Here is a 119,029-nt window from a genome sequence, read left to right as displayed (position 1 = left end):
CCGACCCCACCGGGAAAGATGCCGCCTCGATGCCACCAGCTCCAGCGCTCCTCCATCCAGAAGATCGTGTATCCGTACAATATTATTCTAAGCGGCGCATCATCCAATCACATCTAAGGCCTTTCACCAAAACAGAAAACTTGCGCAAAAAAGCCATCAAAGCTATCGGAGGACGAATGTGGGCACATTTCCCTTTCCCAATTTGCAAAAGTGAAAAAGACAAAAGAAAGCCAGCCATTGATGTTGATTGATAAAATCGAAGTACGAGGGTAATTTTGTCTTTTGATATAATACAAAGGGGAAAAGCCTGGGCCAATCGAGATTTGCCATGTCATCCTGGCATGTTGGCCACGTGTTACCTGTGTCGTCCCAGTTCCAACAATGATCACTCGGTAATTTTGGTAGGTGGTTTGAACTTTCATCATCTTTCTCTGCGATTTTCAACTCGTACAACAACCATCTTCTCGTCAGACCCAGAAAATACAAATCCATGCACTGTTTTTTTCTCTGGAAGGACGATCTCTGACTAGGGTGAAGATTAAAAGAAGGACAGCAGATCCACATGGGGACGGTGATGTTACATAGCTAATTCTTTTGGGATGAACGATTATACCATTCGAATATAAATAAAGGAGGTCATGAGGGGCGGAGCCAGGAAATTGTTACAAGGAGTCAAAACATAAATGAAGTATATAATGGGCCCATAGGAAAACCAACATTGATACGAAGATTGGGATGAGGAGAAAATTTATATAGAAAACTGTATTACAGTGGAAATTTTCTGAACCATGAGGGAGCGATGGCTCCATTGGGTCCCCTTTGCCTCTGCCCCTTAGAGGTCATCTCAAAAAGAGAAAAAAGGAGATTATTGACATACCAATTAGTGGGAAGGCACGTGCATAACTTAACAGCGTGTTATTAAATTTGATTTTTGTGGCATGCATCAAAATGTAAGGCAAGTATTTGCTTTACAATAGTGTAAATACTTAGTGCTATGCACATGTACAAATAACTAATAATCATATATCATATGATTTATGGTGCTTAGAATTAACTTTTATAATTATGCATCAAATCAAAGGCTTTATATATAGCACTAGTGTGGTGCTTAGATTTAAGTTAGCTATATTTTTGCTAAATGTAAGTTCAAGTTAATTCAATATTAACATTAGGGTTAAATACTTTAAACTACTACTTAGGTTACCCCCCCTATGGGCCCATTTATATTTATCCCCCTCCCCCCAATCCACTTTAGGTTTTGACCCCCCCCCCCCCCTTATGAAAATTTCCTGCCTCTACCCTTGCTGTAGTCCTATCATATCCTATGTCAAATGGTACAACTAACCAGCCCAATCCTCTAAATTAAGAACCTAATTTGGTTTGTATAACCCACTTACATTGAAAGCTCATGAGAGAATGTATGGTGGAATACTAACATCTGAGTCTATAGTCCTATCATATCCTATGTCAAAAGGTGCAACTAACTAGTCCAATCCTCTGAATTAAGAATTTAATTTGGTGTACATAACCCACTTAAATTGAAGGTTCGTGAGAGAATGTACGGTGCCATACTAATATCCGAGCCTACAATCATGCCCTATGTCAAATAGTTCAACTAAACCAGCCTAATCCTCTAAAAAGAACTCCCAAGAATTTGGCTATTGCTATAGATAACAATACTATCCAAGTATAGTCTAGCTAAACCACCTAAGTGTTGCATTCACCTCCATGGGGTCCATCCAATATGTTTCAAAATAGATATTAGGTTACTATAAAAAAATGTAAGGATTTCCTTGATTTTAAGATGATGAGCCTCCCTTAGAGTTGTGCATTTCCTCCTAATAATTTTTAAGCCAATGCCTTTGATTGGAATTTTTCTCTAGTGATTTGATCATTGAATCTACCATGTTTATGGTTATGGCATGTTCTTTGTTATGCACTGTGCTACATGATGTATACTTTGAAATAAATATAGTAAGTGAATGGATGGGAAATCCATCATATGGATGGCTGAACCATGCAGGGTGGCTGGGTGAAATTACAAAAATTTCTTTCTCCTATCGAGTAATCCTATTCCCTGATTTTGAAAAACAACATTATTTAAGGTTCGTTCTTAAACAAACCAAACCAAATCTAAAACCAAGATTAGGGATAGGGTAGTACATGATACAGAATCAATGTAAAACTCCCAACGTAGGTGTTCACGCCCAAAGAAATTACTAAATCCGCCTCCACTGAAAATAACACAGTGAATGTTGAGGCAGGATCAACAAGAAGGATTCTTCAGCAAGAATCGTGTAGGTTGTGTGAGCACAACTTCAGATTATTTCTTCACCAATAAATAATATCAAGAACAGTTCTTGGTCACTTCAAGAGGTGGAGATCAAACTAGGCAGGGCGGCAAGAGCAGAGGAAGAAAAAGATTCAAGAGAAGAAGTGATATCTTTGTACAATTCACCCCCTTTATTTATAACCTTCTCTGGATCAGGTTCCTAATCCAATTAAGAATGAGTTTCTTGATCCAAATCTAATGTTTGGATCTGGACTCTCAAGTTGGATAAGACTTATCTTATCCAATTGATAATCCTAATCAGTAAACCCAAATTCGCCTATTTAATTAAATCACTTAAGCCCAGTTCAAAATGGGCCTTAGGCCCATTAAGTCGTAGTGCTCACTTTACCCTTTAAATGCTGGCTAGTTTGGCTCTCTTTGTATGGTGTGGGACCCAATGATTGATCTATACATCTGCCACATGGGTTCAGCCCAACCTTTGTAATAAGGCCTGGCCAAATTCACTATAGAACACAGTAAACCTCTGAGTCCATCAGTATGGGCTCTTAATGGGCCCAACATTTACACTAAATGGTCATTGGGTCCAGCCACTTTATGAAGGCCCAAGGACTGTGTGCAGATGCAAGATTATCCCATTAGTTATAACCCTCAATGGACTTACACTTAACCTCTCAGCACATAATGATTAAACATTGCCCGACAAGAGAGGACCTCTCCCTCGACTGCAAGGTACAGTGTTGCGCTCTCTATTCACATGGATCCCGAGAATTAAAACATTTTTGCAAACATTTTGTAAAACCATAATATATATATCTATATTTCTATATAAATATATTTTGCAAAAACAAATCTCAACAAATTTGAAATCAACTGCCGGTAGTCTAGGTTTCCATCAGAGAGAGTGCATTTCCCGATCATTCACTTTGTCCGACAAAGGGGCTGATCTTGTTACTATGATCACCCACTCAGGTGAATTCTCAAATTGCCCCAACATACCCAGGTTTTGACCCGGCTAAGGATCTCACTGATTGGCATATCAAAAACAGCCCAATCCGACATGTAGTGTAGTATCATAATCGAATCTAGGGGTTAGGTGTAACTTTCCAGTTTTGCTCATCTATCTCCAAGGTCCAGGGCATAACTAGAAAATGGTCTGGTTCAGGGTTTCAAGAAAATTCACACTACATGTGTTTTGGATCTTACCCTGGTAGCTTGAGACCAGCCACCCCAATCTTCTTGGTAGCACATTAGTGTTAGCCTTAACAAGATAAACCTCCCCAGGTCTATCAAACGACTGTGAAAATTCTAAACTAACACGAGTCTCATTAGTGTCCAGTTTAAGGGTACTACACAAAAACACAACAATATAACATGACTCAAATATGTACTTTATTCATTTACAATAAATGCTCCAGTACATCAATTTGATTGGAGATAAGGGCATACACTGTCTAACATAGAAATTAACAAGGATGTTGGTTTTATATACAACATTGATAGCAATCAAATTTCTTATCTTGATATTATTGATGACTCATGTAGATTATGCAACATACCTATAGGTAGAACAAAATACAAGATTCTTGGTAGGGAGTTGGAAGAGAAGATAGAAGAGTTAACATGTGAAAATGATATGTTAGTGATATTTGCATGCCATGGTGAGTTGAGAGAGATTATACTATATGTTGAATTTTAAAGAGTAAATAAGTGTTAGTGTTGTTGATGATAGGCCCTACAATAGCAACATATATACCAAAGATGATGATAAAGAGGTTGTTGCAATTCAAGTGGATGATGAAGAGGATGTTGCAAATCAAGGGGATATTGAAGAGGGTGTTGATGACTTAGATCAAGGTCAAGCAATTCATGATGTTGGTTTTGATGTGGATGATATAGACTGGGATGATATAGATGGAGTTAATTTAGGTGGAGACAATGAAGATGGAGATGGTGAGGGAAGGGAGGAGTATGAAGATGATGAACACTAATGATATCTCCTCCATCTGTTTTGGACTTATCTATGTATAATTGCTTTCATTTTAGTGAGTAGGTTTGTTTTCTTATATATATAACTTTGTTGCATTAATTATATGAATGTGGCACCTTCTTTATTTCTATGTGTTATGTGTGACTTTGCAAATATGTGGATTTACAAAATCAAACCTAACAATGACTAGTAATATCCCCATCCATAACCATATTATGTAATTTTATCTACAACAATCATGTTTTGTTGGACTAAAGAATTATTTGTGCATATAAAAACTTGGATGCGTGGCTAAAGATAGAACCTACTAGGGACTAGGTTAATCCATAAAGAAGGCTCATACATTAGGGATTTAGATGAGTCATTTTAGCCAATATTTCACTACATCCCCATCCAAGATAGTATATGTCTATAGACTAATTAGTTTAAACAAGTCAGTACTATTGGCATGAAAATTTCAATTGACCAAAGATATTGGCCCAAGAGGTTCATTAGGTAAGGCCCAATATAAGATTGAATTGAAAGGAACTAGTGGAGCCACTACAAAAAGTAACAAAAATATGGGCCTAAACAAGGTGCTTAATAGAACCCAAGGTTCATGATGGTCCCACTAACATGATGCAAGGAGGTGTTGGGTACAAGCCAACACAAATATTTATTAAAAGAAATAATAGACGTGAACCTTCAACCACTTGATTTTAAAATGCATCAACTATATACAGTGAGGTAATGCCAATTTATATTACTAATTGACAATTCGGTAAAATCATAGATTGGAGTTTAGTAGGTTCCTTTTAAAATACAACTATTATTCAAGGGTGTTTATTTGAAGAAAAATCATGATTGTCCAATAAAGAAAACAATGGACAAAATGTTGTGTAGGCCCATCCCCTTGTCAAGTGGTCTTTGGTCGTAAGTGTTGGGAATTAGATTAAAACCACTTGCCTTAAGAGTCTATGTCTAACATTGCCTTTATGGCAAACCCACTTCATAGGGTCTATGTCTAACATTGCCTTTATGTAAGTCTAAGGATCTAGTTTACTATCCTCAACTTCCACCAATTATGTTTCTTCATCATAGCCATATTGGATGAGAGGCCTAGCACCCAAATAGATTTTCTAGGTAGTATGGGATCCACATTAATCTAGTGTTGTTGGGACTCTCCCACTGTGTTGACCATCTCCTTTCAAGAGTTATTTCATATCAAGGTTGGTTGTTGATGTTTCAACTAGTGAACACCTTTTGTCCACTAGGATCATAAAACATGTGACCCGTGCAATCCTTTGCGTAGCCTATGAACAAAAACTTTTTGGTTATAGACTCAAATTTGTCAATACTTATCTTTTTTAAATTACTACACAACCTTAAATTTTTAAAGTGTCTAACACTTGACTTGTTACCAATCTAAAGCTCATATAGAGTCTTTGGAACCAACTTGGTAGGACCCTGTTTAACAAGTATAATGCAGTTTTAAGTATATAACCCTAAAAGGAGATGAATACCTAGAGTGTACAATGAGAGACCTTACCATATCTAATAAGGTTCGTTTTTCCTTTAGATGCATCATTCAATTGACAGTTGGATGGTAGTGATAATTGTGATATAATTTTGTTGTCCTTTAAATAATCACTAAACTCATATGAAATATATTCACCACCATGATCTAATCAAATGCTCTTATCTCCCTACCTAACTAGTTTTTGATCTCATGTTTGAATTCTTTAAACTTTTCAAATGATTCAGACTTGTGCTACATTAAGTACAAGTATCCGTAATGAAATAAGCATATCCACCTCTAGCCCTTACATTAAAGGGGCCATATACATCAATATGTATAAGGTTTAAAATAATGTGATTCTTGGGGCTTTCTAGTAAATGGCCTTTTAGTTATATTGCCTTAAAGACAAAGTTCACTATCTAGAGATCTTCTATGGATAAAAAATCTAGAGGACCTTCCCTAACCAATCCTATGATTCTTTATTTGTTTATATGGCCAAGTCTAAAATGTCACAAGTAGGTTTGGCTAATGGTTTCAGGAAATCTCTTCATAGAACAATTTCGGTAATAGTTTCAATTATCTTTTGATGAGGGAGGATTTAGCCCTCCAATGACATCATGACACATGGCATCTCAGAACAGTTGGATGACACCCCGACACCACCTAGGCAACGAATTACCTTGGCCAAATTGATGGAGTCCGACCTGGCGACCTGCCTCTGCCAACCTAGTGGAAATCTAACTAGCAACCTCGTCCACAACTCAAGGCAGCTTGTAGCACCTCGTCTAGGGCCAACCTATGGTACCTCGTTGGTATGGTCAAAGTGACCTCGATCAGGAGTGACCTCTCTCAAGGGCTTGCCGATCTTATTGAGGTCCAGGTGGCAACCTACGGGGCGTGCTCATTGACCAATTATGCATGCCTCTTGTCACTCTCGGGTCTTTCGAAAGTTGGCTCCAACACCAAAAGTTCGGAAAGAAACCGAATAAGGCGCGAAGATTGGTCTACATGTACGACTACCTCCGAGGACTTCGAACCGGTTAGGCACGTCCGCTCGGAGACCTCAGACGCGGTGTGCGAAGCCCACACCAAACAATGTCTATATAAAGGCACCAATCCCAATGGCACAAGGTACACGCAATTTACTGCATTCTAGCTCTCTTATTCTCAAGCTTTCATCTCGCACACATTAAGATACTAACATAAGCATCAAAGTGACCACGTCAGGTGAGACACCCTGTGTTCTCTAAGTATTCCTTCCTTGCAATTCGACTAGCCAACTAAGCAATCGGCGACCAAGCTGCCCTCCAGCTAGGAGCAACCAGATCGCGTACCATCAATTGGCGTCATTTGTGGGAAATGTAACAAAAAGCTAAGTTCTCACCTTCTAGTTTTCATCATTATCAACTCAATGGCATCTTCAACCAACAGCAACACCAACGAAGAAATGCCAGTCACTAAGGGGCAAGAGCAGTCTGTGATGAACCCCTCTCTATAACAATCAGGCAGTGTTCATTGTCCCCCTAGCACTTCCTGGAGTAGCAGTCATGCCGAACACAACACTCCCATTTCCCCAGATAAATACACCGCTACCTCATGTGAACACCCCTCTCCTTGCGGTAGAGCCGCGGTTCCCACCGAGATTGAAGTGCGGCAATTTTATGAGCTAGTACAACACGTTCGAAGCTTGAACCACCAAATGTGGGCGTGGGAGATGTTCGGTGCATTCAAGCCACCGTAGAATAATTAGTAGTAGAACAACATGAACCACTAGCAGTCTGGCGACAAGCGCCCCGGAATGAGGCCTCCCCCACAGGTCGACCCCTTCGTGGTTCCCGCAGGAGTTGACAGCCAACAGATTGTGGAGCAGCCCTGCTGACCTCAACTCATTTTGTATTTGCGATCAACGATAATCAGCCCAGATAAGCCTCGTCAGCCTTGGTCACGAGGTCTCCCCTATTGATCAAGCCCTTCACGACTCCCACGGGAGTTTGTGGCTTACAGATTGTGCGAGTTGGCGACTTACAGTTAGTAGAGCTGCCCCCGTTGGTCAAGCTCTGTGTGGCTTATTGTAGGAATAGACGACCAACATCTCTGAGGGCTGATGTAGTGTAGTCGTGGCGTCAACCTACCATCCAACGTAGAGAGCAATGTACATATCAACAAAACTCATAAGCATAATAGAAATCAACAACCAGTCCAAACGAGCCTTAGCGATCTGGCCCAGACTATCTCTAGCCCAAACTACGAAGCCTCACTACTAATCGAGCCCTTTACGACCCCCATGAGAGTTGGAAGCAAACTAAACGTGGAACCAACCTCACAGGTCAAAAATTTCATGGTTCTCGTGAGAGTAGGCGACTTGTAGACAGCAGAGCCACCCCCTCAAGGTGAGCCCCCCATAGCTCCAGTAGAAGTGCGCAGCCAGTAGTTCTAAGAGCAGGTGCAATACATATATGGCATTGACCCGCAAGCGCAAACCCGGGAGAGTCAATCCCACGTGATGGCATAGATGCAACCACATTTAAAGCTACTACAGAATGACTATCCGCCTTGGCAACCTAGTTAAATTGAATTCTAAGGAAAAGCCATACCACTTTTTAGCTAAGGCCCCCCCCCAAGCCGACCTCAAAGCATGTCAGCAACAAGAAGACCAATCTCAGTAGGTCGGCCCCTTATCTATCTCGCTCGACAGCGTAATGATTGTCGTTATTGCACTTAATCAATACCAAAAGACATCAACATCTCATCGCCAATTTAAGAAAGAGAGAGAGAGAGAGAGAGAGAGAGAGAGAAAAGAAACAAAGGAAGGGAAGACTAGTTCGCTTTCAGCACCGTGGCAGACATGCAAACTTGGTCAATCTCTTCACAGTCGACCTCCACCTCAGTTTCAGGCTTCGCATCGACCTCGCCAGCTACTCTTTCAAGAACCGACTCGAAGGACTTTGTGTTATAGTCTACCTAAGTGGAGAGACCTGATGAGGTAGTCACGCAGTTAGAAGCCATCTTGAGGACGACATGATGGACATCTCTCTTGAGGTATTGGGTTGAATTGCAAAACTCCTTGATGTATCCTTAGTAAGGTAGATGTTTTCAAAGTGCTTGCTTTGCCTCTCCTCAAGAGGATGAATTTGCTCTTATGCCCCGATAATCAAGACGATGAGGTCCTGCAGAAGGCTACATTCAACACTTAGACTCTTCCGACCTAGGGAGCAAACTGGACCAACGCTATGAGCTCATCAAATTAGTTACTCTGGGCCAAAGAAACAAGTTACTCCCTTCATTGAACTGATCTCAACTCAGGAGTGGAGGGCAATTGATGAGGGCGGATTTGGCCCTCCAGTTACATCATGACACATGGAATCTCAAAACAACTAGATGACACCCCTACACCACCTAGGCAATGAATTGCCTTAGCCAAAATGATGAAGTCCAACCTAGCGACTAGCCTTTGCCAACCTGGTGGAAATCTAGCTGGTGACCTCGTCCACAACTCAAGGTGGCTTGCAGCACCTTGTCCAGGGCCAACCTGTGGAACCTCATCAGTACGATCGAAGTGGCCTCGATGAGGAGCGACCTGCGAGATGTGCTCATCGACCAATTCTGGATGCATTCCATCACTCCCGGGTCTCTCGGAAGTTGCCTCCCACACTAAATGTTCTAGAGGAAACCAAATAAGGCATAAAGATTGGCTTACGTGCATGACTACCTATGAGGATTTCGGACTGGTTAGGCATGTTCTCCCGGAGACCTCGAACGCGATGCATGAAGCCCATGATAAACGATGTCTATATAAAGGCACCAACCCTAATGACACAAGGTACATGTGATTTATTGCATTCTATCTTTCTTACCTTCAACCCTTCAGCTCGCGCACATTAAGATACTAACTTAAGCATCGGAGTGACCACATTGGGTGAGCCACCCTGGGTTCTCTAAGTATTCATTCATTGTAGTTCGACCGAGCAGCTAAGCAACTGACGGCTGAGCTTCCCTCCAACTAGGATAAACCAGATCGTGCACCATCACCTTTGTTTTCAAAAAGGGTGGAGCACATAGAGACCATTTTCTAACTCTATAGAAGCAATGAATTTGTTATTCATCTTAATAATAATCTTATTTCCAAAAAGTAAACAATAGTCATCATTGCATAACTTTGAAGCTGAAATCAAATTTCTTCTTAATTGCATAATACAAAAATAATCTTTAAGTAAAAATAAATCATTCCCTAAAAATTATTTCCATTTTCTATAGTAGTAGAAACAAATGATTTTGAAATTCCCATGTAAAGTACAACCTCTCCTTTAGGCTATGTTTGGTTTGAAGGAAAAAGTAGGGAAAGGTAAGGATGCCTATACAAATCAAACATAACCTTAGTCAACCTTCTGCTTTCCTTTAAATTAGGTTACGGCCGAAGTGATCAACATATTGCCTTCATGACTAGTGATTCAAAGTTACCTTCAAAAGACTTCTTTATAAGGTCTAGCTGTGCTATGGAAACTTTTTCTTCTAATGCCCCATCTATTTGTAGAAATGACACTTACATGATGATTTATTTTTTTCTTCTTCTTAAATTTGGTATCTTTCTTATTTTAAGGTTTTCTATTCAACCTCCTCATTTTTCTTTTCATTTTTTCCTCTATCTACAAAAAACGAAATGTGATTTTCCTTCCTAATTTGTTCTTCAACTTTTTGCAACATATTTTTAGATCTTTTGTGGCGATTCCCATCTTATTCATCTTAAAATTCATTACAAACTTATTAAAGGAAGTGAAAAAGAGAGTTAAGGATGGCATTAGTCTCAATGTCATTTCCCAATGTGCTACTAAGTGTTTCTAATTCATTTATAAAGCCCACAATCTTTATAACATGCTTATTAACTAGTTGGCTCTCAGTCAAACTTGTGTTCATCAACATTTTATGATCTTTTATTTGATAAAACGATTTTACTCTTCATACATGGACTTAATTCATTCCAATATTTCTTTGTAGGTTGAGATGTTTTAATATAGTTTTTGGATATATTTGTCCAATAAAGCAAGAATATAACACTTTGTAAGAGAGTTCTCACCATGTAAATCATATAATCCTGCCTTTAATCCTTTGCTCAATTTCCGAGTGCTCTAGGGGCAGCTTGGGTGGCAACCTTGTCTAATTTTTCAGATGCGAGAACTATGTTGATGTTACTTTTCTAGTCAACATAATTTGGGCCTCTGATATTGTTATTATCAAGTAGTTTAGCAAAGGATCCATTTGTCATTTCTATAAATAAAAAAATACATTAATTAGTCTACTACATCGTTTCATGTATCCCTTCATTTAAGGGACTTTATTTATGTTCCATTCTTATTTTCATATTTAAGAATTCTCTTAGTTTTAAAGATAGATATTTTCACATATCTGAGAATTTAAAGAATTGTATATGTGCATGGAGCCAATTGATTCAACATGATAATCCCATTATTTTCTATAAATAATGAAGAATAACATAGGTGCATGGGGCAATATGTTTCAAGTAGATAACCCCATCATTTTCTTTAAAGGATACTAATTATCTATCTATCTAATATGCATCCTCTCTACCTTCTAACAGACAATATTCATTATCATTTATAGGTTAGACCTTTCTAATAATGAGTGCAATCCCATCAAATTGATGACCCCAATGTACTATGAAATGGTCTTCCATTTTATGATAAGCCCCTCTCATTAGTTTATGATGCCTTTATCACCTAACGAAGTAATCTAGCATTAAGGATCAAGTAGATAGCCCCACTTTATGGTGCATCTCTTTTACCACATCAAATCACCTTCACACTATTAATTGAAGTCATTAGAGATAATTTCGTAAAATTTTCCCTATAGTGCACTCATATTTTCATGTGGGAATTCGATGAATTAATCCTTAGTAAGTCTAGGGTTTGTTCAACCTTTGTGACTCTCCCTGTTATGGACGCATTCCTCGGAAAGACGTACCATTGCCACCAGCAGCAACAGGAACTTGACCCATCGCCAGATTAGATTAGATCATCTTGCTTGTTCTTATCTTATTCTATTGCTCTTATCTTATCTTGTTAGTAAGTTATCATATTAGGATTAGTTTATCTTATTATCAGATTAGGATTAGCTTATCTTATCCTTAGCAAGATAGAATTGAAAGTCTCCCTATTCAGCAAGGAGACTCCCTAAGATTAGGACTCTTGTAATCTCCTATTTAAGGAGACATCGTTATTGAATGAGGATATCGAATATTCAGTCAAGAAAGAGAGTAAAGGAGAGTTAGGTGATCTCTTGAACAAATCACCATTAGGGCGCCTAGATAGGTCCATCAAGAGCAGGGGGAACAAGGGAAAACAGAGGGTTTTCCCCGTGGACCGACCCGTGACGAGATCCTATTCGCGGGCCCATAACATTTTGGTATCAGAGTCGGTCGTCATGGGAGATCTGCAGCAACTATCATCCAGGGTCCACGAACTAGAGCATAGGCTCGTAGAAACCAGCAGGGAGGTTCGTGAGGTCAAAGACGATGTCCGGGAGCTGCGACGCTTGCTGGAATCGTATTTCTCTAACATGGAGAGGAATCCAGAAGGGGCTGTAACCACAAACAGCCTCCAACCAGACTTGACGGAGCCGTCCGGCGAACAACAACAGCAGCAGCAGACTCTTCTTGGTCCACAGCAGCAGCAACACCCTCAGCCACCGCAACCAAACAACCAACAACAACAACAACTGCAGCAGCAGAAGCAACAACATGATCAACAACAACAACAGCAGCTTCTCCGAGCAGCTATTACTAGTCCTAGTATAGTTGCCCTGAAACTGGCCCCTAAGTCCTATGGGCCCTTCAAGGTTCTATGACGGATTGGCAGTGTGGCCTACCAGCTGGAACTGCCAGAGACCAGCCGGATTCATGATGTCTTCCACATCGCCTTGCTGAAACCATTTACGGGTGTTCCTCCGGACCAAGTCCCCTCCCTGCCACCCCTGCAAGATGGCAAACTGATTCCCCAACCTAAAGCTGTCATTCACTCTCATTTCAATCAAGGAATTCTTGAAGTCTTGGTGAAATGGTGTAGCTTACCATTGGCTGAAGCCACATGGATTCCATTGACAGAGTTCCAAGCCACATATCCGGAGTTCGAGCTTGAGGACAAGCTCGTAGTCCAAGAGAGGAGTAATATTATGGATGCATTCCTCGGAAAGACGTACCATCGCCGCCAGCAGCAACAGGAACCTAACCCACCGCCAGATTAGATTAGATCATCTTGCTTGTTCTTATCTTATTCTATTGCTCTTATCTTATCTTGTTAGTAAGTTATCATATTAGGATTAGTTTATCTTATTATCAGATTAGGATTAGCTTATCTTATCCTTAGCAAGATAGAATTGAAAGTCTCCCTATTCAGCAAGGAGACTCCCTAAGATTAGGACTCTTGTAATCTCCTATTTAAGGAGACACCGTTATTGAATGAGGATATCGAATATTCAGTCAAGAAAGAGAGTAAAGGAGAGTTAGGTGATCTCTTGAACAAATCACCATTAGGGCGCCTAGATAGGTCCATCAAGAGCAGGGAGGAACAAGGGAAAACAGAGAGTTTTCCCCGTGGACCGACCCGTGACGAGATCCTATTCGCGGGCCCATAACACACCCTAACTTTCATAAAGTTAGATTCTAATTAGTTTAGTTGGTAAGTGGTCACATTGAGGTCCCTCTTGGTAAGGAATCTAAAATTGGATCAATTCAGCAAGGGGGATCATTAAGTGATCTTAAAAATATAGTAGGAATGATGTGCATCCACCGATGACATATAGGAGAGTCACAAAAATTTTCAACGCAGCCAGATGCTTTTGGTCATGTGGAAAATCCAACACATTCAACATGTTTAATCAAATTAAATGACATAACATAACATAACATAAAAACAAATTAGCTCAACCCAACTAACATCATAACATAATGGGCCAATTAATTATGATGATGTCATAACATATTTATGACATGATTTCAGTTCATATGTTGGGCTCAACTGCATAATACAATTTAGCGCAAAACGTGGATAACATAATGTATGCACACTTGTGTTATAACTTTAGTTGATTTGGGCCTCTAAATGGACATGATTTTCATGAGGCTTCAACACTTTAAATCCTTTATTTAATAACATAATAACGCAAATCCTATCACATTGATCACCAGTTGACATATAATTCTTTAATATCCCAACATATACAAGTATTTGGCCTATAAGGATCTTACTGATTGTGATTGTCGAGAAAATGGTTCATTTGGGCTAGATTTGGAGTTGTCATCCATTAAGTAAATGAAAGAGAGGTGATGAAACCTCTAGGATATATCAGAAACTCACTCCGTCGCTGGTTCGACTGTCAAAGGGGAAGAATAGTGCTTTCAACCCTGATTTCCTTCGGGATTTGGGTGAAATGAATTAATCGGCTACTTTTAACGAGCACTAGGGGTATTTTTTGTAATTTTCATAAAATTTAAGGATAGTTTTGGATTTTTGTGAACCTAGGTTTAAATCGGTCTAGGAGGTTCTTGAGGTTTTGGTTCAAAGGTGGGGATCTTTAGGTCAAAAAATGGAGGGTTAAGATGGGTCTGACCACAAAGCGGGATTTTGTTTGTATAGGTTAATGTGATTAGCTGAAACATAATCTTTTTAGATGGATGGATAAATGGTGGTATTTTGACTAAAATTTTGTAGGGTGAGGTTTTTTGGAGATTTGGAGTTGTTTCGTGGGGTCAGATTGGACCAAATGGGCATAAATCATGCAAATCTATAAAGGGCTTGATTTGACTAATCTAGAGCCGCGGAACAGAATCTATGTGTGGTTGAGGAGCAAACAAAGGAAGTTTTGGGTGAAATTTCATAGGGTAGGGTTTTTGGGTAGTCTGAGGTGATTAGTAAAGTTAGATTGGGCCAACTAGGCTCAGATTGCAAAGATTTGGAATCCAATCTTTGTAGAGTCTCAAAATGAAATCTAGGTGCAATGGAGGGGTAAGCAAAGGTGTTTTGGGATGCAATTTTATAGGTTGGTATTTGGAGCTTTTCAGGATATGATGGTGAGGTTCGATTAGCATTAAAGGGTCAAGTTAGTAGGAATTTGGATTAACAAAATGTTTTAGAACAAAATCTTGGTCTAATAGAAGGGTAACTAGGGAATCTAGGGTTGAAACTTTATGGGGAGGTGTTTTGATGTATCCAGAGTTTTAATGGTGTGGTTTGATTAGTTCAGATGTGTCAAGATTAAGGGAATCTGGGTTCTGACTATTAGGCTAACGAGAGAGGTTGAAATGGAATTTTCGTTTGATAAGGGGGTAAATAAAGGATTTTTGAGCTGAAATTTTATGGATAGGTATTTTGAGAGGTCTTGGGTCTAATGGTGGTGTCGGATATAGTGGTTGAGGTGTTGATAGGGATTTATCGTAGCCACTAAATCGGTATCAAAGAGGTTTAACGGTGGATATGGGGGCTTTTGGACTGAAAGTTGGGATTTTTGGGTTTTTAAGTGTTTGGAAGGATCAGAATGATCTAATCATGAATTTGGTGTGAATTGGGTTTTAGGAAACGGATTGAGCAAAAGTCAGGTGCTGACACTAGTTGGTATATCAAAGACAGGCAAGTCTAATACTTAATTTGATATCAATGTTAAGTTTAGGGATTGAAAGCAACAGTCAATTGTTCCACTTGTTAGAAAGTTCAAAAACATTTTAGGTATGATCGATCCAATTCAATGTTTTTTGTAAACATTCATTTTCACACCTTAGGTCACAACATGAGCAATTGAGACCCATCGCTGCACTACCTTGGGCAATGTGAGAATGACAACCTTGTCATGATAGACTTCCCAAGTGTATCCATTGGTTGTGATGTTTTAAGTCTATATTATAACAAATATGTGGTCCTATACATAATATTAATATGAATTAAGTGTATTTAGTAGAAAAACCCAATGGCACATGAAATAAACATTCTCTTATAAATAACAAATTATGTACAATACATCAGTTGGAGCTGAGATTACATACATATTGTCTAATGGTTAAAGCTAAATGAAAATTTATTTTTGAAGATCACTTCAAGTGAAGATTAATGAAAGTTGTTTACTTTCTAATCAACAAACAATCATAAACGAAAGACTTTACTAACAAACAATTAATCGTTGCTTGTCGCTTACAATCACAAGTCACCAAAATATTTCGATCATTTATGGCAAGGAAATCAAAGGGCATTTTTGTTTTAAAAGAAGAAAAAAAGATAGATTGTATCCCACTTGTTTATAGAAAAATAAAATAAAATTCTTTGAATTTGTCCTCAATTTTTATGTTTCAAATTTTAGTTATGTTAAAAAGTACATTAGTTACTCATTAATGAATTAGTCAAATTATTGGTTGTTGATTGTTCCATTACTTCTTTATTTTTTAAAACCATATTGTATCATCTAAAAAATGAAAAAAAAATTGTATTCCAAATGCTATTAGTGATAAAAAAAATTCCTAAATTTTGGTTATAACTATTTTTGACAATGATATTATGTTTTGACTTTCATACTTTTTTATTAATGTTATGCTGGAAAGTTTGTGTAAGTTTTATTTTAACCCCAAACTTTACTCCAGGTGGAGGGGCGGCCACCTAAAACTTTAGTAAAAACAATATAGAATTAATTAAAGAAGATACAAGACGTAACCTACCTTGCCCCAAATCCCAAGATACCATTCACACCTTAAACACTCTATCCCAAAACCCCTTAGCCAATTCTCTAATTTGTGATAAATACAAAAGATCTTTGGAAATAAAGAACCTAATCTCACATGGAACAACAGACACATGATCAAAAGTGGAGCATCTTCCTTTGAGAAACTGCAAGCTTTGCTAATGCATCTGCCACATAATTGCCTTATTAACCTGGCCACTAAACTGAACCAAAAAAGGATTCAATCTTTAGCATCTTGATGAGGAATGAAGGGAATATCCAAGTTTTGACCTAAATGTTGCCATATCTTAGTAAAAAGGGTACCAAAAGGTAGTTAATGGTTAGTTGATTCAATTTTCCTCACCTTACAATAGATGCAACCCAAGGCAAATGGAATTCCAAGGTCCCTAATAGCAGCATTAGTGAGGGATATCGCCCATCAAAATTTTCCAACAATGAAAGCAAATTTTCGTTGGGGGTCACCTATTCCATGTAAACCCAACAACTGAAAGAGACTTGGGTGTTAGATTTCCATATTCTAATGTTCAAGCCATTCTTGAGTTGCAGCCCTAAAGCTTCACTTTCCACTTTAATAGTAGAATCTAAAGTGTTATTGATGGATGACCAATTCCATTGACCCGAAGGTTCAAGAATATCACATATTATAAGTGAGATATCAACTTCAGCAAGATTTTGGACAGGCAAAGTTAAAGGTGAATTAGAATACCAACTTTCTAGCCAAAAATTAACTTTACTTTCTCTAATGTGTCAACTGCCAAGTTGACAATGGATGAAACTGCCTTAGTAGAGAATAACTTTTCTTCCAGGTAAATGGAACTTTATAAGACTCGTTCTTCTTAAAAGTTGCAATCATTTTTGATTGAAAAATTGAGGCCACTAGCCTTTCATATTCAACACTTTCCATAAAACTTCAAGCTGGAATACCTTATTAATATCATTCTGCTGCTTTAAACCTAGGCGACCTTGTTCAATATTCTTGCAGATATCCTGCCAAGCTACCCAATTGTGTTTGCATCATCATCAAGTCCAAACCATAAAAATTGTCATTAAAAGTTTTTCCATTTGATGCTTAGTGCTTTTCAAAAAATCAAAAGCCATCATCATATAGGTGCTCATGGATGAAAGAACATGCTTAAGTAAGTTGAGCTTACCCCTTGAAAAAAGAACTCGTCCATTCCATGAAGAAGTTTTGTTTAGAAATTTCACAAAAAGATCCTCAAACATATGTGCTATGGCTTTACCTTTATAAAACAACACTCCAAAATATTTGCAAGGCAAAGAATGTTTTTCAATGCCCAATATAATATATCTTTAACCATGTTGCATCGAGAGATAGAAGCCTTGAGGAGAAATAAAATGCACTTTCCTTCATATTAATCTTTTGCCGTGAACATTGTTCATAACATCTAAGGCCATGTTTGGGAGTGCTTAAAAATAAGTGCTTATTTAGGCCATTAAGCACTTATTGGTATTTGGGAAATAAGCCTGAAATAAGTGCTTATTTTAAAAATAAGGGCTTTTCTAAGCCCAAATTTCTAGCCATAGTTTTCAAGGCACCAAGGCGAGGCTAGGCGATAGGGGGCGCCTAGTTGCCTAGTTGCCTAGGCGGGTACCTAGGCGATGAATTTTTTTTAAGTAAAACCATATATCCTAGGGTAGTTCCCTAGGTTCCATAACCATATTTCCTAAATAATTATTCATAATTTTCATAAGAAAAGTATAAATTTCATGTTTAAGTTTAGAAAATCAGCATTTTATGAGAAGAAAAAGAACAAAGTAGAGAAAATTCAAAAAATATAGGGGTTGAACCCCTACTTTTGTTATAGGAAAGAAGAAAATAAAAGGTAGAAGAAGAAGAAGAAGAAGACATGGAAGAAGAAAATGTGTTGATTAGACAAAATTTTAAGTTTTTCCTTTGCTTATAGGTTCAGGTTTTGAAAATTTTGAGGGTTCAATCAAGGATCATAATTTCGATACGATACACTTCATATCGGGTGTATTGTATTGTATCTTTGGGGTCCTGATACCTGTTTATTGGTGTTTTCGGGGACCCATTTTTTTAAATAGTATATATATTTAAAAATGAAATTGAAAACCAAAGAAATAAAAAAATAGGGGAAGTATTGTTATAAGTACCGATACACCTCTGTCAATACACAAAGGTGTATTGATACTATGAACCATGGGTTCAATGTAGCAGTTAGCAATGTTGCATTGATTAAACCCTAACAAAATAAGAAAATAATAAAAAGGAATTAGTATATAAACACATAAAATGAATATTCTAGTTTAATGATGTTTATTTTATAATTATAATGTCAACAAATTAAAAATATAAAAGCATTTTATAACCTAGTGCACAAAAATGCTAGGCGACTGGGCGAGGTGAGCCTCCAAGGGTGCCTTGTTGCCTAGGCATCACATTGACAACTATGTTTCTAGATTTTTTTAGGTGTCCATACAATAAGCACTTATTCAAAATTTTCTCCCATAATTGTCCTTGGTATAATTTTAGAATACCAATTATACCCTTTTATAAAAGCACTTTTATAAAAGTACCTTTATAAAACACTTTTATAAAAGTACTTTTGCAATTTTTTTATAAAATCACTTTTATGAAAACAGTTACACAAGTACTTTTATAAAAGCACTTCTACAAACATGTTTTTATAAAAGCACTTTTACAAAATCATTTTTATAAAAGTATTTTTATAGAAGTACTTTTATTAAAAACACTTTTATAAAAACACTTATGTTAAAGTAGTTTTATTTATTCACTTTGGATTGGGTATTTTGAAAATTTGAAAGAAAATGAAGGACAAAAGAGGTACAATTGCTTATTTAAGTGCTTATTGGAGAAAAATACCACCAAAGGCCCAATATAAAATAAGTGTTTAATTTTTAAAATAAGCGCTTGAAAAAGTTGGGTGCCAAATGCAAATAAGTGCTTATTTGAATAAGCAATTGTTTTTAAGCATTTAATCAATAAGCACCCATTTTTTACATAAGCACTCCCAAACATGGCCTAAGATAATCCATAAACTTTAGAAGAAAAATTTTGGTGCCATTTGCAAAAATAATGGTATCATCAGAGGGGCAACTCCTAGGGACTTAATAGAGAATTGAAGGATCGCGCATGAATAGCTAAGTAAGCCCTCTACTTAAAACTTCTTCGGCTATAATAAATAGGTAAGGAGAGAAGAGGGTCCCCTTGCCTTTACCCTTGATTTTATTTAAAGTAACCATGAAGGCCGCCATCCATTTTCAAAGAAATGCAGCAATTACAAACAAGTTTTTAATAAGATTAACCTAGCTAGTTGAGAAGCCAAATCTTTTTGGAACTGGAAAGAGGAAGTGCCAATTTAGTCTATTACACACTTTCAGCATATTTATTGCCATGTTGTGAGCTTTGAGTAGTCTATCCAGCATTTGGAAAGCTTCTTGAACAAGATCAATATTGTCCATTATGTTTCTATCCTTCGCAAAAGCAGATTGCTAAGGAGATACTATTTTACATAGAAGATACAATAGTCATTCCACAATAATCTTTGCAATAAATTTATAAGAGAAATTCTAGACGCTAATCACCTTGAAGTTTGAGGAGGAGGAAGGAGCCTTACAAGTGGGGATGAGAGAGATATAAGTTGAAGTGAAACTCAAAGGGAGGTCTCCCCTTGGAAGAAGTATTGAATCACATCAATCATCTCAATTTGGATTATATCCGAGTAGTGTGTATAAAAATAACTAGTGAAATTGTCTATGCCAAGGGAACTATCCTTTGATAGAGAAAAGACCATGGCTTTAATTTCTTCCACCATTCATCAAAAAAAAAAAAAACATTATCAACAACATCAACTATAGATGGAGTGCTGTTTAACAAATCATTATGAAAAATACAAGGTTCAGCTACATGAGTAGAACTAAAAAAAATTAATGGCTTCCCTTTTAATGTCATTCGGTTGAGCGATACTGGTTCCATCCTCTAGAAGGACTTTGTTAATCATAAAGGGTTGCTTTTTTGCTTGAACTATTGCATGGAAAAATTTGGTGTTGTAGTCACCTTTCACAAGCCAGGTAACCCTAGATTTCTGCCACAAGTAGATTTCTTCTTGCAAAAACTACTGGTGAAGATCTTTTTTGCACTTTTGAGCTGACCTAGAGAACTTTCATCATTTAATTGAGAATGCTCAACATCTTTCTACAGTAGTTCATCTTTAGCTAATTAAATAATTTGGAATAGGTCAACAAAAACATTCTTATTCCACTCGCAAGCAAGCACGTAACCGTTTAAGCTTGATAACCATACATTGTGTAAGGATTATAGGAGCAAGTTGCTACTAATTGTCATGCACTACACTCAAAAAACTAGATTCAGGCCCAAGTCAGATTGAAATGATCACCCCTAAGAAAATTTCTTTTGGTTTATTAGATTAATATAGACTACTATAAAAGTACAAATAACTTCTAAAATTTTGGAATTTTTCTTAACTAAAATACATCATTTTTAAATATGATGCCTCTTTATTGTGAGAGTAGAAAATGTAATTTGAATACTATTATTTAGTGCATTCAATTCCCTCTCATTAAATCCAACATTTAAGTTATTAACTCTCATTCACCCTCATTGAATCATATATTTAAGGCAATTTTGTTTATTCTCATCATTAAATTCCACTAATTAATTAAATCCGAGCTAGGGATCAAACAACACTTCACATCGGTTGCTCACCCCCAAGCAGATGGGCAAGCCAAGGTGACGAATAGGGTCGTATTGCATGGCTTGAAAGATCAGCTCACTCGAGTCAAGGATTTGTGGATTGACAAGCTCCTCAGCATTTTATGAGCATATCAAACGACGTGTAGAAGGGCAACGAGTGAAATATTATTCAACTTAACATTCAAAACTAAAGTTGTCATCCCTATCAAAATTGAGGTGCCAACCTTATGGTTAGAAACCTACAATGAGGAAGAGAATGACAATAAGCTGAGGACCAACCCCGACCTAGTAAAAGAAGTACATGACCTAGCTTAAATTCAAACTGTCACTTACTAGTAGAGGGTATCTTGATACCACAATGTGAAAGTCGAAAGACATTGCTTTCGAACAGATGACCTTGTGCTGAGGAAGGTCATGGTGCCCAAGCCCGGCTTAGGAACGCTCGGTCCCAACTATGAAGGTCCTTATAAGGTGACTAAAGTACTAGGGCCTGAAACTTACGAGTTCAAAACTCTCAATGGGAGGCAGATCCCCCATACGTGGAATTTTAACAACCTAAGAAGATATTATATCTAAAGTTCCAAGATCTTAAGTTAAATGCCAGAATTTTCACTAAGTGTTGTAAGTAACAACTCAACAATCCTAAGCTCAACTCATATGACCTGGTTTGTTTGGCCCACTCTATGCACTTCAGTTTCACTAATGGTGAAAGTCGATATGCCCTAGGTACATCGGCTCGCAAATCCTAAAACTGACCTCTTGTCGGTACATCAACATGAAATCACTTCAACATCATTTTTGACTCGGCCAAATAAACATTTTGACATCATTTTAACCTAGATAGAAAGGCAAAAAGTTTCCCTAACTCAGAGAAATTAAAGGTGCAAGAAAGTGAAACACATCAACAAAATGATTAAAAAGGAGGATTCTCATTACTTGAAAAAAAAATAGTACACCACTACTACTACAAAAAAGGGGGAAAAGAACAGGAATTGAAAGCCGAGCTTGGAGGCCTGAGATACATCATCTTTATAGGGGGTCTAAGAAAAGAGGCAAATGTCACTCCTGACTGGGGACTTGTCATCTTGCGTTGCCTTCCTTGCCATTACCCTCCTCTTCGTCATCGCCTTCTTCCTCATCTTTGTTGCCCTCTTCTCCTTCGGTGTCTGGCTCATCATTGTCCTCCTACACCATGTTAGTAGTGAGGGCCATGGGTGTTAGCTGATCAAGGTCGCAATTCGGGTAGAGTGATATGACAAGTTGATGATACAATTTGAAGCCCTTCCTTAGGGTGGCTGTGGCACACTCATTCTTCTACTCGAGGCACTGCGACGAAGCATGAAAGTTCTCCACGACCTTTTCACTTGCTAGGTGGATGTCCTTGGCATGCTTGGTCCTCCTCTTCGCCAACTCGGCAACCTGCAATTATAGCTCCGACATTAGGGACTCCACATTCTTCTCGAACTAGACCAACCTCTTAGACAAGTGGCATTCTCAACTTTGATTGCCTTAAGTGTTAGACAGTGTATGCCCTAAGCTCCAATCAGATTGATGTACAAATACATTTATTATAAGTGAATAAAAGTATATTATTGTTTCATGTTGATATTGGTATGTTTCTATGTAATTACCCCTTAAACTGGACACTTATGAGACTCGTGTTACTTTAGAATGTTCTCAGCCATGGATAGACTTGAGGAGTTTATCCTGCCAGACACTGATGTGTTGTCAAAGAAGTTGTTGTAGCTTGTCTTATCTGCTAGGGTTAGACCCAAAGCACATGCAATGTGTGTTTGGTTGAAACACTGAACACTCACAATTTTCTAGTTATGTCATGGACCTTGGAGATTGATGGGCAAAACTGGAAAATTACACATAACCCCTAGACTTGATTATAATACTACACTAGGTGTTAGATTAGGCTATGTTTGATATGCCAATCAGTGAGAACCATTGAGGGTAAAAACCTGGGTATGTTGGGGCAGTCTTAGAAATCATATGAGTGGGTGATCATAGTGATAGGATCGGCCCCTTTGTCGGACAAAGTGAATGATTGGGCTTATAGTCTCTCTAATGGAAACCTAAATTTCCGATAGTGGATTTCAACTGTGTTTAAGATTTTGTTTTGCAAAATATATTTATATTATATATTTTATGTTTTATGAAAAATGTTTGCAAAAGGTTTTAATTCCGATGATCCATTTGAGTAGAAAGTGTGACACTATACCTTGCAGCCAGGGGAGAAGTTCTTCCTTATCGGGTAATGTTGTGATCATTATGGGCCTAGATGTTAAGTGTAAGAGACCATTAAGGCTTGGTTACCTGATGGGTTTTATCTTAATTAAGTCCATTATCCTTGGGTATTCATAGGATGATTGAATTCAATGATCTTTTAAGTATAAATGTTGGGCCCATTTTGAGCCCATAGTGATGTGCTCAGGGGTTCACTATGTTTAGCAGTGAATTTGGCCAAGCGTTTTCACAAAAGTTGGGCCAAACTCATATGGACTTATGCGAGGTCATTGTGGGGTCCCACACCATACAAATCAGGCATACGTTGGTCATGCAACACCCTTGTGTCATGAGCCTTGTAGCTGATGGGCCTAAGGCCCATAATTAATATGATTAATTATTCTGCCATATGATAGTTTAAGTTGTCATGTGACATGAGCCAAATCTGGGACCTAATCTTATAAGAAGATAAGGTGTATCTCTAATTAGAGATTATCTCCTAATTAGATTAGGAGATAACTTCATAAGAGATTACAAAAGAAGAGGGGGCAGATCAGTCCAAGAAAGTTGTATATTTTTGTAATTTATAGTTTTCTCTACACCCTTTTGTCTCCCAATTTTTTCCCAGTTCGACATCAGCTATCCAGGACTGATTTAGATTAGTTCTCCTTTGATTTTTTTTTCAAGAAAAATTTAGAGAATATCAGGCTCATCATCTTAAGTTCAATCCAAGCAATTGGATCTCAATTTTGCAAAAAATTGTGTTGCTGAACCGACTTTAGGAATACACTATGCCATCTTCAGTGGATGGTGGTTTTACTACTGATTTAGGCATGAATTTCCACCTTTGGGATCTACATCTGTGGTATCCATATCAAGTATACATCTCCCTCTTTGATTAGTTTCAAATCTAGTTCGGTTCAGTGCAAGACCGATCCTGAAAAATTCAATTTTCCAAAACATAGGGAATTCAATTCCCATAAGGATTAGAAAATTTTGAAATTTTGCCCAGCCATCTAACACGTTTCGACCTTCTATATGATGAATATTAACCCTTCCAACAAAGCTGCTCCACAACCTATCATGCATTGACTTGAGCCTTGACTAATTGAGTTTGTAGACCGTCCACCCCCTTTGAAACCAGCTCGTTGTGACGTTAGAAAGTGTTGCATCTTCCCATGAGAACTTGTGCTATGCCATTGGCTTGCAAGGGAGCTTAGATTAGCATAGGTTGGACAAAGATGAAAAATGGGGAGTACTAGAAAAATTTCCATGTCCTTACTGTCAGGATGGCTCGGATCAGCTTCTTGCCAAGCACCGAGGTGGCCTGGTCGTTGACGCTCCTCGTGTCGTCGGGAAGAAGAATGCCCTGACCCAACTTGAGCGTGACCTGGGGATCTCGTATCCTGTCAGCAGTCGTAACCTACCACCCTAGGCTCAACTTGGGAGCATGTGTCTCAATCATGCCCGGGGTATGCTCGGACATGCAAATTACCTTGGTGCTTGAACTCAGGATGATATGCTCGTCGTTTGTAGGGTTAAATAGCATCTCATCCTCCTTCTCCCCGTCGATGAGGTTAACGACGACAGTAGGCCTTTACTCCTTGGACCTCAGTTGTTCCATTGTCGTAGCTTAGAAAGAGTTACAGACCTTCCTCTTTTTCAACTTCTTCATGGTGACACCTAGAACTCCTGAAGTGTCAACACCTCCCATCTCTACTACAAAGGTATAGAATGATCAATAAACGAGGTGAAAGACACAATAAAAGGAAGGAGAACACCTAAGCATTGAAGGACAATGTACTTGGAGGACTCATCTTAGCTTGAATTAATGTCTCCTCGGTTAGAAAGGTCTCGACCTGTGCTCCCTTCTCGACTAGGTCCTTCACCTGCTCTTACATGATCTCACTTAAGGAGACGTCCCCGATACCCCTTATGGTTATCCTTCACTCTAGGTTAAAGGGCCACCTGTCATTAGCATCGAGGAAAGTAGGACAATTCGGCCTCCATGAGGGCCCACCCAAATTACACCCCTAACTCCTTTTACCTCAAATTCTTTTAACAAATCCATGCATTGCAAGGGTCCTTGTTAATACAAGAATAAAATATTAGAGACTAGACTTAGGCGGTTTCATGACTAAGATCAATTTCAGGTCAGCCTCTTCTTAATTTTTGTCAATAAAATTGCTAAACAAAAACCCTCCATTTCTTTTGTACAATTTGAAAAAGGAGTAGATATTCTGGTAGAGAAAGAAGTTTTGGTGGGTGAGAAGCTTAAACCTCTTTTAGGTATTTTGATTCAAATTTTAAACACTGATATAGTGGAATTTACACTTTTTTGAAGCAAACATCAACATTTTTTAAGTTTTTAGGTATTAGGAAGCATTATAATGGTCAATTTACACTTTTTAAGTAAGCATCAACATTTTTTTTGTATTAACTTACGCTTCGAAAAAAATATAACCTAGGACTCCTTAACCATATGAGTTCTTATTAGGTTAATATCTATTTATTTTAACCAACTTATATACATGATAAATTACTAGGATATTTTTTTGTGTGTTACAAAGTTAATCAGGGATTTTAGAACAATAATATGAGCTATCTGTACTATATTATTAAGCGATTAGGTCCCACATTAGCAGCCCTCTCCTTTTCCCTTTCCCCTTCTCTCTTCTCTCCTTTCTCCCTTACCCCTTTCCAGCTCTTTCATTCGCTCTCTCTCTTTCCTCTTTTTCCCTACCCAGCCCACCCATTAAGCCACGTGGCAAGATAGTTAGTTATAAAGGAAAAAAAAGAGATTTTGTTTTATAATATCTAGCCAAGTGGCAACACTATCCCCACCTTTCCCTAAATTATCTCTAACTCCTATTTATCTCTAAAATTATCTTTAATTGCTACTTATCCTCTCCCACTTTTGATCTATATCTATCTAAAGAAAGTTTGAATTAAAAAATTTAAGGATTACTTAAATATTATAATGGAATTATGTAATAAATTTAAAATATTTATTATAAACACAAAAATAATATTTTTATGGATTATTCAATCTAATAACTAAATAATAGTTTAAAAATTTAAATGACAATTATTTAAACACATAATAGAAATTTAAAACTAAAAAAAATATTATTCAAATATTTCAATAACTAAATACATTAAATAAAAATATTAAAAATAGCTAAATAATTATATAACATAATATTAAATATTACGTAATACCTTTAACATAAATAAAATTTAAATAACTAAATATTTTAAATAATGAAGTATTATCACAGCTAAGTTTTTAAATAGCTAAAATAACAAAATTATGTAATGAATTTAAAAAATTTCTTACAAGTAGAAAAGTAATTAATAATAGATTTCATAATATTTGAATTAATAATATAACAAAATTATATAATAATAGTATAAATTATAATTTTGCATATTATTAAATTCAATAAATAATTAATATTTAAAAAACATATAAATAATGACATTATTTGAACAACTAATTAATATTGTAAATAACTAATTTTTAAATATGTAAAATATAAAATAATTAAGAACTAAATAATACTTTGAATATTAATTAAAGAATAGGTTAAATAAGGAAATTATGTAATAGCTTTCAAAAAAATAATATTTCTCTATATTTATTATATATTTGTATATACTAAAATTAATATTTAGCGTATTTTCAGCAATTATTTATTGTATTTGTGTTAAATATATTTTTAACAATAATTTAAATTGATAATATAAAATATTTTAGAATAAGAAATGAGGGAATTTTGCCATTTTTCATATTAAAAATTATATTTAAAACATAAAATATTTATATATAAATCTATGGTCAGATTGGTTCAATTTTCGTCGATTTACAAATGGTCAAACCAAAATTGACTTGACCTAATGAAATTGGGAAAATATTAAACCAAAGCTGATTGAAAAATAGTAGAAAGCCCACCAACTCAAGTTGGTTGATTTCATGAGTTTGATGAATCATCAATTCCTCATAGTTGAAATTAATTATTGTTATTTTTGTATTAAAAAATTTAAAAATAATATATAAAATATAAATAATTATTAATTATTTAAAAATTAAAATATAAAATAATTATATAGTCTTATATATTGTATTGTTTATCTTTTTCTATATATATGTATATATATTTGTATTATATTGCTTTTTCTAGTATATATATCTATATCTATATATATACTTAATTAGTTACTTCATTTTTAATATTTTCATGGATTTTCCATTGTATTTTTTGAAGCGTACGTGTCATGCGAGGAGAGACTTGTTGATGGCCGCAGGCTATCGAATTTGGACAGCCAAATTGTTTCCTTTAGTTGGTAGCGTTGTGTTGCCGGTTGATTCGGATTCATCGAGAGTGGGGTCGTCTCTCTTGTACGCATTCTCTCTCTCTCTCTAGTGATCGCACGAGGGAGGGACTGGATAATAGCAGATCCGGACTGGTTTGAACTTGAAGTAATTTCATGGAATTTCCAGACGGTCTCTATGATTTTGTGTTCTAGGGTTCTGAAATCTCGGGGCAAAAGAAAAAAATATACACGGAGAATAAAAAGCTACAGTATTTGTTAATGGAGGAATCTGTTATAGAGGTGCTTTATGAGACACGGTGTCATGCTTCAAGGCCTTTCGTTTCCAATTATCCTCCGCAACAGGTATGTCATCTCTTCTCTTTTCTAGTTCTATTGATCTGATTTTGATTTTACGCGCCCAAATTGTCTATTTCGTGATGAATTTGAAGTCTGTTGCTGCCATTCTTCAGTTAATCCTTTTTCTTTGTGAAAATTTCAGCTAAATGAAGGCAATAAAGGTGGTTTATTGTCCTTGATAGGTACGTTGTTTTTTTCTTCTTTTCTTTTATTTTTTCATCGTTATGCAGTTTTGAATGCTGGACTAGATCAATTGGGTAGAAAGACTAATTATTATTATTTGTTTGCTTTTTTTTTTTTTCTTTCAGTTATTCGATTTAGGTTTGTGTGGTGTTGCCCGTTTTGAATTTGCTAAGCTTCAGCTTTTATATTTGCGTTAAGCAGTCAAGAAGTCTGCCTATTCAATAAATGTCTGCTGCTCCTCCTTGTCAAATGATGTTAGATCAAAGTTTTAGCTTCAGGGAATTCGATAATCTTTGTTTACTAGCAGTTGTATTAGTTGCCAAAGTTTCAATATGAGTTTAGAGTGTGCTATACTTGAATTTTCTTTTAGGGCTTCTGAACGTGTGGTTATGGTCAGCGTTTCATTAATCTGTCAAATTGATCACCTTTATCTTTCAAAAAAAAATATGAACTGGGATTTGTTGTTGTTGGTTTCTATGATTAACATTATTAGCTCGTCTATTTTTTTCTATAGGTTCTCAGAGTAGATGCTTTTGATGTAGTGATCAAGGTTTTCTTTGTTACCTGTTCAAACACAGCTTTGGTTGTTGTGTGCTTATTCTGACACTAGCTTGTTGATACCAATCTTTCTATTGGAATGTTCCATTCAAACTGGTTGGCTGTGTCAAATTATAGAACACTGACAGGTTTTTATCATATGAAGGTCTATCTCAACTTAAGGAGAAATGGGACAAATATAAAAATCCCAAAAGACTGAACAAATTGGTATCCTTATTTATCTCTCCGAGTGGTGAATATGTTGCTATAGCTGTTGGAAGTCAAATAACAATCTTGCAGAAAGGTGATGACTATAAGGAGCCATGCGGCAGCTTTACCAGTAAGGATCTCTGAGCTGATTTCGTAGAGAAGTGTTGGGCAAAATTGTGCTTACAAGTGAAATATTGATGATATTTTTACATTAGTTCTTTGTTTCTGGAGTCTGACTATGATGCCAAAAAGGTATTATAGCTGAAAGATTGATATCCAATCAACCGGTGTCATCTAATTGGTAACCAATCAATTGCTATTAATTCAAATTCACATGGGTTTCTAATTGGTTAAAGTTTTTCATGTATCATACCTTTCTGGTATCATAGAAATTGCCTTGTTGCTGATCATTTTTTTTCCTAACAGTAATTTAGATGTTTATAATTTTATGCAAAGCTTTTTGCTTCAGCTTGGTGGTTAGCATGGCAATTTTTTGAATGTTCTTTGAACAATTTGGACCCAATATTGCATTACTCTTCTTAGAACTTAAAAGGGCCATTACCAAATGTTGGTGCTGTATATTTTGGGTTCCTAGGAGGAGTGGACTGGATAGAGGCCTAACCTTTGGTCCCCCCCCAGTCCACCACAAAAGTGTCACTCTGAGACTCCACTTGAACTTGTCAGGTCAAGATTTTACCATTGGACCAAGTGATGACCCATAATGCTTTTTTTTTTTTTTTTAAGTCTTAGAAACTACGTCATAAGTATTATTGTGGTGATACTACTAGAGTTAAGCCAAACTAACACATTTCTTCAGGACTTATTTGAAATATGTTGAAAGAAAACTTGACATCATCATCATTGTTGTCTTTTTTTTTTAAGTAACAATTTAGACCTTATGTAGACTTATTTTTCTAAGCTAATTACTTCTAATTTCTCTCCAATTTATACCTGTAGTTGGACTAATTTCAAATTCAAAATTTACTAGAACTCCTAGAAAATCTTCTAAAAGTTGTAAATTTGGCCTGCTTATCCGGAAAAAGGAAACTTGATCCATTGCAAATTCTAATGTGTTTCTAATGACAAAACAGCTTCTATAGTGAATTCCTACCCAAACCAATTCTACAACTACCATCAGTCTAACATATCAATCTAGACATTATCCCAAGTCTATGGGATCAGCAACATTATTCCCTTTCTGCTACTCTCTCTCTCTCTCTCTCTTGGATAGATAAGAGGAAGAATTTCATTAAAACAAGAATATACAGTATTTTAGTGAATTACAACTGGGGTATGAGTACCCCTAAAAAACAGTTAAACAACTGAGCCCAAGACAATCACTCCCTAAAACAGTTAAGCAAGTGAAACACTTACTCCTTAAAACATCTGAGCCCAAAATAATTGCTCCCTTACAATCCCTTGCCTTGCTAGAGAATCTGCCATCCCATTAGCAGCCCTTGGAACCCACTAAACAGTCACTGCTACACATCTTAGGTGCCACTTGATTTTCTTTACCAAATCTCAGTAAATCTAGGCTGCGTTTGTTACATTTTGAACCAACTTACTACTTCTAGGGAATCTCCTTCTATCACAGCCTTCTTGAATTTAGTTTTTCTGCTAATTAGACTCCGCACAGCACAGCAGACAATCCAGCTTTAGTTGAATCTCCTTGAGTAATATGACTTGAGAATAAGCTAAAATAGTTCCATCTATATCCCCGAATACCTCTCCTATGCCTGAAGGGCCTGGGTTGCCAAAATAGCTCCATCCAAATTGAGTTTTATAAAGCTTTCCGATGGTGGCTCCCAAATATGAACTATTTTAGTCTTTCTTGTAGATGAAAAGGCCACTTCCTTCCAATTCCTTTTTATATCATCAAAGGAGAATGGTGAGAACAAGTCCAAGGACTTAACCCAATGAATCAGCCTTAGGAGGATACAATCTAAAATTGCTTCCACATTTATCTCCTCATCCTTTAAGGCCATGTTTAGTTTGAAGGAAAATGTAGGGAAAGGTAAGGAAACCTTTACAAACTTTGTATTGGTTTCCCTGTCTTTCCCTTCCTTTCCCTACCTTTTCCTTCAAACCAAACATAGCCTAAGAGTCTCACATTTCTTTCTTCCCAAACTGTCCATACAACAACAGCCCTAGTACATCTCCATAATTTTTTTTGATAGATAATGATAATTTTATTAATTAAAGAACTAAGTATACATCATACAATTCCCCACAAAGAGGCGTGAGGTGCAGCCTCTGAACTACATCATAAAGCTTATGATTGAGCCCAAAAGAGCTGATTCCTACGTACTCCTTGTTTAGCTAGGAAGTCTGCCAGTCCATTTGCCGATCTTCTTTCCCATTGAAACTGTGACTGAAATATTTGATGTTAGCAGTTAGCCACTTAAATCTTCTCAAAGCCCCCCTGTACGGCCAGGCTTCCATCTCTGGTTCTTTTAGCCATCCAATAACCAATTTGGAGTCACCTTCAATCATTAAATGCTCCACTTCCAACTCTTTTGCAATTTCTGCTCCTTGTATCACAGCTTGGAGTTCTGCATTTACTGAATCTCCCCACCCTATAGGACCAGAAAATAGAGCTACAATCTGCCCCTCATCATTTCTAAAGACTCCCCCTATTCCAGATGGCCCCGGGTTGCCCAAAGAGGTCAAAGGACCACTCCCAAATTTTTATCAAGGGACACTCCCAAATAGAGGTTACAAACGGACAGGAAATTATAATGTGATAAGCAGTCTCACCATTTGCCTTAAAGTGTGCACCAGTTAGGGGATAAACAAACAATTTTCCTTCTCTTCTGAAGCATGTCTAGAGTGTTGATTTTTCTATGAAAGATCTCCCAACAAAAAAGCCTCTATTTTAAGGGATCTGGTTTGCACCAAACCTCACTCACTGGAAAGGGAGACCCAGAAGGAGCTTGAGCAACTAGAGAATGAAAGGAGGCACAAGAGAAGAAACCTTTAGGGTCTGGGATCCAAATTCTTTTGTATGGGGTAGAAGGAAAAACAACTGAATCAAGGATGAGCAACAACTCAGAGATTAGGACACATTCAGCCTCTTAATCCTCTTTTGAAACACAAATTCCAAGGCTCCAAGCCATTCTCTCAGAAACAGGCTCAGTTTTAAACAAAGATGCTGATTAAAGAGAGGGGAAAGCATCTTTAAAGTAGAACCACCCACCTAGGTGTCCTCCCAAAACCGAATTTTAGACCTTGAATAAGAACCATACCTGACTTGCTCAAGGAAGCAAGGAAGAACTGCATGAATAGCTTTCCAAGGAGAGGAAAAAGTAGCTCTATTTGAGACTCCAGCATCCCAACCATTTGCAACAGTCCATGTAGACTAGCTATTACCTTGTGCTATAGTTTCTCATTCTTCAAGGGGATTCTCCGATTCTCCGTAGCCATTTCCCTAGCAATGCTTGATTCTTACATGTCACATTCCCCACTCCTAAAGAAAATACCTCATTATCTTTTCCAGCAAGTTAGACACTTTTTTGGAAATCTTAAAGACAGAGAGGTAATACATTGGAAGGTTTGCTAGGGTAGACTTGATCAAGGTTAGTCTACCACCTAATGAGATGCAATTCTGCTTCTAAGCTGCTAATCATTTTTCAAACTTTTCTATGACCGGAGTCCAAAAATCCACATTCATTGGATTCCCTCCTAAAGGCAGTCCTAGATACTTCAAAGGTCACTCACTAGTTTGACAACTTACAGTCTTTGCGATTGCTTCTACCTCCCTCTCAGCTTAGTTTACCCCTACTACACAACTTTTCTCAAGGTTAATCTTCAAGCTAGATCTTTTTGAAGAGGTTTAGCAACAACTTAACCTTCTCACATGTTGTAGATTGAACTCATTACAAAAGATCATTGTATCACTTGCAAACTATAGATGGGTGACCACCATATAATTTCATCCTATTCTCCACCCTCTCACTACCTCCTCAATCGGCTTTGGAAATCAATCTACTAAGGACATTTGCGGTTAAGGTGAAAAGGAAGGGTGAGAGTGGGTCTCCTTGTCTTGGGCCTCTAGAAGTTGGAAAGAAGTTCCTTACTAGGTCATTAACTAGTACAAAGAAATGACTGTTTTGTAGGCAGCCTTTGATCCATTTACACCATTTTTTCCAAACCCACATTTCTTTAAGACCTCTAATAAGAAAGACAAGTCCACCAAATCATAAGCCTTCTCCACATCCTAGTGTTTTAAAAGTGCAAGGTGCAAAAAAGACGTAGGGGCCAATTTCTGCTTGAGGTGCAAGGTGCAAGGCGCAAGCCTTTTTGAAGCAAGGCGCAAAAATACAAAAAAGCTAAAAAAATAAAAAAAATGTCAGAAAATTAAAGAAAAATCCAAAAAAAGCAAAAAATAAAAAAATATAAACCTAAATTTTAAAATAAATGTTTTAAAAAACTATTATCTAAAATTAAAATACATAAACATAATATGTAAAGCGTATTCAAATGAAAATTTAAAAATAAGGCGCATTCAAATGGAATTTTCAAATTTAAAATTTAAAATACATAAACATAAACATATAAGCGTATTCAAATGGAATTTTCAAAAGGTGCACTCCTGGGTTGAGGCGCAAGGCGCATTAGGTGCACACCTAGGCACCTAGGACCGAGGCGAGGTGCACGGGTCATTTCAAAAATTTTGCCTAGACAAGATATGCCTTATTTGCAAGATGGAACACCTGTTGATATGGTTTTCAACCCATTAGGAGTACCTTCACGAATGAATGTAGGACCCTAAAATGCGCCTTGCCTATGTGCCTAGGCATGCCGTTTAAATCACTACCACATCCAATTTACACACAAAGCCTTTGCTACCTTCCCTCCTTTTATCCTCTACGCATTCATTGGCTATCAGAATTTGGTCCATAATTTGCCGCCTATCCTACACAAATGCCCCTTGGTTATAATTTTCTCCTTTACACACTCATTGGCTATTAGAATCTGGCATAATTTGCCTATCCTACACAAATGCCCCTTGATTAGGTGTGGTGATAGAAAGAACTACCTCTTTTAGTTTCAAGGATAGTACTTTGGCCACTATTTTGTAGATACTTGTCACCAAGCTAATTGGCCTAAAATCTCTAGGGGTCAAGGCCTTAGGGTTTTTTGGAATCAACACTAGAAAGGTGACATTAAATCGTTGGTTTATAATGGCTCTTTCAAAAAATTTAGAGAAAACCTCAAACAAGTCATACTTGATTATCTCTCAACAATCTAGGTAGAATGCTAAGGTAAATCCATCCAGCTTTGGTGATTTACATTTGTCCATGGAAAATACAGCCCTCTTTATCCCTTCCAAATCAAACCTCTTCTCCAATACAACTTTGCTAGATTCCTCTAGTGAAGGCCACTATAGGCTTTCCACGTCCAACCGATCCTCATAAGCCTTTTTGAAGCAAGATTTAAAATGGTCAACAAATATCCTTGCTATCTCCTCTTGATTAGTGACCTCCACTCCCTCCCTAACCATTTTGGACACAAGATTCTTTTTCTTTCTCCCATTTGTCACAACATGGAAAAATTTAGTGCTACCATCGCCCTCTTTGTCCACTTGTACCTTGATTTTTGTCTCCAACTGGTCTCTTACCTTAGAAGGATTTCCTCTAGATCTTTTTTTTTTTTTAATTCCACCTTTTATCCTTCTCTTCCTCGCATAAGGATGATTGAGATTCCTTTTTGTGTGTCTAAGAGATCAATTTGGGTAATTATATCTTCTTTTCTTTCAATCTTCCAAAATGATCCCTGTAACATACTTCCATTCTTTTGTTCTGTCTTTCAACCTCTTTTACCTCTTATGAAATCTAATTCCTTTCCATTTATAGCCCACCAACTCCTCATTCTGCCAACCTTCTACCCTAGGTTTAAAATCAAGATGAGTAAGCCACATGTTCTCAAAACTGGCAGTTATGTTTTCCCAATGGGATTCCTAGTCTAGGTATAGAAATCTATCCAATTTTGAGCAGGTTGGGGGTTTGGAAATTAGATCAGGTGAAGCTAGCTTGTAGTAGACGAGGTTCCTTTAGCTCATATTGATCTACAAAAAGTTTAAAGTTCCGCATGCTTGTGGTTATGAGTTGGTTTAGTTTGTTGGTCTCATGGGTAAACCTAACCACATTGAAGTCCATTCCCCCTAAGAATCCAAGGGCCCTCCTGATGCTGCTTGATCCGAGGTAGTGCAGGAACCGAGGTTACAGTCAGATAATCCTTGCCAACTGGGCGGAGCCAAGGTGGAAGGACGAAGCCGCGCTCCAAGATCTGAAACCAAGAAAAATTTAGAGACCCGAGGAGTTATCCTCGGGTAGATACTCCGACGCTGAAGTCAATAGAAAACGGTGCGCGGTCGGGCTGAGCAGTTGGAGAATGATGCTGGTCCGAGCAGAGTAACAGTATGGGAGTCAAAAGTTGGATCCCTTACCTTGAGCGGGAGGTACTTTTTTATAGCCGAAGATTCGTGTCCTGACCGGATGAGGCTTCCAGGGTTGTTGGGATGAGGTTAACTGCCGAGGTCTTCGGGATAAGACCTAATCCCCAGCGGAGTTGTCCCCATTCTATCTCCTGTCTTGGTCGCGCTTATCCATACGACGCGGTGTCGATGTGGCTAGATGTGATGAGGTAGGCCACGGAGGTGATACGGTGTCTATGTGGCCTAGGTGACAAGGTGGCCACGTAGGCTCCACGTGGCGTTCAGAGCCAGCTCTTCCATAATCCGAACACCTCCCACAAGCCTCTAATAACATAAAGCTCTTCCCAATAGTCAGATTTCTCCTTGTAGGAATTTGGGCCATATATGTTCGTTAAAACCCTAGTAAAATCCTCATCCACCAACTTGAGTTTTATCGACATTTGTATCTTTTGATTAGTTCCCTCCACAATCCACTGTTGCATTATTCCAAATCGTAATAATACACCTTGAATCTCCCCAAGAGGGAGAAAAGTTCCAACTAACTCCCCAAGACCTCCAACAGCTTCTAATCCATCTTTTATCTACCTCCATCAATTTTTATTCTTGTATCAATACAATGTTAGGCTTCTCCTTCCTTAAAAAGTCCTTGATTCGTGCCCTTTGCCTAACACTACCCAATCCTCTTACATTCTAGCTTATGATCTTTATGAACTAAACAATATGGAAATCCTGCAGACTAAACCTCTCCTAACTAGTTCCCTTCCTCCTTTCCCATTTAGCGCTAATTTCTGCATTACTTTCCAGATCCCTCTTCAATCCCTCTAGTTGGGGCGACCATACAATATAAAAAGAGAAGAAGACCAAAGTGTGCCCCTTACAACACATAACTAATATTACACCACTCCCCCTCAAGTTGGGGTGTAGATGTCAACCATCCCCAACTCGTCACACAGATTATAATGCTGCAAGGAGTTTAATTCCTTAGTAAAAACATTTGCAAGTTGTTCTTCCGAGCTAATGTATGGAGTGCACACTTCTCCTTTCTCAAGTTTCTCCCTAATAAACTGTTTGTCATCTTCAATGTGCTTGGTTCTATCATGGAGAACCGGAGTTGCTGCAATGTTGATAGCAACTTTATTGCCACAATAGAGTGACATAGGGTCATCAAAGTGAAAACCCAATTCACCTAATAGGTTCTTGATCCATAGTAGCTTAACAACTCTATGTGACATGGCCCTATGTTTTGCTTCTGCGTTGGATCTGACTATCACACTATGTTTCTTATTTATCCAAGTAACAAGATTTCCTCCTACAAAGGTACAATAGCCATTGGTGGATTTCCTGTCATCCACAAAGCTGACCCAATTACCATTAGTGTAAACCTCAACTCTCATGTGACCATTCTTCTTGAAAGAAAGACCTGTCCTTAGGAATTTGTTTAAATATCTAAGCACCCTGCTTGTTGCTTCTAGGTGTGCTGCCTTGGGAGCATGCATGAATTGACTGAGAACTCCCATGGCATATGCAATGTCGGGCCTAGTCATAGATAATTAGAGAAGTCTATCCACAAGTCTTTGGTATTGCTTTGGATCTTTCAAGGGTTCACCATTACAATCCCTAAATTTGTGATTCATATCTATAGGAGTATCAACCGGTTTGGCTCCAAGTTTTCTTGTATCTTTCAGGAGATCTACAATATACTTCCTTTGGGAAATGAAGATACCTTGTTGAGAGCGGGCAACTTCAATTCCAAGGAAGTAATACAATGGTCCTAAATCCTTCACTTTAAATTGTGTAGCTAGGAACTTCTTTTAACCTTTGTATCTCTAAGACCTAATTACCAGTGATAAGTTAACAATGTCATCCACTTCAACAATCAAGGTTGTTGTTTTCCTTTGTTCCTTCTTTACAAAGAGTGTGTGATAATATTGGCATTACTTAAAACCCCATTTGTTGTACTGCCTGGTGGAATATGCTAAACCAAGCCCTCGGTGACTGTAATAGGCCGTATAAGGATTTCTTCAATTTGTAGACTTTTTGTTCATTGCCCTTAGCACAAAATCCAAGAGGTTGAATCATGTATACTTCCTCCTTCAAATCACCATTCAAGAAGGTGTTTTTAATGTCTAGTTGATGAAGCTCCCTGTCAAGGTTTGTTGCTAAAGAGAGAAGAACCTAGATAGAATTCATTTTTGCCATTGGAGCAAAAGTCTCAGCATAATCAACCCCATAGACCTGTGCAAAGCCTTTTGCTACTAACCTAGCCTTGTATCTCTCAATTGTGCCATTTGTCCTATGTTTCACAAAGGACACCCATTTGCACCCCATGGGCTACTTTCCCTTAGGAAGGTCTACCAACTCCCATGTACCATTTTTGTGTAGGGCATTGATCTTTTCCTTCAGAGCCTCTTTCCACGCAAGAACAAGTAAAGCCTCTACAACACTCTTAGGGAAAGGAACATTGTCAATTGCAAATAGGAAAACACGAAATGAGGGTGTGATATTCTCATAGGACAAGAAATGGGCCATGGGGTGGTTTGTGGTGCATGATTTGACTCCCTTCCTTTTTGCAATATGGAGGTCCAAATCACAATTTGATGGGCCAACATCAATGGGTTTAGGAGTTTCAACTAGAATAATAGTACATGGGTGTGGATAGGGATCCAACCCTTGAGAGTTCAATAGCATTGTTTGCATAGTTTTTGGTTGCTTTGTGTTTATTGAACTCTGTTGGCCTTGGCTTCTGTAACATTATCTCCGGAAGACATGAAGTGGATGAGGGTTAGGAGAAGGCAATAAAACTTGTGTTTGTTTCTATTTCTCCTCACCTAGACTCTCCCCCTATGGGGAAACAGGAAAGTAGGGAACATCTTCAAAGAAAGAGACATCCATAGAGACAAAATATGTTTTTGAAATGGGATCAAAGCAACGATAACCTTTCTGAGAAAGAGGGTATCAAAGGAAAACACACACAATAGCCTTGGGATCAAGTTTGCCACAAGTAGGAGAGAAATCATGAACAAAGCACTAGCACCCAAAGACACACATAAGTATAGGGAACATTGGGGCCTTAGGAAAGAGAAGCTGATGAGGAGACCTATATTCCTGCAACCGAGATGGCGCTTGTTGATAACATAGGCAACAATCTTAACAACATCCACCCAAAATCTTTTTGAAACATGCATTTGCAACAACGACCCTGAGCAACTTCTAGAAGATTGCGATTTTTTCTCTCTGCAACCCCTTTCTGTTGAGGGGTTTTGGAATAGGAGCTTCGGTTAAGAGAGCCATAGGAAGCAAAGAAATTGGTGAGGTCACTATGAAAGTACTCCTTGGTGTTGTCTGATTGAAAAACTTGAATCTTTGTCTGAAATTGGGTGTATACCATATGTTGAAAATCTTTCACAAGTTTAGGGACTTCTTCTCTTGAGTGCATAGGGTAAACCCAAGTATATTGAGAAAAGTCATCAACAAAGGAGATAAAGTATTTGTAGTCATTCTTAGTTGGAATATTAATAGGTCCCCAAACATCATAATATATAATGTGAAAAGGAAAGTCTGATCTTTTATTACGTAAAGGAAATGGAATTTTACAATGCTTGCTCAATTGACACACTTGACACTGAAAATCACTGATTGACACAAACTTAAATAAATCTGGGAACAAGTACTTCAAGGGCTCAAAAGACATATGGCCCAAACGATGGTTCTACAAAATGACTTGGACTCAAAGACTCTGAGACCGCAAGGCCAACTTTATTCTCTATCAAATAAAGACCATCAACCATGTTCCCTCTACCAATCGTCTTCTCGAAGGCCAAATTTTGAAAAACACAAGAATGAGGAAGAAAGTTTACTAAACAGTTCAAAGGCATGTGTAATACTGCTAATGGACAACAAGTTAATGGGCAATTTTGGAACATGTAAAACATTTGATAATGAAATGCCAAAAGGCAAAGATATAGATCCCTGACTAACAATGGAGGAGAAGGATCCATCGGCTAACCTCATTTTTATCTTTGCTAGAGAGAATGGTGTATGATTGGAAAAAGGTTAACTTACTAGCCATATGGTTGGGGACACCGGAATCAATAATCCACGGGGATTCTGGGGTATCAATAGATATATGAAAAGTAGAGGTTAAGTTACTTGAGGAAGAGGCAAAGGAGGTAGAAGGTGTTGATCCAAAATCTGCCTGTCTGATAGCCCTACCATATTGCTCCAAATGGTCACAGAAGGAGTTGATAACATCCTCCTTGAGATCAGAAGTACGGGGGTAATCTTGAGAAGAACTCATGGTAGAAAATGTCAGTTCGTGAGAAGATGAAAGAGCTAGAAGAGAAACACAAGTCCATATCTGTTAGGGTTGATCAATCCGATTAAACCAACCCAGGAAAGATGTATTTATATTAAACTCAAGTGAATGGATAGGATTGTCCTTATAGGGAAAATAAAAGCGCTATACACTAATGTACATGCCTATTACAGTGCAAGAAAGAATAATAAAATACAATAGAATTACAAAACTACCCTTTATTTTCTCTACCCTCCCCCTCAAACTGATGCTAGGGTATAAGCATCAGTTTGTCCACAAGAAAATTATGTCGGGCTTTGGGCATGGCTTTGGTGACATAGATTCGCAAGCTGTAGACCCAATGAAACATGTGGGAAAGATATGTGATCCGCGTGGAGAAGATTATGAATGAAGTGACAATCTACCACAATGTGTTTAGTACGTTCATGGAATATGGGATTGGATGCAATCTTGATTGCACTCATGTTGTTCGCAAATAGAGGAATATCAGATGAGTGATCAATATCCATGTCATGAAGTAGCGCCTTAAGCCAAACTATTTCACTGCATACTAAGGACATGGCTCTGTACTCAGCTTTAGTAGATGACTTGAAAATCGTTTGTTGTTTCTTGCATTTTCAAGAAATCAGGGAATCACCAAAGAATATACACTAGCCAGTATTAGAGTGACGAGTGTCAGGGCAAACTGCCCAATCAGCATCTACATAAGCTCGGAGCTGTGTGGAGGAAGAGAATGAGAAAAATAGTCCATGTGATAATGTGCCCTTGACATAACAGATAATCCGAAGAACTATAGAATAGTGAGGCTGACGTAGAGCAGATACAAACTGACTCACGATCTGAACTGCATAGGAAATGTCCGGTGAAGCTCTCTTAGGCTTAGTTTGGAAGGAGTACAAATGCAAATATGTAGAGTGCAAAACCTTATATTTTGTATTGTTTTGTATGTATTTGCACTGTACATATTTGCATTTGTACTTTTTCCAAACTGAGCCTTATTCTCGAATTCCAGAGCAAATAACATTCCATGCCTACGCCCCTTCCCCTTTAGCTCCCCAGTGTGTTGGTCCTGGATAAAACAATCATCACGAGTAAATCAGGCATTATTACCATCATCAACAAGTTGCTCAACAGAGATAAGACTAGTAGTCAATTTAGGTACAAAGAAGGTTTTGGAAAGATGAAAGGGTTTGGACTTGGAAGTGGACAAAAATAAATCATCACAACCACATACAGGTAGAGAATCACCATTAGCAGTAATAATATGGTCGACAAAGGTGTAAGGTTTAGGAGACTAACTAAAGGAGGCCCCGATCATGTGGTTTGAGGCTCTAGAATCAATAATCCACATGTGAGAAGGAGATGAACACAAATAAGTAGACTTATCAGCCAGTCCAAAAGTAGAAAAAGCAGAGGAAATAGCTGAAGACATGAGCTCACGAATCTTTTCCTCAGCTAGATTTCCCTGTGCATTTGGCTTGTGAGTTGCTGATGAGGTGGCAGTATCAGTAGAAACAGGTTCAGTCGAGGCCTAATAAGCCTTATATTGTCCTTTCCTGGGAGGCCTAGTTGGGCGTTCCACTATAATGTGTCCCTTCTGTTTGCAATAGGTACAAAAGTTTTTCTTCTTGAAGTGGGATGCCACATGACCATATTCTTTTCATAACACTGCATCTTCGAGAAGTCTTTCTTACCTTTTTGTTTGGTAGCCGAAAACTCTGTATCAATCCCATGTTCCTTCTTCTGATCAAGTGTAAACAAGGTAAGAAGACGAGTTTCCTCCCTTAACAACTCTCCAAGAATTGCATCAAGATCAGGCATTGGCTCTCTACTGAGTATACTAGAGCGTAGAGTTTCATAATTGGGCTTGAGGTGCATCAAAAAGTGCATGGTCTTTCTCTTATTGAGATGTTTCTTCATAGTCTTTATACAACAGTCTGTAAACAAATCCATTTTGATATTGCCTAGACATGTTCGATTGCTGATATACCTTTTCAAGGTACTCTAACATGTCATGGGCTGATTTGAAACCTCTCATCGGAATACTAACATCCATGTAAATAGAGCCAAGTATCCATGAAGTAACCTGAGCATTCTCAGTTCTCCACTGTTTCAGCCCTTTGACATCACTGGCGTTAGGCATGGAAGTGGAATCATCAATATAACCCCACATACCTTTCCCTTCAACAAAGTACTGAAAATGAAACTTCCAGAGAGCATAGTTGCTCCCATCGAACTTGACAGAAATAGTTTCATTCTTTTCCAAAGCCATGTAAAAAAGCATACGAAATAAAAACTGATCGAAGCAAGCAAGATAAGCAGTAATCAAACTTAAGAGAGTCAAAACTGAGAAAAGTAACCTCTTACAGTCACAAGAGATTGTCCAAGATCCAACAATAGGAGAAAATTGGTGTAGAAACCACTGATGTGGTCCCCACCTCTTTCTATTGTACTCGTATACAACTACTAGTTATTTAAGTGTCAGTCCACAATTAGTTGTTAGTCTTTTATTAGGACTTTAATTGTTGTCTTTTATTAGGATTTTAATTTTGCCATGTAAGCAGTCTTATCCTTACTTCAGAATTAATATAAATAGAAAGAGGGGGGTGGCAGTTTAAGCATCCTCTTCTTTTCTGAAATCCTTCCTTTGAAATCTTCTTCTCTTCTTGTCTCTTTCTCCTCTCATTCTCTTAATTTCCTGTTGATTATACACCACAACTTGGGCTGTTAGTAGTCTCATACGACTACATAGTATCAGACCCAACCTAGGAAATCTTATGGTAGTCTAACATGGCTGGCTACATAAGAATTTCCTACAGTTGGAAAATTTCCAGCAAAAAGGATCATCGGCTGAGTTTTGGAGATGTTGGTGAAGCATCAGAGGATGACCAACAATCAGGAAGAGTCAGAAGGAAGAACCCTCAAGATTAGGGTCAGACTTGTTTCTGAAGGTTGCGGCCAGAAAGTCAGAAGGAAGAACCCTCAAGATTAGGGTTCAGACTTATCTTTGAAGGTTGCGACTAGAGTTGTGTTGAAATAAGTCAATCTTTTCTATTAAAAAGATTACCTTTTCTGGTTGTTTCAAAGGTTCGACTGAAAGTTTTTTCCTCCTGAACTGTTCTTGATACATTAAAAGAATAGTTTGTTGCTTACTTTAATAGGTGTGGTTGAGAAATCCCCTCCTTTCCTAGCCATTAATTGTGTGCTTGGCTTGTTTCTTGACTTTTGATTGGTTCTAGGTTCAAGATTCTAGTTTCTTGACTGTCGCCAATTCTAGGGCTGCAGTTAGTTTCAGCCTTGCACTCTCAACCCTGCACTCTAAGTTGTACTTGGAAGGTTACCTTTTTTGGGTAGATTGAAGACTTAGAAGGATAAAGTAGGTTCGTCTGATAGTAAATTTTGGGTGTAATTACCCAGTCTCAGTGATACAAACGGCATTTGTTAATCTTTTCTTAACAAAGAATGGAGTTTAAGAGACAAGGGGAAAATTGTTTAGGGGCTAGTGGTGTTGGTAGCATACCTGAGAACAGTTTTCAGATTACCACTATAAAATTTGATGGGTCAACCTACCTAGAGTGGGCCCAATCAGCCATGATGGCTATTGGGAGTAGAGGAAAGCTAAGTTATTTACTGAGAGATGTCAACGAACCAGCCAAAGAGGACCAAACATATACCAAATGGGTTCAGGAGAACTATTTGGTTATGACATGGCTGTGTAACTCCATGCAGCCACATATCAACCGAAATTATTTATGAGCAAAAACAACTAAAGAAATTTGGGATATCATGAAAGAAACATACTCCCAACCCCTCAATGTTGCTAGGGCCTATGAGCTAAAATGTAAGGTGAATAACCTTAAGCAAGGAGAGAAGCCAGTCTCGGTTTATTTTTCCACCTTGAAATCCTTGTGGCATGTGATTGATCACTTAGAAACAATTGAGTGGGAAAGCCAGAAGGATGCACAGACCTACAGAAAGCAGGTTGAAACCAATAGGGTATTTGAGTTTCTAGCTGATCTGAATTCTGAGTATGACATTCTGAGACAACAGCTTCTAACAAGAGACAGTGTAACCCTATCACAAGCTTACTCTCTAGTGCACAGTGAAGAAAGTAGAAGGAAAGTTATGTTACAACATTCACCACTTGAATCAGCCTTGGCAGCAACTAAACCCAAGTTTGGGGGGGATAAGGAGAGAGATATGAAGAAGGAAGACAAGAAGGACCGAATATGTGAACATTGCAAGAAACCTAAGCATACCAAAGAAACCTGTAGGAAGCTACATCCTCATCTAGTTCCTGCAAAACTCAAGAACAAAAAGGAGAATGCTAATACAACTGTTACTATTGATTTTGCAACCTCATCAGGCACAAGAGCAACACTACTAGGCACTCTAACTGCTGTTCGAGCTGCCTTGACCTAGTTGGAAAAGGAGGTTGGTAATTCAACATCATCATCTCAGCCAGTCACAACATCAGTTCCTCCCACCTCAGCATTTGCTCATTCAGGTACATGGGCCTCAGCTTATCATGCTTCAGTTCCGGGTAACACTGAACATTGTTGGGTAACAGACTCAGGTGCATCTGATCATATGACTGATTTGCCTTCATTATTTACTACCTATCACTTCATTATTTACTACCTAACAACGAAATTGAGTCTCTTAAGAAACTTTTGCATCAAGAATTTGAGGTAAAGGACCTGGGAGAGCTACGATATTTCTTGGGTATTGAGGTAGCTCAGTCCAAGCATGGAATCTTTGTTTCCCAAAGGAAGTATGTCCTTGATTTGTTAGAAGAAACAGGGAAGTTGGGTGTTAAGCCAGCTGATACATCTATTGAATAGAATCACAAGATTAGTGCAGAAGGTGGAGAGCCTCTTGAAAATAGAGCTATGTTCCAAAGCTTTGTTGGTAAACTACTCTATCTTTGTCTTACACAACCAGACATCAGCTATGCAGTCAGTGTTGTTAGTCAGTATATGCACTCTCCCAAAACTACCCACCTACTTGCTGTTGAGAGGATATTGGCATATTTAAAGAGGTGTACTATTTAAGGATAATAATCAATGAAGATAGAAGTTTACATAGATGCAGATTGGGCCGGTTGTGTTGATGATAGAAGGTCTACCTCTGGATATTGTGCCTTTGTAAGAGGTAACCTTGTTTCTTGGAGGAGTAAGAAACAAAATGTTGTTTCTTGTTCTAGTGCTGAATGGTCCATGGCAAATGGTGTGGCTGAAATACTATGGTTGAAATCACTGTTTTGATGTATTGGGTATTACCTATGAGAAACCTCTAATGTTGTACTGTGATAATCAGGTTGCTATTAATATAGCTCATAACCCGATACAACATGACAAAACCAAGCAAATTGAAGTCGATCGATATTTTATTAGGGAAAGGGTTGCATCTCAAGAAGTATGTTTTCCATATATCAGCTCCAACATGCAACTTGCTGATCTTCTCACCAGGGCAGTTTCAAAGAAGTTAGAAGCAGATCTATGCAAGTTGGGAATGACAAACATCTATTTCCAACTTGAGGGGGAGTGTAGAAACCACTGATGTGGTCCCCACCTCTTTCTATTTGTACTCGTATACAACTACTAGTTATTTAAGTGTTAGTCCACAATTAGTTGTTAGTTTTTTATTAGGACTTTAATTGTTGTCTTTTATTAGGATTTTAATTTTGCCATGTAAGCAGTCTTATCCTTACTTCAAAATTAATATAAATAGAAAGAGGGGGGGGGGGCAGCAGATTAAGCATCATCTTCTTTTCTGAAATCCTTCCTTTCAAAATCTTCTTCTCTTCTTTTCTCTTTCTCCTCCCATCCTCTTAATTTCCTGTTGATTATACACCACAACTTGGGCTGTTAGTAGTCTCATACGACTACAATTGGATACACAGTCCAGAAAGTCTGGATGCAGCTGCCTAAAGGAGATGTATAGATCTCTCTCAAAGCTTCTTGAATCTCAATAAAAATTTCAGAATATGATGAAGAGGGTTGGGCGACACTTCCTTTCAAATCTTACTGCAAATTGATGTCATATGAGAGAGATCCAATGAAATCTCTTTTACTAGATGTGCAAAACATAGAGAAATGGTCCCTAGAGTGATCAAAACAGTCCAGAACCAATCGACAATGATAATAGCTCTCAAACTGATTTAGGAAAGAAGAGAAATGGATCAGAGAGCAGCCTGCTTTGATACCATGCCAGTTCGTGAGGAGATGAAAGAGCTAGAAGAGAAACACAAGTCCATATCTGTTAGGGTTGATCAATCTGATCGAACCAACCTAGAAAATATGTATTTATATTAACCTCAAGTGAATGGACAAGATTGCCCTTATAGAGAAAATAAAAGATCTGTATACACGCCTATTGCAGTACAAGAAAGAATAATAAAATACAGTAGAATTACAAAACTACCATTTATTTTCTCTACAGAAAGACCACTCTGAGGCTCATGAGATGCATGGTTGGCTAAGTTGAACTTCTTCTGGTTTAGCTTTTTGCTCTGCTGTTGTGCTGATTTCTTGCTTAGTTCTTGTTTCCACTTTGGCTTCCCATGCAATTCCCAACATGTCTTATGGGTGTGCCTGGATTTTTGGCAATGCATACACGACAGTTTATCTTCATCATGTACCTTTTTTTTTTTATTTTCCCCCTTTCTTGCTGAGCTGGTGTTACTTCTTACAGCTAAATCCATGGTCTCCCCCTCAGAATGATTCATAGTAGACCTCCTACTTTCCTCAGACTGAATCAATGAATACACCTCTTGGACAGAAGGAAGATCATTGCTGCCCAAAATCTGTACCCAAATGGGTTCATACATGGGGTTAAGGCCTAGTAGAAAAGCAAACACCTGTTGTTGGGAGATCAGCTGTTTATATGCTTTGGCATCTTTCTCACTCTCCCATTCAATGCTTTGGTAGTAATCCAACTCTTTCCAGACTGATGGTTGATGTGAGGGCAGAATAGTAAGCTGATAAAACTCTCCCCCTGCTTACATGTTGAAGATTCTGCTTGTAATTGATAAATCCTTGCATAGTGTCTGTTTTGAATATGTTGCTTTGGCTTGTTCCCATATTTCTTTTGCTGTCTCAGCCCACATGAAGTTTTGCTTGACAGATGGTAGCATTGATGTCAAGAGCCATGACATAATTATGCAGTTCTCTTGGTCCCACTTATCATATTCAGCAGTACTAGCCTTAGGTTCCTTTATTTTTCCATTGACATATCCTACCTTACCCCTGGTTGTAATATACAGCTGCATCTCCTTGGACCAACCCAAATAATTTCTTCTGTCCAAGGGGGTAATAGTCATTGGAAAATTCAAGGACTCATGACCACTGTTCATCCCACCCTGATTAGAGGTGGTTTATGTACCAAAAAAACAGATTAGAGGTGGTTCCTGAGGTTTCAAAATCTTCAGAATTCATGAATAGAGTCTATGTAGACAACACTCTTCTTCTGCAGTTCACACGCACACAGACTCACAGCCCTCACTTCTTTGTGTTAACACAAAGAACTGCTAAAACAGAATACAGCTCCTGCTGTCACACACTCTCACAGATCTGATAGACCTCTTCCAAGGCTAAGCCACAAAAAGAAAAGGTACCATTCATGCAGTACTGCTGCACCCTGTCAGCCGAACCAGGTAACTTGTGACCTACCTATACAGGTTCCTTATACATACAGATTTCTGGGTTTTCAGACCCACAAAGAGGGGTTAACTCCCCTTATACCTTTCAGTCAAGCAAAAAACTTAACCTGTTCTTGGTAGCAGTACCAAGAACCAAGAAAAAGAAAAAGGGTTAGCTTCTGTCCCTGTTCAGTCCGTGAGGTTCTGAAGTTTCCAACTCAAGTAGAAATAAAAAATGAATAACAGAATGACCACCGACCTCTTAAGAAGCTTCAGTCAATCATCTACTGATTTCTGGAATCTGTATTACTCAGTTGCAGCCAAGAAATAGAAGAAGAAGAAGATGCAGCTGAAGTGTTCTCAGATGCAGGTCGTACTTATCTCTTCCATTCTCAGTCCAAGGAACAAGTGGAAGGGCTTCGATCAGGAAGAGGAAATTTACAGAGCACTGTCCTGCTCTGATACTATATTTTCTGTCGATTAGAGGAAAGAGAGAAGAGAGGAGGATAAAGGAGAGAAGAAGAGAAGAATTGAGAGAGCCAAAAAAGTTGTGCTGGCGGTGCCGGTGCCAGACTTTATATTTATAGATTAGGGCGACCATACAATATAAAAAGAGAAGAAAAGACCAAAGTGCCCCTTGTGGCACATAGCTAATATTACATCAAAATTCTCTCTTTTTAACTTTGCATTTAATTGTACTCTCATTGACCATTACATTGTTATCAGCAAATAAACATGCCATGGGATCTCCTATTTTAAAATTTTTAGCTTGTCTATGACTAGCAAAGAGGACCTTGCGGCCCAAGCATAAAAGGAGCCCAAATAAAGTATACAAATGTACAAGAAACTCTCTTAATGGAAAAGGAACTGCAAAAAAAAAAGGTAACTGGAAAATAACAGGACATACACAAAAAGATTTGCCCCATTAACCCTTTGACCTCCTGAACAGCCTACAGACCAACACACAATCCGGCACCCAACTTCTGTACTTCAAAGTTTCCTCTCCTTATAAAGACTGTTTCCTGCCCTTGCTGTTCCTTCCTCCTCCTCCTCCTCCCTTTCCACTTCTTACCACTCTCCTTGTAGCTAGCTGTACTTCTGGAGTTAGAGCCTTGACCTCCTCTCTCTTTTTTTCTTTGATCTCTATCCCTAATCATCTCTAGCTCTTCCCAGCTAACACTTTCAGTGTCACTAATGTTGCTGCCACCTTTTCTGGCCCTGTTTGTCTCCTCATATTGAGGATTTCTTTTTTTTTTTTTTTTGATAAATAGCATATTGAGGATGTTCTTCTTCTACCTTTCCTTTTTCAAATGGCTGAACTCCTGCCCTCCAATGAAGAAAAGCTTTGTTGCTTTACAAACTTAAATCTCTGGATCCACCACTTGTTCCAAAGGAATTTCTTATTAACCTTGTAAAATTTACCCATCAAGATATCAGATCCTTCTCTTTCATTCTCTAAAGACACACTAGAGGCTTTTGACACACCTCCATTGGAGACATCATTATGCCTGGAGTGGCAGTATCACCCTCCAATCCTCTGTCAAATCTAAATGGATATGTTTTATAAGCTCAATGAGAAGTTTGAGGTGACTTATAATGTGTATCACCAGCAACTTTTTTACTTATCAAGGTCACCTGCAGCACCTTCAAATCCAATGCTAAATTTTGGTCTAAGTTCGTTTATGATTCATATAATTAAAAACATATGGGATTAAGTACAAACAGATGACCATATTGTCATCCCCAAGACACAAAACCAATATTACAGAGAGGCCGAATATAGATGCTGCTTTGCAGCCCCTTGTTTGGATAAAGTATCTGCTAGTGCGCTCCTCCTAATCCACCTGAAATCAGCATTTATATCCTTTGCTAATCTTTCCACTTCCCTTAAGATATATCTGAGGTTCCATGGAATATGTCTGTTACATCTTGCCCAAGACATAACTACTTTTGAATCCCCTTCCACTTTCACCTGTTGAAAACCCAATTTCTTTGCCAACCAGAGACCCTGCAGTAAAGCCAGTAACTCTGCCTTTATTGAGTTTGTAATGCCAACTGGCCCTGATATATAGCCAAAATCTTACATTCTGCAGTCCTGATTGCTCAACTTATTCCTCTAATGCTTTTACTCTTAAGATTTTCAAATCAGAATCCATAGTCTTATTCACCAAATATAGACTTCAATTGGTCTTAGGCATCCTCAAGAGGGACCAAAGCCCTTGCCACTCTTGTAGGCCTTGGTCCAATCATCACATCCCTCAAAGTCAGACCACTATTATTTAAAGGTCTCCCCTGACTTGGCTGATCCAGTCCTAACCTGAAAGCTGAAATCTTCATGTAAGCTGACCTGACTGGTGGAATTGTCCTCCTTGGATTTGAAATCTTAAAAGGTCTCCCCACAGTTCTAATTGCATGCAAGAATTTGGGTAGCAGCTAGAATATAGGACAAAAATATATGGGAGAAGGATAAGAATATAGGCTGGAATCGAGTTCCAAATGCTGCCTTGCTTCTTAGGCACCTATCCTGGAGACACCTTGATAATCATGCCACACATGCACAATCTCTTCTTGAAGGGTTCAGATCTACAACCTTTTGTATGTTAAATAAGGCTAAGTGTAAGAACCATGTAAGAACTTTATGAATTTCATAATCTCTTTAGGTATGTGTTCAATGTGCATGTGTAACAACCATAACTGTGAATTTCCTAATCTGTTGAGTGTGCATGATGTGTAGTAAGTATTCCTCTTGGAAATTTACTTTCTAAAAGAATCAATAATCAGCTATTTCTAGTGTGCTGATTATTTGCATTTGGCTAATGTCATTTTCCCTTCTCACTGAATCTGAGCTAAGCGGTTGAGCACTGAGGAATTTAAAGATAATGATGTATTCAAATTGGATAGTGTTCAAATACTCGGTGTTAAATAAAGTATATATAAATGACATGGGTTGGCTGTTTGAAGTTGCTATTTGTTGATTGTATTTTACTGCATGGCATTTATTCTGTGCATGACGTGTTGGACCAGTTGACAAAGTTGCTGCATTCAGACATGGAGCTTGGTCAGAATCTCATGACGTTCTTGGAGTTATTGATGAAATGAATGTGCTCTATTTTATCAAATCAAATGGAGAAGAGATAACAAGGGTAACAAAAGGGCAGCTAAAAGCACCTGTACCAATTATTGGCCTTTTTGCAGAGAATGATCCTGGTGCTAAGAGTTCCTTGTAAGTATTAGCATTTACATCAGCAGCCCCTACCCCATTCCCTAATAAAGACTAGGGTGTCAGTTTGGAAATTTTGCTTATGAGAATAGAGACATCTCACAGGTGATTTCTCAGACGTTCATACATTTCATGATGATTTTATAAGGTTTTAAGACATTTTTCCTTTCATGTGGTTGGAATTGTCTATAGGTGTAGATTCAATATTCTCACATCAGATGGTGCCCTTCACCCCATCGAGGTTAGTCGGCAGCCAAATGTATCTGTTTCTTCAATTGCAACTTCAAATAATCATTCAACTCTAAAGAAACACTTCCCTCAAGACATTTCATGTGTGGATTTCCATCCAGAACTTTCTTTGCTAGTTATAGTTGGTACCACTGAGAATTACAGAGGAAATTCTGGTAAGATTCTGTGTACAGATTTAATTTAATTTTGTGATTGATTCTTTTATCCAAGTTATTTTTGTAGGTCGTATTCGCAATAGTCCTCCAAGATTCTATTGTTGATAGTTATCACATTGTTAGCAACTAGGGTTGGGCATGTAGTTGACAAGGTAATGCTTCTGACAAGCTCTTTCTTTCTTTTCCTTTTCTTTTTAGGATCCTATTATCTTTCTCTGTGGCGAAGAACCATGAACTTAGATCTAGAGCTACTGTTCTGTAGTTCGCATTTTGAAGGCTTCTTTTCTGCACCAAAAGGTTTTGTGGGTCATTTGACAACTCCAAAAGTGCTAATGTCACCCAAAGGCAATTATGTTGCTGTCTTAGACTTGAAAGGTGGTCTGGACATTTTTAACCTGGACCATCAGTACCGCTCTCTCTCAGTTATTGATTTAGGTGAGAAAAGCTATTCAGAACAGACCAATGTTCCAAATGCAAGAAACAGATGCTTTACTGATGTCATAGATTTCACCTGGTGGTCTAATCATATTGTTATTCTTGCGAAGAGGAATGGTGCTCTAACCATGATTGACATCCCTGGTGGAATAAAACTTCTGGAGAATGATCCAGTGTTTTCTATGCCTGTTTTAGAAAGAGCCCAGCAAAGTCATGGTCATGTTTTTATTTTAGATAGTATCCCATCTAATAAGAAATATTCACAGGTTCAGGAGGAAAATGAAAGTCATGGCAGGTTTGATCAGTTAGATATTTTTAAATTTTCCTGGAGCTTGATGTCATTGTCAGAGAAATCTGTTTCAGAAATGTATAATATATTACTTAGTAGACAAGAATATCAGGCTGCCATGAACTTTGCTAATCGTCATGGGCTTGACAAAGATGAAATATTCAAATCACAGTGGCTGCAATCTGAATGTGGAAGAAATGAAATTAATATGTTCCTGTCAAATATCAAGGATCAAGGATTTGTGCTTTCAGAATGTCTGGATAAAGTTGGGGTAAGTGAAGATGCTGTCAAAGCTTTGCTTGCATATGGGCTTCACATCACAGACCAATACAGGTTTTCTGAACTAGAAGACGATGAATGCAGCCAGATTTGGGATTTCCGTATGGTTAGGCTTCAGTTATTGCAATTTAGAGACAGGCTAGAGACATTTATTGGGATAAATATGGGCAGGTATATAACCTCTATTGAAGGTACTTTTTACATGGATCAAGAATTGAACTTGTAAGCTATTTTATTTAGGTACATATAATAGTCAGCAGGTGTTTTATAGTTTTCAATTCTTTTGGTCTTCATAGGCACCTCATTTGTAACTTTGTATAATAGCAAAACTGAGATGTACAGTTTTTAAAAGAATCTGTACCTAATCAACTTTCATAAATCTCTGAAGTGTATTAGCTTTTTCACCAAAACTAGCCGTTTCCCGTTGAAATCCATATCAACTTAGTATTGATTTTATTGATAAAAAAAAACTTAGTATTGATTTCACTTAAGAGTCATATAAAATGTTTATGGAATCTGTGTTCTTCATTCTTATACTGCTAATCACAACTCCCAAGCCTTTGCTGTAGTATGCCAATTCCTCTTGCTTAATTTAATCAAAGATCAAAATTATTGGTCTTCCTTTAATTTGGTAATCTTTTTCACTAGATTGTGGCTCTAACAAATCTGGAAAAATTAACTATAGTGCCTATTACATTCTTCATATAATGTGATAAATGCAGGTGAAATATTTACTGATAATACCTGCATATGGTTTAACTATACATCTATGATTCCATACCATGCTAGGTTAACTGCAAACTATCTGCTCACTAGGAAAGTTTGGTGCAGGTTTTCTGTACAGGAATATAGCAAATTTCGGACAGTGCTTCTTAATGAAGTTGCTATAAATCTTGCTGAGAATGGTAAAATTGGAGCCTTAAACCTGCTTTTCAAGCGTCATCCATATTCATTGGCTCCTTATTTGTTGGACATTCTAGCTGCCATTCCTGAAACAGTTCCTGTTCAGACGTATGCACAGCTTCTTCCAGGGAGATCTCCTACAACTGTTTCTCTGAGGGAAAAAGATTGGGTTGAATGTGAAAAAACAGTAAGTTACATTAAAAAATTTACCAAGGATCAAGGAAGTGCCGCCAAGATTAGAACTGAGCCCATTGTTAAGCAATGCTTTGGATTTGTTTGGCCTTCAGTAGATGAGCTTCATATGTGGTACAAGAAAAGATCTAGAGATATTGATAGTTCTAGTGGGCAGCTTGAAAATTGCCTCTGTATGGTGGAATTTGCTTGTCACAAGGGTATCGTGGAGTTGCAGCAGTTCCATGATGACGTGTCATACTTGCACAATCTTATTTATACTAATGGAAGTGATGAAGAAATAAATATCACCATGAATCTTGCCACATGGGAGCAGTTGCCTGACTATGAAAAGTTCAAGATGATGCTTAAGGGAGTCAAAGATGATAAAATTGTGGAAAGATTACGTGAGAAAGCTATTCTATTTATGAAGCATAGATCTCCTGCAAAGGTTTCAGCATCTGAAGGTCAAATCATAGATGATCAGAAGCATAGTGACTCGTTCCTGGTTAGATGGCTCATAGATGCTGCTTCAGAGAATAAATTAGATATATGCTTCATGGTCATCGAAGAAGGTTGTGGAGACTTTCAGACAAGTAGCTTTTTTAGGGATGAAGTTGAAGCTGTAGAGTGTACCTTGAAGTGCATATATGTGTGCACTCTTACAGACAAGTGGAATGCAATGGACTCCATTTTATCAAAGCTTCCACAGATAAGAGGTAAAATGCTTTACATAAACTTTTCCTCAAAGAGTCTATGCATAAGATGAAAAATCATCATGTTCAGGTTGAGGTTAGAAAATTGTCATGTAACAGCTCTTGTTCTGTTCCCTACGGAATTTGGGGTCTTCTTTTGTATCTTTGTCCGTTACTCATTGACAAAATACTGTTGACCATACTCCATTATAAAAGAAATCATAACTTGGAATTGAGTCCTATGGTTACAAAGCATGGGGATATGTTGGTCTCTCTTGCAATAGAAGGAAATGTATACTAAAGGTCTCAGTTCTTGGACACACCTAGGCCAAAGAATTTTGAAATTTAACAAAGATTATGGAATTATAAGAAATCCTCATTCTCCCCTATTTAGATCATTAACGTCTTCATGCAAAATGTCCATTTATTTCCTAATACTTTCATGGCATATTTCCATTTCCTTGAGTAACCTAAATGAAATATTACTAGAATGATATATTCACCAAAGAAAACTACCAGAGCTCTGTGGAATGCATGAGATAGTATTATAAGATAGATTGGCAACAATATTGTAGATACGTGGAATATCAGTATTATTTGCCTACATAATGAAATTGATGACCACTTTGAGCTAGGTTGATATTCTTGTTTGATGTGATGCTAAATCTTAGTTTTTATTTGTGTAACTGATTATTTGGTTAATTTGTTGGAATCAATTGCACTTTCTGTGAGTTTAAGTTTTCCTTTAACTTAATGTAGTTTAAACTCTTAAAAGCTATAAGACAACTTTGTAGCATATTATTTCGTTTATTAACCCTGGTTTGTTGGTTTTGTTTGCTGCCATGTCTAGCATTTTTACAATATTTCCATATGATATTTACTACATGCTTCCTACATTTGGATTTACTGATATTTCCACTGACATCAATATTTTAAATCATGTCTTCATGTTGACAGCTGCTGGGCACCATGGCACATAGCTTTAGCTCACTTTGTTCTACTCACTCAAGTTGTCTTGCAAATTCCAAACCTAATTTGATAGGTCATTGAGTTTTATTTGGTTATGTAGATACTGCCAACAGACTCTGAAAATCCGATATCCAATCCGACATTCGATCAGATTATACAGATTATATTACATTTGGAGTGTTAAAACCTGCATCTGATTAATAATTGGATTGGATGTGAATTTGATCCCATCTGGTCTTATAAGTATTCAAGTCTGATTATATGCAATATAATAATGCATATATATAGATGTTATGTATACTATTTTATATTTTTATATTTGCAGAAAATATATTTTTTATATATGTATAAGTTAAAAACTGTTAGAGTTGACAGTACAGGGGTATTTTGGTCTTTTGGTTTATCTAGTTAAAAGTGAAAGGTCTGCTTTATTCAAGTTTAAGTTATGTGTCCCATCACTTGTATGGGACAATACTGTCTTTTTGTAACTCAACTTATTCACTATAAATACAAAGTGGGCCGGTTAGAGTGGGTGACTTTTCCTCTACTGCCGAACCCTTCAAACCTGAACTGAATAAGATTATTTACGTGGTATCAGAGCAATAAGAAATCAGTTCCTTTTCTTTTCTCATCGCCCTTCGTTTTTTTTTTCTGAGTTTGCCGCCAGCCATATCAGTTTTTTTTAATATCTTCTAGACAGATTGGCAGTTTGACAAGGGGCTTAAAAGGAGTGGTCGTTTTTTGTTTTGGGAGGTAATTATGCCTCTGGTTGCTGTGGTGGTGTACTAGATTCCCTCTATTCTATGATACGAAGAGGGCTGGTTGTGGATAGGTCTGAACATAAATATCTTTCACCCAGTAGAGGACTGCAGATGCTTTCTTTTGTACTAGATTTCCTTTATGTGGTGGAGTGAATCGGTAGGTATGCATAAAAGCCTCTTTTCGTTCTGTTTATAACTGGATATGTGAGTTGAAGGTAGGGTTTTTTGAATGCTGAATTCGTGACAGCAGTAGCGTGGTCATAATTATATTCTGTTGAGTAGTGTGTGGTGTGGTGCTGAATATCGAAGGTGAATACTTTGTCTATAATAGTGATTCCGTTGTGAAGTAAGGTGAATTAGTTAAGATGGCATCAACCGGAGATGGGAGTGACAATAAAACAGGTGTTGTGATTTCTCTAGGTTACCTAAATGTTCAAATGACATCTATTAAGTCGAATGGTGAGAACTATGTGCTGTGGGCCAAATCTGTGGAGGTGTTTTTAAAAGCCAAGAAAAAGGTAAAACATGTGAGAGAGGAGAAACCCTCCTCTGATTCTCTAGGGTTCAGTGGTTGGGAATAGGAGGATGCACAAATCATGACCTGGTTGTGGAATAGCATGGAACCTAAAATTAGTGTGAATTTTATTTTCCCAGATACAACTAAAGAAATTGGGGACCATGCTAAGAAACTTTACTCCGACCAAGATAATACTACTAGGGTATATCAGTTGTACCAAGAATACTTTAATCTGAAGCAAGGTAACCAAAGCTTGGAGGAATACTATGCAAGCATGAGAAATATCCGAAATGATCTTAATGTATATCTTTCTATGACACCAAATGTTCAAGTTCAGCAGCAACAACGAGAGCAACTTGATGTGACAAGATTCCTAGTGGGTTTGAAGGCTGAATATGAACTTATCCGAGCACAAATACTGGGGGGGGGGGTCTGCTCTTCCGTCGAAGAAGTGTTTGCCTGTCTTCGGAGGATATCTATTGAGTTTACAGAGTCTTCTTCTCTCTCGGACAGATTTGGTTTTGTGGTGATTAGAGGGGGAGGTTGTGGAAATAGAGGTGGTGGAAGTGCTGGCCGTGGGTTTCCAAGAAACCGAGGTGGTCCTATGTTTAATTGTTCTGGTGGCCGCAATGGAGGTTGAGAGTTAGGGGGAGGTCGTGGTAGAGGAAGAAGTAATGCACTTAGAAAATGCACATACTGTGGATTAGAGGGGCACACTGTTAATTTCTGCTATGATTTACATGGCCCACCCAACACTTGGGCTAACCATGCTGTGACTAGTGGTAGTGGTATAGTTAGTGAAAATCAGCACATTGATCACATCTCTTCTAATCCAGTCTTCCATGAGAGAACAAAGCATATTGAAGTCGATTGCCACTTTGTAAGAGAAAAAGTGATTAGTGGGGTGATAATTACATCTCATGTGAGCTCAGGAAACTAGTAGATAGATCTCTTTACAAAGGGACTATCTTGGGGCAGAGTAGATTACATATGTGACAAGCTGGGACTATAAGACATAAACTCTCCAGCTTGAGGGGAAGTGTTAGAGTCGACAGTACAAGGGGTATTTTGGTTTATCTAGTTAAAAATGAAAGGTCTGCTTTATTCAAGTTTAAGTTATGTGTCCCATCACTTGTAAGGGACAGTACTATCTTTTTGTAACTCAACATATTCACTATAAATACAAAGTGGGTTGGCAAGAGTGGGTGACTTTTCTTCTACTGCTGAACCCTTCTTTTCTTCCTTCTCTTCTCTTCTTCTTCTTCTTCTTCTTCTTCTTCTTCTTCTTCTTCTCATACTTCAAACCTGAACTGAATAAGATTATTTACAAAAACAATTAAATTTTTATTTTTCTTTATTTTATTGAGGATAAAGAAAAGCCAGATTACGTTCAAATCCAATCCAAGTTTGATATTTTGGGTTTTGGATCGGATTTGGGTATAGAAATTTATTAATTGGATCAGATTCGGATGTAGATGAATCTGATCCGATTTCAATTCTAGCTAATAGGGGAAACCGTGGTGGTCAATTACTAGGTAAACTTAGCTAGTGCATGGGCACTTGGTGCTCCCATTATTGTACTGAAAGAATCATTTAGTGCAAGGAGATTATGTATACTTGGAAAAAGATACACAAAAATTAAGTAGTTGTGGCACTTCCCCTTGGAGAATGATAGATTGTGGCATAAAGTGGTTTCTAGTATTCATGGACTTTCTAGGAATGGTTGGGATGTCGGTATTCTGCAAAGAGCCAACCAAGCTACACCTTGGAAAGCAGTGCATGGTATTCTTCTTCAATTTCTTGAGCACATCAGGTATGGCTTGGCTTCTGGCAATAGGTGTAGATTCTGGAAAGATGTGTGGGCTGGGGATCTGCCTTTGAAAGTTGTCTTCTCTTTTTTGGGTCTTCTTCCTCTGGGAGGGTTGGAACTTGGGGTTTGTGAGAAACCTGAGAGAGACCGAAATCCTTTTAGTGTGTAACCTTTTGAATATCTTGGATAACCTGGTTTTTGATGAGTCTGGGGACGACAGACGAATGTGGGATCTCAGCCCCTCTGGGTCATCTACTTGTAAATCCTTTTTCTCTTCACTAGTGGCCCCTACTCCATCCCATTCCTTACCTCTAAAAGAAGTTTGGTGTGCTCCATATCCCCCCAAAAGTCAGTGCTTTATGTTGGGAAGTTTATCATGAGAGCATCAATACAGGTGATTTGTTGCAAAAGAAAAGACCAAATTGGTGTGTCTCCCAATTGGTGCATTTTGTGTAAGTTGAATGAGGAGAGTGCTTTCCATCTCTTAATTTCCTGTCCTTTTGCTTGTTATATTTAAGAATGGTTCTGCTCTCTCTTTGGTTGTAGGTGATCCCATCTGTTAGTTTGGAAAGTCTCTATACCCATCCTTCAATTCTTAGATGTGTTACCTCCGAACAAAATGCTTTAATTTTGGATCATATTGTTCTTTTCCAAATAGCTTGCACTAGAAATGCCCTAAGAGAAGGGAAGAAGGATACAACTTGAAAGAAAGCGGCTCATGTGAAGGTATCCAATCAATTAGGAGTACAAACTATACTATTAGGGATAGAGAGGTCAAGGAAAGCAACCTCCTAAAACTACAAGAGACTATAGTAAGATGCAATTCAAATTGTTTGAACTCTCTCTCATCTAGTCCAAGATCCCAAGAATTTCCTGCCACGTAAATTGAAGCACACTTTCCTGTTATTTATCAAAAAAAAAAAAAAAAAACTGAAGCACACTAGGAGAGGGTGTTAATTTTGTTCAAAGAGAGCAAAAATAGTTGGGTATTGTTTTTTCATAGGCAACTTAAATTTCATCAACTTATATGACAATTTAAAGGTACAATAGACTGGAAACCCCAGTGATCCAAATCGTTTTTCAACAGTCATTTACAATTCAACCCAAAAGAATTGTTCATTGTGATTCAAATTGTTTGAACTCTCTCTCATCTAGTCCAAGATCCCAAGAATTTCCTGCCACGTAAATTGAAGCACACTTTCCTGTTATTTATCAAAAAAAAAACTGAAGCACACTAGGAGAGGGTGTTATTTTTGTTCAAAGAGAGCAAAAATAGTTGGGTATTGTTTTTTCATAGGCAACTTAAATTTCATCAACTTATTTGACAATTTAAAGGTACAATAGACTGGAAACCTCAGTGATCCAAATCGTTTTTCAACAGTCATTTACAATTCAACCCAAAAGAATTGTTCATTGTGATCCCCTTGCTTGGCTAAATAATCTACCATTGCATTTTCTGTCCTATTCCATTTGAATGTAGCTCCCACATCCTTGGTTAATGATTGATTCTATTTCCCTTATGCTTTTGTCTCTAAATCCAAGCTTCTGGGTTGTTGCTGCTTAACCAGGAGATTACTACTTTGGAATCAATCCCCTTCGACCTCCAACTCTGAATTCCAAGTTTCTTGGCTATCCTCAAAGTAGGTTTAGAATGTTGTGAAGCGTCAGAAGTGTTGACTGACATATGTCAATGTCGAGACCCATTAAAAAATTATATTATGTTGGTTGAAATTTCTAATATTTCAGTCAAATGTTGACCAAGTCTTTCCAAACAAAAGAAAGTATATATTATCCTTATATTTTAAATGACATGTTGAAATTTTCAAGTACAGACAAAATCTTATTTCATGTCAAAAACAAAGAAAGAGAGATACAATGATAGAGTAAATGAAAAAAAGTAAAAAGGACAAGCTCAAAACAAAGAAAGGAAGCAAAAACAAGAAGGGTTTCCTATTTCCATACTTGAAAGACTGAAAGTGTGAAACTGTAACTTTAGGGTTCAAATCAGGTAACTCTACCATCATTGGAGCGTTGAAACACTTAATTGGAGGCAAAGACAAGATGCCAAGCCTCTGAAACTTGAATCTTCAAGATCTCATCTCTATTCATCTTGATTCAGGTATGTAGTACCTACTGATCCTCTTCCTGTAGGTGGGGTAAGGCTTGGTTGGGGAGTGGTCTCTTTGAAAGACAGAGAAAGGCTGGTGAGTAGAGGAATAGGCTTCTGGGGTTAGGGATGCTGAGGCGAGGGAGCAGAGAAAGAGTGTGTTTGAGTGCTGGGGGCCAAATGCTGAGGATTGAATGAATTTCAATACGAAGAGGACCTCTATTTATGGGGGAGATTTTGAGATCCAAAAAGTTAGGAGATAAGGGTATTTGCAACGTATCAGGAAAGGGAATATTAGATCCGCTGTCAATTATTAAATGTGCTACTGGGGTTTCGCCATGTGTCTTATGAGGATCTTCTCGAGGATTGGCTTTCCTTTTCCTCAAGACTCCTCATTACTCATGTGTGCTACTATCTTTTGCGTGGTTTAACTTAATTAACGTGGCATTGGTGACATCACCACTTGGCGGGCGCCGCTTTGTTGACTCCATGTGGCGTTTTGCCACGTCTTTTTGCTGTCGTAGGTTCCACGTGCCTCCGGGCTTATGTGGGCCTCGCCATGGGCTCGGTCTGGGTTTCTCTTGATCCGTGTCGCGAGCAGGCTTGTAAGCCACTGGTTTATTGCACGCTTTGGTAGGCATAGGTTCATCGCACGTTCGAGTAGGCTTGAGGCCCTTGGATGGGTTCGATCATGGTTTTCTTTGGTTCGGGCACCGAGTAAGCCAGGTGGACCGCGGGTTTATCGTGGTTTTGCGATATGCGTTGTGAGTTCATCGTAGGATTGATGGTGTGTTGCGGGTTCATCACAACATGGGGATTGACTGTGGGTTGTTCGCACGCAACTTTGCGGTGTTAATCTTGATGTTTGATGTTGTCTGAGGGTCTGAGCAAACACTATGTACCTACACTTCCAATATGAAAAATAAGGAAAGAAAAAGAGAGCTGTGTTATTAGCGGCCGTACAAGGTATTCAGATTGTAGACCAATTAGGAGTTCAGAATCTGGTAATTGAAGGAGACTCCAAAGTTGTTGTGGGATGGTTGACACCTCCAGGCTCAGTTATATGGCAATATAGGGACCTGTTGAGGAAAGTTAATTGGCTCTCAAGGAGTATGACTATTACCTCTCTTTGGGTGGGCAGAACAGCTAACACCTTAGCGGATGGGTTAGCTAAGCAAGGTGCCTCAAGGGAACAATTATTTTGGGCAGCACTGTAATTTTTTGTTTTAGCTTGATGTAATACTTTGTTAGGAGAGGTAATAGCTCGTGCCTCTCCAAGGGTAGCCTGTAATGATTTAACCTCTTGATCTGTCATTAATAAAATCATTTTCATTTATCAAAAGAAAAGAGAAAGAATGAAAGAAAAGGAGGAACAAATAAAGATTTGTTCTTCTATTTTGTTCAATTGATCTAATGTACACTTTTTGCTCTTCAAGTTTTAGAGTTGAGTGTTCGAATGGAATCCTTATATTCAAACGAAACATTGAAATGAACAGTATTTTTTATTTTAACTTGTAAATTATATGTTATAAATTGTAAAGGTGCTGCTATCATGTGATGGTTCATGAAAAGCCCATAGACCATCACAACAAAAAACCCTTAAAATGGAATCTTAATAGAGTAATAAAACATGTTACAATACATGAAGGTCTACAGTAATAATTTAAACCCTCATTAAAATAACCAATCAAATATTAATATAAATTATATAATACAGTAATATAGTACATTACTATATTATATTACTATACTACAAATATTAATATATATTTTTATAAAATTATGGTATATTAATATAAGTTGCTAGTAATTTAAACATAATATATGAAATATTATAAAGGAAATAAAAAAATAAAAGAAAAGGAATAAGCCAATTACTTATTAGAATAAAAAACATGCATATATAATGTTTCTTCATAGAACTAAAAGTATTAATACATAGTATATTAATATATATTAAAATATTCATAAATGGTATATAAATATAAGTTACTTATATAATCACTAGTAAGTTAGTTATATAGTCTGTAGGACGACTTCTTTTTATCATTTTGTTATCAAGCTTAGTTTTTTGGCTTTGAGTAATGGTCTCTGACTTGTTGGGGGTTGTATAGTCTCTGACTTGGTGGTTTCCAATCTGTCATTGCCTTATCTTTCACTCTAGAAAAGTTAGCCACTTCTCCCCAAGCTTTCACTATCTCATTCATTGAGAGTTCTCTGAGAATCTCTACTGTTTTCACCCAATTTGCAACCATTTTCTTTATATTGTCCACTATTTCTTCTATAGACTTGCTCCTTTCCTTGAACTAAGGTGCTGAAGGAGGCACATGAAAAAAGACCAGTAGGAGAAGCTGACCAAATTCTACTATCCACAACATGACTGTCCAAAAAAACAGACTCAAGTTTAGTCAATAGGTCAAGTAGGAAGTCATACTCATTTTCTCTAAGACCTCTTCTAAACTCAAAGTATCAATTCAATCTAGAAATCAAGGCTTACCAAAAATTAGAGATTTGTTCCTTCTTATAGTTGGGTGTTGTTATGGGCTCGGGCGTATGTTATGGGCCCGGGCGTAGGATCTCGTCACGGGTCGGTCCACGGGGAGAACCTCTAGCTTCCCCTTGCCCCTCCCTTTGCGTGCAGACCCTATCGTGGTGACCTAAGGGGTGATTTGTCCAAGAGATCACCCTAACTCTCCTTAACTCTTCTCTTGACTGAAATTTTGGATGCCTTTATTCAATAATAGTGGCTCCTTAAATAGGAGATTACAAGAGTCTTGCTCTTAGGGAGACTCCTTGCTGAATAGGGAGACCTCCAACTCTATCCTGATAAGATAAGACTGATAAGATAAGATAAGTCTCTCTTAATCCTAATCTAATAAGATAAGTCTCTCTTAATCCTAATCTAATAAGATAAGATAATCTAATCTACTAACTTAATAAGATAAGATAAGAATAACAAGATAGTCTAATCTAATCTGCTGAATGGATAAGACTGTTGCTGCCGAATTGGATAGGATGAGAACACCAGATCATTGCTGCTGCTGCTCCCAATACGCGTCCACATCAGGTGTTTATTTTTTCAAAGGAAAATACCTTGCGTTTCAAAATATTGATCCCAAAAATGCCCAAAATAATGGATTTATGATTATTTTTTGGTTGAAGGTAGGAGTAACATTATGTGTGTCATACTACTTACACTAAAATGTAGGCACATATTTATATTTATATTTTAAGAAAATAACTTCTAGGTCATTTATCAATAAAAAAAAGAAAATAACTTCTAGGTATAGCACAAATACACTTAAAAATTACAGCAAGTCTAATAGCAGTTATCCAAATAGTTTTTCTCGCCTAGGTAGAATTACTTAGCCTTGCTCAGAGTGCATTCAACTGTTGCTGCTTGTCTGAATTAGATAAGATAGTAATGATCATTGTATCTCCTAGTCAAGCATTATAATATGATGGAATATATGTGAATGGCAGCTACAGATACACATACTGAGAGCCTTGAAAGAAGGATTAAACTTGCAAAAGGTCATGTCGAAACTGGGAGACTTTTGGCATATTACCAGGCTAGTATATTCTTTCTATCTTGATCAGTTATTTGGGCATTTTACTTTTTCAAGTACATAAGCTGGAAAAATCCTTTCAACATTGTTCTGTTGTTTTCACTACCTTAGAATGATGCTCGTTTCATTGCCATTACAAGGCTTTCAAAAATTTCAAGCACTTTTAGACAATGGTACCCTGATATATTGGTAAGGGCATTTGTTTCTGAACTTAAAAACATGCTTTCAAATATATAGTTTAGATTTGAGATACATATTTATTCTTCATTATTATCAATAACAGAGACACACTTAGGGATGCTAAGGGTTTAATCAAGGAGTTGGGAGCAAGTATCAAGTGGATACCTCGATCTGCAAACAACCTAGATGATGGGTTGGCAAAACAAGGGGCAGCAAGGGATCAGATGTTTTGGGTGTAAGTCTCCCAAGAGGAGCTTGTAATTGATAATAGTGGTAGTTAGCTGAGGTTAGCTACCTATTTTATAATTTGCTACATATGTACAAACTTTTTCTTCAGATTGAAGAATATCTTTTAACAGTTAGTATTGAAAAGGAAAAAAAGTATTGAGAAATAAAGTACAAGATTTGACTCCATGATGGGAGAACTGAGATAAAGAGACGCTGTTTCATCCAAATCTAAATCCCAAAGCCTATACTGTAAGAGTAGTTCAAAATCTAGTCTTTTCTCTAGCTTTAGGATTAGATGATGTCTACACTCATTAGAATGAGATGTTCACTGTTAAGGGTAGAGTTCTAGCTTCCCTAATAATATGAAGAAAACCCAAGGCTTTGTCTCCTTGTGTCCAGCCAATTAATGCTTGAGCAACCCCCTCCAGTTCTAGTTTATGGCAGCCCAAATTAGACATCAATCTCAAACCCTGAAGAAGTCATTATATTTCAGCAAGAATAGAGTGCCTTGTAAGTTTGATATAGAGTATATCAAAGAAAAGAGTGCCTTGTAAGAATAGAGTGTCAGCCATCCCATTTGCTGTCCTTTTGACCCACTTTTTTTTTTTTTGATCAATAACACACTTCATTAATTTCATTAAAACTTTTCAATGATAATTACAAAGAGGAAGGCAAACTTTCTTATCTTCCAGATATACCATGAGCCCCAAAAGTAGGAAAAAAGAAAGAGAGATAAGGAGAAACGGAAAAATAATTACAACTGTGCCCAGAACATTGACTCCCTCTCCACCCCTTGTTTAGCTAACCCATCAGCAAAAGAATTAGCTGATCTTTTAACCCAACTAATCTTAACCTCCATTTCCCGAGCCAACCATTTAAATTTCCTCCTCATATTACTGTAATTCCATAAGCCACTGTAGTCTTTATTTAGCCATCCAACCACCACCTCCGAGTCCCCTTCAATTACAAGTTTTCTGATATTCATCTCCCTGGCCTTCTGAATTCCTTCCATAACCGCATGGATCTTGGCTCGGAGAGAGTCACCCACTCCAATTGGGCCTGAGAACATGGCAGAAACAACCCCATTCTCATCCTTGAAGACACTCCCAATCCCTGATTGTCCAAGATTCCCTCTGCAGCTCCCTTCAAAGTTTAGTTTTATGAAACCCGCAGGGGGGGGGAGTCCAAGACACATTCATCACTGTTTTGGTCTGGGTGCTGCTAGCAATCTCACCCCAATTCCTCAACATGTCATCCACTGTGTAGTCTGTGAATAGCTCTAATGATTTCATCCACTGTACCACCCTTATAAGGATCAAAGCCCTCAACTCCTCAGTGCTTTTCTCTACTTCCAAGAAAATCCTAGCATTTCTTCTTCCCATAAGGACCAACAAACTGCAACCCTTAGTCCTCTCCACATAATCCTGCCCCTTTTCATGTGCCTCCTGAAAAAAGGAGAAAACAGATTTTGCATGTTTGATGGAGGGTTCCTACTTAAAAACACACGCTTAATGTTTTTTTTTTTAGTTTTTTTTTTTTCAAAATATGATTTTTAAAGACACCTTTTAATGGTTTTTTTTGAAGTAAACCAGGGTCCTGAAACACCTATAAATAGGTGCATCGAGACCAAAAGATACGATACGATACACCTGATACGGGGCGTATCGTATCAATACTTTGAACCTGGTTCTAGCTACTCCCAAATAGGGAAAGGGCCCGCTCCCAAATAGACTTTGCATATTGGCAAGACACTAGTAGGTGAAAACCGGTCTCCCCATTAGCTTTACAGAGAACACACTAGTGAGGGGACAAACAAGTATTGGGTCTCTTCTTTTGGAGCAGATCACTAGTGTTGAATCTTTCTACAAAGGCTTCCCAGCAAAAACTACCAACCCTAGGAGGGATTGGTCTACACCAAACCTCATGAACAGGAAAAGGGAGGGTTACAGGACTGGTGGATTGGCTTAAGATTTTGAAAAAAGAGGCACAGGAGAAAGAACCAGTGGGGGTAGGAGTCCAAATTCTAGAGTCCCCTTAGTAGGGTCTAAGAAAACATTGTCAAGAAGTTGAAGAAGACTCGAGACACAATCAAGGTCCGAGTCTCTCACAGCCCTTCTCAAGCCCAAATTCCACCCAAACCCATAAGTGGAAGAGGAGGGGGATATGAAGGATGAAACTGGCTCATTTTTAAGGTTGGAGAGTGCATACAAAGAAGGAAACTGGTCCTTTAAAGGAGCATCCCCCACCCAAGTTTGTTCCCAGAATTTTATAGCATTACTTGAGTTCAAGTCATACCTGATAAAAGGGGAGAAAACTGGTAACTATTCATGAATGGATTTCCAAGGTGAAACACATGTAGTCATAGCTCGGATTCCAGCATCCCATCCATTTATCTCCAACCTGTGTATGCTGACCACTATCTTGGCCCATAACTTATCCTTCTCTAGTGGGAATATCCAAAACCATTTTCCCGGAAGAGCCAAATTCCTGTTTCTAATGTTCCCGAGCCCCAAACCACCACTATTATTACTGCTAGTCACCACCTCCCAGGCTACTCTATGATTCCTTTTCTCCTCTCCCGGCTCCCAAAGGAAGTCTCTCATCATATTTTCCAGTCTATTGGCAACCTTTACCGGGATCTTGAACACTGAAAGGAAATAAATAGGTAAATTTGCTAGAGTAGCCTTATTCAGTGTTATCTTCCCACCCATAGAAAGGTAATTCCTTTTCCAAGAAATGTTTCTTTTCAAAACTTTCCACCACCGGATTCCATAAATTCTCTCTCTTTGGGCTGTCGCCCAACGGTAACCCCAAATAATTCAAAGGCCACTCTGAGACTTCACACCCAAGCACTTCTGCAGTCTCCCTGACCTCACCTTCCTCCATATTCACACCAATTACACAACTTTTCTCAAAGTTCACCTTTAAATTTGACATTTGTTCAAAGAGTTGTATCACCAATTTCAAATTCCTTATATACCTCATATTTCCCCCTTCACATAACAGAATTGTGTCATCTGCAAACTATAGATGGGTGAGGGGGGCATCCTCCCTTTAACTTTCCAACCTCTAATAAGGGCCCTAGAATCTGCTCTGTAAATCAGTTTCCCCAGAACATCAACAATCAGTGTGAACAGGAAGGGAGACAAAGGGTCTCCTTGTCTTACATCCCTAATGGCTGGGAAGAAGTCAACCACTATCCCATTCACTAGTACCGAGTAATGGCAATTACGAACACACCCCATAATCCATTTGCACCATCTAGCCCCAAATCCAAATTTGGTCATAACTTTCCTCAAAAATTCCCATTCCACCAAATCATAGGCTTTTTCCATATTTAATTTACAGACCACTCCTTTCTTCCTCTCTTTCCTAAAATGCTCCACACTCTCATTAGCAATTAGAATTTGATCTATTATTTGTCTTCCACTCACAAAAGCTCCTTGATTTGGTGAGATGATAGTTGGCAATACTTCCTTCAACCTTAAGGACAACACCTTTTCAAGGATCTTATACAAGCTATTCACCAAGCTGATTGGCCTGAAATCCTTTGGATGCAATCCATCTTTCTTTTTTGGGACCAAGGCTAGAAAGGTGGAATTCACACCCGGGTTAACCACTCCTCTGCTGTGAAATTCCTCAAAAACCAACAAAAGGTCATCTTTCACCGTATCCCAACAGTCTTGGTAGAAAGCCATTGTGAAACCATCCGGTCTTGGAGCTTTTGTTCTATCCATAGAGAAAACAACCATCTTAATCTCTTCCAAATCAAACATTCTCTCCAACATTCTTTTGTTATCATCTCCTATATCTGGCCAATCCAATCCTTCTAACCATACCCCCTACTTACAGGCCTTTTTAGAATTGATTTGAAATGTCTCACAAAGGCTCTTGCAATCTCATCTTGTTGTGTTAACTCAACTCCATCTACCTCCAATTTGGAGACAGTTTCTCCTTCTCCTCCCATTTGCCAAAGAATGAAAGAATCTGGTATTTCTATCTCCCTCTTGTAGCCATTTACATCTAGATTTTTGCCTTGAGCTAATTTCCTCCTTATGTAGGCAGTCCTCAAGTTGGCTTCTCAACCCTCTTCTTTGTTCCTTGTTTGCCTCTCCAAAGTCTCCCCTTTCTTCTTTCAAGTCAAGGTTCTCAATCTTGTCCATCAAGGTTCTCTTCCTTTCTTCAAGCTTTCCAAACTCCAATTGGTTCCACTCCTTGATCTTTCTTTTCAAGAATTGTAGCTTTCTATGGAACCTCATTCCTTCCCACTCCACCATTGGGTTGCACTCATACCACCACTCCCTTACTCTTTTAGTGAACCTAGGGTGGAGCAACATCTTTTCAAACCCAAAGGGGGCAGGTCCACCATGCCTCCTTTCCTCCTTGCATATCACTATAGGCCAATGGTCAGAGGTCAATCTCGGAAGAGCCCGAGAGTCCAGGTTTCCCCAATGTTCTTCCCAATCCAAAGTGAATAGAAACCTATCCAACTTGGAGCAGGTGGGCCTCGATTAGAGATTTGACCAAGTGAATGTCTTATGGGCTAATGGTATCTCCTTGAGTTCAAAAGCATCCACAAACCTGTTGAACTTACTCATACTAGCTGTCACCCTCTGATTAGTATTGTTAGTTTCCTCCGTGAATCTCACCACATTGAAATCCCCACCCACGCACCATGGCCCATCCCAAAGGCCCCTAAGTCCTTCTGACCCACTTGAAGGCATAAAAAATAATAATAGGAGACGTTACAGGGTATATTCTTGAACAATCTGGCACAAATTCAATTGACGATAATCAAATCATTGACAGGCTGATGTGGCATTTGTTGATTGGTTGGTTGAGGCGGTGGTGGAAAGGATTCAAAACCGAAAGGCTTCAATAGAGTTGGGTCTTGAAGCCCACGACCTTAATAAAAAGGATAACCCGTTATCATGTTGCAAGTTGCAACCCAGGCTCACCGCTTCAAAAGCCCAGATAGATTCTTTCGAAAGAAGCCCAATCCCAACAGTACTAAAGGAAAAGAAAAAATGTTAGCGCAGGAGGGTGACTTGACTTCTTCCTCTTCTGAGAGGTTTACAGATGGTGGAGTCGCAGAGAAGGTTCGAGCTTTCAGGAGAGTTGGAGAGCAGACTCTCTTTGCAAAAGTGATAGAAGCATCGAACCCCTTTCCGAGAATGCTTTCTCAAGTGACGGGTGCTTGATTGTAGAAGGAGTGTCTAGGGAGATTCCAAAAGGAGTTAGCTTGGCAGTCCCAGAGGTTTCCACTAAAAAAAAGTCCTTCGCAGAAGTGGCTGGAGGCATTGATGAGGCAAGGAGTTTGCTGTTAGGTGCGGAGAAACAGGATGGTATGGCAATGGTCGTCTCAACAGTAGAGGACGACGTTGAAAAGGAAGCCTTCCCACCCTTAGACCAGAACCAAACGCAGTTAGTACCTAAACCACTTGCAGTTGTTCTGCCAAGTACCAGCTGAAGGAGTTTCACAGTCCCATTCACATCAGGTGAATCTGAGATATGTTGAAGAGAATTAAATCTCCAATTAGGTTCTTTTTAAATTTTTGAGCTTTGGGGAATTCTTGGGGGTGTCTTTCAAAGGGCTAGAAGAGGAAACGAAAGCCCTACTAGTTGCAATTGAAAACAGGTTTTTAGTGGAAAAAGGAAAAAAAGAATAGGAGGCAGTTGAAAGAACTGCTGAGGCTGGCTTGGGGATTAAATGATAGTGCTGGGAGTGTGAGAAGAAACAATAAAAATTCAAAAAATTAACAAATGGAAAGGATCAAAGTTTTATCTTTGAATGTTAGAGGTCTCTGCTCTGGCAGAGAAGAAGACTGGTAACCGGTGGTCTTAAAAGACAAATCCTGATTTTCTCTTATTATAGGAGACTAAACTGCAGAAAATGACTTTCAGAGTGGTGAGAAGCATTTGGGGTTTTGAATGCTGTGGTTGGCTTGAAATTCCAACAGTAAATACTGCTGGAGGTGTAGCTCTATTGTGGAATAATAAGGCCTTTAAGCTCTTAGATAAGAGGATTGGAATGTTTTCCATCTTAGCAAAGTTTTTATGGCAAGCAAACAACCAATAGATAGAGAAATTGCTGCTGCACTTATGTAGTAAGGAAATTGCTAAAGGAATAGGGGACCTGTGCAGGAGATTCATGGAAGTGGCTGACAACAGAATCTACAGGGAATCCTTCGAGTGTGTAAGAATCGAAGTGCGTTGGAACGGTGTGCCTCCTCAAGCAGTAAAGATAGTTGTGGAGGGAGCAATGTTCATGGTCACAGTTTGGCCTGAAATCAAGACAGAGAAAATGAGGACATTGTTGGATTATAAGGAAGCAGTTCCGATAGGTCTGGCCTTTGTGAAACCGGAGTTAGCAGGGAAACTACCTGTGGACGGAGGCAGAGCCTAGTCGGAAACTCCAGCAGAAGAGGGCAGATCGATAGGTATTGTTGTAGTGCAGGGGAGCGAGTAGTCAATGGAGGCCCCAGTTTCCGGAACCTCTGAGGAGGGGGGTTGGACTGTAGTCGAACAAAAGAAAGTTAGAAGACGACCACATAGCCGTAAATTGACTGGGAGATCTAACGGCCAGAAAAGGGGTGTGTTAGAGGAGGGGCTGAGGTCAGCAATGTTTCAAATTTCAAATACATCGACCCCCGATATGGTCAACGTGGCACTGTTGGATAAGTTAGTTGAGGCGGTGGCCTTACGGTTAAAGCTGAACCGGGCTGATTCTTTAATGGGCTCGGAGGACTGCAGGACTAGTAGTAAGACCCACTTCTTCACTCAAAATAAACCAGGCCTATTATGGCCTAAAAGCCCAGTGAGGAAAAGTGGAGATGGGCTGAAGTTAGGTTGGGTGGAAGGTAGAGGAAAGGGCAAGGCACTGTTGGAGGTCTTATCTGATTCTTCGAGTGATTTTGAAGACTTGGTAGAAGGGGAAAGTTCTAGTTTCCCCGACTCCTGGGTGAAGAAGGGCAAGGGGCTGATGAGAGGGTCTTGGAGATGCACACAGGGGACAAGATGCAGCCAACACTAATGCAGAGAGATAGGAGTGGGAGCGGTGAGACTTCCCCATTTTCAAGTTGAGAAATAGGGGGTCTTTCGGCAGCCGAAGCGGTGCCTTCTTCAATCAGGAAGGTAGCTTTGAATTAGGTTTCTCTGGATGAGATTAACGACTTGACACCTACACCAGTTCCCTCTCCCACAGACTCAAGAAGACAAAGGGACTTGCCGGTGATGGTTGCAACGACAGAAACCAACTTAGAGTTAGCTGGTTTTGCCTCTCTTGCAGAAGCCCAGTTGCAGCCGGCCCCAGAACCACTAGAGTTATCCTTCCAACCAAGGAGGCCCAGCAGATGCGATCTCTAATTGGGTTTTGTCTAAATTTCTCAGTTTTGGGGAGTTTTTGGGGGTGCCTTTTAAGTGACTGTAAGAGGAAACAAAAGCCCTCTTTGTGGCCATTGAAAACTGTTTCTTAGTCGAGAAGGAGAAGAAAAATAGAAAGCAGTCTAAAGAATTGCTGAGACTTGGTTGGGGTCTAAATGACAGTGTGGGAAGTGCAAGGAAAAGTTTTAACTCTTCAAAAGCTTTTTAATGGAAAGTTTAAAATTAGTTTCTTCTTGGAATGTATGGGGCCTCAGCTCCGGGAGAAGAAGAATGGTAATTGGGGGTTTTTAGAAGAAAAGAAACTGGATTTTTTGCTATTACAAGAGACAAAGCTTCACAAGCTATCTTTCAGAGTAGTGACTAGTGAGAAGTGTTTGGGGTTTTGATCCTTATGATTGGCTTGAATCCCTACTGTGAACACTGCGGGGGGGAATGGCTCTGATTTGGAACAACAACGCTTTCAAGCTGATAGACAAAGTCGTGGGGACCTTTTCCATTTCTACTAAGTTTCTCTGGGAAGCAAAGAATGTGCAGTTTATAGTGATAGGGGTGTATGGATCGGTTGATTATAACTTAAAGAATTCTCTTTGGGATGAATTAGACTTTGTCAGAGGAAGATGGGATAGTCCTTGGGTGTTAGGGGGAGATTTTAATGCAATCATTAGCCCTGCAGACAAAAAGGGCTGTTACAGATTGAATAGGGGTATGAGAAATTTTAGGGACTTCAACCAAAGGTGGGAATTGATAAACTTGCCACTAGCAGGAGCAAAGTATACTTGGACCAACAATCAGGAAAACCCATCTTTAGTCAGACTGGACAGATTTCTGATTTCGCCTGAATGGGAAGAAATATTTCCCTTTACAAATGAGGAAGACATAGCAGATGTCTTTGTTAATTTCTATAAAGAGCTGTTCAAGGAACCTTGTAAGAGAAGACCAAGGCTGGATGGTTTGATCTTTGACTGTTTGTCTGAGCAGCAGGTTTCAGATTTGGAAAAACCCTTTTCAGAAGAAGAGGTAATGCAGGTTATAGAAGAATTGGAAGGGGAGAAGGCGCCAGGCCCAGATGGTTTCACAATGCTGTTTTTTAAGAAGTTCTGGGAGCTCTTTAAAGCTGATTTACTAAGGGTGCTGGAGGAATTCCACAATTCTGCAGCCCTCGAGAGAAGCTTAAATGCAACTTTTATCTCCCTTATTCCTAAAAAGAAAGGAGCTAATGAGCTGAAAGATTTCAGGCCGATCAGCTTGGTTGGAAGTGTCTCCAAGATCCTATCCAAAGTTCTGGACTCTAGACTAAGAAAGGTGATGGGTTCATTAATCTCTAAGTACCAAGGGGCGTTTGTCCACAACAAGCACATTAATGATGTAGTTCTCTTAACTAATGAACTATTAGACTCAAGACTAAGAAGTGGGGAGAGTGGGCTAATCTGCATAATTGACTTAGAGAAGGCCTATGACCATGTTAACTGGTCTTGGATTATTTGTTGAGAAGAACGCACTTTGGCTCTAAGTGGAGAATTTGGATGAAAGTTTGCTACTTGACCCCAAGATTCTCAGTGCTTGTAAATGGGACAACTAGAGGAAATTTTATCAGTTCTGGAGGTTTGAGGCAAGGGGACCTTTTGTCTCCTCTTCTCTTTCTAATAGTAATGGAAAGTTTAAGTAAGTTGGTAGATGGAGCTGTGGAGAGGGAGCTGGTGGAGGGCTTCCAGGTGAAGCCCAATGGGGCTGCCATTCCAGTTCTGCAATATGCTGATGACACATTCTTCTTTTGTAAGGCTTCAGAGGAGCAAGTTCTGAATTTGAAGTACATTCTTTTCTGGTTTGAGATTATATCAGGACTGTAAGTAAATCTAGCAAAAGGTGAGATGATAGCAGTGGGTGAAGTTTCTAACATCCAGGGTCTGGCAGATTTGTTGGAGTACAATGTTGGTCAGCTGCCAGCAAATTATTTGGGGTTGCCATTGGGAGCCAAATGCATTTCTAAAACCATTTGGAACCCAATAATAGAAAGAATGGATCAGAAATTGGCTACTTGGAAAGCAAGGTATCTCTCTAAAGGTGGAAAGGTAACTCTCATCAAGAGTGCCCTAACAAGTTTGACAACGTACTTCATGACTTTTTCCGATCCCCTCAGAAGTGGTAAGAGGTTTTAGAAAAAAAGATGAGAGATTTTTTGTGTGTGGGCTGGAAGGATTCACACTAATATCATCTTGTAAACTGGGGACAGATTTGTAAAACCCCTATCTCAAGGGGTGTTGGGGTTAAGGAACTTAAAATCTTTCAACCTAGCTTTGCTAGGAAGTTGGCTATGGAGGTTTACTGCTGAGCCTGACAACCTCTGGAGGAAAGTAATAGCAGAAAAGTATGGGTTGGACGAAAGTGGTTGGTGTAGTGGTCCACCCATGTCAACCTACGGATGCAGTCAATGAAAAGGAATATGCAAAGCTTCAAACCTGGACTGGGGAGAATTCCCTTAAGGATCTGTTTCCCACCCTGTTCAGTTTGGCTGAAGATAAAGAAGCCTTGGTAGTGGATACATTTGTGATAAGGGATAATGCTATTTGCTGGGCTCCAGCCTTTAGAAGGGACTTCAATGATTGGGAGATTCAGCAGGTGGGGAATCTCCTAGCTTTACTTCAGTCTCAGGCTTTGAATCTCCAATCCGAGGATTCTCTAGTGTGGAAAGGGAACAGAAGTGGGGAGTTTTCAGTTAAATCCTTCTACAGAGCCATAAGGGGAGGTTCTGAAACACTCTTCCCAAGCCGGGCCGGCCATCTGGGGGACAGTGTCTCCCTCAAAAGTAAAGGTTTTTATATGGGGGTAACTTTAGAGAAATGTCTTACCAAAGAAAAGTTGGAAAGAAAAGGTTTTAACTGTAGTGACCTGAGGTGCAGCCTCTGCAGAGGGAATACAGAATCAGTAAACTTTGCCTCAAAGATCTGAGTAGTCGATCAAGACTACAGTCAGTCTTGAATTCCAAAAGATTTCGATTTGAGAAAAGTAGAAGAAAGGAGAAGAAAGCAGAAGTACACAAGGGTTTTGAAAGGAGGGACAGATCGAATGAATCTGCCGCCGCCACTCTCTCAATATTTATAGGTTATGTTCACTAAATGTAGGAAAGGGCAGAATTGCCCTTAATGCTTACATGGCAAATAAAAACAAATAATAAACTGAAATAACAAGCTGTCTAAGATAATTACCAACTAACACTGACATAACTAACAAATGTTACATGTGCTGTCATATGAACACAGTGGGGACCACAGCCGTGGGGCCCACATCAGTGTTCTCTACACTCCCCCTCAAGTTGGGAATAGATATTCGTCATTCCCAACTTGAATAGGTCTGCCTCTAACTTCTTCCTTGGAACAGCCTTGGTGAGAAGATCTACGAGCTGCATGTTGGAGGTGATATACGGGAGGCACACTTCTTGTGATGAGACCCTTTCTCTGACAAAATGTCGATCAACTTCGATATGTTTAGTTCTGTCATGCTGCACCGGATTGTGAACTATATTAATAGCCGCCTGATTATCACAATATAGCATCAAGGGCTTCTCATAATCAATACCCAACTCTTCAAGTAGTGATTTCAGCCACTCCGTTAGCCATTGACCTGTATTCAGCTTCGACACTAGAGTGGGAAACAACACTTTGTTTCTTACTCCTCTAAGAGACAAGGTTACCTCCTACAAGGGCACAATATCCAGAGGTAGACCTCCTGTCATCAGCACTCCCAGCCCAATCAGCATCTGTATAGACCTCCACCTTCATGTGATTATTGTTCTTGAACAATATACCTCTACCTGGGCATCTCTTCAAGTATGCTAATATTCTCTCAGCTGCAAGAAGATGAGTGGTTCTAGGGGAATGCATGTACTGGCTGACAACACTGACTGCATAACTGATATCTGGCCGTGTGAGGCAGAGATATAGGAGCTTTCCAACCAACCGTTGGAACATAACTTTGTCTTCAAGAGGCTCTCCACCCTCTGTACTGATCTTGTGATTCTGTTCAATGGGTGTATCGGCAGACTTGACACCTAACTTTCCAGTTTCCGCCAACAGATCTAGAACATACTTCCTTTGAGAGATAAAGATCCCCTGTTTAGATCTAGCAACCTCAATACCCAAAAAATATCGCAGTGCACCAAGATCTTTCACCTCAAACTCTTGATGAAGGAGCTGCTTGAGGGACTCAATCTCGCTATTATTATTCCTTGTCACTACATTATCATCCACATATACAGCAAGCAAGGTCAAAGAAGAGTTCACTCTTTTAACGAACAGTGTATGATTTGACTGGGCCTATACATAGCCGAATTTTCCAAGGGCTAGTTTGAATCTATCAAATCAAGCTCAAGGGGACTGCTTTAATCCATACAATGCCTTATTTAGACGGCAAACCTTCTTACCTGTCTCTATATCATAGAATCCAAGGGGCAACTGCATGTAGACCTCTTCTTGTAAGTCTCCATTCAGAAAGGCATTTTTAACGTCCATCTGGAACAAGGGCCAAGAGTAACTTGGTGCAAGGGCTAATAGAACTCGAATAGTGGTCATCTTGGCTACTGGGGCAAAAGTCTCCAAGTAGTCTATACCATAAGTCTGAGTAAACCCTTTTGCAACCAACCAGGCTTTGTACTTTTCAATGGAGTCATCAGCATTATGTTTCACAGTAAATACCCATCTACATCCAACTGGTTTCTTTCCTTTGGGTAGGTCAACTAGCTCCCAAGTATTATTTTTCAAAAGGGCATCCGTTTCAACTTTCATTGCATCTTTCCACTCTGGAATTGATAAGGCTTCTTGCACTGTTCTAGGGATAGGAATATCTGCAATGGAAGTGAGAAAGGACCTGTAAGAGGGAGACAAGCGATTATAGGATAGAAACTGGGAAATACAGTGAGCTGTGGATGTGGTGCAACGCCGTTTCCCTTTACGGACCGCAATAGGGAGGTCAAGGTCATCAAAAGGAGGGGAAGTAGCAACAGTGGAAGGTATCTCAGTGGGCCCTGGGACTGTAGTACCTGGATTTGGATCCGTAGAAGGAACTGGGGCTGGCCTGGACTGCTGATGACCGAGATCAACCTGCCTGCATCGCCTGTGATAGACTTTCAACTCCTGATCCCTCTGACAACCCTCACCATTACAGCCTTCATCACTCAATGGAATGGGTAAAGGAACAACCTCAGATAAGTTAACCCCACTCTCACTGTGCTCCCCTTGAGGAAAAAGACCCAAATTCTCACTACTCTCCCCCTTAGGAGAAACCCTAGGATAATAGGGTGCCTCCTCAAAGAAGGTGACATCCATCGAGACAAATCTCCTCCCTGAAATAGGATCCTAGCAGCAATAACCCTTTTGAGTTTGTGCATAACCGAGAAAAATGCATTTGGAGGCCTTAGGGTCAAATTTGGAATGATGAGGTCTAAGAAGCTGAACAAAACAGGTACAACCAAAGGTTTTAAGAGGAACAATAAACAACTCCTCGTCTGGGTATAGAAGGGTAAATGGAGGCTTTATATCAAGAACCCGTGAAGGAACCCGATTAATGAGATACACTGCCGTGAGGATAGCATCACCCCAAAAACGGATAGGCACATTGGAGGTAAACATAATGCTTCTAGCTACCTCCAAAATGTGCCTATTCTTCCTCTCGGCAACCCCATTCTGCTGTGGTGTATGAGGACAAGTGCTCTGGTGAATAACCCCATGATCGAGTAGATAAGAGGCCAGTGGCTTGGCAAAGTATCCCTTTGCATTATCAGATCGGAGGACTTTGATTTTGACCCCAAACTGGGTTAAAATCATCTGATGAAAGTTTTGGGTCAGAACGGGAACCTCATCTCGAGAATGCATAAGGTAGGCCCAAGAAAAACGGGTATAGTCATCAACAAACAACAGAAAATATCTGTACCCACCCATAGAAGGGATGTGATACGGCCCCCAAACATCGGTATGCACAATATCAAAAGAATTACCACTTCTTTTATTACTCAAGGAATAAGATGTTCTACAATGTTTGGCAAGCTCACAACTCTCATATCTCAAATTTGACATCTCAACAGACTCAAATAAAGTAGGAAACAGACTCTTCAAAGACCGAAAAGATAAATGACCTAACCGATTATGCCAGAGCATAACCGGACTCATAGACTGAGAAACAAAAGACTTCTTATCCACAGGCTCTTTCCAATGAGAACTCTCCAAGCAGATAGATCCCATTCGTCTCACGGCCAGTCCTAATCACCTTCCTCGTCTCCAAGTCCTGAAAAACACATCGGTCAGGAAAAAAGGTTATTCAACAGTTCTGATGTTTTGTAATACTACTGACTGAAAGCAAATTAGTATCAAGTTTAGGAACATGCAAGACTGAGGATAAAGAGATAGTATCAGATAACTTGATGTCACCCTTGCCAGAATTGGGAACAAGAGAGCCATCAACAATGGATACTTTATCTCTACCAGAAGATAAGTGATAAGTAGTGAACAGTGATGGCAAGCTAGTCATATGGTCAGATGCACCTGAGTCTATTACCCAACAATGTTCAGTGTTACCTGGAGCTGAAGCATGGTAAGTTGAGGCCCGAGTACCTGAATGAGCAAATGCTGATGTGGCAGGGGCTGATGGTGACTGAGATGATTGAGCTGAATTCCAACCTCCTTTTCCAACTGTGTTAGGGCAGCCTGAACAGTAGCTAAGGTATCTAGGGGCGTGCCTTTTGTGCTCGACAAGGATGCAGAATCAGTATTCATAGCCATATGAGCATTACCCCTTTTATTCCTCAGTTTTGCTTGGACTAAAGGAGGGTGCAGCTTCCAACATGTATCTTTCGTATGCTTGGGTTTCTTGCAATGTTCACATACTAGATCTCGTTTATCTTCCTTCTTCATGTCCCTTTCTATATCACCCCTAGACTTAGGTTTAACTGCTGCCAGGGCTGGTGGGAAGGGCTGATGTTGCATCATAACCTTTCTCCTGGTCTCTTCACTATGCACCAGGGAGTAGGCTTGAGATAGGGCCACACTGTCTCTTGTCAGTATCTTCTGTCTCACAATGTCATAATCTGAATTCAGGCCAGCCAGAAATTCAAACACCCTATTGGTCTCGACTTGCTTTCTATGGGTTTGTGCATCTTTTGGACTTTCCCACTCAAGAGTCTCCAGATGGTCAATTTCATGCTACAGAGATTTCAAGGTAGAGAAATAAACAGAGACTGGGTTCTCTCCTTGTTTAAGGTTATTCACCTCACACTTCAGTTCATAGGCTCTAGCAATATTAAGGGGTTGGGAGTAGGTCTCTTTCATGACATCCCATATCTCCTTGGCTGTCTTTGCCCACAAGTAATTTCGGCTGATATGTGGCTGCATAGAGTTGCACAGCCATGTCATAACCAAGTAGTTCTCCTAGACCCACTTGGTATACATTGGGTCCTCCTTGGAAGGTTCTTTCACATCTCCCAATAGGTAGCTAAGTTTTCCCCTTCCCCCAATAGCCATCATGGCTGATTGGGCCCATTCCATGTAATTGGATCTATCAAATCTCATAGTTGTAATTTGAAACGCAGTCTCAGACATACTACCAGAACTGCTGTTCCCAAAAACACCTCCCTGATTTTTGAACTCCATTCTTGGTTAAGAATCAGTAGTTAAGAACTATTAGGGTTATTGCAATAGAAAACAGCACTTAAACAACTGATCACAATAAGAAATCTGTATGAAATCAGTTCAGATCTGATCTGAAACCAATCGGCAATCAGAATATAAGCAGTCCGATAACAGTTCTCACCCCCAAAACAGGCTCGGAAGCCAAAACAGGTCTGAAAACCACTTAGAAAGCAATCTGTAATGCTGAAGCAGAATTAGGGTTTTAATCATAGGGTTAGGAGAACCTTTGTGAAAACATAAACAGTGCTCAGCCGCACCTTCCAAAAGAATTCACAGTCAAGTCTAGCCGTAGGGTTAATGACAAACCCTAAAAACTGATCACCTCTGAGAAAAAATAGGAGAGTTCAGCCGCTCCTCCTAGATAGGTCCAACCTATCTTGACTGACAGCAATCTCAAGGGAAAAATAAAGACTTACCCAGAAAACTCTGATCGCTACCTTCAATCGTGGCCTGAACCCTAACCTTCTCTCATTCTTCCTGATTACCAAAACACTCTCCAAGCCTCAACAAGTCTTCGGACAGCTGCTAAACTTTTCTGGTAACCTCCAAGAATCAGCCAACGAACAGTCCTTTGTAAGCTTCCAGCCCTAGACAGCTCTCATGTGGTCGGCTGGACTAGGCTCACTTGAGAAACCCTAGATAGGCTCTGCTACCAAGTAGTCGATCAAGACTACAGTCAGTCTTGAATTCCAAAAGATTTCGGATTGAGAAAAGTAGAAGAAAGAGGGAGAAGAAAGGAGAAGAAAGGAGAAGAAAGGAGAAGAAAGCAGAAGTACACAAGGGTTTTGAAAGGAGGGACAGATCGAATGAATCTGCCGCCGCCACTCTCTCAATATTTATAGGTTATGTTCACTAAATGTAGGAAAGGGCAGAATTGCCCTTAATGCTTACATGGCAAATAAAACAAATAATAAACTGAAATAACAAGCTGTCTAAGATAACTACCAACTAACACTGACATAACTAACAAAGGTTACATGTGCTGTCATACGAACACAGTGGGGACCACAGCCGTGGGGCCCACGTCAGTGTTCTCTACAATCTGGAGCCACTTCTTAAGCAATCTGAGGTTAAGCTGGTGTATGCCAGCTTCAGTTAAAGAAAGGAAAGATCTAAGGCAGATCTGAGGGATGACTAAGAAAGGAAAGATTTGTTGGCCTTCTATCGCCTTAGCAATTATGTGGGTGGTTTGGACAGAAAGGAACAACAGGGTCTTTGATCTTATAACCTCTACTGAAGCAGAAGTCATCAATTTGGCTTTAGGTTGTGTTAGGAGTTGGTTGTCTATACATACTGAATTCAAAGAGGTTACATCTGATTGTAATTTTTTGAGGATGACCTTTTTTTTGAGGTCCTGTTTTGGTGTGTACATCTACTCTTTGTACAAAGGACCTTTACATCAATATGATTATACTTTACCTTTGCTCAAAAAAAAAAAAAAAACAACCAACAAATAGTGGTAACAAGGTGTATAGTGGACTCAAGTCTGAAAGATGTTTTTTGGGAAGAACTAAATTTCGTTAGAAGAGCTTGGGGAGGACCATGGGTGATTGGGGGACTTCAATGCCATTATCAATCCGGAAGACAAGAAGGGCTGCACAAGGGTTAATAGAGACATGAAGGTGTTTAAAGAATTTTTCCAAAGTTGGGATTTAATTAATATGCTACTGTCTGGTGCAAAATACACATGGACCATTAATCAAGAAATTCCATCTCTTGTAAGGTTAGATAGGCTCTTGATTTCTCTGGAATGGGAAGATGCTTTCCCAACTCAAAGCAGTAAGCTCTTCTAAGGGCTGTTTCTGATTATATTCCAATTCTGTTAGACACAGGTGGTTTAAGGAAAAACCCTTCTCCTTTTAGACTTGACCACTGTTGGCTAGACTCAGAGGAAATGGGGTCAAATATTCAGTAGTGGTGAGCTGAAGCCTCCTTTGAAGGCACAACCAGCCATGTTTTCTTCAAAAAACTTCAATGGCTGAAGTTTAAATTAAAGTTCTGGCAGAAGGAAATAGTGAATGGGTTTAATTGTAGATCTAGATGCTTAGGAGGAAGCAGGTCCTCTAGACAAAGCTAATAGGAGGAAAAGGGCAGGGGCAAAAAGACTATTATTCCTTAACCTACCAAAATGAAATCAGATGGAGGCAAAGGGCAAGCAAGGGCAATATGGCTGAAAGCTGGTGGTAGTAATACAGCTTTCTTTCACAAATTAGCCAATGCTAGAAGAAGAGTCAACTCCATAAATCATCTGGAGTTGGGAGATAGGACTGTGATTCAAGAGAAGGACATTGCTGAAGCCTTTGAAAGCTACTTTAAAAATCTCATCAGTGACCCTTGTAGGAATAGGCCAAAGCTGAATGGTCTACAGTTTAGTTTGCTCTCAGATCAGCAGGCTTTGGAGTTAGAAAACCCTTCTCTGAAGAGGAGGTTAAGGAGGCCATTGGCAGCTTGGAAGGGGAAAAGGCCCTGGGGCCAGATGGGTTTTCTATCCTTTTCTTTAAGAAGTTCCGGGAGCTAATTAAATCAGATCTGCTAAAGGTGTTAGAAGAGTTTCATGAGTTAACTGCTCCAGAGAGAAGTCTAAATGTGGCTTTCTTATCTCTAATACCTAAGAAAACTGGAGCTCAAGAGTTAAAAGATTTCAGGCCAATAAGTTTGATTGGTAGTGTGTACAAAATCTTAGCTAAAATCCAGCAACTAGGCTAAGAGGAGTGATGGACTCTTTGATTTCTATCTACCAAGGTGCTTTTGTCCATAACAAAAATCCATGATGGAGTTCTTATAGCCAATGGGTTAATTGACTCAAGAAAAAGAAGTGGAAAATCAGTGCTGGTGTGCAAATTAGACTTAGAAAAAGCCTATGATCATGTAAATTGGGCTTTTTTAGAAAGAATGCATTTTGGATATAAGTGGAGAAACTGAATAGAATTCTGCATTTCCACTCCAAGGTTCTCAATCTTGCTAAATGGGTCAACAAAAAGAAGTTTCAACAGCTCAAGAGGGTTGAGACAAGGTGACCCTCTATCATCTTTGCTCTTTCTATTGGTGATGGAAGGTCTCAGCAAGTTGGTGGGCAGGGCCTCAGATCTGAATCTCTTAGAAGGATTTGAAGTAAGTTCTACTGGAACAAAAATCCCCATCCTACAATATGCAGATGACACTCCTTTTCTGCAGTGCTTCAGGTGACCAAATCCTTGATCTGAAATATTTGCTATTTTGGTTTGAGATAATTTCAGGGCTGAAGGTGAATTTAGCAAAAAGTGAACTATTCGCTCATGGAGAGGTGCCTAACATTCATAGTTTGGCTGATCTATTGGGCTGCAAAGTGGACAATTTATTTGGGTTTGCCCCTTGGTGCCAAATGCATCTTTAAAGCAATTTTTGGAACCCAGTCCTAGGAAGAATGGACCAAAAATTGGCTTTGTGGAAGGCAAGATGTCTCTCTTATGGTGTGGCAAGGCCACACTCATCAAAAGTGTACATAGTAGCCTCCGAACTTTATGAGCCTCTTTCCCATTCCTTCAGAGGTAGCAAAGGAAAAGGAAAAAAAAGATGAGAAATTTTCTTTGGAAAGGCTGGAAAGATTCCCACAAGTACCATTTGGTGAGCTGGGAGCAAATCTGCAAGCCCCAGTCACAGGGTGGGTTGGGAATAAGAAACCTAAAGTTTTTCAACCATTCCCCATTGGGAAGTTGGCTGTGGAGGTTCTCAACTGAACCAAACAAACTCTGGAGGAAGGTGATTGAGGAGAAATATGGCTTGAGGAACAATGGGTGGGATGCTGTTATTCTCCCCAGTACTTACGGTTGTGGGGTGTGGAAAGGAGTTTGTAGGCTTATAGGTAGTTCAGCAGGTGCATCAAATTTAAAGTGGGAGATGGAAGAAAAACCAGGTTCTGATTAGACCAGTGGGCTGGTGACTGCACTCTAAAAGAGTTGCTCCCGGCCTTGTATAATGTGGCTGTAGATAAGGAGGCTTTAGTGGCTGATTCTTTGTTGTTTCAGGAAGGCAGGCTATGCTGGGTTCCTCCCTTTAGGAGAAGTTTTAATGACTGGGAAATTCAGCAGGTGGCAGAGTTTCTTAATCTGTTACAAGACCAACAACTAAATGTCCAGATGCAAGACTCAAGAGTTTGGAAATGGTCAAAATCAGGAGAATTCTCAGTCAAATCCTTCTACAATTTTGTAGTGGGGAGGTCTGAAGTCCCTTTTCCTAGTCAAGCCATTTGGGGGGAATTTGGCTTCTCCAAAAGTCAAATTTTTTGTATGGGTGGCAGCTCTGGAGAGGTGTTTGTCCAAAGAAATGTTACTGAAAAAAGGTCTTATTTTGTCAGATTGGAGGTGCTGTTTTTGCAATGTGCAAGTAGAATCATCTGGGCATCTCTTCCTTCATTGCAAGGTTAGTTCTGCAGTTTGGTCTCACTTCAAATCCCTGAATCTAAGATGGTGCATGCCAGCCTCAGTTAGAGGTCTGTTAGAGGAATGGCATATTTAGGGGCTGTCTAAGAAAGGAAAGTTATGCTGGACTTTCATCCTTATGGCAGTGCTGTGGACTGTGTGGTCAGAAAGGAACAATAGGATTTTTGAAAATAAAATTTTCTACTGAAGCCGAGGTCATTAACTTGGCAATAGAGGTTTTGAAAAGTTGGATGTCTTTACATACTGATTTTAGAGATAGTAGTTCTGATTATACTTTTTTTGAGGACGGCCTTCTTTTGAGGTCCTTCATTTTGTACAGCTTCTCAATGTACACAGGACCTTTTATTAATACAATCACACTCTACCTTTTCTCGAAAAAAAAGATGTGGTGCCTTAGTATTGTGTTTCCTGCAGTAATTCAGTTGGGAAGGAAGGGGAGCAAGAGAAAAGAAGAAAAAAGACAAAAGTTTTGAGTCAAAAAATGGATGGAGGTGCTCACTCTTCTTATTATATATTAAGTGAGCTAACCTAACATCTACCAACTGCTCCTTCGAGGAAACCAATGGAAGACTAGTTTTCCTTTACCAAATGCATTTAATATAATGTATTTAGTCATAGGCTCAAAAGCCTGGCCCAGCCTGGCATTGGCCCATTTAAGCCCAGGCTTGGGCTTATATTTAAGGTGTGGCTCCTTCTCTATATGTAACCAAACCATTGTAGTCTACTTTCCCTCATTTTATCACCTACTGGAGCTACTCCCAGGTACCTTTGAATGAGTTCATTTTTAATCCTATTCTTCATTGTTTTCCCACTCATCCATCTCAACATTTGCATTTCTACCACTTATTTTTTAGATATTCTGTTTCTTGATTGCCTATCATTCTGCTCCATATAGCATTGTTGGCCTTACAAAGGGCAGCCCAGTGCACGAGGCTCCTGCCAATTCAGGGTTGGGGAGGGACAAATGTATGCATCACCCCTACACATACAAAGAGGTTGTTTCCAACTGTTTTATAAAATTTTTCTTTTAGCCAAAGTGGTGTTTGACTATCACATAAGACTCTAGATGCACCTTTCCGTTTTGCCCATCCTGCTCTAATTCTATGGGTAGCATCCTCAATCTATCCCTTGTCATTGGTTATTAAACTAAGGTAATGGAAGAGGTCACACTGAATAACCTCTTAGTGTAATCCATTTCAATAAGCAATACCACATTAACAGCCAAACAAACCTCTGGTTCTCCAGCTGCTTTTGGCAACAACAGAACATAATCATATGTAACTCTCTTAAATGAATTCAAACAGTTGTTGAGATCGGATCCTTTTTTCAGTAGTTATTCCTACATGCAAATGGTCATGCAAATGGTATCTATCTGTATGCAATCATAGAGTACCCCATGCATGTTGTCTCTTGGGTTGGGAAGGGGGTTAGGAGGTGAAGATGGTATTTTATTCAATGTCTGACATTGATGCATGCTTTGTTTTTATGTTTCTCAGTTCTTTTATTTTTAGGCAATATAGTAGATATTTGTTTTGACTAATCTATCTAATATTATCAAACAATTGTTTGTAAAGGAAAAAACTATAATATTTGGCTGAGGTCAGCTAGAACTCTATTTCAGGCCAAGATTCAGGTGCATGCTGAACTCAACTTTGTTACATTTAGGTTCAGTCTGGCCAAAGTTTGGGCCAGCCCAATTTTAGTTACACCCCTATATTATAATTTGGTGGTTTATGACACTAGATCATAAAGATTCCATTGTTCAGCTTCTTGTCATATTGTCAAGTGGATGCAATAACTGTTCTCTATATTTGTTGTGCTGCATTTGTCTGGTGGATGTAATAACTAACTAGCATCCTATGAAGGAAATTAAAAAAAAAAAGTTATTGCAAGGGATAGCATTCCAAATCATCTGGTGTGCACTTCCTGCTGCAAGCTCATGAATACACACTTCTCATATTCAATAGGATTTTCTTAGGCCTCCAATTAAAAGGGATTCTTCTGCTAAATTGAGACCATTGTTAATGTAGATAGTAGTTTTGGAGTTTTGATTTGTCTGTTATGTAGCTTTTCTGTTCCTTGTTTGGTAGTTTGATATTTATGTTCTGCGTTGAATTTATCAAAATAGCTTTGATCGTTGATATGTAAATTCAATTATTATGGAGTTCATGCTTTATGTGATGTAATTGCAAATATGTAATGTGATGACCAACTTTGAATTGCTCAATTTAATGCTTAGAACATTCTCAGTATCATTCATCCACGAGGAGGGATAGGCCTCAATATTAAGTATTTTTCTTCACTCACAGGTCCCAAAACCAATGAGTTTTTTCCTAGAAGCTTCTTCGGATGAAAAGTGTGTGAAACAGATACTTCGTCTTATTCTCTCAAAATTTGGCCGTCGTCATCCTGGCCGATCAGATAATGACTGGGCAAACATGTGGCGTGATATGCAATGCTTTCAAGAAAAGGCATTTCCTTTTCTAGACATTGAGTATTTGTTGACAGAATTCTGTAGGGGACTGCTAAAAGCTGGGAAATTTTCTCTTGCAAGGAATTATTTAAAGGGAACTGGTACAGTTGCTTTAGCAACAGAGAGGGCAGAAAGTCTTGTTATTCAAGCTGCAAAGGACTATTTTTTCTCAGCTTCAAGTCTTGCCTGTACAGAAGTGAGTATCCATATTTCTGCCATATTTTTCTTTTAATTGGTAACTGTAAACTAAATTACTGAGGGAAATAGATTACAAATATACTAAATTGCCAAATAATCCACTTAAAAATCTACCAGAGGCTGCGTAACCCTCTCTTATGTTTTTACATTTCAGTATTTACAATCGTCACTAGAAAGTTTCTTCCCTATAAACCCTGCTGTTCTTGGCCAGTGCTAATCCATTGGCTGTCCTTGGAACCAAAATGAAGTTGCATACCATTCCACTTGACAGGATTTTTACTTCCTTCATTTTGTGTCTGTATGGTGAAGGTTTTTTGTTTCTTCCTTCTAGCCATTCCACTACTATTCCTTTCAGCCACCAAATTGCTGTGGTTTAGAGATCTTCCAAGATGGAGGCCATTTTAGACTACCAACAATTCATCTGTTAGAAAAACCATTTCCTATTGGACCTGAATGGCTAAGATTCTCCCAATTTCATCCCTAAAAGCCCCTCTGATACCTGATGGTTCAGCATTGCCCAAGGTAGAACCATCAAAATTCAACTTAGGTTGGTCTCCCACTGGTGGCTGCCAAGAGGCTGTGATAGTACATCCTATTGCAGTGGAAGATTGCGTCTGCAATATTTGTCCTATCCATCGATTTTTTAAGGCCTGCAGTGTCCATAAAATAGAAAAAAAGGCTCTTTGATAGTCAGCAGTTTAATTGTATGAGTTGACCTGTTCCCTGTTGTCAACGTCATGTCATATTAATTAAGTTTATAAAAAATCTTAAGAATAGATTGGATAATTTAAGAAAACTAAGAAACTAATATTGTAATGACATCCAAAAGTAAAGATTATAACAAGTGAACCTTAAAATTGTGTTTGATAATTTCCAAAACAGGGGCTGAAAACAGAATATTATAAATAGATTGCAATTAAGCCAATTAATATTATAAACAGAATATTTCCTGTTGATGCAAGAATATTATAATTTTTTGCACTAAGCCGATTAATATTTCAATGAATACTCAACTCACAATAATTATTCAAATGAATAAATAGATTGCAATTAACAAGAACAACTTGAGTATTCAATTTTGTGCTAAACCAGCTTCTTGCAAGTTTAACCAATGTGTCAATGTGTGTCCAATAAGTGTATTCAAGTAAGAGCAAAGTGTATAAAAGATACGAAGAGAAGAGGGCACACAAGACACCAAAATTTATAGTGGTTCAGCCAATCTCAGGCCTACATCCACTCCCCAAGTCAAGCTTAGGAATTTTAATCTATTAACCCAACTAGTTTAAAGGTACTAGTCAAACCCTTACAATGATTGGTTGATAGAGTGCTAGTCACACTTTGGCTAGTTGATACAGTGCTAGCCACACTTAGCTAATTGATATGGTGTTAGCCACACCCCAGCTCGTTGCTATGGTGCTAGTCACACCCCTGTTTGTTGATATGGTGATGGCCACACTATGACTAGTTGATATAGTGCCAATCCACCAAATAAACTAACAACTTAAGGGTAGAGGATATAACTACTATTTACAAATCCTTAACAAAGATAATGCCAATACAAACACAAACTATTACAACTTTTTCATAAGAACAAGTGCTCAATTAACATAGCAAGTATAAATCAGTTGTGTTCTGTTTTTAGCTTAATTTTGAAGGAATAAATTTAATCTCAGGTCTGTAACCTTTCCTTCAAGTATGAACTTGGGACTCTTCAGATAAATCACAAGCAAGTTAGGTAAGAACCCCTTTTCTCTGCCAGTGATTTAAAAGGCGCGCCTAGGCGCACAGGCGAGGCGCATTTTGGGGTATGCGCCTCGTCCAGGTCCTAGGCGCACAGGCGAGGCGCATTTTGGGGTATGCGCCTCGTTCAGGTCCTAGGCGCACCCCTTTCAAAAGGCGCACACCTGGTGCACCTAGGCGTGCGCCTGATGCACCTTGCACCTCAGCCCAAGCATGCGCCTTTTTAAAATTTTGCACTTTTTGCCTTTTTCTGAGTCTAATGGCTGGGCTAGGGGCTTCCTTCCCTTCCCTTCCCTTTCCTTTCCTTTCTTTTTTTTTTCTTTTTTCTTTTTTTTTTCTTTTTATATCAGATGTGCATGAGGCGTACGCCTCTAGCACGCCTCATGAAAAAAGCGCAAGAGGTGTTAGCGCCTCTGGCATACGCCTCAGGGCGTTTTGGGAGCGCCTCGCCTGGAGGCACACCTCCAGGTGTACGCCTCCCATGCCATTTAAGACACTGAAATAAACAAAGTTAAGTTCAGTGAGAAGGTACTCTTCCAATAAAGCTTGGTCTGGAAAAGCGATTAGCCAAATAAAGCTTCAGTAAAAACTTTGTATTCTCTTTTCTTCTTTTTGTATTCTTCTCCAAAAGTTCTAAAACTTACTTTCGAAGTTTTAATCTTTTTTCTTTTGAACACTGATTTAGACCAATCTTATATATATATATATATATATATTAAAGTAATGATTTCAGGCAAAGCTCCCTACATCAACATCAGTTGTGGTCCAAATGGTTTGAAAACGGTCTAAAAACAAATAGTAAAAATAGAGGTCACTCCGGGGACATCTTTGGGAATGTTTTCGAATGACTATGTCGTCCATTCAATATTTGGGGATGTCCCCTAATTGGACTATTTGTCAAGTTTTCTGATGTTCTGACTTTCCCAAATAATTTTTAAAACCTTTGTAAGCCACATTAGGTCCAAATGGAAAAAAGATTTAATCAATCTCAACCATTCTGAATAAAGTTAACCATTTTTAAATGATTAATTAAGTGTATTTGAGCCTAAGTAAAAGTGAATGAACTGTTTACAAAAGTTTCCTAGAAAATACATTGTCTTCAACTTGTGCAGCCGTCTTGCTTGAAACCTTGTTCATTCTCTTTCTTCCTGGCCTTGAGTGAAGTGGAAACTGTGGAATATTCCACGTATGAATCAAACTCCAAGGGCCAAGGCTTGTCCACCAACCATGAATTTGTCTTGCTTTTCATGAGATACAATTGCACTTTGCCAGTTTAGCTTAATTGCAAGACTTAAGCAAATCAGATTAATCAAGTGCTTTATTATCATGAGAACACAGATAATATTGACTTAATGCTCAACATAAGTTGTTTGGGTTGCAATGGGTTGACCCTGGAGACCTTTAAAGCTTATTCAGTGCATGGACAACTACGTGTTTCAGTAAGAGGAAATTTTCTATGGTTTATGTTCCATTTTTCCATCTGCTGGATTTTATGGTCTGAAAGGAACTTACATTTATGACCACAGGTGCCAGACCTAAAATGTAAGCCATTTTAAATTTGGAATCTTTTCTACCTTATGCTTTCACAACCTTTCCAACAGTCATAAAATATCCCCTTAGGCCTTAGTCATGTTTTCTGGTTAATGAGACAAAAATTCAAATCACCAAATGGATATGCATACACTGCATAAGGAAAGTAAGTATGACCATTTAATTTTTTTTCTTGATAGAAACAAACTGGTGCCGTTGATTGTGCAGTGGTAAAAAAATTGGTTTTCAAGTATGAGAACATGGGATTGAATCCAAGAGCAGTGACTTTGTGCAAAAATGGCAAAAGTCCATATGCTGTTTATCCTTCACAAGACACCGGATTGCTGGAACCAGTATTGCATAATGGTCCTCTGATAAAAACAAATGGGTCAAAAAAATTTAATAAGATAAAGTACAAAGAGATGGAAAACACATAGAAAAGCATACCCTGGCTAGTCACTATTCATCCCCCCAAAAAATGACAACACTAAAGAAAAACAGAAAAGTTATAAAGGGAGGACCATATCTGAATACAATTCACTCCCCATGCCTCTTCTGGTCAAGGAATCTGCTAACTCATTCGATGATCTTCAGATGCAAGGAAAGTATGAAAAAACCAAGATAATGTTGCTTCACTTCTCAAGGACTGTGGGTCTTCATAGGATGGATTTTATTTTTAAAAAGAATGACATTGTGGTTTTTGAGGTTGCTTCACTGTAAAGGTGCTTTGCCCTTTCCCCATTATGATTTTTTCTAGATTACTTGTCTGAAAATAGTACATAACTGAGACATTTGACTTGCAATGTGTATCAAGACCTGCATCATCTATGAGGGTTAAAAAGGGCTGGTTTCCAGCACCATTGTACATTGCTGTTCATGGTCTCCTCTGTATGGCCTGGTGTTTTTCTATGTGTGCCACATACATGCATCATTGTTTTTTTTTGATAAACACACATATACATCATTTGTTTTCACACTATTAATCTAGCATCGGCATATTTAGATTTCAATTATAGAGGGATAATGGACATAATTGATTCATACAGTTTTTACATTTTCTTGTCACTTCTCCCTTTATGTGATCTCAAAATCCAATTAGTATTATTTTCTCTGATCAATATTTTTATATTCTTCTTTTAATTTCCAATAAATCTGAAAATAAATTTTGTTGCATTTGGTACTTACATTTAAATTTTCTTCCACATGTAGATTTGGAAAGCTAAAGAGTGTTTAAGCATCTTTCCAAGTAGCAAAGCCGTTAAAGAAGAGGCTGATATCATAGATGCACTAACCATTAAACTTCCAAATCTTGGAGTGACTCTTCTACCAATGCAGTTTAAGCAAATAAGCAACAAAATGGAGATCATTAAGATGGCAATTACAAGCCAGAGTGGAGCATATCTTAATGTAGATGAACTTATTGAAATTGCTAAGCTTCTTGGTTTGAGATCCCAGGATCAGATAGCAGCAGTGCAAGAAGCCGTGGCAAGGGAAGCTGCAGTTGCTGGTGATCTGCAACTGGCCTTTGATCTCTGCCTTGTCTTGGCTAGAACAGGACATGGAGCAATTTGGGACTTGTGTGCTGCAATAGCAAGAGGCCCAGTACTTGAAAATATGGAAATAAGTTCTCGGAGGCAGCTATTAGGTTTTGCTTTGAGCCATTGTGATGAGCAATCAGTTGGTGAGCTTCTACATGCATGGAAAGATCTAGATATCCAAAGTCAATGTGAATCATTAATAATTTTGACAGGGACAAATCCTCAAGATGTCTCTATCCAAGATTCTTCAATCAGTTCAGTTTCAGCCCACAATACCGAGGACAAAGTGGATCTAAGAAACTGTTCTGGAGTGGTAGAACATACTAATAATGAGGTTCATTTTAGAAGTATCAAAAACATGCTTTCTACTGTTGCAAAGGAGTTGCCTATTAAGGAATGGACAAATTGGGATTCTTTTTTGAGAGAAAATGGAAAAATCCTATCTTTTGCTGCTCTGCAACTCCCATGGCTGCTGGAATTGAGTAGAGGGGTGGAGTATGGGAAAACAAGTATTCCTAGTGCAAAAAATCCTGATGCAAAGCAGTATATCAGCGTGAGAACACAAGCTGTGGTGTGTATTCTGTCGTGGTTGGCAAGGAATAATATTGCCCCCAGTGACAATCTAATTGGCTCTCTAGCAAAATCAGTAATGGAACCGCCATTTACTGAGGATGAAGATATTCTAGGCTGCTCCTTCCTTTTAAATCTCGTAGATGCATTTAATGGAGTGGAAATAATAGAGGAGCAATTGAGAAGCAGGGAAAAATACCATGAAATCTGTAGCATCATGAACATGGGAATGGTATATAGTTCTTTACACAATGCCAGTGTTGAGTGTAGAGGTCCTATTCAGAGAAGAGAATTGCTCCTGGGGAAGTTTCAAGAGAAACACACACCACTCAGTTCAGGTGATTTATTATTCCTTCATTATTTTGCTTTGTGGCATAAGATTATTTGGTTCTTGCTTTGTGTCAATTGTAGACGCCTATGGTACACTTAAGTATTCTGTGAATAGATTGCATTCTTCTTTTTTCCTCAATCTAACATGCCCCCTGCTCCAAAAAAATCATTTGTGAATCAGATGAAATAATCATGATTGACAAAGAACAATCAACCTTCTGGAGAGAATGGAAGTCAAAATTGGAGGAGAAGAAGCATATCGCAGACCGATCAAGGGAACTAGAGCAAATAATTCCTGGGGTGGAAACTGCACGTTTTCTCTCTGGGGATTTGGATTACATTGGGAGTGTTATTTTCTCTCTAATTGATTCAGTAAAACTAGAAAGGAAAACTATTTTGAAGGATGTTCTGAAATTAGCTGATACTTATGGTTTGAATCACACCAAGGTCAGTCTGTCTGCCTGTCTCGCTCTCTCTCTGTTGTGTGTGTTGTAATGCACCCATTCTAATCAGTTGATAGCTTTATTATTCTTTCTTGTTTTTGTAGGTTTTGCTGCGGTTCCTATGTTGTGTACTTATTTCAGAAGTTTGGGCAAATGATGATGTTGCATCTGAAATTTCAGATTATAAGGATGAATTACTAGCATGTTCTGCAGATCTTGTTAATGCCATTTCCTCCATTGTCTACCCTGCAATTGATGGGCGCAACAAGCAGCGCCTTGGTTACATATACAGCATCCTCTCAGAATGCTATTTGCAGATTAATGGAGCCAAAGAGCCCCTGTCACTGATGCACCATGATTCATCACATACCCCTAGTGTAAGCTTAAGCCAATTTTACAAGGTTCTTGAGCAAGAATGTGGGAGGGTTTCCTTTATCAAGAACTTGGACTTCAAGAATGTTGCTGGTTTAGGTGGTTTGAATTTTGAGTGCTTCAAAGATGAAATTTACAATCATATTGATGAATTTAATGTTGAAGCTTTGGCAAAAATGGTTCAGACACTTGCTACTGTGTATACTAATTCAGGGTGTCTCATGACATGGCAGGATGTTTACAAACACTATGTGCTGCGTTTGTTGACTAGTATGGAGAATAGACTTGAAATGAATATTCATCTTGATAAGCCTGACAATTTTCAGAGCTTTTTGATTGAACTTGAGCAGAACTATGATGTTTGCAGGATTTATATCAGAGCTCTTTCTCAAGCAGATGCTTTGGACATAATGAGGCGGTACTATACATTAAGCATTCCTCATAGTGGCTCTTCTATGAATCAATCAAGTGATTTGGCATGGTTTGATTGCCTCATATTGGTTTTGAACTTTTGGATCAGAATGACTGATGATATGCAGGAGATTGCATCTCAAGAGAGTTCTCTGGATGAAATCCCCAAGTTCAATCCAGAGTGTCTGTTTAAATGTCTAAAAGTGTTTGTAAACTTGGTAATGGAGGAGATAGTCTTGGAAGATCAGGGCTGGGCCACTGTTCATTCCTATGTCAATCATCGCCTTATAGATGTATCCCTTTTTGAGGTTTTCAGTTTCTGCAGAGCCATGATAGTTTCAGGCTGTGAATTTGTTGCCATTGCTGCTGTGTTCTCTGAAGCAGTGGCACAGTATCTAACCAGCTCAACTTTGGGCTCAGATAGTGTGTGTAATCTGGATTCTCTTCAGAAACTTCCTCATCTTTATGTAAACATATTGAACTCACTTTTGTTTGACTTGACCACTGAATTCCTTGATCACAAGAATTTACATCATCTATTGTCATCTCTTAGTAAGTTGGAGGGTGATCTAGATGATCTAAAGAGTGTCAGATATGCAGTTTGGGAAAGACTTGTTGCATTCTCCGATAATATGGAGCAGCAGAATCAAGTCCGGGTTTATGCACTGGAACTTATGCAGTCCATCATGGGGAGAAAACTAAAGGGTCTTTCTACAGAGCTCCTTTCTGATGTTCAACCATGGGAAGGGTGGGATGAGTTGCACTGTACTACTGCAAACAGTGAGACTGCTAATCAAGGTGAGCCAAATTATTCAGATGTATCAAACAAGTTTACAAGTACTTTAGTTTCTCTTAAATCAACTCAATTGGCAGAGGCAATTTCACCAGGCATAGAAATTACACCTGATGATCTTTTGACTATAGACTCAGCAGTATCTTGCTTCTTGAATTTGTCCAAAGCTTCAACAACAGAAGCCCATGTCAATGCTCTGCAAATGATTTTGGGAGAATGGGACGGGATTTTCACCATTGGTAGACATGAAGAGGATTCTGGTGAAGCATCTGGAGCTGGGAACAACTGGAGCACTGATGGGTGGGATGAAGGATGGGAAAGCTTTCAGGAAGAAGATTCAGTTGAGAAAGAGGGGAGGAAAGAGAGAGGTATTTCTGTTCATCCACTACACATCTGTTGGATGGAATTAATCAGGAAACTTGTTATGCTGTCCCGATTTGCTGATGTGTTAGAACTAATGGACGAGTCTATATCAAAATCTAATGGTGTTTTGCTGGATGAAGACGGCGCTTGGAGCATGAGCCAGCTAATTTCTAGCATGGATTGTTTTGCAGCTCTAAAAATGGTGCTTTTACTACCTTATGAAGCTATTCGGTTGCAATGCTTAAGCACAGTTGAATCTAAGTTGAAAGAAGGCATCCCAAACATGACAAGTGGAGACTACGAGCTTTTTGTGCTCATTCTATCATCTAGGACCATATCTACCATTGCAAACAACTCCAGCTACAGCACCACTTTTTCTTATGTCTGTTATTTAGTTGGGCACTTCTCTCACCTCTGCCAGGAAAGTCAATTATCCCAGATCAAAGGTGGATGGAAAGAGAGAAACAAAAGCAATGAAAATGATGCTTTGCTTCTATTCAGAAGAGTTTTGTTCCCGTGTTTCATATCAGAGCTTGTGAAAGTGAATCAGCAGTTTTTAGCAGGAATCATTGTTAGTAAATTTATGCATACACATCCTTCTCTAAGTCTTATCAACATTGCAGAAGCTAGTCTTAGAAGGTATTTGGAAGGGCAGGTTCACTTGGAACAATGTGCCAATTCCCATTTTGAAGAGATAGGTTCATATAGATCATTAAGAAACAGTGTTTCCAGCTTGAGAAATAAGTTGGAAAGTGTGATTCAATCTGCTTTGTCATGCCTTTCAACTAATGTGAAATGAGAAGGCTATTTACTGTTTACCTGTTGCGAAGGAATGGTATATTTTTATTGTGCAAGAAATCATGAATACAAGATTTAGAACTAGAACAATATATGTTGAAAGAGTTGTCCTGCCATACATCACACTGCTCTGCTAAAGTGTTCCAAAGAGTGCAGGGATCTGCATCACAATGACCAAAGCTATCCAGAATAATAGTGACTGTTGGCCACCTGTTTGTTTGAATTCCTCCATCGGTCCAGCTTTTTTGCTTCAATTTTTTTCATGAAATAAGCTGCTGCTGGATGTTTGAAGAAATGCTGGGCTGTTGACCAATGAGTACTAAACATATCTTGGTCTACCTTTGTAAAGCGGGCACATATCTAAATACACGGCTTGGCTTTTCGTTCACTGTTGAGAAATTACAAGCGTGTAATTAGACAGGTGTAGGAGACCCAATTAGGGGCCTATTACTTGGTGTAATGATAAAATCTTGGCCTGTCAGGTGTAAGAATCCGTTGGATAGCTGGACGGTACAGGGGCCGAGGGCCGGCTACTAAAAGAAAGGCTGGATAATTTTGCTTTAGTTAGCGAAAGACAAAAAGTAAAATTGTAAAAATGGTTAGCAAAATCTGAAACTTCCAGCACCTCACCAATTTAGAGGGAAGGACAACTTTGTCTAATGATCACAAGGATTTGCATCTAAATTATATAGCAGAGGACATAATCAACTGAGTTTGTTAGAGAAGATATAGGAGAACAAAAGGGAAGAGAATAAACAAGGTTAAAATTAAAGCAGAATGAAATGGAGACAGATGATGTCACATGTTTGTTGGTGGGTCCATCTATCCAGTAATTAGAAGGTGCTTGAGATTGAAGTGTCTTTTTTTTTTTTGAAAGAAGCCCGTAGGCAGAATTCCATTAGTTCGACAAAAAGTCTATTTCAACAGTATTACATAAAAAAACTGGAATAGAAGACCAAGTAAAAAGTCTAGACAGAGATAAACCTCGTCTAGCAACTAAATGGGCAGCCACACGTCTGCCAACTAAGTGTTTTAGAGTCCATTCAATGTGTCCAAGTTGAATCAATTAATTGGGTCCATAGTGGGTAGTTATGTAGAGAATGGGTGCAATGGTGCATTGATTTGGAACACGTATCAGGGTCAGGCCAAGTATTTAGGAGATGGTTGTAACGATGGGTCATTAAGTGGTCTATTTAAGTTGTAATTCTTCTCTTAATCAGATTATTGAGATCAGCTTCAGTGCTCATTTGCTGCCTTGCATTTGGAATATCTCTGTACTTGCATGCTTTTTTTTCATGAGGAGATATTCCCAATACAAGGCTGCAAGGGACTGTGAGAATGGTGTAAGCACGGTCATGTGAGCATTGAAGCTGATTTCCAGATTGTTATGAGAATTATCCTTGTTAATTGAAAGTTATCTTCTTAGAGGGCTTATTCTCCCTCAAAGCAGATGGAATTCATGTTACGTCCCCATAGTTTGCAATCTATTTACTTAATCTAGAGGTGTAATTTGGGCCGTGCCGCCCGCAGCCCAACACGATTTTGATCTGGCTTGACATGACTATATGGGCCATGTTGGGACTAGGGTTTCAGGTTGGCGGGCCAAGCCAGCACGGCTGCAATGTCGTGCCATGCTGCTCATGGCATGGCCCAGCCCGTAACGGGCCGCGCTCGGCCTACCCAAAAAAACTAGCCATTAGAGACCCCCAATGGCTAGTTAACTTTTTATATAGGGGGGTATTTATGTATTTTGGCTTTGAGGGGAGATAAAATGACAATAATGCCCCCAACAACTATATAACAACTAGTTTAGGGGGATATTTAGGTAAAGTGATAAATAACTTTATAATGACCAAAATACCCCTCTTAACAACTAAAAACAACTAGTTTTTAGGGTATTTTAGGGAATTAAATTATTTTCAATTCCTATATATAGCCTTATCCTCCACCATTCTCATCACACTAATTCTCATACTCTCTTGTACTCTCTCAAATCTCAATCTCTTCTCATACATTATATTCTCATACTCTCTCTACTCTCCAATTCTCAACTTGATTCAAATTTCAACAAGAAGAAGACTTGCTCAAATATCTCAAGTTAGCAATTTGGGAAACTTGGAGGCTTCAACCATTGAAATCAAGTTAAGATTCAGAACCAGCAAGTCGAGTAAGTGCAATTAAATTAATTTTTTATTTTTTTATAATTAAAAAAGTGGTTGGTTTCTCTTCTCGCTCTCGACACCAAATCCCCAATGTGGTCGATGTCGATGATGTCGATGTTCAGTTGCAATATGATAGTGTTAACTTCAATATAAATGCTACAGATATTGCCGATGTTCCCACCCCTAAGTTGATTAGCCCAATTTCGACAATATTTAAAATAGAGAAGGTTTGGGAAGGGAAAGAAAGTCATTTGTCAAAAGTGTAGGAGCAACTTTAGCTATAGTAGTAGTGGTGGTACTAGCCACTTGGGCAGATGTTTGAAGCACCATTTGATGAAAGAAGAAGAAGGAAAAGAAACATCACAAGCACAAATAGGAAGTGAGATTTTTGGTACTTTTAAACATTCCTAAAAAAAATGAGGCAAGAATTAGCAAAATACATTGTGTATGCTGAACATCTATTTTTATTAGTCAAATATACTAAACTTGAAAATTTTCACATAGATCTATAAATCCACAATTTTAAAATGTTTCTAGAAATACTATTAGAACAGATGCTTTAAAATTTTTTTATTCATATAAAAAAAAATTAATTTCTATGTTATCAAATCTTAATTCTAAAATTGCAATTACTTCTGATATTTGAGCATTTAGATTTAACATAAGTTATATTTGTATTACCAATCATTTTATTGATGAAAAATGACTTTTAATAAAATAATTTTAAGTTTTACTAGGCTTGAATGGCCACATACTGGTGCAATTATTGCTGCAAGTATTTTAAATACTTTACATATTTATGGAATTGAAAATAAACTTTTTTTCTATTAGTTTTGATAATGCTAGTAATAATGATTCAATAATAAATATTTTAAAATCTCAATTAAAACCATGTTTAAATGGTAAATTATTTCACATTAGATGTGCATGTCACATCTTAAATTTATGTATTCAAGGTGCTTTGAATATTATTTCTTATCATATTTCTAAAATTAGAAATTGTATAATATATATTAAATGTTATGGAGCAAGAAAACAAGAATTTAAATATTTATGTCAAAATTTTGGTTTAAAATATAAACATTTTGTATTAGATGTTCAACATAGATGAAATTCTACCTATTCTATGTTAGAAAGTTGTATTACATACAAATAAATTCTTAGTGATTTTTATAATGCAAAAATTAATGCCACATGATCCTATACTTGAGGAAGATTGTGAAATGACAATTTGTATAAAAGATTTTTTACAAATTTTTTGTAATGTAACTAATAAATTTTTAGGTGTTTATTATTCAACTAGTTGTCTTTTAGTTAATCGATTATTTATAATTAGTGAATGTTTTGCAATATATAGGAAAAATCCACAATTTCAAAGTATTATTGAAATAATGGAAAATAAATTTAAAAAATATTGGGAGAAAATTTCTCCCCTTTTATTTCTTAGCTATAATATTAGATCATAGAATTAGTAAAGATAGTTTATAAATTTTAATTGAATCATATTGTGAAAATATAAATATTGAAATTGGAAATAAAATAGACAAAGTTAATAGTTTATTATTTGAAATGTATAGTTTGTATGTTTCTCAAGTTGTAGGGTATGAGAAATCTTGTACAGGTGCAAGTTCCACTTTTGAAACAACTAGTTCCAGTAGTGGAAAAGACAAAATTCGATCTCTAATACATAAGAGAGGCAGAAATCTACTAGAAGTTGATTGACAAGTTCATTTACTGAACTTAACTTTTATTTATAAGCAACTTTTCTACTTTAACTGATTCACATAGTGAGGGATGGGATAATTTTGATATTTTATCCTGATGGAGGGGACATGAAAAAAACTATCCAGTCCTTGTCGCCATGGCACGCAATCTACTAATCCCTTCGGTGTTTACAATTCTTTCGGAGTGTTGTTTTAGTGTATGTAGTAGGGTGCTAGACAACAAGAGAAGTTGTATGAGTGATGAAAGTCTGGAGATGTGCATCTTACCTTAAAGATTGGTTGGATGTTGATGATAGATTACAAGACAAAGGAGGGCATGACATTACACCTGATGTTTCACCTAAAGTAGATGATGAGAATCAAGGAGATGATTAGATGAAGATGCAGGTGGAGGTGGAACTTGAAGAAAAATGGTGAAGCCAATAATTTTTAATTTTTGTATACTCAATATTTTATTATTTCAATTTTTGTAATTTCATTTCAATTTTTAAAATTATTGTAATTTTTTAATCTTATTTAAATTAGTTGTTATTTTTTAACAATGTAAGTTTTTATTTTCAATTTATAATTGTATTATATTTTATTCCATTTTCTATATTTCATTCATCCATTGTCCACTGACCATTGTATTGATCAAATTCAAGAAATAAAATTCCTATTTTTTTTCCAATTTGTTGTCAATTTTGTATTTTGTTAAGTATTTAAGTATTTTATTTAATTTATTTGTTAGATTTTTTTTATTTTTCCAATTTGTTCCCAAAGCTCAAAGGAATCATTGAATTAAGGAAAGTGAAGTATTAAGTAGCAAAAAAAAAGCAAAATGTCAAAAAAAAACAAAAAAAAAGTTTGGCCTGGTTAGGTCTAGGCCCAAGGCCCGGCCCGTAGCCCAACTTGACATGGGCTAGGTCCGCAGCTTGCTTGACCCAAACCCGCGGCATGACCTGGACTGGCATGGGCCTACACGGGCTCGGGTCGTGGGCCGTGCTGGTCTGACCCTCGAGGTATCCCAAGGGAGGAAAGCACGACCCAACTCGGCCTGCACTTTGCACGGGTTGCACCCGGGCCGTGCCATGCCGACCCAGCATGGCCCGATTTACACCTCTAACTTAATCAACCTTTCACTAAGAAGTGTTTGTTTTTAATATGAAAATGGTAATATGATCACCTAAGCTTAATGGAAAATGTTCAAGGGCATGGGCTCATGAATGTTTATTCCAAAATGACCCCTAACACTATTTTGTACAAAAACAAAATTGACCAAATAGAGCAGTTGCTCATATCTTACTAGTAGCAAAAATGGTATTTTAATTCTTATTTTTTTGATTAAATTTATTTAAATGAACATTAAGGTCAAAACTGTCATTTTCCACTATTATCAAGTGGAAGATCGATTAAGTAAATTGATTGCGAACTTCAGGGGGTGTTTTAGTAAAACATAAACTATAAGGTAGGTTTTATAAATCCATAAAACTATAAGGGGTGTTTTAATAAATGACCCCAAATCAAATTATAGAACTAAGAATTTAAGTCCTTTAACTATTTAAAGACTACAGGCCACACCAAAATACTTGGGGGCTCCACTCGCTAGGGTATTGTTACGAAGTCATTCTAGACAACTGAAGTAAACCCCAGCCCCCACTAGTTGTTCTGTACATCTTTCTCTTTTCTTTTGAACTTGGACCTTCAACAGCTTGTTACCATGTAAAGGTCCATTCCCTCTTAAAAAAAAATCAAAAACAAGAAACTTTTTATAAATTTCCCTTATTGATATAAAATTTCAAACTACAATAGAACTGTAATTTTTCGTGGCTAGAAAATGTGTTTCCCTTCTTTTTAGCATTTCGTCCCAAACTTCCAGTAATTCTATATTCTTATTAATTTTAAAGTAATATTTGTTTAATGGTTGTTCCTCTATGCTTCCTCGCTATCCAATCTTGTGGTTTTGCAAGAAAAGAACTTTCTCAGAATAAGGGGAGGGGGGGATGGTGGTGATTACAGCAAAAGCACTCTTATCTATCGATAGTAATTAGACAATTTCCCAAAATCAAAACATAGCTTTTATATTCTCACCTAACATCTTAAGCTTTTAGGTTGAATGGTTCTTTGTACTGAGGAGTTGACCAACCCTATGTCGACCAACTCTAGCTCTTCCCCTCTTACCAAAGAAAGATCTAGCCTTCCGGTTAAAGAGAGCTCTAGAACTCTTACCAAAGAGAGCTCTAGATCTCCTACCAAAGAAGGCTCTAATCTTCCTACTAAAGAAGGACAATCTACCATACAAAGGATTCCTACTATAGAGAGATCAATCAAAGCAAAAAGGAAACTCTTTTCTTAGGAAGTTTCCTATAGAAGCTCCTTTCTTTATTTCTTTGTTTCTATTCTTGTAATTGTTTCCAATTTATTCTTTATTATTTTTGTATATATATTCAGCCTTGTACAATTATTCAATTAAGTGAAATTCGACCCATTCTTTGAAGATTACTCTTTTATTCACTTTAACTTGGTAAGCCTATGGCCTACAATACCTTTGCTTCTGAAGCAATGAGCTCGAGCTCAACCTTTTCCCAAACTGCTTCTCTACCCATGACCATCAACTCAATTCCCAACATCTCTCATTATCTGACCATCAAACTTAATGGTGATAATTTTCTTCTCTAGAAAGCTTAGTTGCTTCTAGTACTTCGAGCTCACAAGCTAATGGGGCTGATTGATGGATCAGCCAAGCCTCCACTAGAAGAAATACCAAATCCCAGTGACAACAGTAGGCAGATTTTGAATCCGGACTTCACTACCTGGGTTCAGTTAGATAAATTAGTCCTTAGCTGGCTTGTTGCCTCTCTAACTGAGGGAGTCTTGGTACAAGTTGTTGGTCTTTCTACAACTGCCAAAGTCTAGAGTGCTCTCGAAAGATCATTCTCCTCTCATTCTCGATAAAGGGTGCTACAACTTAGGCGCCAACTTCAGAACCTGAAGAAAGGAAATCTCTCCATCAGTGAGTATGTCCAGAAAGCCAAAACTATCGCAGATAACCTTTCTGCAGTTTTAAAACCAATAGCAAAAGAGGATCTGGTTCTATACGTTTTATCTAGTTTGGGAAGTGAGTATGAATTCTTATTACAGCCATCACAAATCGAACTGATGCAGATCAACTCATTATTAGTGATGTCCTTGGGTTACTTTTGAGTCATGAATCCTGTCTTTTGCAATATAATTTTTCTAGTGAAAATCCTAATGCGAATGTTGCCATGAATAATAAAAATGTTACTAATAACTTTTAAACCTCTTAGAACTCATATAATCAAAATAGGGGTGGCAATAATTGTGGTAAAGGCAGGGGCATGGAGGTCAGCCCTCAGGCCGTGGACAAGGTCGTGACAAAGGAAATAGTATTATCTGTCAAATGTGTAACAAACCAGGCCATGGTGCACTAAAGTGTTACAAACAGTTCAATTTGTCATATCAAGGAGAAAGCAACTCACATCTAGTAGATCCTGTAACTTTTCACAGTAGTGTGCCTCACAATGGCTCTACGTCTAGATCTGGATTTGATCCAATCTGGTATCCGGACAGTGGCTTCACTCATCATATGACACCAGATGCTGGCAACCTACAAGTTTGATCCAAATACCGAGGTTCTGATCAAGTCAAGATTGGTAATGGCATAGGTTTGACTATAAATAATACAGGGTTGGCTTCACTAGTTTGCAATGATAATTAGTTTACTTTGAAGAATATTTTTCATCTTCCTTCTCTTACTAAGGGTTTGCTCTTTGTAAGTAAATTTACTAAGGATAACAATCTAATTTTTGAATTTCATCCAGATTTCTTTGTCTTGAAGGACCATACGAGGAGAATTCTATTCAGAGGACCCAATAGAGATGGACTCTATCAGTTTCCTGGAGCAGTTCAACACAAGACAAAAAACTTGAAAGCTTTTATTGGTGAGAAAACCTCCTTGGCAGAATGGCATCAACGACTTGGTCATGCCTCCTTAAGAGTTGTGAAAAACATTATTTTTAAATTTAGTTTACTTTATTCTAGATCTTTTAGTCATCCTTTGTATGTGAAGCTTGTCGGATGGGCAAAGCCCATCGTTTGAGCTTACCATCTTCAAATACATATTTTTCTTCTCCTCTTGAATTAGTATTTTCTGATGTATAGGGACCTACCCCAATTTTATCTAATAAAGGGTTCCGATATTATGTTTTATTTATGGATGCATATTCAAAATTTTCATGGATTTTTCCTCTCGAGAGAAAGTCGGATGTGTTTAATATGTTTCTTAAATTCAAGAATCATATTGAGAATCTATTTTCTACAAAAATGAAGATGTTTCAGAGTGACTGGGGTGGAATATTTTGCTCTCTTTCTCGCTATCTCGACAATGCCGGTATTATTCACCATTTCAGTTGTCCTCATACGCTTGAACAGAATGGTAGTGTTGAATGCAAATATCGACACATTATTGAGTCCACGTTATCTCTACTAGCGCCCTCTTCTCTCCCTCAGTCCTTCTGGGCCGATGCTGCTGAAACTGTTGTCTTCCTTATTAATCAACTACCGATTATGGGTCTTGCTAATCTCTCTCCTTATGAGAAGTTATTTGGCAAACCTCCTGATTACTCTATGTTATAAGTATTTGGCTGCAAATGTTTTCCTCTTCTTTTGTCGTATAATTTGCACAAGATGGATTTTCGATATGCTCGTATTTTTATTGGCTACAACAACAATCATAAAGGGTACCGTTGTTATAACCCTATTACCAGCAAGGAGATCATTGCTCGAAATGTTGTTTTTGATGAACATTCCTTTCCTGGACTTGTGCAGTCGTCGCCCCCTTCCAACCTTGCTGCTCCCACTGGTGTTACCCTCCCTTCTTTGGGTATCATTAATGCTGACACATGTCTAGCTCCTACTACTCCTACTCTTGAGGTATCTCCTGCTTCCTTGCCATTTATGTCTATTACTAAAGAGGAATCTACTACTTCTTCCTCTGAACTAGAATAGGAAGCTTCCATCAATGATGATCCTTTACCAGTTTGGCGCACCAGACCTGTCCAAGAACTACTTGATACAACCCTTGTGGGACCCCCTACTCGCACTCATTCTATGACAACAAGATCAATGGCATTCAAATCGGTTCAAGCTTTATCAAATACTTATCATCCTCTTCTGGCTGTTCCACTTCATGATGTTACGACTCATGAAGAGAAGCCCTCTTCCTACGGGCAGGCTGCTAAGTCCCCTCATTGGCGTTCTGCTATAGATACTGAATTCCATACCTTACTTTAGAACGGTACTTGGGAATGGTTCCCTATGATACCTCTATGAACGTAGTTGGGTCCAAGTGGGTTTTCAAGATCAAACGACACCTTGATGGCTTCATTGATTGTTACAAGGCTCGTCTTGTCGTTCAAGGTTTCACTCAAGTTCCAAGAGTCGACTTCACTGAGACTTTCAGTCTTGTGGTCAAACCGACAACTATGTGCACTGTTCTTTCACTAGTAGTTTCTTGTGGATGAGGCATTCACCAATTGGGCGTACATAATGCCTTTTTTTAATGGGTTTATTACTGAAACTATCTATATGCATATGCCAAAAGGGTTTGAGGATAGAAAGTATCCCCATCATGTTCACAAACTTCATAAAGTCCTCTATGGCCTCAATCAGGCCCCCCAGGCTTGGTTTTCTTGTTTAAGTAATAGATTATATGATCTTGGCTTTCGTGGTTCCCAATGTGACCCTTCTTTATTTATCTATAGTCAAGATCAGATCATCATCTATATCCTTGTTTATGTTGATGATATTATTATTACTGGTTCTTCTTTTATTAGCAGTTTGTCTCAAACTTTTGCCATGAAAGATTTGGGGTCGTTGCACTACTTTCTTTGTGTTGAGTCTCACTGTGATGCCACATGGTTGATTCTCTCTCAGTGCAAGTACATATTGGATCTCTACTAAAGACTAATCTTGTTGCAGCCAAATCGGTTTCTAGTCCGCTGGCCACCTCCTCTTGTCTCTCTAGGTTTGATGGCGAATTACTCTATGATCCCACTCAGCATTGGAGCATTGTCGGTGCACTTCAGTATGCCACTCTTACTCGACCGGATGTTACCTTTGTGGTTAATAAAGTCTGTTAATTTTTACATGCTCCTACTATTGAGCATTGGGGAGCAGTTAAACATATTCTATGGTATCTAAAACGTACCATTGACACTGGCTTATTTTTCTCGGCTCACATATCGGAGACATTGACTGCTTAGTCGGGTGCTGATTGGACCGACTGTCCTTATAACAGACGATCTACTGGCAAATATAGCATCTCTCTTGGCTCTCACTTGATCTCGTGGAGTGTTAAGAAACAACCAACTAGTGCTCGATCTAGTACTGAGGTTGAATTTTGAGCTCTAGCTAATGCAACCACGAAGCTCTTATAGCTAAATTTTTTTCTTTCTGATCTGGGGGGTCAAAATCCAGTCTCCACCGATTCCTTGCTGTGACAATATTGGGGCCATGTATTTTGCAGCTCATCCCATTTTTCTGGCCCATACTAAACATATTGAGGTTGATTTTCATTTCCTTCGAGATCTTATTGTTAAGAAATCTCTGATCGTGCGGTTCCTTCCCACACAGGATCAACTTGCTGATATTCTCACTAAGCCACTCTCCTCTCACCGGTTTGAGTGGCTTCGGTCCAAGCTTCGTGTGCTTCCAGCCCACTTTCGCTTGAGGGGGCATATTGAGGAGTTGACCAACCCTAGCTCTTCCCCTCTTACCAAAGAGAGCTCTAGCCTTCCTGCTAAAGAGAGCTCTAGATCTCCTACCAAAAAAGGCTCTAAATCTCTAATCTTCTTGCTAAAGAAGGACCAACTACCATATAAAGGATTCCTACTATAGAACATCCAGAAAATTCTAGTGCAACACTTTCAATTCTTTTGCTATAACTATCTTTGCTTGCACAACCACAGTGAAAACTATCTTTGCTTGCACAACCACAGTCAAAACTTTCTAGCAAGTATCACAAAAAGAAAGTAGCAGACTCAAAAAAAAAAATTTGGTGGGAGATGTGCTTAAATAAATCTATCACAGCCAGCCATTAATGTACAAAACCAATTGTTCTCCTAGTGATTTCTTCAACAGAATTGCTTTTTTCTTTAAATATTCTCTAATTTCTTTATATAAGCAGCCATTAATGTACAAAACCAATTGACATTTTACATGATAATTATTACAATATTTGCGACAATTTATTAAATTAAATATCAACAATTAAAATGATAGTTGGCAACAGTTAAGGTAACAATTGCTTGATTGTTGCTACTTCAATAATAGTTTGGAAAAACAGATGTCATAAATAAGCATAAGAAACAATCGTCCAGTTGTTGCCAATTGTAAATCGACAACAATTAACGTGATTGTTGTATATGAAACTTTGGGGCAACAATTGTTTGATTGTTTCCTATTCAACAAAAGGGTTGTTGCTTAAGATGCTAATTAGAGACAAATTTTCAACTGTTGCAAATTTATAATTAACATCAGCTAGTATGATTGTCGTCGAAGGTACCATTGAGCAACATTTAAGCAGTTGTAGCTAAAAAATTATATGGACAACGATTTTTATTAATTGTTGCTAAAACAAAACATTTGGTTGTGGTAAAAAACTATTGCTGCCAACAATTGGTATATTTTGCAACAATTGATTGTTGTTAAAAACTTTTAACAACGGCTTCACTAGCCACAACTTGTTCAGTTGTAACTAAAATATTAGGCAACAGTTTTTCCTATATTGGGAACGATTTTTGATTGTTGCCAAAGGTCAATTTTCTTGTAGCGTAAGAAATTCAACCATCCGAATAAAAATGATCAACCTATGAAGTCATAGTTAGATAATATAATTTTTAAAATAGAAATAAATATAGAAAATTACAAAAAATATAAAAAAATTAGACACAATTATGATATTTTTATTAATCAAATTAAAACAATAAGTGTAATAAAGAAGAATTATTTTTATTGATAATAAAAATGAAGGAAAAATCTATGATGCAGGAAAGACATGGTATGGGAGGAGTTTTGACCAATCAAAACCCACCCATGATGAATTCTAATAAATAACACCTAATTGGCTACCATGTTTATGATTCTAGTTGATTGGTCAAAAGTTTTTCAGATATCATATATTCTCCATATCATAGTCGAACACAAAAATGAAATACATAATTTAGAATTGACTAAAAAAGAAATATAAAAATTAATAATAAATAGTTAAACTTTTGGGTTAAATGTTTTAACCTTTAATATCATAAATAAATAATAAAAGTTAATGAAATATAAAAATACAAAAATGGAAAAAATTACATAAAATTTGTGAAAAAAGCATTTGAGCACATGTATAATATCATATATTTATCATATTAAACAAAAAGTAAGTGTGACATATTAGAATTATTTTTATACACAAAAATACAAAAAATATAGAAAAAATTGAATACATCAATAATTCTATATTTATACTACTATTAAAAATATGAATAATATTGTTGAACTTTCTTATGACTAAAATCAATGTTTTAAAAACCGACCCGAAAATGGAACCCCTATGGTTTCTGATTTCTGGGTCTACGGTTCAGCCATCCAGTTTGAGAGGGGTCAAACCAATAAGATGTAAAATATAATTTAACTTTTTATTTTGACCATTAGATTAGGATTAGGTTAAAGTTCATCATATATATACATTATTATGAGAAGGGAGTGTGAGACTTTGAGAAGGAGGTGGCTGGTTAAAGCCGAGCAATGAGAAAAAGGAAGAAGAAGAAGGAACTTTCACCAGTGGTTATCTCCATGTTCATTATCACCACCGCTACAACACCATTTGCCCTCTTCTTACATCTCTATCATCTCTTTGAATCTCTCTCATATCCCATATCGTTATCTTCATTGGTGTATATCAGATATCTAATATAAGATCAGTGTTTAATCTCTCTTCTCTTGCATTGATTTTTCGACTTCTTCATTGGAGTTGCAATTTATTTGCTGTTACAATTTAAAAAGAGCATGGAAATGAGAAAACTCAAATTCAAAATGAAAAAACTAAAAACCCTAACTAATTTTGGCCATTGGGAATAACCGAACAAGATATGAAAATTTCTTTTTTCATTTTTTTATTTTCTAATTTCTATTTTAAAATAAAAAACAAATTTGGAATTAGTTTGAAGGCAACCCAAGAACTACTAATTGGGTTGAACATTTTAATGGTTAAACCATTCGGATTAGTAGTTCTCTGATAATTTTAACGATTTTTGTAAAATAGTGGTTCATGGCCAAAACAGAACCAGTGAGCTAACTGGTTCCCGGGCCAAATGGTTCGACCATTTGGTCTGGTCTGGTTTTTAAAACAATGACTAAAATATTCATTTTTTAATTTAGTTCCTATTTAATTGTAAGATTTAAATTGTAAACTGAACTACTACTTTTAACCTCATTCAATTCCCTCTATTTAAATCTTATATTTTTTTTTTGATAAATGAACAAAAGAAAAAATATACACTAAAAAGATAAAACACCACAAAAAGAAGAGTCTAGTCAAGTAGGTTTTTCAATGATACTTGAAACTTCACAAATTAATCTGATTATCACATATTTGGATGAGGTGTTTATGTAATTTGATTTGGATCTTGCAATTTGCATTTGATTAATAATAAAAAACATAAAAAATACATAAATTTTATAGAAAAATTTGGATATATTATTACTATAATTATCATCATCTAGAATTGTCACATGCAAAGCACGTGCATACTTACTAGTAATACAAGGTTTTGCACTCTACATATTTGTATTTATACTCCTTCCAAATTGAGCCTTATAGACATCCTAGACCACGTTAACAATGACAAAGATGATGGATGGTGAGCAATGCTTGCCAAACCACAAGAAGTCTCTATAAAAAAACTTTTTCTTTCCAAACTACAAGAAGCCTTTGCAAAAAAACCTTGGTTAACAACGGATGAGGACTTGAGTTTTGTATGGAGAGAGAGAGAGAGAGTTTCATGTGTAATGTATTTTGAGTGCCAAACCTCAATAGTGATTCTTCCTTTTTTCCACCAAGATGAATGGCCAAAAATGTCATTATAGAGGCATTAGAAATCACCTCCATTATAGACATGTGTCGCGTTTAATATGCATAGAGAAAACCTAAACTTGGTGAGAAAACAAATCTTAAGAAGAAGAACAACAACAACTACGACAACAATAATAATAACTATAATTATGATGATGATGGATCCAATAAAATATTCTGGTCATTGACATTTGGCAGCTTTAGCAACACTTAAAAGCATGAATGTGATATAATATATACTATAGTCAATTCCCCATTCTTGTGCTTAATTATAGAAGACTGATCTGAAACCACAAATTTCATTTTTATTACGTACCCCATTTTTCTAGACTAATCATCTAGCTAGCGAAAGATGTATATGAGCCAATTAAGAATCTTTCACGTGATGGCTTCAATTTTGTGGTGACCAAAAGGGAGCTCCACTAATGTTCTTTTCATGAGCAAGCGAGTTTGAACATGATTAGTTGAGCCTGCTTTGACATACAATCTCAACAGTTCATCAACTGGCGATCGAGCAGACATTGAACGCGAAGTTGATTACTTTTTGTTACTATATCCCTTCATTTGCAATTATCTATTTGTCTAATAAGTATTGCCTAGGTTAGTTTGCCAATAGCAATGTTGTTTCACCACATATATATATATATATATATATCTCTGAAAGTCTGAAACTGATGCAGAGATTGTTTAATGGAGTATCTATTTGATCCCTCAGAAATCTCAAGTCCTGATTGCTCCACAAATATTATCAAATATATATGTTCAGCGCCATACCATGTGACACACATTCACTCATCAAGACTTAAAGCACAACTTTTCACGTGTTACTGTGTTCAAGTATCAGTCTCTCAGCTTCTTCCTGCATGTGGGTCCTCTGAAAACATGCAAGCCTCTAATCTTTGTTTCGACAACTTTGATAGTTCTGAGGAATAAGTGAAAGCACGCGCAGACCTAGTTTGGCCCCTTTCTTCATTTCTATATCTTACTTCTACTTGGTATTATGGGTCGCTGCTCAGGCGTTCACCATTCAATTCATAGATTGGCTATAGCTTCATGCATGCAAAGTGCAAACAGCTTCTCTCTCTCTCTCTCTCTAAAAAAAAGGAAAAAGAAAACTAAGAACCCATTTCTATATCTTACTTCTACATGGTATTATTCTGTTGCTTGCACGTCTAGTGGTCTTTATCAGACCGCACGAAGCTTGATTCGACGAATCAGTCATTGGATTGAATGTCTCCATTAATGGCCATTATAAATACACACCTATGCCTATTCTTTTCCCATCATCATTCAAACAAGGAGTCAAAGCGCCAACTGAGGTCATCACCATGAGTATTGGTATTGCCTTCTTTCTCTTCATCATTCTCACAGCCACATTGTTCAGTCAATCCCATGCCAAAGACAGAAACCCCAGTTCACTGGTGCTGGGCCTGACTCACTCTAGAACCTCCCCTCCAGTACCAGTTCCAATGGTTTCCGGCAGAGCCCACTTGAAGCCGTCGGAGATGTTGGACATGATGGAGCCACTTAAGGGAGTTAGAGATGGGTATCTGATATCCTTGAGTTTAGGAACACCCTCACAGGTCATCCAGGTATATATGGATACTGGCAGTGACCTCACTTGGGTTCCTTGCGGTAACCTCTCTTTTGATTGCATGGACTGTGATGACTATAGAAACTACAAGCTGATGGCCAGTTTCTCTCCTTCTCACTCACTTTCATCCCTTAGAGACCTCTGCACTAGCTCCTTCTGTGTTGACATTCATAGCTCTGATAACTCTTATGACCCATGTACTGTAGCTGGTTGCTCTCTAATTACCCTTCTGAGGGGCACCTGCCCTAGACCATGCCCTTCATTTTCATACACCTATGGTGCAGGAGGGATTGTCATGGGGACCCTGACAAGGGATAACCTAATGGTCCATGGGAGTAACCCAAATGTAACTAGAACCATCCCAAACTTTTGTTTTGGATGTGTAGGCTCTACCTATAGAGAACCAATTGGAATTGCAGGGTTTGGTAGGGGTGCACTCTCCCTCCCTTCACAGCTTGGGTTACTTCATAAGGGTTTTTCTCATTGCTTCTTACCCTTCAAGTTTGCTAACAATCCCAATGTTTCTAGTTCATTGATTATAGGTGATCTTGCAATATCCTCCAAAGACCATTTGCAATTTACACCCATGTTGAGGAGTCCCATGTATCCTAGCTACTACTATGTTGGACTAGAGGCTGTCAGTGTAGGCCCTGTCAGTGCAGTTGAAGTTCCTTCAGGCTTGAGGGAGTTTGATCTGAAAGGTAATGGAGGTCTTTTGATGGATTCAGGCACTACATACACTCACCTTCCAGAGCCATTCTACTCGCACCTCCTCTCAGTGCTACAGTCGGGGATAAGCTACCCACGATCCATAGAACATGAGAAGAAAACTGGGTTTGATCTTTGTTACATAGTTCCTTTTTCAAAAAGTAGTAATTATGTAGTAGATCATCTTCTTCCATCAATCTCTCTTCATTTCCTGAACAATGTGACATTAGTTCTGCCTAAGGAGAACTGCTTCTACGCCATGGGTGCTCCAAGCAACTCCAGTGTGGTGAAGTGCTTATTGTTCCAGAGCATGGATGATGGCGATTATGGCCCAGCTGGTGTGCTTGGGAGCTTTCAGCAGCAAAATGTGGAGGTTGTCTACGATTTGGAGAAGGAGAGAATAGGGTTTCAAACAACAGACTGTGCATCCTCATCTGCAGTTTCTCAAGGTCATCATGCAAAATAAGTTTGGTGGCCAGTCAATAATAATGTTTCCTGTTGTTAACATTGTTCCCAGGTAGTTTTGGGTACAACTACAAAACTCCTAATTGCTGTCTTTTTGTGAGATTTTGTACTTTCTATGTACTTTGGTTCTTGAAAACTTTGTACTTGGATTGTATTGGGATTAGGCTAATAAAAGTTGGGAGAAGTACGGATACATACAATGCAGAATTCTGAATTCCAGCCCCCCTATTACTGGCCCTCTCCCCCCTGTAAACCACATCCTGTCCGTGAATTTGGCACCAATTCACGGTCAGCATGCATTCCTTCTGTACTTTCGAGCTATGAAATTCTGGTCTGGGCTGATTGGTCATTCTCCCATAAAAGTTTGGGTATTTATTACAATGACCCCCTGTAATAGGGTTCTGACATTAATTTTCATTTGCAACAAAACCCCTTCTACATTTCTCGGGGTTAGTGGCAATTACACCTTGATCTTTCAATATCTTCCGCAAAGGCCCCTGAACTTTTCACTTTGCAACAAAGGCACCCTCTCTTATAACATCATTTATTAACTTCATTTTTAGGTTGGGTTGGGTTGGGTAAGGGTTGAATACCAATCCACCCATATTGACCCACCAACCCACTATGACCCATCATTAATCATTGTTAAAGGGTCTTAATCCACCCTAACCTACTTGATTCATCCATAATGACCCTTAACCACCCTTACCCATACTGATTCATCTACCTTCACCTATAAATACAAAAATGGGTTAGGACAGCCCGTATACCCAAAATAATAATTTATGAGAGAATAATCTCTCTCAAGGATGCTACGTGAGAAAACCGGGACGGGTCAACCTATATACCTAAAAAAAAAACATTTTTGAGAACATCATCTCTCTTAAGACTGCCACATGATAGAAACTGGTTGGGTTGACCCATATATCTGAAAAAATAAAACATTTTTTTGAGAGAATCATCTCTCTTAAGACTACCACGTGACAAAAACGAACCAGATCAACCCGTATACTTGAAAATGCAAAAATTGTAGATAAATGTAGAAAATAGTAGAAAATTCAAAAAATACCAAAAAATTGTAGAAGATTCAAAAAAATACAAAAAAATACCAGAAAATTACGAAAAATACCAAAATATTTCAGAAAATTCAGAACTTTTGTAGAAAAAAATCAGAAAATATGCAAAAAATACCAGAAAATTGAAAGAAATGCATGAAAAAACAAGAAAAATGCAGAAAAGCACCAAAAAAATGTAGAAAATGCAGAAAAATACCAGAAAATTTCAAAAAATGTAGAAAATTACAAGAAAATTGCAAAAATACAGAAAATACAAAAAAATTACAGAAAATGTAGAAAGTAGCAAAAAAATTGTAAAAAATGCAGAAAAATACCAGAAAATGTAGAAAAATACCAGAAGTTTGCATAAAAATGCATAACTTTCATAGAAGTGTTTTCGTAAAAGTGCTTTTGCAAAGGTACTTTTATAAAAGTACTTATGTAAAAGTGCATTCATAAAAGTACTTTTGTAAAAGTACTTTAATAAAAGTGCTTTTATTCTTTCATAAAAGTGTTTTCATAAAAGTACTTTAATAAAAGTGCTTTTATTCTTTCATAAAAGTGTTTTCATAAAAGTACTTTTATAAAAGTGCTTTCAGGTAAAAGTATTTTTGTAAAAGTTCTTTCATAAAAGTACTTTCATAAAAGTGCTTTTATGTTTTCATAAAAGTGCTTTCGTGTAAAAGTATTTTTGTAAGTGCTTTTGTAAAAGTGATTTTATGCTTTCATAGGTGTTTTCGTAAAAGTGCTTTTGTTACTTTTATAAAAGTGCTTCAATGTAAAAGTAGTTTTGTAAAAGTGCTTTCATAAAAATACTTTATAAAATTGCTTTTGTAAAAGTGCTTTCGTGTAAAATTGCATGTGATCACGAATATTAATAAAATCTATTTTATTTCATTTTTAATTACAAAATGAGATGTGGCATGGTGGTTTGGATTTATAATGAGATGTGGACGGACTAAAGGGCTTGAGTTCAAATCACTTTAGTTGTTGATTTTTTTTGAGATTGGGCGAATATATAGATAAAGTTGACTTTGACCCAACCCATCGTGACCATAAATGGGTACCCTCGATCCAATCCACCTTGATCCTTTTGTACTGACCCTAATGGGTTACTCAACCCATATTGAGCCGCCAATAGATTGGGTGGGTATAGGTGGGTTCCAAGGTGGGTCAAATGGGTCAGGGTTAAGATTGCGAGCCCTACTGGTATATATACAACAATATATATGGTAGCCCATAGTACTCCATTATCTAGATTGCTTTAATAGACCAGTTATTCTTTTGAACACTTTTTAGCATTATTTTCTAAAAATATATCATCTAGTAATTAGCACGATTATCTGATTATGTCATCAATTCAGAATACCTCGAATCGGACAATATAAATATGATTATTCCAATAATTATTTGCAAGAAACTTTACCATCATTTCAACACTGGAATTATGCTTCAAGCAAGACACTCTCCAAACACATGTGATTTGAATATGTGATTACGATGGTACAACGTACGTAAGTACCAGCTAGCTCCAATGTGTGGTTCTGTTATCTCCAATATTATTCAAACATCACTTTGATATCATTTCAGCATGAGCCTTCTATGGGACATGTTATTATGTATGCAACAATGATTTCCTTATCTGCACATGTACTACTCCTAAATGGCGTGATTATTTTGAATTGTATTACTGATTATTCATAAAAATTCCTAGTAACTCAAGGGGGTTCTGGCTTGATGGTAAACCTCTAGAAATTCATATCGTAAGGCCTTAATGTCTCAAGCACCCACTACCAAAGACCCAATAACTTTGGGGGTTCCAGATTGACACTAATAATCTAGTCATTCATTAAGCATTCATTGCCAAAGTCCCAGTAACACCGGGGGGCTTTAGATCGATGGTAATCCTCTCGACGCTATTCTTGCTTGGCCACCTAATAGCCCGTCCGAGGGCATTACCTCTCATGGCACTTATTTAATTTATTTGCTTGGAGACGTCACCCTTCACGGTGACATGATGAGATGTTCCTCCCAAAGCCTTGATTGGGTATTGTATCGGACAATTCAGATACGGATGCGCTTTAGAAATGCATGGATATAGACGAAAAATATGAAAATACTTGGATATATTAGAAAAATAAATATAAATTTCATAAATATATTACTAACATTAAGTTTAACATCAAAATATATCAAATCTATTAAAATTTTGAAGATACATATCATATGAAAATTCATAAATTTTCATTACTAAAATGATTATTCCATTATTATATTTTTATTTTTATAAAATTTTTAAAATAAAAAAGTTAATTTTTTGATATAAACATAGATTAGTGGATTTGATAGACTCAATTTTTATTATATCTTCAAATATTTTGTAAATAATAAATAAATTGTTATTTAATGCAAATTAAAATATTAATTAATAATTTATAAAATTAGTAAGATATATATCATGTGCAAATTTATAAATTTTAAGTATTAAATTTTGTAACTGCATTTGTTGAAAATGAGTGCATGTTGCTTGGTTGGATTTCATGTAAATATAAAATTTAATAAAAGTAAATTTATTTCCTTTATCATCATCAAAGAAAAATTGGCTCAATGGTTAAAGGTGCATATATGATATAGTTCTAGGCAATCTTCGTATTTAGGTTTGAATCACACTACAAGCTTTTTTTTTTTTATAGTGAATAGCGTCACCAAACTGTGGTTCGATACACTTCTGTATGGGTTCGATATGATAGCATCTCAGACCAATATGCATGATTAGTAGGATATACCTCTAGTTGTGACGTATCCCGTATTGATATGGTCTAATACTGATATGATACCCCAGATAAGAGGCGTATCATGTCAATATTTTAATTCTTGCATACATCTCTTTTAAGACCTGAACTCCCCAGGCATCTCTCTTAAGACCTTGTCTCCCTAGGGACCTCAAGCCCTAGTCCAGGCACTTACAACTCCATGTTCATGTATTTACATACTTCACTCTCAAGATTATATATGGTATGCTTACATGGCACCCACACATCACATATGCATACACCTCATGATTCATATGCATGCTTACATATTTCACAAGCACAATTTTATAATTAGCAATGGACATATTCAGGTTGCCATACTTACATGATTCAATGCCTAATTATAATAAGTTTGGACCAGAAACTCACGCATTCACATCTTACATGCTTAGACTCAACATTACATACAATTTAATGTTGTACGATATTAACTCGTATTCACATCTTACATTCTTCATCTTCAATAATTGCACAACGACACTAATTTCTCTGTATCTTCCTCCCAAGCCAGTAACATCATCTTCCACATCGTGCGAATAGGCCCGTCTCAATAGACTCTGCATATCAATTGAAGAGCTCATCGCTGTGCTTGTTTCACTGATATCTTTGATGCCATAAGTTTCATGATTACGAGAAATTTCGCCAATCTTCTTCTGGATTTTTTTGATCTGCTTTCTTAACTTATATAGATCTTTCCCCTTATTGACCATACCAAAGCAATTCTGGGTATAGCTCCATCGTCTCCTTCTCCCCTACATGTAGGTATCAATAACATCCTCCACCTCATAAGCAACATCCCTGATTTCCCGAACCCAGTTGCAGATTCTTTCGTCTTTTTGCTGCCTCGCTTCTGCATCTTTTAAGAAGCATCGCATCCATTCCAATTCAGATTGCAACCCTTTGACTTCATCTCTCATGTCTGACAAGAAAGATGCTTCTTGAACGAGCAGCTCACCAAGTTTTTCTATGGCAAGGGAGATGATAGGAAAAACAATAAGATTGACCATCCAGTGCTACTTCTCTTGTCACCTCTTGATAAGAGATTGTCAAAAACTTCTGAAACACCTTCAAAGCTAGTGGACTCAGATTGTGCTAGACCGATCGAGTCTTTTTGCTCTACTTTCTTTCATCGAACTAGTGACTAATCAACTCACCAGTGGACTAATAAAAAAAAACAAAAACAAAAATGGACTACTAGCCAACTTGTAGGGATCTATTTTCCCAAAAGTTTAATCCATAAAAAATAAGGTTAAGGAGGGTAAACTTTGTTGGACATTTGTTGGGAGGTTGCACAGACAAGGACAGGTGGCCTGATTTGAGTGGGTTAGTAGAGAGAAGAGGAGGAAAGGGTTAGTAGGAAATCCAAACTGTTTTATTTTACTATTTATCTTATTTATAAAACATAATAATTTTTATACTTGATCAATGATGTAAATCATTTCATACATTGTATGTGGGATACATAGAATCAAAACACAAGGTGTGGATTGAATTGAACCACACCTTGGAGAATGCCTCTATTGGTGTGGTGTGGTTCAATCCACATAGTTTGTTCATGCTAGAGAACAACTCGAGCATGTGGTGTGGTGTAGATGAATCCACACCACACAATATCTTGTCTACATTACAGAACACCCCCTTAGTCTTTGCAATTCATCCCCATTACTAATCATATCATACAGTTTCACACACCCCCATACCATATAGTTAATATTCCCAACCCCACTAGGAGTTGAATTTGCTTAAATTTTTTAGAAAATTTGGGGTCTGAATTTGCTTAAAATTTTCACAATTTGGGACAGAATGTACTTAAAATTTTTGAAATATTTGGGGGACAAATTTGCTTAAAATTCCTTAGAATTTTGGGGTGTAATCATTGGGGCTAATAGCTACTGAAATAATAAAAACTAGTGGAGGGGCCCTGCTTCGCAGGGGCTGGAATGGAACCATCGACCCACTCAATGGTTTTTGGCCATTTTCTTTTTTAATTTTTTAATTGGGAACCATCCAGGCAATTGGTTCCGTTTTATCCTAATCTCGGTCCCTGGCAAAAAATCGTTGAATCGGTCAATGACTCACTGACCCAGGTGGTCGAATTTTGTCCCGTTCAATGGTTTTTGATCATTTTTTTTTTATTTTTTTAACTTTTGTTGTCATAACGGGCCATCTGTTCAAACCGAATAGTAAAACCAAAAACCGGTTGCCAAAACGGTTCCATTTTCGGGTCGAATGACATAACACGTATAATACTGCTTAATAGACCTCACACACTCAATTTTTTGCCTATAATTTTTGTTGTAAGAATGGGTTGTCTGTTCGAACCGGACGATAGTACCGTCAACCTGAAAACTGGTGGCCAGAACGGTTCTGTAATTTTTTGTTGTCAAAATGGGCCATTCGTTTGAACCGAACGATCGAATCATCGACCCAAAAACTGGTGGCCAGAACTGTTCTATTTTCAGGTCATATGAGTCACACGCTTAAATGACATAACACGTATGATACTACTTAATGCACCTCACAAACTCAATTTTTTGCCTATAATTTTTGTTGTCAGAATGGACCGTCCATTCGAACCAGATGATTGAACCGTTAACCCAAAAACCAGTGGCCAGAACGGTTCCATAATTTTTTGCTTCTAATTTTTGTTGTCAGAACGGGCCATCGTTCGAACCGGACGGTCGAACCGTCAGTTGTCAGAACGTTATTAACAACATTTATCAATAATAGTAAGTAATTATACTATTTAATTAAATAATCATTAATGATAGTTTTAATAATATTATTTAGTTATTTTTAATATAACAATAAATATTAAATTTATGAATAGGATTTATTAACAATATTCATTAAATTAATAATTACCAAAATTAAATTAAATTAACACTATTTATCGGTAATAGTTCATAATTATAATATTTTATTAAATAATCAATAACAATACTTTTAATAACATTTTTAATTATTTTTAATATAACAATAATTACTAAATTTATTAACAATATTTATTAATAACAATATTATAATTTTAATTTAAAGTAAAATTAAAGTAAATATCTATTTATTAACAATATTTATAATAATAGTAATTATTAATTATAATCAATAATTATATATTTATTAAATTACTGCAATAATCAGTATTTTATTAACAGTATTTTTTAATAACAGTATTTATAATTTTAAAGTAAATATCTAGTTATTAACAATATTTATAATAACAGTAATTATTGATTATAATCACTAAATATATATTTATTGAATTACTATAATAATCAGTAATTAATTACTGTAATAATTAGTAGATTCCATTAATTACTATAATTACTGGGTTGCTCTCACGTGAGAATCTACTCGCATTCC

At 37.9% G+C, this 119,029-nt stretch overlaps 2 protein-coding genes across 4 annotated transcripts; both read left to right on the top strand.

The window, feature by feature from the left end:
• The first annotated feature begins 27,804 nt into the window (after positions 1–27,804).
• On the top strand, positions 27,805–95,143 carry LOC104608113 (neuroblastoma-amplified sequence protein). 3 transcript variants are annotated; one of them, XM_010273997.3, is made up of 12 exons: positions 27,805–28,138; positions 28,275–28,314; positions 29,019–29,192; positions 50,480–50,678; positions 50,868–51,079; positions 51,278–52,253; positions 52,914–53,875; positions 63,505–63,587; positions 85,776–86,135; positions 90,617–91,853; positions 92,027–92,292; positions 92,393–95,143. In XM_010273997.3, exons 1-12 carry the CDS (start codon positions 28,055–28,057, stop codon positions 95,024–95,026), a joined length of 7,227 nt encoding a protein of 2,408 aa, XP_010272299.1. In that variant the 5' UTR covers positions 27,805–28,054; the 3' UTR covers positions 95,027–95,143. The 3 variants fall into 3 exon arrangements, with proteins under 3 accessions (XP_010272299.1, XP_010272298.1, XP_010272300.1); XM_010273996.3 differs by having other exon boundaries at positions 63,499–63,587; XM_010273998.3 differs by lacking the exon at positions 29,019–29,192 and having other exon boundaries at positions 27,837–28,138; positions 63,499–63,587.
• Positions 95,144–110,536: 15,393 nt separating this feature from the next.
• LOC104608149 (Eukaryotic aspartyl protease family protein) lies at positions 110,537–111,799 on the top strand. Its single transcript, XM_010274042.3, has one exon. The coding sequence runs from the start codon at positions 110,537–110,539 to the stop codon at positions 111,797–111,799; it is 1,263 nt and encodes a 420-aa protein (XP_010272344.2).
• The last annotated feature ends 7,230 nt before the right edge of the window (positions 111,800–119,029 follow it).

The sequence above is a fragment of the Nelumbo nucifera genome, chromosome 7 (genome assembly GCF_055504915.1).
Source record: "Nelumbo nucifera cultivar China Antique chromosome 7, China Antique-T2T, whole genome shotgun sequence".
Classification (NCBI taxonomy): Eukaryota; Viridiplantae; Streptophyta; class Magnoliopsida; order Proteales; family Nelumbonaceae; genus Nelumbo; species Nelumbo nucifera.
Note: the sequence above shows the minus strand (reverse complement) of the source record. Positions and strands in the feature narration are given on the sequence as shown.

Coding starts and splice junctions, on each gene's coding strand:
- LOC104608149 (XM_010274042.3), top strand. CDS start 110,537: ATGTTGGACATGATGGAGCCACTTAAGGGAGTTAGAGATGGGTATCTG.
- LOC104608113 (XM_010273996.3), top strand. CDS start 28,055: ATGGAGGAATCTGTTATAGAGGTGCTTTATGAGACACGGTGTCATGCT. Junction 28,315..29,018: donor TGGTTTATTGTCCTTGATAG/GTACGTTGTTTT, acceptor TATCATATGAAG/GTCTATCTCAACTTAAGGAG. Junction 53,876..63,498: donor AAAGCTTCCACAGATAAGAG/GTAAAATGCTTT, acceptor TGTGAATGGCAG/CTACAGATACACATACTGAG.